Source organism: Carassius gibelio, chromosome B8 (assembly GCF_023724105.1).
Source record: "Carassius gibelio isolate Cgi1373 ecotype wild population from Czech Republic chromosome B8, carGib1.2-hapl.c, whole genome shotgun sequence".
In the NCBI taxonomy this organism is placed as follows: domain Eukaryota; kingdom Metazoa; phylum Chordata; class Actinopteri; order Cypriniformes; family Cyprinidae; genus Carassius; species Carassius gibelio.
Genome location: NC_068403.1, coordinates 18,043,543 through 18,187,721, shown reverse-complemented (window position 1 = coordinate 18,187,721; position 144,179 = coordinate 18,043,543). Strand labels below are relative to the sequence as shown.

At 37.3% G+C, this 144,179-nt stretch overlaps 1 protein-coding gene and 1 long non-coding RNA gene across 9 annotated transcripts; both read left to right on the top strand.

Annotated features, from left to right (window-relative positions):
* Positions 1 to 26,462: 26,462 nt before the first annotated feature.
* LOC127963544 (uncharacterized) lies at positions 26,463 to 31,255 on the top strand. Its single transcript, XR_008154860.1, has 4 exons — positions 26,463 to 26,522; positions 28,736 to 28,865; positions 29,001 to 29,052; positions 30,393 to 31,255. It is a non-coding gene; the product is annotated as an uncharacterized LOC127963544 (long non-coding RNA).
* Positions 31,256 to 33,411: 2,156 nt separating this feature from the next.
* LOC127963536 (pre-B-cell leukemia transcription factor 3) lies at positions 33,412 to 118,048 on the top strand. 8 transcript variants are annotated; one of them, XM_052563498.1, is made up of 11 exons: positions 33,412 to 34,906; positions 35,612 to 35,685; positions 99,866 to 100,107; positions 102,515 to 102,705; positions 104,071 to 104,206; positions 106,014 to 106,043; positions 109,286 to 109,451; positions 110,023 to 110,100; positions 110,535 to 110,647; positions 111,604 to 111,693; positions 116,288 to 118,048. In XM_052563498.1, exons 1-11 carry the CDS (start codon positions 34,710 to 34,712, stop codon positions 116,378 to 116,380), a joined length of 1,410 nt encoding a protein of 469 aa, XP_052419458.1. In that variant the 5' UTR covers positions 33,412 to 34,709; the 3' UTR covers positions 116,381 to 118,048. The 8 variants fall into 8 exon arrangements, with proteins under 8 accessions (XP_052419458.1, XP_052419460.1, XP_052419459.1 ...); XM_052563500.1 differs by lacking the exon at positions 110,023 to 110,100; XM_052563499.1 differs by lacking the exon at positions 106,014 to 106,043 and having other exon boundaries at positions 33,413 to 34,906.
* The last annotated feature ends 26,131 nt before the right edge of the window (positions 118,049 to 144,179 follow it).

Here is a 144,179-nt window from a genome sequence, read left to right as displayed (position 1 = left end):
TCCAGTTATCTGCTCTACTCGCAACATTGCCTTTGTCACCGCATGGAGTCTCCTGTAAAAACAGAGGGCAGATTATGGAAAGCAGGGCAGCGAGATGGACTTACGAGACAGCATCCTTTGCCAGCAAGAAAATTGAGAAAGAGTCTGAATTACTAAATTGCAGACAAGAAATATATTAATGCTCAACAGACCTATGGCTCTGTATTGATCCAACATTGTCTGTTAACATATTAGTACCCATGAGAGGAAAAAAATAAGTTTCATTATGTCACCGAGAGGAGACCAACATATTAATAGATACAATGTCATTGTCTACATTTCATTTATGTTTAGTTTTAACCAAACGTTTTAAGGCGTTTTATAGCCTCATAATGTAAGTGAAGTGTCAGGTGCATTTCTTTGGCCCCCAATACCAACAATGAAGTATATTGTTCACTTCTCAAACAGTTATTTTGCAAAAAAATCCCCCACAATCCACTACCGTTGATGCCCTTTCTGAATTCAAACCATAATTTGTACTTCAAAGCTTTCTAGTATCCTCAAGTCACATGCAGCCCAATCACGTAAAGCTTTGAACTTTGAAAGAAGTTTCTGTGAAGACCTGGCTAAGAACTAAAAAATGAATGTAACACACGCACCAGCCCTTCAGAAGGAAGGCAGAAACACCAGGCAAACTACTGCCCAGTGAAATGTCTTTTTAATGATCAGGTTTTCCAACTTTACCACCGATGAGGATCAAAGGAAATTGAAATATGTCTTATGGTTCTCTGTGATTAGAGCAGAAAACCCCATACCATGCATGGTTGGGGATGTCCTGCTGATGACGGGCTGATTCGAGGCTGGTTTAAAACAAATCCACCAGCACATGCAGGATTTCCATCAAAAACTGATCTGAAGCGCAGCAGTGTTCACAGTATTAAAATTTAGGGGTGCAAAAATGGGTAAAAAAAAAAAAAGGATGCATTAATATCATCAAAGTTGACAGTAAAGAAATGTCAAATGTTACAAAAGATTTCTATTTCAAATAAATTATGTTCTTTTGAACTTTCAATATATCAAATAATCATGGTATATCAAAAAAAAAAAAAAAAAAAAATATATATATATATATATTAGGCAGTACAGTCTTTTTTTAACAATGATAATATAATTTCAAAAATGTCTGTAAGAACATGTAGGCCTTTTATATTAAAATAGTTATTTTGAATTGTAGTAATATTTCACAATATTATTTTTACATAAAGGACATAAAGGACTTCTTTTCAATAACATAAAAATCTCACCCCAAATTTTGGAATGGTAGTGCAAATGCTGCAATTCTAAGCATAAGGTAAAAAAGTTTGAAACCCAAACATCAACTTAAACATTGTTGTAACAAAATTGAAGTTGTTCGATAGCATACATTTTTGCTACAGTATGTCAAACTAATTTTTTACGAGTTGTCATGAGTGTTGATGGAGCCATGATTTTTTTCTGTACCACATCAACACATGATCTCAGAAAACAGCGACTGCATTTCTGATTCTCATCCCCTAATTAAAAAATAATTAGCATTGACTGGTTCAGGATGTGCTCAAAATGTATCACCCTCTCCACTGTTTTTTTTTTTTTTTTTTTTAAATTGGGTTTAAAGTTACACGTTTGGCAGGAAGTAAAGCAGTTTTCCTTCTGTATCTCATCAAAAGTTCTAGAGACGTTTAAAAGTACAGATATGTAACATCAAGATAATTATATGCAACTGATAATTAGAAAAGAAAAAGAAATTGCATCTTCCTGTATCATCCTGATTTGTTGAAAGTGCAGGTCAATATATCAGCTAAAGTTTGAATGGTTTTGTCTGTATAGCAAGTTAACTGCATCTTTTTCTCACTGTTAAAGGTGTAGCTTCACACTTCGCAAGTGTTAAATCAAATGTACAAAGTAACCAGATTTTCCCACTCCGACATTTCAACCTTCGCCATCTAGACTCCCTTTGGCTCATCTCGTCGATGCATGCCACAGTCAAAGGTTCAACACTTACAACACTTTGAGCTAAAAAAGGGAGAATTAAATAGCATAAGTAGAATAATTATTTACTTGACAGTTTAATAGCAAGAACACACAAGTTTCCTGGGTGGGCCCTGAGTATGAGCTCACAAAGAACTGCTGTTTCCATTCCAGCACTCAAAGCTGGAGCGTTAGAACAAGAAACACACCATGTAGAGTTCAATGTTTGAATTGTATGACTTTCTGAGTTTTAGAGAGCACTGTTCATCTTAAACTTCATTTCCAGTCATTGAAATAAAGATGAAATCACCTATTAGATTAAATGAAAATTAGAAATGTTTCCTTGGCAAACCTAGTGGGAAAAATTAATAAATACATATATATATTTTTTTAAATACATTTATTTTGTGCTAAGTATACTACAAATACATTTATGTGCTTAATAAAAATACTCTTCAGTTGTACTTTTAGCATACTAAACTGGCATAATTAAAATCTGCTAAATTGGAAACACTAATTTTGTGCTTAACGACAAATATTGGAACTATTGCATGCATACTTTTGGTATATTTTAAGTATCTTGCATTTAAAGACTGATATTATAAAGCGATCATACAATCCTTATTAATAGTGAACACATTTTAGCCATAATATTAAGAAATGTGCATTAGAAATACTCACAGTAAAGTTTAACTTTAATTTTATATCAGAAGTCAGTAAGTGATATGTCAATAAATATGTTAATGTATGAAGTATACATAGCAAGAAATAAATGCAATTTAAATAAATGATGGCATAGTTATAAAATGTGGTTAAATATGGTTTTAGGACATTTAAACCTTGGATTGTAGGAAAAGTAAAATAGACACTTTCAATAAGTAACTAACTAATCGAAAACTAAATGTAAAGTGTGTGTGTGTGTGTGTATATATATATAGACACACACACACACACACACACACACACACAAATTAAACAGAATCATGTCTTATGAAATTCTCCCTGAGGTTATTTAATAGGAATTCAACGCGAATTCAACGCGATATTTCAGCCTCTAAACTCTTGGTGATAAAGCTTTGATATGCATTTTGTTAATCTATGCTGATGTTTGACTTCAAAGTTAACCTAGAAACTTTTTAAAAGCATTTTTGTAAAGGCCACTTTGCTTTGCAAATTATCCTGAGTGTACTTTAACAAGGGCCCATTTTGTATATTTTTTCATCAGCGGAAAAGAGTCTGTCCACGCCTGTCAAATCTCTCTTCCTTTTAACACTGCACGCATACCCTCTCCAGCCTCTCAACCTCTCTCCTAATTGCATTGCTTTTAGCACAGTAAATCTCTCGGTGTCACTGGCTGCACTCTCCGCACATAACGTATTGCCTCTGTGCCGGCATGCCTGGCACTTTCAAAAACTTGCCGCCTTCAAAAATCTGAACTGTAATGACATGATTAATGAGCTTATTAATTAATCGCTAAATGTATGCTAATTGTTTAATTGGTCGCTTGATCTATTTAAGATCATTTATAAATTAAATGAGTTGATTTACCCTGTGTATTGATTGGATCTGACAAGGAATTATTTGGCCGGCTACCTGATTTGCCATTTTTTCAATTAATTCACAAAACGGACGTGTGAAGACCGGCAGGGTGATGTTCAGCACCGTCCAGGTGATCTACACAGGCCTGACAAAAACTGCGCTTATTTATGAAAACCGAGCAGGTGAAAAGAATCCATTAATATTAATGCAGAACTGTACATTTTCATAAGAGCTGGCTTACGGAGTGCTAATCTTTGAGGATTTGTCATTGTAAATCTAAATGTGCTTCAAATTCAGGCTAAAAAAAAAAGGGAGCTTACCTTTGAAAATCCTCAAGGGGGATAAGAACTGATTTTCACAAAGCTTTTTAGCTTCAGTTTAACAAATCAACCAAAACACACACGCTGAACACACTGTATTTCAAAGTTTCCGTCTCAGCAGGTGCAAATATTCCTATTTTCGTGGAAACCTTATTTGAGCTAATTTGACCTAATTTAAACAGAATTTACATTAAATTAGGTCAATGTTAAATGTATTAAGAAAGTGATGCATGAAAGAAATATTTATTATTAAACAAGGTCACAGAAAGTAGTGCAGACAATCTCCACGACTTCACCACTCACTAGTGAGAGCATTTCATCCAGCCACCCTGTCAGTGACTCCTTTGACGCTCTCGGAAAGCAACACCAATAGAGTAGTTGAGAGAATACACAAGTATATGTCCTAGGACCAAACATTTTTCGAAGGATATTGTTGCAGGTCCACCGAAAACCTAAAATATATATATATATATATATATATTAAATCTATGTATTTCAAGGATTCAACAATCATTTAATAACCAAATTTCTACATCTAAATGTTTGCCTATGAGGTGAGCGTGATTTCACCAAGTACAGCATGTTCCTGGATCAGCATCCTTGTTGATCCAGGAACAACATTCCAATCAACCGATCAGAATTGAGAGATAACTTTTCAGGAAATATCTGTTTCAGGCTTACAATCAGGGTTAGGTGTGTCTACACCCTTGTTAATCAACTATCATTTCCCTCTGATTTTAGGAATATATTATGGGTAGACTTAGGTTTAGGGGTTGGGAATGGGTTAAATCTATATGTTTGTATAATAATGTTGATCCAGGATCATCAGACGATGTTGATCCAGGAACATGTCCCACTTGGGAAAATAACGGCGACCTTACATATGAATACTAATGAGATCAGGGTGAAATTTTCCATTTAAGATGCAAGCAAATCACTCATATACTACATTGGTCTTCAAAATTAACAATCCTCAAACAAATGTAACACTCAGTCAGACAAAGTGCTCTGAAACACCTTTAAAAGCTCAGAGCTGTGTGTGTATTAAGACCTATTTCAATATTAGTTTACAAGCCTTTGAGATGATAAATCCAACAGGATTTTGCTGTTGCAGTTTCCCTGGCCCTGATTTACTGTGGAGTTTAAAGGCATTGTTTGGTGAAGCGCAGGGAACTGCTGGGGCCCTCGCTATGAACCTACTTAGAAACGAAAAAATAGAGGAACAGAGATATACCCTGCATCCCAATGTGCATACTATCCACCCTGTCTGCCCTAAATAGTATTGAAAATGACACTGGAATTTTACAAGAAGTACCGCAGCTCCTCACTGTAGTCTAAACACCTCACAGCTCTTTCATTTTGAATCAAAAGGACAACTAGTAACTTTTAGCAAAGTAAGAGTTGTTTATTTATGATATTCGTCCATTTATGATTCATTTCCACATGTGCTTCTTGATCTGACACATATCTGTGCCTTGGCCATTCATTTTTTTCTTTGACATCGCACATTACTGGAAAAGCTAAAATAGCTGTTGTCACCTTTCTGTGGTAGAATCAAAGAATCAAATAAATTTCAAATAATTTTAGGAGAGCAATAGTGAGGGAATAAATATAAAGTCTTCAGTGGAGGAGCTTAAACTATAACAATATGCTTTTTTAGTGCATTTGCTGGGATTACAGTATAGAGTGCCTTTTTATACCAGACTTTTAGATACACTTTAGACAAGCTCAGGCACTTTAATTTGATTACATTTTGATTCTTCAAACAATGACAAGACAATCAACAGATTGAAACTTTACAGGATGGGTATAAATAGTTAAATTGGCTCAATGATATGTTGCCTTTTAGAGCTTAAGAGTTAACTTATTTTAAAATCATCTCATTAAATAACTGCTGATACAAAAGGGTTATTACAAAATATTTAATGGGTTGACACAAGAAGGGACTATAAATACTTTATTAATTAAAACATTTCCAAAATTTCCAAGAGCATTTTTTTTAATTATTAATTAATTGCCAGTTTATTTATTATATATATATATATATATATATATTTTTTTTTTTTTTTTTTTTTTTTTGATGCAGTAGCGCTAGGTCACATGTTAATTATGTATAATAATAGCAATACTAATAATAATAATAATAATAATAATAATAATAATAGTTTTTTATAATAATAATTCAGGTTTTTTATTATAATTTATATTTTTTAAATAATAATTTTTATTTAATTTTTTATTAATGATTTCTGTCTCATTCCATATTGCCAAATGTACATTTAGTATCAGTATCTAGCTGGGACACGTATCACATTTCAGTCAGTAAATACTCATGTAATTCTGAATTCTAAATTTTATTTCTCTTTTATCTTTGGTCCTCCCTCTTTCACTCTTTTATTTTCTCTGTACTTTTTCTCTGTTCATATATCTTGATGTCTGATGATTTGTATCAGCTCCATTGCTGTTATGGCTCTATCACAATTCTTAAGGCCAACTGGATAACAGAACCCATTTTGGATTCAGGCTAATGGTTTGCTCATTGATACTGTGAAGAATGTACAGTATCTCTCTGTCTCTTTCTCTCTCATTCTCTTTCCAGAGAGGTACCTCAGGGGATCAGGCACCCCATTTCACTTTTGCAGACTTATTACCCTGCCTACAAACCTGCATGTGATCAGAGCTGAAGATTCTTGACTGCCTAAACTTTCATGTAAATGTTCCTCCAAAGTGCCAATCTGAGACTCTGAAATGGCATGTTGCCTCTAGTTGGTAAATTAATTTCACTATCACTAAGATAATGATAAGGCTCTGTTTTAGTGACAGTTTGAATAATAGCAAGGTCTACAGAATGCAATTTGCAGTAAGAAACAAACCCTGTTAACTCCTCCAGCAATCACTGGGGTCACACTGACCCTCAAGTTTATTGAATAATTATAATAAAATGAATAAATAAACAAATAAATAAAATATTAAGCAACACAGCTGTTTTCAGCATTGATAATAATAAAAACTCAGCATACTTGAATGATTTCTGAATGATCTTGTGACAAGAATAATGAAGATGTGTCATCACAGGAATACATTATATTTTAAAATATATTTAAATAGAAAATGCCTATTTTAAATAGTAATAAGGTATTGATGATATTATTGTAATGGAATTGTCTCAATATTATTTCTAATCAAATAATAATCCTTTGAGAGCAAAGGACCCAAAACTTTTGAACGATAGCTTATATTGTATTATTTTATTGCTAGTAAAATAATAATTTAATATGTGTGTGTGTGTGTGTGTATTATATTTTTAAACTATATGTTGCTTCATATTTAAAATATTATACATTTTACACATAATTAAATATATACATAAAATCATGAAAATATTTATTATATTATATTATATTATATTATATTATATTATATTATATTATATTATATTATATTATATTATATTATACTAAATTAGGCTTTTTTATACAAATTAGTGTTTAGGTGATTAGGTTTTCTGTGAACGTGAAATATTCGAAGAAAAATGTTTGGTCCTAGGACATATACTTGCGTATTCTCTCATCTACTCTAATGGTGTTGCTTTCCAAGAGCATCAAAAGGGTCGCTGACAGGGTGGCTGGATGAAATGCTCTCACGAGTGGGTGGTGAAGTCGTGGAGATGGTCTGCACTACTTCCTGTGGCCTTTAAGAGAGCAGGAAGGAAAGGAGGGAGGTGATGAATGGCGATGGGTAGTGCCAGCAGCGAGGACTGCAGGAGAAGCTCATTCAGGCCTGCCTTCCTGTCTGATTTATAGTGCAGGGAGGGCACTATGTACAGCTCACCATTTGCCATTTTGCCCTCTCGCTGTTCTCCTTCTCTCTGTCGTCGATGCAGAAAAGGTTAGGGGGCATCGAACTGACACAGGCATTGTGCACATCTGGCTAAGTGTGGGAGTTCTTTACTTTGATAGGAAAAGCACCGGGGATGTGCCTTAGTAAATACACTCGGTGCGGAAACAACACCTGTCGACGATTTGATACAGCGCTTGGCAGACTTCAGGCGTCCTCAGCAATCCTTTTTTGTTTCTGAACTCTATCAAACGCAGTGGATGAGTGACAGAAAGATGGACAGATGGTGTGATATTGTTATAAACAAAAGTTATAAGGCGGTTGATGTTTGAAGGGCCTCTTCACAATAATCACAGTAAGGGCAGAACGAGTGGCAAACATTAGCGCATCTACCTGAGCCGTGTGATTACTCCACCCCCGAGTCGTGCCCTTCTCAGGCTAATTACCACCTGTCAGACAGCCATGTCACCTCACCTGCATTCCTCAAACACTCCTCTTCTTTGATGAGGTTCAAAATATTATCTTTCCGATGAAGAATAAGCAACGTGTGTCACTGCTGGGGTAATTATCATGTTTGCGCTGTCAGTGGAGCTGATTAGCCTGACTCATAAAAACATGACCCTCCGACCCAGCAAAAACAAGGCCACCCATATTTATAACAGGCAAAGGCAGAAAACACCTGAACGGACTATTAGTCTGTCACAACACACTCTTGCCATCCAACACACACACACACACACACACACACACACACATTTAAACACTTCCACATGGAGCTCAAGTCAGCACTTTATGAGCTCTCGTTAAAAAACGCACCTCGACAACTCAGCAGGTGAGCTTGTTGTCACTCAATTTGAGTATGTTTAAATTTGAAAGAAAAAATTAAAATCAAATATATAATTTGTATTATTTTATTTGTGTTGTCTGATCTTTCTTTTGGAGGAAACTTCCTAATTGTATCTTTTTTCTAAAATAATAATAATTATTATTATTTTTATGTGTACAAGTGCAATTTTTTCCCCTCAAATTATTAATGTTATTTTGCTCTTGGGGAACATTATATAAATGTTATCTTAAATATTTATAATACTCATTCGCATTTTACATGTTGGAAATGTAATTTTAAAAAGCGAATCTGATAACTTTAAATTGAATGAAGAGAGAAGGAGAGAGGGAGGAAGAAAGAGGAAAGGAGGGAGAGGGAAAGAAGAATAAAATTGGGAGTTTGTTGGCAGCTGAGTGACAGAAACAAACAGTCCAGGCTTGAATAGCGCTGCGTGTTGACTATGACAGGTAACATGTCACCCAATCGAAGGCAAGCCGCTAATTAAGACTCTCTCAAACACACACACACACACACACACACACACACACACACACACACCATTCTGCATATGGACTGGAACTGGTAGCAGACATCTACTAAAACAAAGTCAGAGGAACCCAAATATGCTAACAAAACGAATAAATTCAATCTTTCTGTCATTCTTTGAGAAGTACATACTCTGGAATCATAGAATTATGTATATATATATACATAATATATATATATATATATATATATATATATATATATATATATATATATATATATATATATATATATATATATATATGGTAGCACATTAGTTTACAGTCCTGTTCAGCATGTACATAGTATGTTCTTATTATAGTAATTCAAATAACTGGGTAATAACTAGGTACTAAACCTAACCCTAAAACTAACCCATGTGCTAATCATATATTAGCCATTACTTTCTTAGGTAATACCCTGTAAGTGCACGTAAAGTATGACTAAAGTTATATTAAATGTTAACATTGTTACACAATTAGTGTGACATCTGTATGATTTTTTTTTCATTGATGTACTTTAGTTGTTCTCAACTGTATGAATTAATAAAATAAAACTGTATACATTTTCCCCCCACAAATATCACTAGGCTTTGAGTTGATATGACCACATGGACACCAAACACCAAATACATAAATAAATGCCTAAATAACATACTGTAATACGTAACATTTAATCAAGAATTCAACATCAATGTGAATTGATTTTGCCAGCATATTTTTATTGTCCCTATGCACTTTTAGAGACCCCTGTCTTATTAAATCATATTTAAATAATAAAATCAATGCGGTTAAAATGTTTTGGGAGGATTGTAAGGCCATGGGGATGATATAAGCATTTGAAACTCTATTAATTTCATCGGTACATGGCGTCATATTTAGATTTAATAGAAAGTTTTTAATGAAGCACGATTGGAAAGAGGATATTCTACTCCATTACGGTTTGATGGATGGTGGAGAAAGGTTAGCAGACACTCATTAGCACTCTCTTAAATTACCAAAGCAGTAGCCACCCTTTTTTTTGCTCTCTCTCTCTCTCTCTCTCTCTCTCTCTCAAACACACACACACACACACACACAATTTTTCTCTGCTGAAATAAATATAATCTTTAGGGAAGAGATGCTGTATTGGGTCCATGTGTAATTAGGACATTTCTGCCAGAGGCAAACAGTGGCAGTGAATCAGAAAATCTAAATGTGGGAATGAAGAAATACAAACCAAAATGTACAGATATGCTGCACTTGTATCAGATTTTTTACTTGTTAATAAATGTGTATTTTCCTAATGCTAACTCCAGGGCACAATACAATTTTAAATTGAAATTACCCTGCAAATGACAAAAAACAGTCAAATTTGTACATGTAGTTTGATGTTGATCCTGCGGCAGGTATAATCCAGGTGGGCGTCTGTCTCTGAGTATGTAAATGTGCTGGTACATTTGATGTGATATTATCATAATGGCCCCTGCAGGAAAGTCTGCATCTCCATCATTTCATGTGCCACGCAGATGATGGAGACCCTGGTGAACTAATATACATATTAAAATAGATGTACATATAAATTATATGGGGGTGTTTTATATTCGTATGAATGATGACGCAGAGCTAATGCAATGCCGTTATGAATGAAAGGCAAATGTTGAGCTGGGATATCACACATGCATGTAGCATGGAGATAGAAAAAAAAGGCATAGCCTACATTATAAGTTGTGCATAAAGCGAGATGAAGAGACATGGCCATGGCCAGGATCACTACAGGTTATATTTCTCATGATATAGTGCAGATGAATGTGTACATGTATTATATAATTAAGAAATAAGCCAAAATGCTGCAGGATTATATGAAAGCCAATGGGAGTGATTAAAAAAAGGAAAGAAAACAAAAATTGCAATCACTTTTTTTATAGTTAATTTGTAATTTTATCAAACATAAAAAAAAGAAAAAAATCGGCACAAAATGGTAATGTGTATCCAAAAACATTAGAAACATTATGATGTTTCATACTGTAAAAAAAAATTATTACAGATAATAAACCTTATTTTTAACATAAAATTGGCCGTGCCTATTTGTAATTTGAATGTTCGAGGTTTCCATTATTGTTTGCTTCTAGTTGTTTTTCCTGTACAAAAATAGTATTTATATGTTATATTATAATGCAAAGTAATTTTTATTTATTATCACTTAGCACTTAGATTTTATTATTTATTTATTTATTTATTTTTACTATAGTACCTAATGAATTAAAAGTCTTTCGCAAAAAAAAAAAAAAAAAAAAAAAAAAAAAAAAAAAAACAGCTTACTTCAGCCTTGCAAAATAAGGTGGAAGCACAACAGTAACATGGTCTGGATTAAAAACTGCTCTGGAATGAACTAAGCACACCCTTGTGTACATACCTCAGGCTGTGTATGCCGATCATTGCAAAACCCCTCAACTCCCCCCGACCCTCTGCCACAATCCGTTGCCCCTGCAGCCTCCTGTCTGCAGATCATTACAGCTCTGATTATTAGTGACAACGGCGAACGCCCATCACTCAGCCCGCGTGCCATATTGGCAGATGAACAGCACCCTCCGCTCCACACAGCCCTGCAACCGGACCACAAATCTAGCTGAGAGGGGCCCAGACTGATGATGAGTTCTTTCAGAGGGTATGGCTTGTTGACTTTGAAAAGGGTCAGTGCAAGTGCACCATACCAAACTAACTAAGAAAAACAACCAAGAGTACCTTCCCATCCTCAGTAGATGCAATATTCTACATTACAATGCTCATGGTGCACATATTGCATTTAATTAAAATAATTGTTGTTACTTATTAACAATGTCTGTCTGGTTATTTGTGACCTGTGCTGGCAAAATGAGTCACAATGAGCAAATCTTCAAAAAATAGTTTTTTTTTTTTCTCATTCCAAGCTATACCCATTGGAAGTCGATGAATTTAGCAAAGTCAGTTCTGAGAAAACTTGAAGTTTGAAGTTTGCTGAAGGTCCCAAAGCAAAATCCTCCACTTCATTTCTTAATATTAATTACTATATCAATAATCACAATATAAACATGTTTATTTTATCTTCGTTATAAAAAATAAAAACAGATGGAAAACAAAAACTGTAGGACAAATAGAAGAAAGAAACGCATGGCATTACTTTTTTCATTTTACATTTAAACAAAAGCATTCAATTAAAGAAAAAAAGTTAAAATCGCTTCAGTGTGTTCATTACAAATCAACTGTTTTTTAAAGCTCAAAAGCAGTTCAATCAAGAGCAGCAATCTTTTCTTTTATCGTTTGATTAACATTAATGTGACAGATGGACTATATAGAAAGTCATAGTGTACTGCACAGATATAATTTGATGCTACATATCAGATGTTTTCCCCAACAGTTCCCTTAACATTTTAGATTATGTTTGTGTGAATAGCCTGCTTAAATATTTTAATTCTGTGTATACCATCTGTGTGTATATTTATTGGGATTGCGCGATAGCGGAAGGGATTCATATATCAGTTAGCAGCAGCACAAGAATCGAGCAGAGAAAAGGGTACCCCCAGCACTGGGATTGCTACATGAGGGGGCTTGATGAACTAATTTTTGTGAAAACTCGAAATTCAAAATCGAATTTTTCTCTTTTTTTTTGTCTGTAGCTCAAAATTAGCCTGTGCGCATTCTGACTCATTTTGCCAGCACAGTTCACATTTAGTGATTTTATTCCATTTAGTGTCTTCACTACGTTATTATGCCAATAGGTGTTGAAATCAAGTGACTGTATTCATGAATGAATCATTAAAGTATTCATTCTGCTGATTTGTTTCAAAACACAGATTTATTCAGGAATAAAATTTGAGACAGTCCTTACGAGTAAGTCATTGAATCATTAACTCAACTGATTCATCCAAAGCACGTTTTTTTTTTTTCCAAGAATGAAAATATGTCTTTCTTTATGAATCAGACATGTCCTTGAATCAGCGATTCATCCATTTCATTCAGAAACACAAATTCATTCAGGAGTGAAAGACCACAGTTGTGCGTTACTCATAGACTCAACAATTGATTTTGCTTTGACTTCCTTTGGAACCAGTATTTTCGTTGGTGAGCAAAAGTAGACATAGTAACTGGTAATACATAATTTCTGTTCTTGTTAAATAAATGTAAACTTTATAAACTACAAATATAGACAAAAATGTATTCTTTGCAGTGGATTTGAATGGTTTGGTGATTGCATTGAGATACAATGTAATACAGTCAATGCTGTTTATTTACTTAGGAAGCTAATATAAGGTATGATATATATAAGGTGATTTAGCCTATATGAACACACTGTGTAAGCAATTGTCAGATTATTATTATTATTATTTATTTATTTTACAATAAATATGTGTGCACTGTAATGTAAAGTGTTATCTGTTACTAAGCATTATGGTAATATTCAGGCAGTTTATTTTCTTTTTAATTTATTAACCTAAAATAAAATTCTCAAAGGTAAGAGTGGGGGAGAAAAAAAATCTTCACTTGAGGAAATTTGCATAAAGCAACAGTAATAAAGAATGTACTCATGCTAATCCAAATGGGCAGCATTATAGAAAAAGAAGCTTAATAATAATTATTTATTCATGCAACATGGTCCCAACTGAATGTGGTCATTTTTTAACGCATGTGTTTATTCTTTTTTAATAATGCTGGCGAAACAAAATAGTCTCCCCTCTGCCACTGGCCCGTAAATAATGATAAATCAAATGTTTCATCTCACTGGAACGCCAAATAAGCAAATAATGCAATTTTATCAATTAGGCTTTTGTCTTAATTGTTGACTTCACTTAGTGTGCGAGCAGCAGCAAGGCAGAGCGCTGTGCCATTTTTCAATTAAAAGGTCCAGATGTTTTCGGAGGCATCAGTAGGCACCAGCAGTTATGAGAAATGCTTCATCTGCATTGTAATAATCACTACAATATCAGCTCCGGGCAGCATTTACATACTCATGTTTTATTCCGGCCCTCTTTTCTAATGTAGCGCTTAATTATAGTCAGCATCCCACAATGGCGGGCCTCTGGAGCACCCAAATTTATTTACTCTGTAATGTGGAGAGGCACCGGTCTCCTTCCCAGCGAAGCTGTAATGTGCCACTCTCGCAGTGGTAGATAACGGAGGACAATGAATAGTTGAAGTTAATGAGTAAAAACATATGAGATGTTTCGTTGTTCAGAGGAAGTGAATTGTGGGATTGGGTTTAATTTTTGGCACTTGGTTATAGAATTAATTCAACATAAATGCATAAAGATAAATACTTTTTTTTTTCCTTTTTCTTTTTTGCACAGACTAAAATTTGAGTCAATCCGTTGCAGGGGCATTTCAAGCCACAGAACTGGGGTCTCCAATATTTTGATACTCTTTCTTTATATATATATATATATATATATATATATATATATATATATATATATATATATAGTATTGGAAATGATACAAGACATTTGCAGTTTTGTCTCCTATAATGGATTGGATACTGACTGTTCCTCTCTTATGAAGACTTATTAAGTCTTATGAAGCACTTTTATGGGGGGTTTTGTCTAAATTTAGCCAGTCAATATTCAATTTTACATAGCTTAACTGGATATAGTTTTATATAGTATAATTTCACATTTAAAGGCCACAATATTATTCAGAAATTCTCCTCATAAGTTCCATACATGAATTCATGATGTCATATACTGTAGGCTGGAAAGAAAGAAAGAAAGAAAGAAAGAAAGAAAGAAAGAAAGAAAGAAAGAAAGAAAGAAAGAAAGAAAGAAAGAAACTATTCCTTTAAGAAGAAGAATTAATACCAAAGATGAGAGAATTTGTATCTTTCTGGTTAACTATTCCTTTAAGACTGACTGCACCTTCATATTCTGGAGCACTGAGTTCTTCCAGTTGTGAAGGGCAGGTCATATTCCTACTTCCATCTCTCTGTGTGTTCGTTAGAGAGAAAAAGTGAATGAGTGCAAAGGAGGAACATAACAATTGGGCAAGATGCATTCATGCTCAGATAGAGAGAGCTATTCTCTTCCCTCCCTCAGTGTGTGTGTGTGTGTGTGTGAGCATGCAAGCAAGAGTAAGAAAGAGAGAGTTGTAATCCACTTTCTGTTCTCGCTGCAGAAGGCAATCAAATGTGCTGCTCATGTGTAAAGACACTTATCTGCTCGGGGAGTATTTCAACATCATATTTCCACAGGAAGTGAGTATCAGCCTTGACAGGCGATTGCCTCTGTTCTCTCATATGTCTCTATAGACAGCACCTCAGAAGGAGACAAAACAGAGAAAGTGAAAACAGAGAAAGGAGAGAAAAAGTGACATTTTCTTAAAGAAAGGCCTTTTACAACAATCGTATAAAAGTTATCAATATCCTCAGGAGTGTCAGCGCTGTGCAGTCGTCACGGGGGTGATCGCCTGGTGATAAAGATGGAAATTTTAATCAGGCCCGCTCATCTTCCCTGTGTGCGGGCACCCTACTTCTGCAGCTCGCTCAAGGCGCTTTTTATCATTTCTTTGTAAAACGATTTCTCTTCATCATTTTCAGAGCAGGTAATATACCCCTTGCTACTGCTCCGAGCTAGACAGACTTAATGTGTTCTTAAATTCACAAACAAATAGCTTGTTTTGTGATTGTTCCGTTCCGTTCAGCAGGTGCGCTACATCTGCATCTTTTGGAGTCGATTTCAGCAAAGAGGGTATTTCGCTTGCTCCTCTCCTGTCCTATTCTTCAGTCTTCTTCAAATCAGGTAAATGCCACTGCTGGAGTATCACTGGCATGGTGTGAAGAAGAAAAAAAAAAAGTGTGTCAATTTCAATACCACCCAGATAAAACAAGCTCAGCTCGGCTTCCCACCAAGCAAGAGAGATGCTAATCAAATTCACACAGTCTGAATTTTTTATAGCTTTAAAGGATTGTCAAGGCTAATGGCGCCTCCTCCGCTGAACGTCATCTGGCAGTAAATCAGTGCACGTGGGCCTCTTCCCCAAAAACAATGACTAATACCGCACTCTGTCTCTCCAAACGCCGGACTGGTGTGAAAAATCTGGGCGAAGTGGCCCTCCTGACACTGATGCATCGCAGACGCAGCCACAGCTGCATTCATCATGTCCTATGCTAAATTAATCTTGATAGGCTGAAACCAAATTACATTAGTCCTCTGTTTCACACACTGCTCTCGTGAAAGGAGCTGAACAAATATTTATGGTTAATTGCTGTTTTTAAGATAATTAGAGACAGGTTGTGTGACGCTGAACATGGCAAACTGAGATATCAATTTAATAGGTCAGGGGGGGAAATGTAAAACTTTAGCCAAACTTTAAATGCATCATGTCAGACAAGAAAGTAAATAAATACAAAAATAAAATGTAAATGCACATTTTGTAAGAAAAAAAAAATTAAACCTACATGAATGCAAGCCCCACACACACACATATGCAAAGAACAGGTTTCAAATTGTAAAAGTGTTTTTAAAAACAGAAGCTAATGTGTTTTGACACTTCATCCCTGTCAAATGTCAAACCTGTCCATAGTAAATTAGATAGATCGTTACTAAGAGATACACTAATAATATTAATAGAACATGTGTGAACTTCATATACATCTACTGAAAATTGCACTAGCTGGTTAAGACCACAGAAGAAAATGGCTAAAAAAAAAAAAAAAAAGTTCATTCTTAATATAACTCAGTTAATAATAATTTCGAAAGCTCTTTGTGTTTAGATGTTGCTTGGTTTTATATTGCAGTTCTTTGCTTTGCGGATGGGTGATTTCTGACCGGGTTTGGGTTCAATTATTTGAAGAGACTGAGGAGTTACTGTATATTAAACAGGTTTGGAAGTATTTTAGTAATTGTGTGTTATAACGCGTGTTGTTCACTTGTCTTACCAATGAAATATTGTGTTGACAGTGAGGTCAGTGAAAATGTTTATTTTATTCTATTATGTCTATTTATTAATTTATTGAGCTTGAGAAGTGGGTATGTCACACAACAATAATTTGTTTTTAATGCAATGACATTCATGTACCTTTAATAATGATTTAAATGTCTACAATTGTCAATATGTCTTGGCATGCTACAGTATATGAATTAATGTAGTAAATGTGAATTAATATAGTAACGCCACTGCATATGTATTAAAAGTTAACACAGTGAAAAGATACCTTTTATATTAATGTATGAAGGTCATTATTTCACTTGTTTTACATTTTAATGTTGTTTTAAATTGTTCCTTACTTTGAAGAGAGCACTGATACTTAAAATAAATTTCAGAATGAGATTGTAGACGAGAGAGAGGTTTGTTGCCAAGTATGCTTCCACACATAAGGAATAAGCTTCTACTACAAAGAATAATACAAATAAATATAGAACTACAATAACAATTGAAAGCCATCCCCTATTCAAAATAACTGAAAATAAATTCATTTCAAATTTCACATACAACACCCCAGAGACACGTGAACATCCGTGTGCACACAGACACACTCTCCACTCAAATTATTCATCTCACAAATGAACTTGTTTTCTTCTGAACTAATTAATACATGTCGCAGGAGAAGGAAAGACCGAGAGCTTTTGTTCGCTTCTTGTATAATCATTAATTCATATTTACACGAGAGTCTTACAGAACAGAGCAGCAGCTAAAAACTGTGCACCTATACAAAGCGAGTTGTCCTGACAGGTAAAAGGAATCGTTTGCAAGCTTTTGCTAGTGTTGACACTTCATTCGTATCAACGGGAACCCTCTCCAAAAAAGGCGTGGGGGGGGGGGATCGGAGTTGGGAAGTTTGCCAGCCTGGCGAGGTGGCCATATTTTAAAATACATCATCATGTCACTTCTTTAATGTACCATAATCTATTAGGCACATGGCAAACTAACAGGAATCTTTTTAAATGATGGCTTTTTATGGCTTTGTGCAGGTGATTAATTAAATAAAAAGTCAGCATTGCACAAATCATCCCTTTAATTAGTCGGAGGAATGTCACCGCAGCGTTCTGCGACGTTTCTCGGCGGGAGGATGAGGCGGCGGGGGGTGCCAGTCAAAGTGCCACCAAGAGCGAACGTGGTTGTGGGTGTGTGTGTGTGTGTGTGTGTGTAGCAGTTTTCTCCGGGCCTATGCTGGGTACCCGGCAGCAATTGCAGGTGCTCATGTCAGCTGGAATTCAACTCCAGATGTTTGGAGAAGATTGATTTCATTATGTTCTTCTGCCTCCCTTGTTTTCTCTCTCAGTTTTCTCTGTGTTTTTCTTTAATTGCTTGTCTTGTGAATTGGCGAATGTTAAATCAGAGAATTAGGGGTTTTATTTCCCTGTTCCTTATTTTTTTTTTTTTCAGCGCTCTAAACTTTTCATGTTTTGCCAAAACTGCGAGAAGCGGAGAATATAAATAAATTAAAACAGCCATTTATTTCCATAATTGGGCATTGCTTCCAGGCTCCCAATTATAAATATACATCATACATCTGAAGCCTAATTAACTTTTGCCAAATTAAAGAGCAGAAACAGAGCCCCTAACAATAACGTTCGACAAAAACTCAGCTGTGACATTCAGTTCGATTCTCATCCATTATTATATAATGTCACCGTTTTCCGGTTTGTTTCGTAAATACTGCTTCGCAGATCACACGAATTGTGTTATCAGGACTCTCCTTTTATTGAATTTACTCAGGTTCCTCTTTTCTGATTAGAGGAATCCATTTCTCTCTCCACTTGGATAGATCTGTCCTCCATCATGGTTAATGTTAACTTCATGTACACACTGAAGAGGGACTGCTGGGATCATCATTCTCATTAATGAAGCTCAGACACCGGTCCCTGTGTCCTCCTCTATACAAAATGCTTCTTCATTTCAGAGTTGCTCTGCTTTATTAAAGCTCATTACCATTTCTCTTTTAATAAGGCCTCTTTAAAGTCATTACCTGCAGTGGGGTTTAAAGAGAACTGCTATTAAAAGGTTACTTAGATGTGAATAATAGCCCTGCGATATACTCAAGTTAATTACTATTGGAAACTGGTTGAGGTTTAATTTAATGCTGACCCGTTCCATTGAAGAATATGTTGCGCTGACAGAATTGACGAAAAACGAGGGAAGAGGAAAATCATTCACGGTCAATAAGCCTATTTATGTCAGATGGTTTTGAGCTGGATCGTACTCATTTTCCCAACAAAGAGACGCGTATCTGTGAGCAGAGGCCAGATGTTCGTATTCTTCAGCGCGGCCCGTTTGAAACTATCTTTGAGCGCCGGTATTTTTAAACAATCGAATGGTCCTGTTAGATGTTCCTTTTGTATCAGTCATATTACGTGCCTGCAATCAACATGAAAGAAGGAGAACTAATGATTTTTCCTTCTCGTTCGCTCTCTCTCTCCAATCACGCCCTCCTCCGCTGCCTCATTGTCACCATTGAACCAGACATAATCTGACTTCAATTGTTCTTGCCGTTCCAGACTCTTTACTCTGTCTCTGTCTGTTGTGAGCGAAGAAGTGCTCTTGTTCATTTGGAGACGCTTTCTAACCTATATTCGTTTAGCAAGTTTACTTCGCATCAACATCGATACAGTGTGTCAGTCCGGTACGGCGACAAGACACAAAGGAGAACAGCAGAACTGGGGAGAGAAACAGGGGGGGTGGGGGGTTCCCGAGACCCCCCCTGCTCCGACTCAGATGAATGTTGTATCCCTGGCTGGCGTCTCCTCATACATAAATCTGCAAGCCTGCTTAATTCAATCTGCCTCGTGCATCTGACTTGGCACACCACAATTTGATTACCACAACTGTACTTTTTAACTCTTGTCAGGGAGCAAGTGAGGCTTATGTAAACATCTGCCAGAACACATGGTTGCTTCCGATTAGGCCGGCCTTAAATCAAACCGCAGCAATGAATCTTTACCTGACACTAATACTTTTAAACTTCATACGCACAATTAAAATGAATTGCGGCTAAAGCATACGGGACAAACTGCATTAACGGGTCATCTCCCATGTATAGGCTCTGTATAGGCTCTGTCTGCCAGCGACGCTAGACTATGTGGATGTGGTTAGCTTTTTTCTGCTACACTGGAAGACAGATAAACACAGAGCTTACAGACACGCATCCATTACAAATCACTTTGGTTTGAGGGTAAATTACCCCAAACATGAACATGAGTTCACATGTATGTTTCCCAAATTTAGAAAATGTGTTTTAAGTATTTGACAGTGATATTTACAATGACAACTAATTATTAATTGTAGTGTGTAATTTGTGACATGGGCATCATTTGTAGTAGTCTACATTATAGAATATTATTAATAATGCTTGTTAAAGGGATGAATGTAATTAAAACGAATAAAATAATAGAAACAATTTGTTGACCATGTTTGCATAAGCCTCATATGACATATTATTAATAATTGTTAAAATAATCATTATTATTTTAGACACTTTTAGTTGGTCTTGTTTCTTTTATAGCAGATATGAAACAGAACAGAACAGAAATCCAGTGTAATTTATTTATTTATTATAATTAATCATTTTTCCAAATAAAATTTGATTTTTAAAATTGGATTATCGGAGCGCATTTTTACAAGAAAATACTATTTCACTACATCCTTTTTCAAAATTTTCAGTGTAGATGGATTGCTGCTCCTAGATCTGCTAATAATAATAACTGAAAAGTTCACAATTTTATATTTTATCTTTATCTTATGTTTTATTATGACTATTGTTCTTACTTATCATGCACATTATGTGGCTCCATTATTTAAAGGAGAACAAACTTCACCTTCTGTTTCCAAGAAAACACATTTATTGCTATTTATCTTATTGTGTCTGGAAAAAAAAAGCAAAGTTACAGCTATCAATTTTTAAAAAGGATTTGAGTATTAAATGAGAAAATGGGGTGGTGAATGTTAGATTAGACTGGGTTTACTCATTAAACCAGAGGGACTGTTAATGACTTCAGCAGTGCTGAAACGGCACATTCATGAGAGATGAACAGGCAACAGCACTGCATTATGTACCGCTCCGCTCACAAAGTTAACATTCAAGTGTAAACCCGTTTTTGTAGTCTCAGTTCTTTTGCTTTTTTGGAAGAAAAAAAAATAGCACCCTCAGATTTATAGTACATGTATTGGCAGAACGAGCCAAGAAATTAGACTCAGCAGCCATTACCGTATTGCTCTGTTATCAGCACATTTGATTCAGTGCATGCAAAGCTCAAGTTAGCATTACTTGCATTACCAAATCACAGGGTGATTTTAAGAATGCTCCTCTCAAAATTCTTTTAGTGTAATGTAACTTATTTGAATGCAGAATTATTCATTGCTTAGAGAAAGCATCATACAATACACAAACATAAATTACAAAAAAAATGGGAGTGGGGGGTCTATAATGATATTAAATCTATATCAAATTCTATAAAATAAAATGAAAATGCCTTTATATATTGATCAGACCTTTAGATTCATTCAGTGATTTTTTTTTATTTTTTATTTTAAAAGTGAGATTTTAACACCCCTCATCTGCCACCCACTCCCTACCGGACCCCCGATGATTGACAGCTTGACTCAGTTACTATGTTTTACAGATGCATTCACCAGCAAGCAGAAGACCTTAGCAATCCACGGTTTTTACCTCATTTACAAACAGCGGAAAAAAGGCCTGATGTTATTAGTCAAGCAAAAAAAAAAAAAAAAAAGAGTTTTTTTGGCTGGAGTGGAAATTTCCTTAATGATAAAGATGGTGGAAATTATGGATCACTCTTAAAAATGCCTCAATTTCTCTCTGTAAAAAATATGTATCGCAATTAGCTTTTTAATTAATCCTTGTTCGAAATGTGCCGCATGAACATGTTTTCTTTTTTTTGTGAGCAATCTGTTTCCCTTCGTCTCAAGGTTGCTTGACTTTAAATCGGTGCACAGGAAAGACTTACGGGTGTATGTGCGAACCCTTTCATAAATCTCCAGACGTTTCATGGTAGATTCTAATTAGCAAAGGGCAAGAAGCCTTCTGATCACTTTTTCACCACAGACTACATTAAAACAATGGCAAAGAGTGAAACAGGTGATGTCATACATGAGTAAAAAAAGAAAAAAAGACAAGTTATCCTAGATTTATCTTTTATGTATGGATAATTTTTAAATCTAATATTTTAGCAATTTTAATAATGCAATCAGTTTGATCAGACACTGTTGCCATATCTAACCGGATGATATTGACCCTATTTATCTTATTTTTGTAAATAATATTTTCAGCTGTATGATCTGCAGTTTTACGGGAGAGACATTTTTTTTAACATTGTTTTTAGTAACTTTCAAAAAAAAGTTCTTATGTAGGTTGTTATGTTAAGCAGATTTCTTAATGTATATTCAAACATAAATATATTTATGAAAATATATGACTCATGTTTCTAACTACATTGCAAGACATTGTTTGTTCATATTATTAACGAAAGTTATTATAAAGTTCTACTGAAATATTAGACAATAGGTATTTGGAAAATTACAGAAAAAAAAAGAATGAAAGAAATGTAACATATGTGGAGTTTCAAACAGTTGACATTTTGTACATGTTTTTTGACTGTGCAGTTACATGTCTTCAAAAGCTTCTTGGTTTCTACTTTAAAATACACATTAAAGCGAGCAAAAAAAAGAAAAAAAAGAATGTAAAGACATAATACAGATATGTTGTAAACCTGCAGGGTTGACAGTCATGGTGTCTTAATGGTGTGTGAATGGTTCAGTTTTAATCATTTCAACATTAGACAGCCTCTCAATTACAAGTGAAGCGGACAGCAGAAACAAAGGCAAACCCTTTCAACTCTTATCAAGAGTTGATAAGCAGCTTTTGTGTTGCTCTTGTGGACTTCCACACATTGTGCCTGTATCTGTCGCTCCTTCCTTCAGACGCTTCAAGTCTTTGAGCCTTTGCAAACGGACATACAAAGCTCTGCTCATAATACAGAGAGCTGAGTGATCACAGGATGTTGTCGCACATTAAACAAGTCCTCCTGTCTGTGGTGGGCTTTTGAAAATAACACTCTGTCATCTATATCTGACAGGAGAGATGAGCAAGTTCACTAGCAGAGATAGCTGAGATATCCGCTGCTCACTTAGCGTGGAAACACACCACACAGCGGCACTACAGAGTGTGTAGTCTGCTGAGGAAAGAGAACGTAATGGGAAATCGGCTAAGAACCAACATGACATGACTGCCGGTCTGAGATAAATTGTAAAAAAACTTTTTTCCATACAGAATCATTTGAAATGAGATTTGAAAGCTTTTAGAATGCGACTGTTACAATTAAAGACTCTTTTAGCACTTCACTCTGAAATCAAACGGGCATTTAAGAGACATAAATATGTGTTTTATGCAAATATATGCTTTAAAAATGCTACACTTATGAAAACATTCAGATTCGTTAGGGAAGTTTTATCAAAGAGATACTTTTAAAAAAGGAAAAAAGGAAAAAAAAAAAGTAAATGTAAGAATGTGAGACTCACAATCTAATTTAAAACATAAGAAGAACCTTGAACCTTTCCATTGGACAGAAGGTTCTTTGTAATTGAAGAAGGTTCTTTAGATAATTAAAATGTTCATCAAAAGAAAAAAAAAAGTTTTTATGTATTGATCACTAAAATAGTTTTTTTTTTTTTTTTTACACCCTTTTGGAATCTTTGTTTTTAGGATAGTACACTCTTAAAACATATGTACCAAAAGGGGTGTAGAGGAAAAAGGTTATTTATATGATTAAAATATTGTTCACACAAAGAAAAAAAGAGCTGTTCACTGAAAAGTTTTTTGGGGAAACCAAGAAAATCCTCTTTTTGAAATTAAAAGTGTTCCTCTGCATAAACTTTTTGCCATGGATGTTCTTCATAGAACCATGCATTCCAATAGAGAACCTTTATTTTCTAAGTGTGTTGGTTAAATCTAAAACGGAGAATTGTGTGCGAAACCATCTACAATCTGCAAGTCGTCTTCCATCAACAGCAGGATTATGCACATTAGGCTGATTAATGGCGTCCGCCACCAGATTACTTGATTTGATAAGCAGTACAACCCATCACGAACATAATACATCACAAATTGTTTTGTCAACAATTTATGGTACTATTTATCAAATGACCATCGCCACTCGCTGAGTAATAGTGTCATATCTGACATTATGTCAATAGAGAAGTTGAGCTAAGGGCAGCCGGGCTGCAGTGATTTAGACACAATATGTGCTGACCTGCGTCTATGTTTAATTCATAGCAGATGAGCAGAAATAGATGGATTACTGTTCCTAGATCTGTGTTAAGGCAGAAATGGGTAGGAGTGGCCAGGTTGGTATCCCAGTCACACACCTGGTCCTGGTACAGTGTTCATATCTGTGATTGTGCTGAAAGTAAGCTTGATGCATCGAACAAAGGATTTGCAATTTGCAAATATTCTTTCATGTATCGTATAAATATGTTTACTCAATATATTTTAAATAAGCTTTAAAGCTGTAAAGAAGCTGTCATTTTAAGGTTTTTAGTGTGTTTTATCATGGCAAATAAGTAAAAGTATAAAATTAAATATAACTATAAATATAAATTCCCCACTATTAACGTGTACTGTTCATGAATTTTGGTTATACCATTGAAAAAGTGAAAATTTTAACATTTAAGTGCCTCATTGTAACCTTGATTTGTGTCTGTGTGTATGTGTGTGTGTGTGTGTTTAGAAATGTGCAAATTCATTATTTGTGGTAATAAATATTATGCCACAAATGTTGTATTTTGAGCTTAATTTGTAATAAACCTGGAATATTTTCTTTCAGAAACACCACTATACTTGATAAATTTGGGCACATAAATGGTTTTGAAGACTTGACTTTTTCTAGGTCAAATTAATGTTCCTCATATGATAAGACTTGGCATATTGTACCAAAAATCAATAGCAAGTAGTAATAGGAGATATTCAGGCTGTCTGTACTAACATTTTAAAATCAAGGGCAGTACTAGGAAATAAAACGAAACGAAAAAAAAAAAGAAAAAAAAAAAACGTTCAGTCCCATTTATTGTATCAAAACAGTTTTTCGCTCCACAGTGCAAAAGGAAAGAAAAGCAATCTGAAATCCCACCTCTTCACATAATCATTCTAGTCATCATCGTGATGGTCAACAATTTCTGGCTGCTTGTTTTATGATGTTGTCAAAACAGGCCTGCACACCGTCGTAATTTGACAAGCTTTCCGGATAGCGTGCCCTTGGAATGAAGGCTGTGGTCCAAGCCGTCATCAAGGGGATCAATGCTGCTCCTGAGATTGGCCTGCAAGTGGCAAATAAATTCCACAGAAAAAACATCAGTTCCACAGGTATGAAAAGAAAGAGGTGAGCCAGCGCCGGCTGGTATATATATGGCTCTCGTCCAAAGCACCACTGGCTCATCTTAAAGGTTACAGTGACTACCCTGTGCACTAGTGTTAACAGAGCTTTCCCTCTCTGGGTTTATGGTCTGTGTAATAATTTTAAGCAAAGTGAAGAGTGTTTCCACAGGAGATGTTGGAGGAACAGCTGTGGGCCAGGGAGGAGGACAAGTGGAGAATGATTGATCACTGGGAGCGGAGAGGCTGTGTACCTCTCACCTTCCCCCTGCGAGGCTCCACGTCTGCCCCTGATCCCTTACATCTGCCTGCCCTTAGCAAAGCTGGAGGAGGAGGCCCGGCTGGATCTACTCACATGTCCCTGTACTCTGGAAGAGGAGAGACTTAGAAACATGGGCCAAACCATAAAACTGGGATGCCATTGCTTTTTATTATACGTGTGAAGAAAATTTAGCTTATGGCTCTGTTTTTATTTTTTTCAGTTATTTGAGGAAAATGTGTGATGGGAGACCTGAAACATTGTGAAAGACACACTTCTACATTGTTGTAGTCAGCTGATTTTGTACAATGATACCACTGCATTGGAAGGTTCACAGTAAATGAAATGAATGAAACCTTTTCTGCCTCTTTATTTATCACGCAAAATGTGTGCACAATTTTAATTGTTGATTATTTACTTATTAGTTGATTACTATTTACTTGACTAAAACCAGTAGCTGCTTAAATGTTGAATGTTGCATTATTACGCCGACAGGTGGGGACATTTTATTGTCTTTTTATGTGAATCAATGAAACATTCACTTAAACGACTCGCTCAGAATCACTAATTAAAGAACAATTTGTTAAACATCACTGATTTATTCAGAATCTAAACTGCCTTGAAGAGTGAGGCATTGATTCATTTACTTCACAGATCCGTTTAAAATATTAACAAGGACTTTAATACTAATATATGGAGGGAATCCATTCAGGAACGATACAAGCCAGTGTATTTGTTTGCGAGTCATTGAATCATTCCCTCAAACGATTCTTTTTCCAAACAATGATTCACGGTTGTTTATCGGTGACGCGGCATTTGATTCTGTTTAGGCTTCGTTTGAAAACCGTTTTCCACGGTTAGTCAAAACTGGAAAAGTAATGGGAAATATCTTGTCTGAAATGTAAGTTACTCAAAGCTAACTTCTTCTTTATTGCACATTGGTTTGAAAGCAATATCATCGCCTAATTATTTTTTTAAAATGAATTTTAATCTGCTGTCAAACGATAAACCAACACATGAAAGGCTAAAACGCTCTAACGGTAACGTTTTTATCAGGCTCTCTTCGATGATTTAAGTAACGTTAATGGTTAAGATCTTCTTCTTTTTTTACAACCTGAGGGGCCTATTTCTTTTTAACAGGACATTGTTACTAACCTGTCAAAACGAAGCGATACTTTATAAAAAAACATTCATTTGATATTTGATTGAAATACACCATTACGGTTTCATTAGCTCATCGATTTAGCAGTAATCTCATATCAGAGACCATCAAGCAAGTTACATGCAATAACCTGGGGCTAAATGTTAAAATATGATCCAGACTAGCTAATGACCCTATTACAATCGACCCAGGAAGCTGAGAAAGAGATCCTCCAGGTTCTGCGGTGCATCATGCAGACTGCCCTCTGCTGTATCATCATCTTACTATTACAAACCGGCACCTAATTCATCCAACCAACACAACTAATAATGTAGCAAATGAAAAAGGGAAGATGGAAGGGGAAAAGCCCTCCATGTCTCCCTTATTTTTTCTTTTCTTCTCATTGTCCGCCTCTTTTCTTTCTTCAGCTCTATGATGTAAGAGGTGAGTGTCCACCACCAATGACCTATTAAATCAGGCTTCATTCCCTCAATTTCTTCGCCAAACAGGCAACAGACAAAAATGTCTGTAGAGACTGACAGTCAGAGAGAGAGAGAGCACACAGGCAGACCGACAAATAGGGAGAAAGGAGGGACAAAATAGAACCTCCCAATCAAAAATTATTGCAGCTCCATGAATGTGTCCTGTAAATGTTGGCATGCTAATTGTGCATTTATAACATTTTTTAATGGCTTGTTAATTTACCTCCCACTCTATGATTGCACTTGAAATGAGTTAATGACTGTGGGGGGAGAGTTAACAACATGCCCTGGCAGACACAATATTTCCCTCTTATTTATCAACCTGGTCTGGGAGAGAGACAGAGCAGCTTTGACTGAATGAAGGGGATGCCTGCCGGGTGAAGAAGTTAAGCTATGGGGACATATATATACCAGAACTGTAAAAATAGAATTAATGTTTTAATTTTCGTTTACCCCTTAAAAAATATAATAAGACATAATTACGAAAACTGCATTCATTTGGAGAACAATTTTGTCTTTTTAAACATAAAAAGAAATTGGAAAAACAAAGCAATCATACGATCAAAACTAATAACACGCCACAGTGTGAAAGACTAGTAAAAAAAATCTGTTTTTCTAAATCCTAATATTAGCTATAATTCAAAACAGACTCCCTAACCAGCATTAGAGGAACTGCTTTAAAACTGTAAATTGTAAATTACAAGCTAATAATAGTTATAAGGAAAACAGTTTCATATTATTAAAGGATCAGATTTTTAAACATTTTTTAAAAACACTACTAGGTACTAATTTTATATTTTTAATCAATAGGCTACTACTGTGCTTTATATTTAAATATATACACACACATATATATATATATATATATATATATATATATATATATATATATATATATATATATATATACATACACACACACATGTGTACTGTATGTTTGTGTGATTATTACACTTAAATACAAAAAAATAAAACTAGACATGCTTCAAGTTCTACAACAAAGACAGAAGCATAGTAATTTCAGTGAATGTTTAACTTAGTATTTTGATATAAAAAATGAAGATGAAGTATTCCACAGAGAGTGAATTGTTTACTTAAACTTCTTGATTTCCGTGAGCCTGCTTTATTAAAATGAACCCGATTTCCCAATTCTACATATGAAAGAAAGCACAGTGTAGGAGAGTGCATTTTATTATTCGCTACACAGTCAAGCCGTGTGTTGAATAATAATAACCTGAAATAGTAACCTCAAAAAGTAGCCTGGTAACACTACTGGAATACTACTTTCACTACTTCGAGTTATTTACTGCTCAAGACTGGCCTTCTTAAACATAAAGCATGTCTGACGGTAATATTGATGTATGACCTGCATGCAGTGAGTATCGGGAAATGAATAAACAAACACATAAACTAGATAAGAGACTGGTGCTAACATGGTTAGTAACGTCTCTGGCACTGTCCGTTCAAGTCATTTCCTCCAATCTTCCTCAGCAACAGGACATGCCTTGGCGACATATAGTCGAGAGGCTATTGAGTTGCTAGATTTCTTGCTGTAACCCGGGCAATGAGACAAGAGAGCAACACTCAGCAGTTCAGCTGGAATCCTAAACACACTGTTAAGGTATGTTTGTGTTTCTTAGGCTATTTGATGGTAGAATTAAAGAAAATAGGTCCCATTTCTAAATTTATCAATAATGTTGATGCTCAAACCTTCAATTTACTTAACATTTCATTACTATTAACATCTTTTCACCAGGGCTGAAATCTGACCTGAAGAGAGAGCGAAATGATTTGGGAGGCACTTTAAGGTAACACATTCGTAACTTACTCCACTGGAACTCCACTCCACTCCTCACTAAACAAGCCACTCTATCAGTAAATGCTAATCTCCTAATTAACAAGCTAATTAGGTAATTATGGCTTTGCAGAAGGATGCCTAAATGAATTATGACAACACAGTCACTGCTTTCTGAGACACCTGTGGGCCCCTTTTTGGCTGTCACTACCAAAAAAAAAAAAAAAAAAGTAAGGTGACAGCCTGTTCAGGTTTCAAAAACTTAATTCTCTTGAAAAAAGAAAAGAAAAAGATGTGTATGTTATGAGACAGGGGCTATTTGTTTTGAGCCTGTCAATTAAACCTGTCAGATAAGAACGAATTTGTGACTAATTAGCACCTTATATGCATAAATAAGTGATAAATAATTGAGTGTTATTAAATATTGAAGACATAGAAAGGAGCTATGCACAGTAGTATTGTGATAGATTTGTTTACATTTTTTAAAATAATAAATAATGTCTACATTATTATTTACATCAGTAATATCTACATCATTATTTAACCACATTTTCTTTTGCAACTCATTTTTATGGGACCTTTTCACAAAATTTGATGACATTTTACAGTTACTAATTCTTGAACCATTTTTAATATTTTCTTTTTTTTATATGTACTGTACATTTATAAAACTATAGCAAGTGTTACATTTAAAATTTCAGAAAGCTAGTTTATGCTGCTGCATAAGTGTATCTAATATAGTGACTGAGGGAATGTCAGGAATTTTACATCTTTCACTCTTTTAACCAACTTAATCAGTCTATGTTTGTTGTAGTTTTCGTTCATCACTATAAAAGTTTACCCAACTATGATGACTTCCTCTTCTGAGAACCCTGCAACTGTAAAAAGGGTCTGTTATGCTTTTAATGTTTTGTTTTATGATGTCTGATAAAGTTGTGATGCAGAATCTGGCATACATTCAATTATGCATTGTTTTTTTTTTTTTTGAATAATGTTTTTCTCTCTAAAAGCACTGGAGTAACCACTTGGGGTGAAAAACTAGTATGTGTAGGGGGGAAAGAAAAGCCTTGTGTGCTCATTAGTGAAAATAATCCTGAACGGTGGGCTTCTGTCCAAGAGCAATAATATTAACAGTTCCTACTGACAACAGTGAGGTTACATTGGCCATATTTGGGAGAAACTGCGGCTGATATTTTCAAGACGCTCAGTATATAGGCGTACTGCTCTTTAGGTTGGCTGAAGGAAGTGGGCAGTAAACATCCAATAATAGAAATTGTGTTTATGTTATTATGTAAGCATGGCATCATGACCACAATAAGCTGAAGTGTCTTTTTTTTCCCCTCCCACCAAAAGATTTGCTGTCATACTTGGGGAAAATGAATTATGTTGACATATGGCTGAAAACAATGGTGGAAAGGCATTCAACATAAGGCAATGAAGAATCATGCAGTGTTGTGGAGGAGAGGATCTGGAGCTGTTCCTTTGAGCCCTCTATGACAGGTATACAGAGCCACCTGACAGCACAGTATTTCAGTGATAAATGTAGTGGGTCTGGGACTTCCATTCACTAAAGTCAGGAGTGTGCTGGGCTGATACTTCAAGGTCAAGTGAATATGAAAGAGCCGAACCACACAGCTTGCTAAAAAGAACGATGCTTCCTAACTTCGAAACTTCTAAATGCTATGTTCATGTGACGTGCTTGTAAACACAGATGTTGTGTTACAGCATCGTTTCGTGATTTTTGAATGTGTGTGATTTAAAAAAAATCATAATCTGTCAGCCACATGTGCTATATTCAGTCTAGTTCCTTTACACACTGATAATAAAAATGACAACGACTATATAAATGAAGGTGAAACATGCGCACACACACATACGCACTCAGTCGCAGCCAAAACAATTGAATTACGGGGCTTGTGGCATGTTGTCTTACTCTGTGATATGTGTGAAATGGTTAATTAAAGGTGAGCTCATTATTCTTGCTCAGGATCCAGTAACTGTGTTAACATGATCCATGACTAATATATCACCCACTTATTGCACCCGAAGAATTTAATCAATTGCTCTGAACACCAATTCATACACAAGAGTTGAAGTAAATATGCCACTATAAATTCTACTGTTTGATCTGTATTGTTCAGGAGGATTGATGTGTAAATCAAAAGCCAATGGTTGTGTATTAAATATGGTGCTTATATTAAACTATTACAGAAGAACACCATGTTGTAGTGTATTTAGGACCATATAGCAGATATTTTCAGTCTGATATTGCCTAAATATAACATTAAATTACTCTACACAATGGAAGATGCAACTCAAATAGTTATATAATATTTGTGTATTTATCCTTTAAAAAGTAATTTAAAATCCAATGAAATTCTAAACAAATTTAGAACAAATATATTAAACATAAGCTAAAAACAGTGTGTACACGACCATATTTTTGGGACCTAAATATATATATTATGGAATGTCCCCATTAAGATGACAAAATTTCTGTGTAACATTCAATCAAGTTTATGCAGCAAATATACAGCAAATACACTTTAGTTATTAAATTATGCAGTAAATATACATTATGCACTGTCCTTTTTTTTTTTTTTTTTTTTTTGCAAAGTCTACAGGTATTTTGCAAACTAGGTTAAAAACACTTGCCAATTGGAACCGATTTTTAACGTATAGATGAAACACATATAGATGGTTTATATCAAACTGAACAATAAAAAACGGCTGATTCAGACCATTTCACTCACTTAACATTTATTAACATGATCACAAAAATAATAATAAAAATATACACCAGAAAATAAATAGTTTTTAGTTTTAACTTCTTAAAAATGTATTTTTTTTCATATTTAATAAGTGAAAATTAGCTCAATCTATTACAGAACTTTGTGATTCCATAATCAAAACCAATCAAAATCAAATGTTTACATATATGCACTTTTATATATATATATATATATATATATATATATATATATATATATATATATATATATATATATATATATATATATAAAACAGACTCTCTGGCATCAAAATAAATGCTATAAATTGAATATCATGAAACTCTTGAAGCTCCAGGCATGCTGACAGATCCTTCTGTGCTTTTCACATTGTTTATCCTGATCTGGCTCATCCCAGAGGAAGTTTTGATTTTCTGCATATCTGATTATTCACTCTTTAATTAGCCTGTGTTAATTTCCCGTGTTGAGTGTGTCAGTGATGGAGGCAGTCCACTGGGCCTTCAGTCAGATCATGCACTATGGAACGGTACTTTCTGGTGCCAGCTTTCACAAATTCTCAGCGTAGCGTCACATGTTGGTGCCTTTGGAAGGGTGTCTGATTGACTTTCTTACTGTGCAAAAATTAACAGCTCTGTTTCCTCGGTATGTGTCTCCGATTCTTGGTAATTAGTCCCATCACATCAGTGGCTGTCATGTCACAAGTGCAACCCTGCCGTAATGCATTACCTCAGCTATGGCACCAGAGGATTTCATAATTAATATTAACCTGTAGGTACATACAGTGTATCATGACAAAGTGCAACTTTTTTTCTTTTCACTCAAAAATAAAATTGAAATTGGCTCCTTTGTACCAACTGATCAAATTAGTGCAATAATTATTGTCTGAATGCTTTCGAGCACTAAATATATAACAACATGATTTAAATAACATTAGATGAAATAAAAAAAATATTGAACGAATCAATGCAATGTAATTAGATGTGAACTGTAAACTTTAATATAATAATTATACAAATCTGTTATATCTGTTATAATCTGTATTATACAAATTATACAAGTAGTGGAGTTAGCACATATATTTCCTTGGTAATCGTTTTTTGTCTGTGATGAGCTCTTATTTACCTCAGCACGAGAACAAAAATCCAACAAAACCGTGTAGGTATATGACTTTGAACAAAAGACGCGTATTTTAAAGCGCAAAAACTGCAGCCTACGTGAAATGTAGTGATTTGGAATCGAAAATACAGTGGTTTGGCGGGAAATCCAGAGTGGGTTTAGTAAAGACCCGAGGAAGCGCAGATATGTTTCAGTGTGTCTCTTTGCTTCAAGCCCACCGAGCAGTCTGCTACCATAGCAACTGCCAAGGAGCGCTGCGAAGCGCCGCCTGCTTTTGCAGTAGATGTCACCCTTGGCAACGGCCAATCAGAAGTTGATATCTCTCTGTACAACCGTAGCAAAGGTGCTGCGCTCTGAAGGCGGGCGTTCTTGCTCAGCGGGAGCCAGCCGTTGGTCCTTGGGGCCGTCGCTCAACCGCGGACTCTTCGCTGATTGGTTCGCGGCGCCTATTTCCAATATTATAAACATGTCCTCTGCTTTCCTGCCCCTGCGAGCACGGCTTGTTGGAGGCGACCATACTATGGTGTAAGGAAGCGAGGGGGCCCGTGCAATTCATTATTAGTTTGAATCAGACAATATAAAACTCCGACCTTTTGTTTGTTTTATTGGGAATGGTTATAATGTAACGGCATGTTAATACACGGGCGCTCTTTTAAATGAGGCACGCTTAAAGTGGAGACTTAAACGCTGTTGATTTGATGTTCTGGTCTCATCATTATCATCACCAGCAGTATCATTAGTAGCTAACTGGCATTTTGTTTTCGGGGGCTTCGGCGAGAAGTGACAAGAATCTAAGACCCCTCCTCTACAGGGCGGAGCGTGCATTTTGATGTCGATTTTGTATCTTTTTTTCTTCTCTGACACGTCCGCACTGAGTGAATGGCATTGGCACATTGTCAATCGCTCACTACCGCTGCCATCAAACAACATAAAGCACACACAGCCCGCGCGCTCGACTCATAAATTTCCGCCAGCAGATATTTTTGCGCATCGCTTTATGGCGCGTGATTAATTTTTTCGCCAGTTTTTCTATTTTCCCTACTGAAAGTGAGAAAACTTTTTTATACGTTTTTCTATACATTTTTTTCCCTTACAATCTTTATAGCTCTGGTCGCCGGTGCTGATGGTTTAATTTATTTCACTCGGCTTATTTTATTTTCTTAGATTTAATTTTTTTTTTTTTTGGAAAATCGTTTTAAAGGCAATATTTTTGCCTGTTGTTCACACTCAGTGTGCGTATTTTTAATTACATAATCATTAATTTAATTAATCGTTACTTTCCATCAAAGGCATGGGATGTTTTGCTTGCAACTCTTTGTAATACTACGGATTTGTCCAAGTTTTCCAGAAGTGCACAAGGCGAAATTATCCTAAGAAGACCGAAAATACGAATTCCAGACATCTTCAAAGGACCCAGCTCTTCTAAGAAAAAGACAAATTGGCATGAAGATTCGGACAGGATTGAACGGGCAAGCCACTGTCACCTGAACGCTGAAGTTTACTGAAATAATAGGCACGAAATAGCATCGCTCATTTTTCTCCGATGGACATTCGTACAGGAGGATCAAAGACGATTTAAATCTTTTCCATAAAGTGATTCCTGGGACATCAATTCTACTATATTTCATCCAGCGATTTATCGTATCTGCTGCGTTGCTTCACGGTCAATATTTTGTGCACGTTAGCGACCCGTTAACCACCGCACATGAAATAATCAAGTTGTTTTTGCATGTGCATTATCCGACTTTAATTTCATCCATCTCAGTGACTGAGCACGAGCGCATTGATTGTGTTGCGGCGGACTATGGACGAGCAAGCCCGGATCATGCAGGCTCTCGGCGGTGTCAGCCTGGCCGGTCACTCGGTACAGGGAGGCATGGCTCTGCCGCCTCCACATGGACACGACGGAACCGATGGGGATGGAAGAAAACAAGACATCGGTGACATTCTGCATCAGATCATGACCATCACCGACCAAAGCCTGGACGAGGCGCAAGCAAAGTTGGTGCATTTTTACGTTTATATTGTTTTGTTCAGAAAGTATTTATATTTATGCCTTCTCATTTGATTTGTAAAATAGCGTACTAGTGCTTCCACTCACACGTTACAACAGCTAACTTTATTTTACAGTTCTGTCCACTCATTGAAACCCTCGTCCTAACTCTAATTTTTCACAAATGTTAATATAGCCTAGTAATACCTTGAGTAACGTTTGCATCTGAACTCCAGGTGGCCTTGTCACAGGTTATAATGACAATATCTCAAGTTATAAAGTTTAGACATAATGTCATAGTTACTTTTCACTAAACTTGTAGCTGATATAAAAAACTAGCCTCTGAGAATGATACACAGGTAAAGTAGCCTTACACAACACATGTGGGCATCTCATTAAAAGTTTCTACATCACACTTTCCTACTTCTAAACTTAAGAAGGCCTTGATACTTTTACAGCCCTTAGCAATTACAAAATGTTTTTGTTTACAGTGAATATAAATATTGGCTAGTAATTTTACGTAGCTTTGTTTTGAACTTCTGTGATGTGTCTAAATCCAGCTTTGCCTATATGCTTTTATCACCTTTAAACTAATGCAGTTTAAGGTTCAATTTAAACTAGAGACTTGATGTCTTTTAAAGTTTTAATGCGAAGGAATTATGAGTTTTAAGTGACTATATATCAATCTCGTTTCTTGCTCCCAAATGGCACAGGAAACATGGGCTCAACTGTCACAGAATGAAGCCAGCTCTCTTCAGTGTCCTCTGCGAGATCAAAGAGAAAACAGGTAAGATAATGCATGCCCCAACACAAGGGCAAAATTACGCACCGACATCTCAAGAAGAAAAAAGCAACAATACAGTACCAGTAATCCGTCAGACACCGCCATCTTTACTAGTCTTTCTTTCTTGCTTTCTTTCTTTTTTTATTTTATTTGGTCGTCAGCGGGGTCCAGTTGTACCAAGCCAAATCTAGCATCCACATTTCCGTTTCTTACTTCTGAGAATGAATAGTAATAATTGGATTTCTAAGAATAAGACTGTGAAATATGCACCGATGAGCAACCCCCCTCCCTCTGCGTTGCATCGTGAGGCTGAACTGAGTGCCTTCTTCTGGGGGCATGTATGAGAGAGAGGCACCCCGGCAGTTCCCTTGTTTACAGCGCGCTAGTCTCACACCATCCATTTAATCTTTCGAGACCCACTCTTGGTGAATTGTTAGGCAATTATGCATCTTCGAGATACTCTTCATTTGTCATTGTGGATATGTTTAGAGCGGGGTTGGTGTTGTATATCAGGCTTGTTTTGTTTAATTGTACTACTACGAGCCCAGTGAGCGTCTACGCGTGTTCGTGGTTCTGAGCGCGGTCCAATTCCTGCGATCCTCTGCCTAATTATGCGACCAATTTACTGGATAATTATTGGCCGTATCGGCGGTCCTGCAGTTAATTATTGCCCCCATTTTATTATGAAAGACGCCAGCGCTGTGAAGGTGACATCGTTCTCCGACACGTGCAAAGACGCTTGGCTTTATAGTGTCGTCGCCGTTGTTGTTTTTTAATTATTATAATTTTTTGTGTCTCAGTGTGTGAAAACGAACTTGTTATTTCTGATAAGGAATTATCGATATGCCATTTATTATTACTTTGTTGGGAGCCAAACTTGTAAAGAAAAATGTTTAGACCATAGGCTACACATGGGACAATATTTAAATCCTAATAATCTTATAATAATTTATGCAGTTTATTCTCAATACTAGGTGTGTTTAAAACTTAATCTGGATTTCTTTATCAGTAATTAAATACAAAGTGGTTAAAAAGTGTAATAAACTGTAAGTTGTCACTTTTGCACCACTTAAAAATTTAAATTGTAATTAAACATGATTTAAGTGTTATTTTATTTTACTGAGCACTGACGGAGGCAGGTGTTAATATTTGTTTGTAAATTTCAATATTTAACTAATGCAAAACATTGATCCTGAATGGCAGGCTTACTTTAATTTATCACTAACACCATTTAGGGACCTTCTGTAAATACATTTTTATTGCAGAAACACGAACGCAGGTTATTTTGCTAAATGTTTACTTTCCTGTGCCTCGTGTGTGACATCACTTTATAGTAATTAGAAGTGCTTTATAGAAATTAAGAAAAATATATTTTAGAAACAAACAGAAATATCCGATTTCCACTTTTTTTCTGACATTCAAGCACCTCTGAAATAGTCTGTCGCGCGCGCACTGTAAATGAAGTCCAATGATATACACAGCATCAATTCAGCACGTGCGTTAGTAAAGCTATACAGCCTGCCCCAATGACACGGAACATTAGCATATGTCACTGTCTCACAAAAGACAGTTTATTTTTTTTTCTTTGAGGGAAGAGAATCAGATCAGTACGTCCAGTAGCTTAGTAGATGTAGTTTTATATGCAGTTTTTCCTTTATGCTGCGACGGTTAACAAACGCGCGTGATGTGCGCAAAGGCGCGCGCGTTCTGCAATCATGCAGGGCGCAGGTATAAAGAGAGAATGACCACATAACCAGATATGCAGAATCCAGAGAGACCCTAAGATAAGGGCCATTTACCAGGAATGTGCAGTATGTATTGCTGGATAATGCGGAAGGAGAATAGCAGAGCGAAACCTGTAAGGTGAGCCCAAAATACAATGGCAAACGCACTGAATTAGACTAATAACTGTGCTTTTGTCTTTGCTTTTTAATTTTAAGCATAAGAAAAGTTAATTTACAGTTTTTTTTAAATAAGCATGTTTTTGAGTGCTATTTAAAAAATAAATGAAGTAAGCTTTATCATATTTATGATAAATGTATGAATATTAATAGGTTCACAAATTACACATTTAATTTTTGATAAGGAAAGAGATTGTCAATTCACATACTAGAGTTTAAATCTAGTTTTTGAACAAAGATGAGTACAGTAATGTAATGGCATTCAGATATCAGTTCATGTGTTTATCATATCTCAGTGTGGTTGTATAGGCAGATTTGTGGCCTTTGTGTGGCTTATAAGCAGAAATGACTGGAGGAAGATAATAAAACTTAATGAACTTCTCGGCCGTTGGAGGTTTCAACTGCGGGAGGGCAAGGCCCTGATCCACTGCCCGGTCTGCTTGAGTTGTTCTTTATGCCTGTTCAGTAATGGAGGGAATGAGGAAAAAAAAAGATAAAGAAATTAATTACTAAATGTTGTCGCTGTATCGTTACAGCTTAAACTGGCTACTGTTGTGTCTCAAGAAAAGATGAATAGTTGCAAGACAAATTATTATTATTATTCTTATTTAATACATTTGTATTTACATTATGTGATCTGGTGTGAGGTGTTTTTTAAATATATATTAAATGAAAAAAACAAAAATTAAAAATAAATATATATAAATGTAATATATGTAATATTTAATAAGTATATTTAAATAATACTTAAATATATTACATTTAATATATATATATATATATATATATATATATATATATATATATATATATATATATATAATTTTTTTTGTATAGTACTTTTTACGATACAACAAACTACAAAGCAACTTTACAGTAAATAACATTTCTACAATATTTAGTAGTAGCTTATAAGTGGTGACTCAGAGTTTGTGTGCATATGACAGGATTTTTCAGAAAAATGTATACAAGATGTAGTCAACCAGACGAAGAACATTATTAACTGCAATTATTATATGATGCAATCACACTTGTAACAATATTTGTTAGTTCTGTTTGTATTACTAATTAATTGTGTATATATATATATATATATATATATATATATATATATATATATATATATATATATATATATATATATATATATATATATATATATATATATATAATAACTTGTTTGCTTATGAGTGAATTGTGTGTATTTATAGGTGTACTCATGCAATACTTTTCTTTCCAAAGTCTATTCTTGTGTTTTAACAATTATCCATTATTTGCTTACAAATGCAGTTAAATGTAAGTGCATTTATTGCATTATTTCTGAAAAAATTTACAAATAATGTTACACTGTACAAGTATTTTGATTATTTTAAACCTACCTCCAGCTGTTGACTGTGGTTCCATGTGCACCTATCATGTTACGTTTAATACAGCTATGTCCCTTATTACATTATAGCTCTAATTAAATATGCATAAAGAGTAGAGTCCCTAAGTATGCTAATTTTTTAAATGAGCTTGTTTACCAGCTCAGTTGCTGTAATCTTGCTTAATCCTTTTGACGCTGCCTGTTTGAATGGTTTCTTTTTTTCCTCCGTCTTAACGCATCCGGACTAATTTCCTAACAAGCTTCATTCTGCTAATTTGTTTATTAACTCGCAAGTGAACACAAGCATGATATTTTCCTGTTCCGTACATGTATGTTTGCTTTTTATTGTTTTCTGCTATGTGAGATAATATCACGAAAGCAGATTTTTTGTTTTAAAAATAGACTAGTGCAGCAGTACCGATGCTTAATTTACCAGCTATAGCGTGCAGGTATTGAGTGATGAGGGAAGCTGTCGCTTTCTTCTTTTTTTTTCCTCCACAGGCCTGTTGAAGGACATTGTCTCATCAGAGTGATAAGAGATACTTCCACTGATAAGCATGCTACTACTGCTACTCCTTGTTGTTGTTGTTTTTTCAGCCAAACACATCTTTCTGGAGGCTTTTTTTCTCCGTTAACGCACCACACACATACCTAGTGAACACTTAGTCTCAGAGCAGTATTTTGCATATCGTACTCAACAGATGTGTTGAAGAAATGAGAAGTTGAGGGGTTGTTGTCAGGTTTTGGTGCAGTCGCAGTGAAAGAACAAATGTGAAAAAGTTCCTGAAAGTTATCGGACAATGCATGCACATTTAGCACAGTCTCTGCAACTTGTTGCACACATTCTCAAAATGTACGACTGCGGTGGAGATTTTTTATGTTTATCTTTACCCAATCGTTTTTTTATTACAGATTTTAAAAAGTAGCAAAACTTCAAAGTTGCATCACAACTCAAATTTAGCAGTTATTATTATTATTATTTTTTTTTTTTGCAATTAGAAATCTTCATAATTTAGCTTAGTGTGTGTGATTTTGATATTGTACAGTTTGTGCCATGCAGTCACTGCTAAATGTATCTCTCTTTATACAATAAGAGAAAATGCTAACAACTGCCAGTGCTGATGTATGAATAAGTTCCAATTGGAGAGATTTCTTGGCCTTGTATTTGTGAATCGCAGCAGAGAACAAGAGCTTTGAAAAGATGAAACATTCATTGTTGCTTTTGGATCTGATGCAAAGGGGGCTTAAAGGCGAAAAGGGGTAAATCAAACCTGAAGTGTTTTTACTGTAGCTATGTAAACAGTGAGAAGTAAAAGCTGTGTATGTACATCTGTTTGTAGAGCGAGCAAACAGAGATGATGTGTGTGACTGTTCGGGATGCACGAGTGTGTTAAGAGTGTGTACCTTTGCCTTGACTATGAGAATGTCAAGGATGTGCGCGTTTACACCCCGAAACTGCCTGATCTTAACTTCTTATCTCTCATTGCGAAGGTTGTGAATGACAACCGTCGTGTTGACGAGTACAGAAACGCGCCGAGTTAATTGTCAGATTAACCGCAGATTACCATGAATTCAAAGTCTTGTCGGGCTGATAGGTTTGAGTTGTTTTTGGGGTCCCCGGGGCACTGCGGAGAATCGGCATGAAAAAATGTTCTTTCCTTCTCTTTTTCAAAGAGTGGCTGGGCTAGATGATGTGAGGGAGAGAGGGTGGGTAGAGGAGGAGAGGAGAGAGATACATACATGGCGGATAAATGGATAGAAGCTTTTTGCAATGCAAAGCTGTCTGTAGTGTTGGGGAGCTTTCTTGGCACTCCACTAACAGCTACTGGAGGCCCTGAGTAGATTTCCCCATTGCTAATGCCCTAGAAGTATTAATTCACTTTGATATGCTAATTAGAGGGCATTATGCAAGAAATGAGATTAAGTGGCAGCGTGAAGTCATTTGCCTGTCAGTAAATTGAGTGTTTTTAGCAGGAGGGGTTTGTTTTTTTTCTTCCCTTCGACTTTCTCTCGCTTTTGCATTTAAATGAATCAAATGAAGGGAATATGGCAGAATGCTTGAAAATCATTTTTTTGTTAGCAGATGCTGTTTTTTTTTTTTTTGCTGTCTCTTTATTTTTTCCAAGTATCTGTTTTTCCAAGGAAGTTTGTGGTCTTTGTGAGGTGGCTATTTATTTCATGTTTTTCTGCAGAATCCTTTGAAGTCCATGTATTATACGATGTCATTCGCTTCCGCTCCTGCTAACATTTCATTTGGAGGCGTAATTAACAAATCAGATTATTTTAGTTTAATTTCTGTGGCACTTGTATTGTGTCTAATCCCGGTACAGCGATGGAGGAATCCCAGCAGGAAGGGTGAAAGAAGTCTTAACGTGTGAAGAATAAACTTGTCTGGTTTGTTTCGAGAGGGAATACAGAAGTGCAGCGGCGAATTGAGGAAGACCTCTGCTGGGTTGACTGTGTGCTAATCAGACGGCGGCATGTGTGTGTGTGTGCGCGCGCGTTGTTTGCTTTCTCTCCGCCGGTAGAGAGCAGGGCTGGCGGCAGCAGTGGCAGATGCAGCGGGAGCAGCGAGGAATAACAAAGGTGAAAGATTACCTCCATATGGCATTTCTGACCAGGAAAGAGAGAAAGAAAGGAGGGGGGTTAGGTGTGCTCTGAAGCAACACTCCTTTCTGAAGTGAGGTTTAATCAATACAGAGAGATTACAGAAAACTATTACAGGGCCAAAATCATAGGCTCCTCTTTCTCTCTCGGTTTCTCTCCTCTTCCCTTGTTTGCTGCCTCGGCGGCGGCTGCCTGCCTATTGACTTGTTGTTTTTCTGACCTTTGACTCATCAAGTTCAGAAACGGGAGGTCTGGAGGAGAGACTGCAGGAAGCCGGCAGTGTGGCCCCCGCTGTGCTGTTCCCCTCACACACACACATGCGCGCGCACACACACACGTACGCTGTTTTTCAGCTGCGTGTTGTTATTTGTGCATCCGCGGCGAGACCCTTCTTTGTGCACTCTGAACCGGCTGAATTAATTTGTAGGCACCGTCGTAATTAACCACATGCGAGGCCGGCTAAAAGCATTACCTTGAAAAAAATGGAATGCGAGGATTTCGAGAGTAAGCGTTTCTTAAACCCTCGGGGACCATTCATTTTGAGGCGCCCCGACAAAGCGGTAATGAGCCAACTAAATCTACCCTGAAGTTAATTTGACATCTGCTGGGTTATTGTTGTTATTACTTGAATTGTTATTGTTCTCTATTTTTTTTTTGCCATTTATTTTCTGTTTTTTAAATAATAGGGTGGTAAAATAATCTGAAAGTGATATTTTCAGTATCAATTGATTGGATTATTATGAATGTGACGGCTCATTTTAATACTCCGTAATTACAGATTATTAATTAATGAGAGAACATACTCATTAATTGTTTGCTAATTACGAAATAACAAAGGAGCACTTAACCATGAAACTATGAAAAATTGACTCCGGCTCGTGAATCATATTTGTGTAGGTGGGAAGCCGTGCGTCTCAGTCTCTTTATGACATCATCATGAACCCAGTCGTTACGATCCAAAGTAAATATTAGTGAGCACCACCCTCATCTCTCGCCTTTAGTTACAATAGCACAATCGTTTATTTATTTTTTTGTTTTTTTTCAAATGCCTGAGTAAATGTATGCAGCCTGCAATAGAAAGCTATTCAGCAGTGGAGACAATTGACTTTGGGCTGCTTTTTGTTCCCGTCTGCCCCAGCGATGCGTCTGCAGTGACAAGATAGTGTAAGGCAGAATGGCTTCTGCTCAGCAGGGCGCCTGGACTCCTGAATGCCGTGGCCTCTCTCTCTCTCTCTCTCTCTCTCTTTATCTATCTGTCCTTCTCTCTCTTTCTCTGTTTCTTTCCATTACATGACTTGGTGTTTGAAATCGAGGAAGAGTGACTGCTATCTTCCTCACAGTGCCGTAAAACCCTTTGCTTTCTGCTGGTGGAAGGTGGGTATGGAAAAGAAAGAGCAGATGAAGGAATTAACAAAAGAGAAAGCGAGGGTACGGATGGATGTCAGGCTTCCGAGAGGTAAAAAGAATGCAAAAAAAGGAGAAGAGAAAATCTGTAATCGCAAGCATTCACGTGCTTGGAGCATTTGTCTTTTTTCGAGGAAATGTTCCCACTCTGTGCCTTGTCAGACATATTTTTACATATATGAGGCTAATCTACTTCTTGTTGCATATGGCAAAGGCTTTGCGGCACAAAAAAACGTGCCTATGCACAAAATGCACCTACATTCACATCAGTATGATTTTTCACTGTACTTATTCACCATAGCTTCAAATCTTTAACTGAGAAAAAAAAACAAAAAACATCAACAGTTGATTTTTTTTGTTTTTGTTTATGCTTCCTGTAACACATTTGCTATGCAAATAAGCCTTTTATGGTGTAAAATTTTGGCAGGATTGTTGCGAAATGTCTCGATTGTACATTTAGCAATGGCAGAGGTGGTGAAAATGCTGTTGGAATGGCTCAGAATGGCTCTGTTTTTTGACAGAGACAGAACATGTTGCAGGTCAGATTCAAACCTGTTTTTCCCACTTGAGCAGCAAGGTTCAGTGTGTCTAGATTTACAGCTAACATTTAGGCTTTTTCAGTGATTGTATATCTCAGTCTCCTTTGGGTTCAATAAAAGGTATAGTGTCTTGATAGAAAGTGTGACTTTAATAAGCCACTGCAGTGTTTCTCTATATGTGGTCTGTGCATTAGGAAAGAGAATATACACCTCCCTGGAATATATACGGCTGTTAGAGACATTGTCTTGTATTTGCCTGTCTTATTCATAAATTGCCTCCTGATTCCTCCACACACACACACACACACACACACACATTTGTCCAACTCCTTCTACTCAGTCTAAGATGAGCTCACGTTTCATTTAATTATCTCTGACTACAGATTGCCCCTGTAAACTTTCTATGAGGAAGTGGACATTAAATAGTTGATCTTTTTAAACTCCTGGCCAATCAGAGCAAGATTTCCATATCCACTTTTAACTCATAGTTTTATTTTGTGTGTTTATATATAAAACACTAATTCTTTATGATATATGGTTTTCCCCCCCTACACTTTACCCAGTGTCACATGCATGCTCTTTATATACATGCACACACGTATTCCTCAGATGCGGTGACTGCCGCAAACCTCTGATGAATCTCACATCACCTTTGAATTGTCAGCTATCCTTCGCCGTTTAACTAAATTGTGCTCTGTATTGAAACATTAAATTTTCATTTAAAAAAAGTAAATGTTCCCACCCGGCGCCGCTGTTTTAATATTTTACATCCCCCCCTCACCCTGTCATCTGTATATGAAATAAGTGCAATTTGTGATGCGTTGTCATCAATAATTTTGTCACCAGGGCGTAAAAGCTGCGAAACACCCATCCACCCACAGCAGTGTTTGTGTCACATACGGAGCAAACTGTGATGCGATGAGCAATGCTAACGTTGGCCAAACGTTCTGGATATGATATTTGTGTAACTCAATTCATAGAGCGCTGTCTAACACGGGTCCCATTTGTTATTGACACAAGGTCTATGGGCTGTTATGTGCAGTTTTATATAGATATTTTCAATATTGCAAGCAGTGGTACTGCATCCGGTAATGGAAATAAAACCTTTTTTTATTTTTCTTGAATTATTCTCAGTGTTGTGTTACATTGATTTATGTTCAACACGGCACTAAAATATAAAGCCAGGGCTTTCAACCAGAAACCCCCTGGGGGCTCATGAAGGTACTGTAGGGGGTCCTTAGACTTACATAGAATATTTTTACATATATCTCAAAGTGTATTTCTTCAAATGTATGCAAACTCTTTTATCATCTGATTTGCATTTATGTTATGTGTTGGACAACACATTGGCACAATGAATCAAGGGCATAGAAAACGAAATAAAGGTAGTTTTTTTCCAAGCATTTTTATTGATTAGCAGAGGGTCTAGTTGTGTGGTCCCCATGTCAAAAAAGGCTGACTGTCCTTTAAATTAAGGAAATATTATCGGGAGCCCTAGGTCACGTTTAGGTTTCAAGAACGACCTGGACAACTACAGTTGTGCAGTACTTACAATTATTCCTCCTTTACTACTCCTCATACTCTGGCATGATTATTAATTTTGCAGGTGATTGCACAATCCGAGTGCATTACTCAATTCCGTCTCAAAATCTTTATAGTGTCCCACTGAGGTAATGTCCAAGTGCTTGCCGAGGCTTTCTTGGGTCACCACTCTGGTTGCACGACCCCGATCCGCACGGCTATCCAGCAGAACCTGCATCACTGTCAGAATGCTTATTAGCACAAAAAGGGTCAGGTGGGAGGGGAGGGGAGGAGAGTGGTCCTCTCATTGTAATGACATCGCTATTTATAGATCTCCATTTCATTAGCCTCCTCTGTTTCAGTGGTGAGATTTCCTCAAGGGGCAGAAGATGCAAGTCCATATACTTCCTCATGTACCGTCCTCATGTGTGTAATATGCAGTGTTTGTCGATGCACACTTGTTTTTCTAGGGCAGAACTACTACATAGCCATAGTCTCTTTTCCTGTATTAAAAAAAATAAATAATAATATTTGGATTCATTTTTGTAGGTATAATATGGTTGAATTTAATCAGTGGAGTTATGTTAATATTTATTTATTTACATTTGTAATTTTTTTTAATGAAGTTTGATGATAGTTATTACATGCATATATTTTTTTGAGAAAGTTAACAGTTTGTTTATAATTGCATGGATATACTGATTTACTAAATTCACCCTTCTATGCAAAATTTGACATTATAAGGATTTTGTTTTAAAAGTAGTTAACATGTGGAATGTGTTTAGAATATCTGGCAAATATGCACGTAATATTATGTGCACAGTGCATTTTTCGAGCTCAGGCAAGTTGCCTGATGTGTGTGCAGAAATCCAAATGTTTCCTTTAATGGTAAATTAGACTGAAGTATAAGTCTGTGTTTTATTTTTTGGCCTAAAGCAGCATTTCTGGGTCTTATTCTCCCCACAGCACTGCTCTATCCTCTCCTCTTCCTATTTGCATTCCTCAAATGAAGTCCCTGTGCCATTGTTCCTTCAGCATTTCATACGTTAGAATGATATATTGAAAGCAGAAATGGGAAAAAGACTGCAACGCAATGAAATTTTAATCAGCGTCTTCTGCTGCTTTAACAAGGCAAATAATTCTTATTGGCTGCTGTGTTAAGATTTCTAATATTTAATTCATAACAAAGCTGGCGTTATTCTGCAGCGGCCTTGACAAGCCTCGCTTCGCCTGCATGGAACAGCGTTAAAAAGAAAAACCTATAAGCAGACGTAAACGTCCGGAAGCTAGTGGGCAGAGTCCTCAAGAGTGGTTTCTAAAAAATCGACTACTAGGCATTCCTTGGATTTAATCGCTGGAGGGGTTATGTATCGATTGATTTGCACTTATTTATTTAACATCAAGAAACCGGCCTAATGCCATCGCTCACTTTGACTGTGGCGTTTTCGGGTTAATGCTCACACGTTTAATGCAACCCCCCACTTTTTTTTTCCTGGTTAAAGATACACTCCCTTGAATAAATGGCCCTCACATAGTCGACAGGAAGTTTTAAAGCTAACCCGCTACTATAACTGAAAAGTTAAATGCTAATGTTTGTGTTTTTGTGACCATGGGGACATTTACACTCTTGGGTGAGGAAAGAAGAAAAAAAGGTATGCAGGCTATGTAGTGTATCTCACAGAAAGTAAACTGTTTAACTCCTGACTGAACGAGTGAGATTTACTCTGCGTGTTGCTAACGGTGCTGGAGGGAATGCTACTTTACCCAACTCTTCCATTTTTATAAATCCCATCAGTTAAAGAACCCAAAAGCCTCAAATAAATGTAACATCGATAACACTTAAAGGTATCCTTGTTGCACTTTTTGTTGCATGTACTTACTATTAAAATAACAATTATTTATGCATAATTGCATCTAAATTACCCGGAATAAATCCCTAATCCTAACCATATAGTAAGTACATGTAGTTAATTAATACTCAGTACTTAAATGTATAATTACACTGTAACAAGGACAGCTTAAAATAAAGTGTAATTGTAACATCTTTTCTTTTTCAAGAGTACATAGTGAGCTGCCTACATAGACTACATTTTAAGGCATCATAAATGCTGTTTTAAATGTAGTCAATAATTATGCATAAATCCAATCCAAAGGCACCATCACATTTGTGTCTTTATGTAGATGGCAGTTACAGAAAGTTTTGTGGTGAGCTTAGGTAATAAACAAATTAAATACAAATAAATTCAAATATATTTTAAATAAATTATAAATACATGGATAAATGCATGGCAACTGCAAGTGAAATATATGCACTGAACACTACCATTTAAAAGTTTGAAAAGTTTGAAAGTTTTTGATGTTTTGAAAGAAATGCTTATTTCTTTCATGGCTGCATTTACTTGATCAAAATGACAGTAAAACAATATTGTGAAATATTGTTACAATTTAAAATAATTATAAATAATATTTTGAAATGTCATTTATTCCTGTTATGGCAAAGCTGAATTTTCAGCAGCAATTAATGCTGTCTTCAGAGTCACATGATCCTTCAGACACTATTAAGCTGATTTGTCTCATTATCAGTATTAAAGTCAGTTATGTTGCATAATTTTTTTTGTGGACCCCACACCCCTACTGACCCCATATATATGTATATATATGTATATATATATTTTTTTTACAATAATGTATAGATAGAAATAGATCAATGCGATTTAAAAATAACTGTTTTATCCAACATTTATATGTATTATGTATTTTTTATACGAGTAACACACCATTAGTTAAAGCAACCTGACAACTTTGAACTTGAGATCAATTGCCAGTTGAGCGAACGCTATTTATGTTCCACAAAGATTTTCCATCTACGTAGAGCGTTCCAAATCAGTCACTTATGATGTTCCATGATAGTCAGAAGGCAGCTGACTGTGTAGGCAGGAGGAAGCAAGGCAGCTCTCTAGGTTTTGGAACAGAGCTTGTCTCTTCACCCTAAGCCCTTGAAGTTCATTTTTGTAAGCTGAAGCAACGGAAAGATGGCGCAGGGCCAGCCGGAGCTAGGTGCTGTCTCATGTTTCAGTGAGAGGGGCAGATCCTGTTCTGGGCTCATGGTGAAATGGCTTAATTGGTGTCAGAGCCCCTGGGATAGTCCCTCTCTTTCTTTCTTTCTCTCTGGTTATCTCTCTCTCTTTCCCTTTCTCTCTGTATGTTCTGAAAAGTGACTCCTCATCCTTTCTCCTCTCCTCTCCTCTCCTCTCCTCTCCTCTCCTCTCCTCTCCTCTCCTCTCCTCTCCTCTCCTCTCCTCTCCTCTCCTCTCCTCTACTCGGTCAGTGTGTTCTGCTGGAATGAGGAGTGAGCAGCACCATAACAATGCTTGCTGATGTTTGGGATGACAGAAATGAATACGCACTCAGTTCCCGGGAAAGTGGTGATTAATGGCAGTGAGTAGGGGAACACTGTCCTCTCCTTCTGCTACAATTTGATGGGGATTGAAAAGCAGCAGAAGAAAAGGAGCAGGTCTTTATTCTCTCACAACGTGGAGGTCATTCTGGAGTACATTATTTCTATTTCCTGCTGCCATTCACCCCATTTCCTTTCCTGTTCTCACTTCTCCATCCTCTGTGTTGTGTTATTTTCAGTTGGAGGTCCTCATGGAGGTCCTTGCTGTGATATTGTCTCAATGAGGTGCTGACGCTAGTGGCTGATTGATATGGGATTTTCAACAGCTATATACTGCCCCAGAAGTTTGGGTTCTGTCAGAATTTTTTTTTTTTTTTTTTTTTTTTTTTTTTTTTTTTTTTAGAAGTCTCTTATGCAAGGCTGCAAAAATACAGTGAAAATAGTATTATTGAAGAAATATTTTAGCAAATTAAATGATCTATTTAACAACTATGTCTATTTGAATATATTTTAAAATGTAATTTATTCCTTTGATGGCAAAGCTGAATTTTCTTAGTATTATCCTCAGTCTTCAGTGGCACATGATCCTTCAGAGATCATTCTGACATGGCGATTTTGCTGATCAAAAACATTTTTTAATTATTATTATCATTGTTAAAAAAGTGGTGCATTTATGCTGTAATTTATGTATCATTTTAAGTAAAAATTAAATATGAGGAAGAAGTGTAGATGAGTTAAAAATGAGTTATGCAATGCAATGAAAAATAGACAAATAATTTATGTTATAATTTGTAATAAATATGTAATATTTAATGTAAATATTCAATATACTTGTCAAAACTACATTTTATAGCCCAGTAGAATCATTCATATATAATGCACAATTCACAAAATTAGACAAGATCTGATTTTGTGCACACCAAGTACTCATGCCTTCATATCAGTTAAGATAGTGAGGTTAATTACTGTCACCAAGTTTTTCTTCTCTCTCTCCGTGGCAGTGGCAGGGTCCCAGGGACATCGCCTCAGTTACTTGTTAATTCATTTAATCAGGGATCTTGGCACTCTGCTCTTCTCCTGGCTGGTGCAGTAATCTTATTTAGAGCGAGACGCAGGGGAAACCGCATGTCCGCGACCTGATACTTTCATCCCTGTCAATACACACACCGCTCCGCTCAGCACAGCAGGCTTCTGACACAAGCTGCTCCATCCTTCCCCGTGCTGTAAATATGTGCACTTCACATTTATTTTCATGCATTACTCATTTTGTTTGGTCATCAGACAGATGAAATAAGTTCCCCTCTTAAGTCCTATGTATCCGGCTTTTGATTTAGAGCTCAAATATCAAATCCTCTTTTAGATAATGAAACCTGCAGTGCACGGTTTCATTTCGCATCAAAGTTGAAATAGCTGAACCGAATTCGATGACATGCGGTGGTCGCGATATCATTATCTGTTGTGTCCTACTAGAGACGGCATGCATTTTTAATCATGTGTGCCATGGCGCTCTGTTCATCCCTTCACGCAACTCCTTACATTTCATATAAGAGCAGAAAAACAAGAGGACCAGCGATCGAAGGCCTTTGGTGAAGGCTCGTAGCTGCTGAAATGTAAAGTGTGGGTTTAGACACCGGCCACTCTGCTGACAGCTCGATTTTTTTTTTTTGCTCACTTTTGCCTCTCAAATAAGCAGCAGCTCTGTCAGAATGATTGATAGCGATTTGTTTTACGTGGCACAGTTTGAGATTTTTCACTCTTTTTCTGCCTTACAAGGAGTTGGGAGTTTTTAGAAGTGGAGCAATGAGTTTAGTAAAAAAAAGAAAAAAAGAAAAAAAAAAAGGCTGTCATTAATAGACAGACGAGTGCTAAAGAGGGTTTTTTAGATTTCACACAGTAACTACATGTCAAATATTGGTCATAATGATCTAGTAAAATAGTTTAACTCTCGGCATCCTTTTTTGTGACTAGTAAAGTTGATGTTTTTCTAACAAATGTTGTACTTTCTTTATATAATTGAAAACTATATAGTGTGTGGGCGAAATAAGAGGAGAATTAGCTTGTTTTTTTTTTTTCACATAGCACTTCATGACCTTTTTAATTTGCCCTAGCCTTTAATATAATCATGTTCTGTAGACTAGTGCATCCTAACCCATGCAAATGAAGATTATACACCAAGGGCAGAGGGAGCGTTTTTCACTTTCCTCCTCAAATTAGAGACACTTTCAACGAGACACCAGGTGGATAGTAACATTCTTATCATGTATTTCAGCTTATGTGTGTCTGCTAATTCACTACTTACAACTGGCTTTTTTTTCTGGAATATGATGAGCACTATACGTGTTTGTGTGCGTGTTTGTGTGCGCGCAGAGCATGGTCATAGTCGCACGGGTGCGCAGGGATGGTAGTGTAGCAGAGTTAATTTATTTAATGACTGAACCTCTCCTGTCTCCTGAGTCCTGATTATTCTCTCTGCCTGATGAGAGCAGAGATAGAGTGCAGGAAGAAATAGAACACACACACACACACACACACACACACACACACACATGCAATAATAAGCATTTTAAAGTTTTATTGTAACATAGTATAATTTTATTTAAAAATGCAAAAATAGTTTGTTCCAGAATTCTAATTATCTTAAATTATCCCAAACAACTCTCTCTCTCTCTCCCTCTCTCTCTTTATATAAATATATAGAAAGATAGATAGATACATATTTTATACACTATTATAACTAGACTGTGGACAATAGTGTGCATCCTCTACCTCTCCTCCTGTCTGTCCAGGCACCACTGATCAAGCCGGACTGTAGGGCACACTGCTAACACACAGGGTCTGCAGTAGAATGGAAGCACTGGACCCTTGAGCTCAACCTGAACTTGGAATGAAGTAATGAAAACACAACATGATGGCTCAGAGGATGAGAGAGGAGAGCTAGAGCGAGGGAGAGAGTAGGAAAGTCAACGTATAGCATTTCCATAAGCCAGCGGAGGGTGGCACAAACTGGAAATGATTTCTTCAGGCATTCGCTGTCAAGTGTTATTCAAATAGCGCCAGCCTCATATTTGAATAACAGCCGACATTTTGAATTAATTAATCAGCCGAGATAGTCCAGGGCCTTTTTCTCATTAGCAGACGGGTCAGGCCGGAGAAGATATATGCTCTGGTGATGATATACTTGTCTTTAATCGTGATTTATGGAGATTTGCAATCGCACACAATTTGTCAGAGGTTCCGGGAGCATGCTAAAAATAAATAGATAACAAAACAGGACAGAGCATATTTCATTACCTGATCTTTGATTGATCTGGCAATGCTGAAAAAATAGTGTTTTTCTTTTGCATTTGCAGGAACTATCACTTTTGCATTTTCATGTTCCTTTTGGTCCTGTCAGCTGTTTTTTTTCTACTTCTGTTTATTGCCAATAGTGGGATCTTTACGCAATCTTTATACTATTATAATTTAATATTATTATTATTATTAATATTAAACTATCAATGTAAATGCAATGGCAATGTACGTGTACTTGATCAAAAGTATGCTATATTTTAGGCCTTATACTGTTAATTTTACTATAAATTTTATGTTTTTTCCTATTTTATTTTATTTGCAAATGTAGTTTATTCCAGTAATGGCAACCATTACTTAGTATTCAGTGTCACGTAATTTATATTTCTGCAGTCAGTGCTTCTTAATATATTTGTGGAAACTGATACTTTTTTTTTTCAGGATTTATTTTTTGAACAGGGTTTTTTGTAACAATGCAAACATCTTTTCTGTCACTTTTGAGCAAGGTAATGCATCCTCGCTGAATACAATTTTCCATTTCTTTCAAACTGTCCCCAAACTTTTAAGCGGTAGTGTATAACGATCTATAACTTTCTCTCAGTACGTGTCCTGAAATAAAGATGAAGCACTCTGTGTCACTGCCCAATGTAAATAACATCCCGCAGTGTTGCTGACAGTCCAGTGTTAAGCAGACTGTCACTTCTCTTCTCTTGTTTAGTGTTGTTCAGTACAATTTCAGAGATGCTGCCTGATTTAAAACAGGGATGACGGTCTGCTGCTGTAGTTTCAGATCTGAAATATAGAACATCAAATCAAATTTTATTTATCCATCCATTAATATGTATTATTTTTTAGTCTCTGTGCGTGTTTGTGTTCGCATAGGTAATACAGTCAAGTCCAGGCGGCTTTTGGCAAAGGAGCAGTTCACATCTAGGATTACACGGGCCTAGTTGGAGTCGTGCTTAGAGACTCGTTAATGTGCTTGTGTTTTCAGACGAATTAATCATTCCTCCTGCCAGTATTTGTGGACTGTCAAGTGGACTCGCTCTAAGTGTGTATGTATACACGCGTAAGTACTATGTATGTTTAGAAAGAGAAAAGTTCAGCGCTCCGTAAAATAAAGGCCTGCTGGTTTGTGGTTTGGTGTTTGTGGGTGTTTGCACGGGCTTGTGGCGGTTAAGCGTGTAGAGCAGGAGTTTACGTTGTAATTGGTATGTCTGGTGCCGAGCAAGGGCTGCGTGTGGAAGTGTTACAGAGTAATAGGAGAGGCGATCTTCTAAATGCCTGAAACAGCTGCTAACTACGTCTGACTGTGTGTTTCAGCATTAACACTGCCCTAACAAGACTCAACCAGCTGCCTGCCAACACAAGCGTTTACACTAGACTCCCAAAGCTGTTTTTTTTTAATGTTTACCGCTGTCTAAAGTAAGACGTGAAAGTGCGCCAAGCTTGCTACAGGTAATAGGAATCTGTGCTAATAACATGTTAGCACCTTTTCAGTGAAGTGCAAATAGAATTTTCTCTATTTGACTTTTTTTCCATTGTGTATTTTTTTTTTCACCATATGTAAATAGGACATATAACACCACTTCCCAAGATGCATTCATAGTTTTAATCATTAATTGTTAAAACTTCTGCAATGTGTCACTACATTTCACAGGAAACAAATTAGATGTTTCTGCATCTCGCATGTTTTATCCCTTTAGGTGTTTTAAATCTTCATTAAAATGTGGTGAGCTGCATCTGTGTGGATGAGAGTGTCAGTATATGTGTGTGTGTGTGTCTGCATACATATGGGCAGGGGGTAGATGTGCCATATTGGCGTGCGGCCTTCATATAATGCAGCACCGCGCTGACAAAACATTCAAATAAATTGCTGTCACGAAGTCCAAACGCCGGATCCTGCGATTTTTATCTGACGGGCAGAGGACTCAAAATGTGCCACCCTGACAGCCGATGCCGGGACACCTGTGACAGAGAGAGAGAGGGAGACGGAAAGAGAGAGCGATGATAGAAATCTAGATATGGCTGATCCGTTACACCTCAGCACTCATCAATGCTTGATATTAGGAATGTAAGAAAAGAGCCACGCGTGTTGCGAGACATGACTGGGAGAGGATGTGACATCATATATTTTGCACCGCTGCTTGTCAACAAGCTGCGGATGTCACTTTTGGCATCACTGGACAACTGCTGTCATGAGAGCAGGTTTTTTTTTTTGTTTTTTTTTTTGTTTTTTTTTTACAAATTTTACTTGTAGTTCTTAGACATAATTAATTTACATTTTTACTTTTTTTATTTATTTATTTTTAATAATTTTTTTATTTTTAATTTACATGACATTTTCAGACATTGGATACACATTCCTAAATTAATTTCTAAAACTTTTATAGTTTGCTTACGGTATATCTGCTTCCAAATTTACTGTCATTTATGGTCTGTGATTTTGATTTATTAAACATTTTTAATTTCATTTTAATTTATTTTATTTATTTTTTTAACTAATATTTGGTTTTGGCTGCACGTTTCTGTCACTACAGCTGTTTATACGGTATGTATTCCAAAGTTTCATCACACACTCTCATGCTTCCCGTTTTTGATGTTATGAAGACACTAAACACTAATTTCCAAATAGCAATGCTGAAAATCCTTGTTCTTGATTCAGCCCCACAGATTACTAGGCTTGAAATTTGGCTTTGTCATTTATTGACAACAAGAGGAACAGCAGAAGGATGTCGACATTGTGACGAGGGGCCTTCCTCCGTGTCTTACATTCTCTGTAGCATTGTTATTTTGCTCGTATGCCATCTTAATGAGAAATAGAGCCTCATTATGATTTTAAGGATGAGAGGGGAAAGCTTTTAATTAATGATATGTAAATGGTTCTGAATTGATTATGTTACAATATCAAGAGAGATGGGTAGAAGCTGTGGTGTAATATATTTTAATTAAGAATTAATTAAAAATGATGGCAATTTCAGAAAGCCTCACAGAAAATAGTGGAATTTACTCTCAGTCAGAAGTGAATTAGCCTCTGATTAAATGAATGCCTTGTATTTATAGCGTGGTTATTTTTAAGCCTCGCCAGGAAGAATTACACATTTTTTCTGATATAATTAGCGCTTGTGTCTTGGTGGTCCACCAATCGCTGGAATGATTGGAGGTCATGTGACTTCTGTACATTCTCATAATCAACCAGGTTCTCTAATTGATCTTAATTTGGAGACATTTTCACATTTAATATTTTTCAGTCTGATATGCCCTCTCTCTATCTTTCTCTCTCTTCACATTGTGATGGAGGCTTTTATTGCTTTTTATACAGATTTTTCTATTTTCATTAAGACATTATCAAGTATGTTAATTAAGCCGTTTTCTCACAGTAAGTGTAATTTTGTGTGTGTGTGTGTGTGTTTTACTATCTTTATGGTTACATTTGGTCCTCAATGCAGGCAAAACCTGACCCACCGACATACTGTATTGAATCCGTCTATATTCATAGACACAGTCTGACGCATCAAACACAAAAAACTGTCTAACTTAGATAAATTAGAGATCTTAAATATCCATATACTGTTATATAGTCATCACAGCAACAAAGCATGATATAGTCTATATGCATTTTTAAACACTGTGGACCGAGACGCAAGAATTGACAGAGTTTATCACAGAGTCGACACTCCAGAGAGAGTGAACTGTGAACATCGGAAGACACTGATTAACCTTTAGCTGCATAGATCTTCCAGTCCTTTGTTCGGAAAGAGAGACGAGAGAGAAGATGCGGTTCTCAGGAGTGTAGGAGGCGGCAGAGAGGCCTTTGTTCTTGCCGCTGCGTAGCACGCGTTTCAGGAAAGATCTCCCCCGCGATCAATGGAAGCGCGGCTGGGATGGGAGTAATCGAGGTGGGGTGGGGGTCCCTCGTGGTCGGGTTTGATTGGAGTGCTAAGTTTGGTGTTGAAAGGCAGAGGGGAGAAGCCTGCTGGAATCAAATCCCGCAGGATCAGTTAGAGCTTCGCAACAAAAACACCTCCATATTCCATAATAAAAACGAAATGCCTCACATAAGAGATCTCACGTGAATGGCGCATTAACAAACACGGGGAAGAGAGAGAGAGAGAGAGAGAGAGAGAGAGATGTAGATTGCTCTTGATTTTGTGTGAGCGTGTGTGAACAATTGTTGCTAACGTGTTTACATATTGCACACATTATACACAGTTGGTGAGGCATATGAAGGCGGACAGCGAATGTCAGCTTTATTCTTAAAATTGTCATGTGAATGAAATGTATCTACAGGCATTAAAAACGTGTATGCATGTGTATCTGATGTCAGTTTTGGTTCTGGACAACTTTATTTTGCATTTATTTATTAGTTACTTTTATTATTTATTATTTAAAACAAACTTTATTTTATTTTATTTACACTATAATAAATAAGTCAATAAATCAGTTACTTTATAAATTTCAATAATTAACTTTTTAAATGAACTACATTTTAATTTGCGACAATTAAATAAATAAAATATTTAACTTATTTTTTAAGTATTCGTTTAATCATTTTAATACATAGAAATACATAGAAATATTTTTTTTTCTTGCTCGAATGCTGCATTAACAAACATTGATTGATCATGATTTTGTGTGAGTGTTTTTCTAGCATGTTTCTATGTCGTTCATATGCAAAGATGGTGAGGCTTATGAAGGAAGACAGCTAGTTAGTTCTTCTTTCTCTCTCTCTCTCTCTCTCTCTCTCTCTCGGTCGAATTAGATGACAGTACTAAAAATGTTTTAACAGCGGTGCTCAATAGATTCCCCTCTGAATAAATGGAGTGTTTAAGAAAGAGAAATAGAGCGAGGCAGTGATAGGAGTCTAAACAGACAGCATGGAAAGCAAGAGAAGGACAGAAGAAGTGAAGGGGGGTCAGCATGTAAACGGGGGGTATCAGTTCCATTCCCTGCAGAGCATCTCTCTCTCTCTCCCTCTCTTGCGGTTCACATCCCTCTCTCTCGCCCACCCACCCATGACTGGTCGAGTCTCGCTCCTCTCTTCGACACCTGCAACCAGTTGCAATACATCACTGTCAGGTCTGCTTTCCCCACCCATCCGCACATGTGTATGCTCACGAGTGTGTGTACGGGGAGAGTTGAGCGCTCCTGACACACACTCCCCGGTGGCAGCGGTTGTAGGTGAGGGTGCGTATGGAGATGCCAGGTCCCCTCACCACCCTCCACTGCTCTCACACTCAAAATATCATTCAAATGGAAGGCTGAGGATTTCTATTTTTTGTCCATGGGGCGATCTGAATGCATCAAGAGCGCGAAGTGTACCCGTGAGATCACGCGGCTGTGTCAGACGCGGCTCTGCGGTCAGAAGCGGCTCTGATTGGCTACCTCGTTTAGGGCACTTTGATCTAGCTAAAACACTTAGTTAGGTTTAAGGTAGTCCAGCACTGACAGACATTCAATGCTTTGCCCAAGTCTTTTTGACATTGCGACCAAAAATCACCCATAAGTTTCACACTATCTTAGGCAATGTTAGGAATTCAGTTGGGAATTCCTATTTTTGAAATTTCACACTGTATAAATATAAACCACGGGTTAATGTTCTTATTTGCATATTTGCAGAGCCGGATATACTGAGCACAAGAATATTTAATGAGGCAGCCAAGCACTGTATACTTGGTTGTTTGTTGCTAAAATTAAAGTGTTTTAGTTCATCCAGAGATGAAAATTTGCTGATGTTGTACTTACCCTCAGGTCATCCAAGATGTAGCTTGTTTCTTAATCAGAAGAAATTTGGAGAAATGTATCATTACATCGCTTGCTCACCAATGTGTCTCTGCAGTAAATGGGTGCCGTCAGAATAAGAGTCCAGACATCTGATAAAAGCATCATGATAATCCACAAGTAATCCATAAAAATTCACTCTCATTCTCATTGGCTCCCACCTCTGTATAAATGCAAGAATCATAACATAGTATAGTTTGATAATATAATATAAAATAATAAGAATATGTAAAATTTTATTTATAAAAAAAATAATAATATTTTATTAGTATTATTTTATTAATATATTTATTTAAAATCATACTTTTTAATTTAAATATATTCTTTTTTTTATATTATTTAATGGTTCAAACCAGAAAAAAAGGGTAGCCAAAGGGGTTAGAAAAAAAAAAAAGTCATATTTGACACTGATTTGCTTTTCAAATAAATATGCCTCCTTTTTTTAAGGATGTTTAAGTATTTGTACTGGAAAACCGTATGTAATCACTTTTTTTTTCAGGCTAATAAAAAACATGTGAACCTTATTTCTAGTAACAGAGTAAAGCAACCAATCAGAACAGAACAGATCTTATTGGTTTGAGTAAGCTCTTGTCATGTTTGTGTGCAGTATGAATCAATAATTCGCAGTCATCCCTTTTGACGCTGAGAGGTTTATTAAAGAGATGTTAAAGAGGCTAGTGTATGAAGTTCAGTACAGTGAGTTCCAACTTGACACATTCCTGCTTCTGATGACGGTGCATACTGACGTTTCCAACTGTGAATGTGAAAACAGTTTGGCTTTTGTTAGTTCATTAAACTTCCCCACATGAGTCTGTGGTCAGTGGCCATACGGCCCAACAGGGGTGCAGAACATGAGGCCCGGTGTGTGTGTGTGTGTGTGTGTGAGATTGTCATGAATGGGGCAGAATTACTACGGAGTGTGAAAGCAGGCTGTAATGGGGTCATTTGGAAGGCAATTGGCAAGGGTTAATGTACTATGGAGAGATGAGGTGATATTGGAGTGAAATTTGGGGCCCGATAATGTGTTTAAATGTAAAAGGCAGCCATGAGCTGAACACAAGAGTTGAAGCAGGAGCTGGGAAGTGTGTGGGGACCAGAGGTGGGATGTTTCGAGGGGGCGGTGTGAACAATAAAACTCACAGTCATACAAATGGACGTCAGGCCCTCGCTCTCTTTTTCAGTCTCTCCTCCTCATGCACATTTTTAAAACAAGAGTCCTCTCTGTGTCTCAGCGGCCGTGGAGGAAGTGTTATTTTACTGAGGGCCATCTCGGACAAAGCGCTCCATTGTGCTCTGCAAATTTATGAAATCATTTCCTGTATCATCAAGGAAAACACCAACATGAGAGTATGACAACATGAAATGTCACTTTGAAGGACTGCTTTGAAACTGAGCACCAAGGCCCCTATGATATTCAATACTCGGCATATGTTTAACATTACGGCCCGGATAAACAGCGCAATGGCCCGGTCTTGTCCTGAGTTAAGTGGTTCAGAAACAGTCATAATGACACAGGGAAGAGGCTTGGAGAGGACGGATCTTTATGCTTTGTTACATTAGCGTAATTGCTGTGCGTAATCCTGTTTTGGGGAGAACTTTAAGTACGGTTCTGGGAGTTTGTCTTTGCCAAGGATCTTTAGAAAGAGTTTCACACTGCGAAAAAAAAAAGTATTCTTGTATTGTTTGCTAAAAATATCTAAAAATCCTTAAAATAAGGTGTATTAATTTGAAGAAAAACTGTGTAAGATTAGACTTGTGATTTTTCTGTTAAAACTTATAGAATTTAATATTTTAGTATGTAATATATTCAAAACATAATTGGTATAATTGTTTTATTAAAACGTGTATTTTTTTCTTTTAAGCATAAATCTTATGCATTAATCTTAATGTAATATTATTTTATTCTATGTAATTGAATATATTAATATATTAATAATAATAATAATAATTGAATTATATCTTTTTTTTCATAGTTTTTTTCTTGTTGCAAGAATAATTCTAAAGCTTTAGGTTCTAAAAACGGCCAAAAGGAATTTAAAATAATTTAAAGCAAGATTTTCTGAACAGTCATAAATAATTCTGTTTTGTTTCTTGACTAAATGTGTCTTGTTTTAACACTGTTTAAGTATTTAATTGGAAAACAAGAGAAAAATACTGATTTGGAAAATGATTTTTGTAGTGCATCTAAAGGACATGCCGACATGCAGCTACTCAGCTTAAACTTTGATCAAAGCCAAACTTCCTTAAGGTCATTCATGTGAATTCCCCCAGAGGTGTTAGTGTGCACTGGAGCACAAGGCAAGAGGAGTATGTGAGTGTGAGTGTGTGTGTGTGTGGGGGGGGGGGGGGTTAAGTTGGAGTGCCCGTGCTGGATCACTGACCAGCCAGTGCATTATCATCAGTCCTGGCCTCCAGTATGTGAATCCCTCTGATCATGTTTAACACTGCAGCCGGACAGCAGTCCTGACTGAAGATTCATAGAGTGAGGGTGTTTTCTTTTATCTTTTTTCTTGAGTTCACCTTGTGAATCACTCTCTCGGTGCACGTGCAGATCTCTCTCGCTCGCTCTCTTTCTGTCTTTCTCTCTCTCACACACACAAACGGTGCCCCTCCACTTCTCCTGGGCTGAGGGTTTTGGCGAGGAGCCGGCTACTTCAGCTGAAGCAGATTTTCCCAGGCTCCCACAGGGCTATTTGAGCATGATTCCCATTGGGCCTTAACCCATTATCAATGTTCCAAATCATTTACAGAGAATCTATTGAGTCTTATACTGTAATGAACTCACTTCTCATGGCCTTCTCTCCCTCACCCTCTCTCTCTCTCTCTCTCTCTCTCTCTCCATTTATATGAAAGTCAAAGTACTAAAGTGCTGCCCTCAACTCCACTTCTCCATTTTCATCTGACGCCACTGTGCTGTGTCAAAAGCCAGCGTTTGATTTGATTTAAAGTGCTCAGATCCAAACAATTCCTTGATTCCAATCAATAGTGGGATCTGAGTTTGATGTACCAATCACTTCTTTGCAAGCGATTTAGCTCATAGACTTAAATTAAGTGTTGAATGTGATTTTAGTGGTTATTTGCAGCACTTTAGTTTCAGCAGAAGCCCTCGTCTTATGAAGAACCATTTTTCGCTGTACAGAGGGCTTTGAGTTGGCCATATGGTTGATGACCCATTTATTATTTGGGAAATATTTACCTGAAATTTGCATGGGATTGCCCCCCCCCCCCCCCCCCCCACTAATGGTAGCTGAAGAACCATAGTTAATGAGGAGTGAAAAAAAAGAAATATGTATTTTTGTTTTTAATAATATGATTTTATTTTATATTTTTTCTCAAGCTCAAGGTTGTCTACATAAAGATTTTTCCACGGCATCAGGCTACAAGACACTTTTTTTGATCACCACAGTGCTAAAATAACCTGTATTGTCCAACTAAAATACACATAATGATCAAATCCTGTGTATGTTTCCTGATTTAGGGACACTGGGGGATCGAGCCAGTGTTCCTCAAGCATAAAGCAGGCCCCCCAGTCTGGAATGCGTCTAGAGATCTCACTCCTGGTGTCAGGCCATGTGCAGGCTTATAGCAGACATCTTCCCCTGTCTTTAGGGATAGCCACTCCTCCTCCTTATCTCCCCACAGCAGACATTGGTTGAGAGATGAGGAGATTAAAGCTGCCCTCTCTTTTGTGTAACACCGTGTCTGCATTCATGTGAGACATGTGATTGAGAGAGGTGAACGAGTGCTTAGAGCAGCTCTGCTGTGGATGATATGAAGGGAATTACTCTCCTCCCTGTCTCCCTTTCTGTCTCTGTGTTGTTGTGTTTCTCTCTTTCTTCCCTGATCATAAGCCTAAAACAGATATTTTCTGAAAAGTTATCCCTCAATACTGATTGGTTGATTGGTATGTTGTTCCAGGAACATATTGGACTTGGTGAAATCACGTTCACCAAATATGTATGTATATGTCTGTATATATACAGCAAGATAGCTTGTTACTTCGAATGTGAAAACTGCATGCATTAAGAGCACAGCCCCAGCATTCATGTCATGTCACTGGAAAAACACCATCAGAAAGAAAGAGAGAGAAAGAGGGCAAAGGGAAGAATGGAGAAAAAAAATCAATGGTGCAATCTTTTTCTTTTTGCCTTCTCCAATCCGTAATTGAAATGGAAAATCAAATGAACGGCGAGCAGATAATTGTTTTATCAATATTCCCGGGCTGCCCTACAAGGGTCAGTGGCGAATGATCACAAGGCAGGGATATGACGAGGACGAAATGCGAAATTGAACAGCTAGGAGGCAATAAATCAGTCCTGACAACTAAGAGTGACCAGCACGTACCCGGAGCGACCTGTATATCCCCCTCTCAGACGCGGAGTGTGCAGAATGAAGAATATTCCCTTCATTACCAATCTTTCCTAATGTCCTTATCAGATATTAGCCGAAGAAATTTCTCAGGTAACGTCAAGGTCAGTTTGGACGGTCATTGTTATTGTTGCTGTTCTACTGTAATATCCTAACTGTAACCGAGGACAGATGCTGATGACTTGAAGTCAAAACGGTTTTAAACATTTTCCGCTCCATTATGTTTTCTCAAACCAACACGTTTGACTGACTTTACAAGTCTCGTAAAACTCAACGGCTAAAACTGTTGCTGAAAAGCAACATCCTAAATCAGACATCAGTCCTTTCAAATACAAACCATCCTCTAGCCAGACGTTGACAAAAAATATGAAATTGATTTGGTTGACGGGTGCTAAAGAGTCGACAGTAGAATGTCACAAACAATGAATGGTGGCAGTCGCAGAGAAAAAAAAATCAATGTGGAAAGGTACGTGCACGGGGGGTGGGGTGTTTAGAGAAGGATTTGGCAAGTGCCCACCGTCCCACGGCTGAAGATCCATCTTCCTGGACTGGTGATCAAAAAGGAAAGCTGGATGGGTTTAATGAAAGAGGGATCCATAGAAAGGTGACAATACAGATATAGATTCAACAGCGCAATGCTTCGCACATCAGAGCAGACTACTGTCAGTCTGACTTATTGAAGATACATCTTAATCAAATGTGCAGAGGCAGTAGAAAGTGATTGAATCTTCTGTTGTGCTGGATTTGGTTAGACTGTTGATGCTGAGAAACGCAAAAGCTCTGGTTTTAGTGAGCATGTGATGTTTATACTGTCAAATTCTCATATGATTTAGCTTTATAAAACTATTACATATTCTGAAAGGAAGGTTAAAGGAAGTAAATAAATAAATGATTACTTAGACTCATGTCTTTCTAAACCTATATGACTTGCTTTCTTCTGTAGAGAACAAAAGAAGTTTTGCAGAATGTCCAAGCTGCCCTTTTCTGTACAATGGACGTAAATGGTGACCACTAGTCCAACAGTCTGTTCTTCACAATAAGCTATTATTTGGCATTAGGAAACCTGAAAGATAGTGTATTAATCATATAGACTTGTTTTGGGATTGTTATTTATTTATATATTTTACCTTTTTGTAGCTTGTGAGCCTTTGGCACTATTGATTTGAAATAGAAAAGTGTTGTGTGAACATTCTTCAATACAGATTTATGGAAGAAAAAAATGTGATACGGGTTTGGAGCAACGTGAGTATTGAGAGAAAAAAGAAAAGAAAAGGAAAAGTGTTGAAGAATCGTCACAGTTTTGTTTAAGTGGTCATTTCTGTTAACCCCTCCTCTGTGAGTACCGTTACTTTGTTGGGATTGCATTTGTAAAGCCCGGGCCATATGCCGCTTCCTCTTTAGCTGGGATTATGCCACCATTACTGCTGATAAAGGCTGTTTACAGGCTTGGCGCGGGGTTGGCGCTTAGGGCGATTGGAAACTGGCACTGGTCTCAGTAGAAGTGTTTGGCTGGTGCCAGCTGCTCAGTGCCCTCGCTGTTCTGTTTTGTAACAAGTCTTTCAAACTAGAAATGCCACATGTTTGTGACATTTATTTTACCTCGGATGGTCAGTGTGGGTTCTACTGGAAATATAATTATGTCTAACTGGTAATGGTGATTGTGGGGATGTGCTGAATTGCCTAAACAACCAGTCAACAAAACAATCTTAAGGAAGCACTGAATAAGTAGTCTGGTTTCGTGTTCAGCTGACCTGCGCGCACACACACACACACACACAGAGAGAGAGAGAGAGAGAGTGAGTCGTTTTTAACAACTATAAATTACTTTTTCGGAAGGTTTTCTTTGTGTAAACTAGTCAGTAGTTGGACAACTAGTTCATTAGTATGACCTCTCCTTAAAGTCTCTGTGCAAAAATATCATTGCTTTTGTTGTATTTCAATATATTATGTACAGTAAATCTATCGAGAGGTTCCGTTTTAGTTAAGCTGCAGTCACATTGGTTAAACTTCGATGAATTGTCATGGACCCAATCCAATAATTTCTATAGGAATCCTTGTGATCAGGACTGTCGTTTTGACCAACAAAAAGCTGCTGGTTTGAAAGTGACTTCTCTGTGAACTGTGCTTCATGCATCGCTACACTATTGACAAGAGACAATGGACCTTTATTTGCCCCCCGAAATTTCATCGAAAATCCGCTAATGTGACTGCACCTTTAGCAAAGGGTTAAAGCCTTAAACTTTAAGAAAGGAGCTTATTGGTTGCTACAAATCGATTGTGCCTCCGAACAATCAATTCAGCCTTCGGCATGTCAATCAATGTGCGTGGTACGCTCGGTGTCGCGCTATGATAATGACCCGTTCCCATGACACCGGGGGCCCCGATGGCCTCGCGTGTCTCTAATTAATAATGTAAAATCAACAACTGCCTGATTCCCAGGCAATTGTCTGGTCATCCTTTACCTGCACTTGTCAGGCTGATGCCTTTCATGCAAGCTCATCTGTCGAGAGAGAGGAAAAAAAGAAAAAAAAGAAAAATGTGTCTCTATTCAAGTTCAGCCAAGACTAGCATACACGGCACAGCTGATTGAGTGTATTGATTGGCACCACGAGAATCAGCCTCTTTGATCAAATGCACATTGAGGCTGATGTGTCTGCACATGATATGCTCTTTTGTAGACTTGCCAGACCTGTTTTCTTATCCGCTCGCTGAGAAGGGTTTGAATGTAGGACAGTGAGACTCTTATTAGCTTTTTGTGTGATTTTGTATTTGGTCGGCGAGCTTGATACTCGATGTTTTCCTGTGGAGACGTACTTTAATAGTAGTTAAAATCGAGTGATCTGAGACATTATGATTGTGTGTGTGTTGTGTCCATGCATGCAGTGATCTTTTCAATGATCTTATTTATCGATTTCAACAATGACTTTTAAGCTTTTAACATCACATTTTTATGGCCCTTCCATGTCTTGAGGGTTTGTTCCTTTATTTTGTTTTGTTGGGTGTCTTAAGTTATCTCTCTCTCTCTTTCCACTCTTTGGGTGCCCAGGGAAATCACGCTGATCAATATTTCCCATTTTAAAGGAATTGCAGCAGACATTCAAGGAGAGCAGAATTTACAGTACCTTCTTCTCAGCTATAATCAAATTATAATTTAAATGTGCCCTGCGAACAATTGAGCTGAAATTAAAATCAACCACACAAGCATTGTGACGGTGTGTGTATGTTTTTGTTTAGTTCTTTTAGAGGTATTTCAGAGCAATATGTACAGATTCTCTCACTGTGTTATGTGTTTGACAGGAAAAGCAGCTCATACTGGTTTTGAATGTATTTATAATTATTCTTTAAGTTTGTCTTCTTAGTATATAAATCAAAGAATGTAATTTCAGCTGCCTTTTATGATGATCAAAGGCCATTGCGCAACTCAACCTCACGCTGTCTTACCATTTGAGCTGAGAGGAGATCCTTTACATACCGATGTGCACTTCCCAGCTCCTTTTAGCATGCTGGTCGCTTTCTCTTTCGGCTGCTGTTCCTGAAAGAAGAAACCGTTTGCGCAAATGACCACAGCTTTCAGAAAAGAGCTTGGACTACATGTAAGCATTGTCATGTTGAAAGAAAACCTTTAGTAGCTGCTAACTGGTGAGTTATGACAGCAAAACGGATTGCACATTCAATAATACACTTATTTGTGAAGTAAATACACAGCCGGGTGTTTCTACAACTAAAAGTAGGTTATTTTTTGCCCTGTGGACTCTGTGCAAAACACATTTTTTCACACCTTAGTGTTAAAGATGCACCGATGTATCTGCCACCGATATTTATCGGCTGATTTTTGATTATTTTAAAGTCATCGGCATATCTTAAATCGCATGAAAATGGCAGAAACTAAAGGGTTTATTAATTAACTGCATGTCTATATATATATATATATATATATAGGTGAATTTACACCATTGTATACATAGTAAATTCTTGTACATCATGTAATATTGTATTCCATTTTTTCATAATTTGGCATTATTATGTCTTGAGAAACAGATTCTGTAATATTAAATAAAATAATTTACATATCCTACTTACAAGTGAAATTTACAAAAAGAAAATTGTTTTTATCTATTCGTTTAAAAAAAAACTAAACACCTGGGACATTAGTACCCAAGGGACACCAAATTATGCAATTAGTTTAAAAAAAAGTAATATTTACATATATTTACATAATGTATGACTTTTCATATAAACTGCCTGTATCTATAATTAAGTTTATTTGTTTATCTAATCCATTGTGGTCATATAACCTGCAACAATATCCAGGTTCTCTGCAGGGAAAAACACCTCAAGGCATTTTTGTACAGACAGCAAAAGCAAGAACGGGGAAAGAAAATATTTATACAGTCCCCTAATGTGGGACTTTTTGGCTGCAAAGATTCTTTTGTGGAGCCCGAGGGTGTTGTGTAGTGCTTTCTTGCTCATGCATGTCTGTCTGTGCACTGAATCAAGCCCCAGTCCCCGTGCAGGAAGCCCTGCTTCAAGTCTCAGGGGCCCGGTGAGCCGCAGACGAGATGTTGGCAGCGGCCGAGTTAAGCTCGACTAGTGCGGACGGACCATGATATATGACTCATGCACTGTGCGCATGTGTCAGTGATGAACACTTCTGGAATTTCCCTTACTCCAAACCTATTTTTTTTTTTTTTTTTTTTTTCATGTTCACTTTTTTATTGGAGTGTTAACAGTAATGGTTTATGAAGGTTTCTTTTTTCCCTAAAGTGTTTTCACGGTAAGATTTTGGAAAGGAACAACCCAGACTGCTTTTAAAAGAAGAAAAAAAAAGTTCTCATCTGAAATGTGGCTTCCCTTACAAAGCCCATGTGGTCATGGTGATCTGTAATGATTTGTTTGTTGTGAGTTGGTTTGCTGAAATGGAGCTCCAGCCTAGAGTTATCTGATGGTATCAGTTACAGGGTTGTTCAGTCACTGAAGTATCGGACACTACGTATGAAGGCACTGCCAAATGGGTCGGGATGTTCAGACTGTGCGTGCTTGAGGTGAGTTTGAGTGTGTGTGAACGTCTAGGGTTCATGGAGTGTGCGCTGGGTTCAACTGGTTGCTCATGGCAGGTGTGGACAGGGTTCGAGCTCCGCCTGTCACAGGTGTGTGTATTCAGATCCTTGGACAGTCCTGGACAGCCATGAAATGAGACACTAGTATCTCCCTTTCGCTTTCACTCTCACTTTTCCACTCTATCGTACCATCTCCCTGACCCTTTCTCAACTCAAATCAAACAAAAACACATGAGAAAACTGCCTTGGGCGTTATTCGAATGGGATTTGTTGTCCGTGTTTTTTTTTTTTTTAGAATCAGTAGGAAAACCAACTTACAAATGTATCTTTAGTTACAGTTTTTGATTGGAAAACTGCTAAAAATTGTATGAATAAATAAATATAGACACCACGCTAGCAAAAATGGTCCATTGTCAATAGAGATGCATGAAGCATCACTCACACCAAAGTAATATTGTTACAACAAGCATGATTCTGTTGGTCGGTGTGGCAAAATTTGAAAAATAAAGAAAAACCAATGTATTATAAAAGAAAAAAATCTATATAAAATAAAACAAAAGTCTTGAACCCTATCCAAAATGTTGTAGAAATAAGTTGTACTTATGCAACATTTTAAATTGTGGAGATTCTTATTGAAAAGACTAGAAATTGTATGGTTTCAGATGGCATTTAGTGCATGTCAACCTTTGAACCTTAAGATGTTCTTCTCACGTAGTCAGTCACATGACAGTGTTCAACGCTGTGGTGAGTTCGATGATCATATAGTTTGTGTACATTACAAATCATAATATTTAACAGTATAATAATATATATTATACAGGTACATGTTTAGATTTAGAACATGCAGTTTATCTCGTTTTTTTCTATCATTTTTATGGCAAGTTATTGGAAAGAGAAAACGCAAACATTTCCAATTCTAACTGACATAAAATCCTCTCCCCATGTAAAACACTTACAGTTCAAATAGGGATTTTGCTTTATAATGTTTAATGAAGTTCTGTGGGAAAATTTAGACATGTTCAATTTGGACTGGATTTAAAATCCTAAAACACATTTGTGAAACACAAAGTTGGCCAAATAGGGTTTTACGCAGTACCACCTGCACAATATCCTCTCTTCTCTCTACACGCCATGAGCCTTCTGAAGAAGTGTGTGTGTGTGTTTGTGTGTGCATAGAGGAGCTAATGTTTCGGAAAATGTCACTTTCACTTGCTGGCCGTGGCTTGTCATAGGTCAGGCTCGGGGTACGGGCTGATCCAGTTATTAAGTCCAAAATCCCATAAACAGCAGTCTCAGCCCAATTAATAATTTACATAATTAACATGCAATTTTAAGTTGGGGCTGGCAGAGCAGGAGCCGTTTAGGGGGAGGGAGCTGTCTGTTGTGTGGGGGCGTAATTAGGGCTAACGCAGCCATGCCGCCAGGACCCCTGTTGGCAATTCCAGCACATTCCACTCTCCCTCTCTACTGCATCCTCCTCAGCATGGTCGACTGACAACTGGGCGACAGGCTTTCCCAGCTAAAGCGAAAGCCCCTTCTGACAGTATTAATAGTTGACAAACTGCGCCTAAAGCCTGGGCATTGTTTCTGTCACTTGTTTGGTTTGATGTCAGTGTTAGCCATTATAAATCAATAGTGTCAGGATTTGGTAATGTTTATAGCAGAGCCAAGGTTTATTATTTCATGTGACTGTCATGGACAAATAGTATTTATCATAGCTGTCTATAAATTACGGCCGACAGACTGTTGGTTTACCCAAACCCACTCCACTCTAGCAGGGACCATTCTGACGTCCACTTCCATATTTAAAGCAATTTATTTTCCCTGAGCCGGAGCCAGACGTTAACCCCACGCTGGTTCTCCTTTCTCTCTGTCGGCCCACGTGTGTGTGTGTGTGTGTGTGTGAGTGTATTGCTGCAGTGGTTTCTGCCGTCACATTAACACTTCCTAAACAGCTCAAGGGCAGACCTCGAAACATGACCTCTCACATCTCTCACTCCAGGAATTTTTCTACGTTTCTTTTCTTTTCTTTTCTTTTCTTTTGTCAAACGTTCTAATTTATTGAGAATTGCTTTAAAATCCCCCTTTTGAAACTTTTTTTTAACTAGCCTTTCCTTTCCTTTCCCATCCCGTCCCATCCTATCAAACTTTCCTTTTACTTTGTATTTCAAATAAACAGATATTACACTTTGCTTTCATCCACATATATTATCTTGTGCATAGTAGTTTGAAACGTTATTTACAAGGTGGAATAAAATCACATTTCTATAGTTAATCTTAAACCAGCCTGTCACTAGGGTCGTTTTAGTAGAACAATGCTGTCTTTTAAGATAAAAGTTGATTTGAACGGTAATTTTAGTAAAATATTACCACTTCTCTTATTTGCTCTCTATATATAAATTATATCATCTTTACTGTAAGGATGAAATTAAATGTACATTAAGTAAGAAGTGGTTCTGAAATAGGGAGTTATCTTATGATACTATGCTAAATTCAAAAAACAATATCCATATTTATCTTATGTATAGTAAAATAAATAGGTTGATGTCAAAGTCCAATTATGGGCCAGTTTTTCAAACAGCTTATGCCAGCACAAATCATCTTTTTGCATTAAAACAGTACTTTTAGGATTTACAAAAAAATGTGCAGTGAACAATTATCACTGAAAAATCGTGGACACAGTTATTTTTGAATGCATGACCTTATTGAATATGCATATGCACTGGTATATGCGCCATTATTTAAGACTTATTTTCTACTTTTCTACAATAAACAATTCTGAGCACTAGGTTGCAGTATAAAAATCAGTTGCAAACCAATGCAGCAACGAAATTAGTATATTAGGATCCTACGTCAAAATATTTCTCCTGCTCTCTCTCTCTCTCTCTCTCTCTCTCCCTAGAAACTGATCATTCCTTCTCTCTCCACCTCCCTCATCCTCTCTCTCTCCGTGGCTTCGATGATAGCCGGGCTGTCTCTGTGTGTAAGAGATGTCTTTGGCCTTGGAAATGATTTCTCGGTGGCCAGACCCAGCTCCGTGCTATTGATCAGTGGCAGCCATTGACTATCAGTTCCACTTGCAGCAAGGAGGTCATTAGTTACCCCCACACACACATTCATCAGAAGGCAGCCGTGGATCACTTAGAATGCTAATGCACACGGTAGGAGCTGACAGCTGGACCAGGGGGAGAGAGAACGAGGGAGAGCGAGCGAGAAGAGGGGTGGCCGTAGGGTTGTTCCTGTGTTGAGGAGGGTGTACCAAGGGAACCCATGTTAAATTGTTTGCGCGTGTGTACAATTGAACTATGTATTCTATTCTTAGCTGCTCGACTGCTAATGTGTGTGCACTTTTCCTTATCGTACCACTCTTGTGGCCAAGCCTCAGAAATAGTGATGAAAAAGAGAGATGACATTGGCTATCCAGCCTTTACCTGCATTTGCAGTCTCTTCTGACAAGGGCCACCATGCCTGACCTACCTTGTTTTAGCCTACAGCTGAACGTGACCATACCCTTTAAAATAAAAACAAAGGATGCAAGAGGAAAGCAAGGCAGCGAGAGAGAAAGAGAGAGAGAGAGAGCTTTATAATTGGGCCAAGCGAAGCTGCGGGAGGTGGCCGAGCCTCCACGTTCGCCTTTTGTATATTCATGACCCCCCTGACTTGATTGATGGAAGGATAGCGTTTGGTGACACTGTCATTTGCAAGTTGAAAAGGTAGCACAGTGGCTGGAGCCGTGGGCTGGGGTCCGGGCTAGGACTGTGGTACAAGCCGAGTGAGAAAGAGAGGGAGAGGGGCTCATTTCTATGCTGATGATATCCAAAGCCCTTCTCGTTTCCTTTGTCTCCAGTGGAATGACATCTGCTGACAACAGACACTTTCCAAAGGGCTCCACAGTGGTGAAACAGAAAGGGAAAAAAGTAGGATTCTGGGCTTGAATGTTATACAACTTAAAAACAGATACTGTATATCATAGAAGATAGATCATTCTTTACATCTTATAAAATATATATTTAATTCATTCTATGTAGACTGTTGATGGGAACTTAAACATGCAAACACAACTTTTTTTTGTGATTCTAACATCGCAACTTTGAGCATATCACTGTTACATTTACATATAAACACCTCAATGTTAACCACAGCTGTATTTGGACGGCTGTCAGTCTTAACAAGGTCACTTGCATACAAGATGTTGTAACGATACAATTGCAAAAACAGCCTGTGGATTAAATAATTTACAATTTGATTAAAATACTTTTTATTACTTTTTTCTTATTAAATTCAGTTTTTATTTTTGATATTTGTAATGAAAAAAGCAAAAATCTTTTTTTTTTGTTAATTTTTCCTTTTCTTTTTAGTTTAAATATATGTAAAAATCTGACTAAACATCTCACAGCATTCCTACATGAAAGGCCAATTGGTGAAACACTGACGCGTTCAAACACAGAAAGACACATCCATACACTCTGTTCGATCTACTAAATGTGCAGGTGTTGCTTCCGTCTTTGTATTTACACCAATTAACACATAAAGTGTAATTACCCCTGTGGAGTCGGTTGGAAGTCCACAAATGAGGGCACCGCTGAGGCCTCTGGCAGCTGACACAGAGAGCCAGAGAGAAAGAGGAGAAATTAGTAAGTATCAATTAAGTGACAGTGATACTGATGAATGCTCACTCTGAAAGGTGTCAGATGAAGACTGTGTGTGGGGACTAAACCCAGAAGACTGCAAGATTTGAATTCGCCATGGGGTCTGTGTCACTTAATGCTGTCTGTAAACCCTAAGATGAGGACAACAGATGGAAGATGAGCACAGAGGGGCTACACAGCCCAAACATAGACCAAAGTTTTACTGCTGATTCAGAAGTGTCAATGTCAAAGGTTTGTGTGCTAAAGTTTTGATTTTACATAGAAAAAGCATTTAATTTAATGTATGATCCTGCAGAAGTCATTGCAATATGCATCATATTCCATGTTAAAAACAGTTGAGGTGCTAAGGTTTTGTGGAAACCATGATATATTTTTCAGCATTCTTTGATGAATTGAACATTCAAAACAACATCATTTATTTAAATTAGAAATATTTTCTAATGTTATAAATGTCTTTACTATTACTTAATCAATTTAATCCATTCTCGCTGATAAAAAGTGTAATTATCTTCAAAAGTATATATACAGAAGTCGATAAAATCTCCTCATTTAGATAGCTAAGTAAATATATGTGTGTGTTTATAAGAGACAGAGAGAGAAATTATGTAGTTGCACTTGTCTTCTTTCTCGTATTGTCTTGGATTCCATAGATGTACAGACATGAAGAGTGAGAGAAAGAAAGAGAGAGGGAGAGCGAGAGGGAGCGCAAGTGTGATGGATAAGCTCAGGGGCTGTTTACAGCAGTGTGTAAAGCATTAAAGAGCTGGCAGAAGGGCCATTAGCATAAATGTTTAAATCAGACAAACAAACTTATGTACCCAAATGAAAATGTTTTCCTGCATTAATCTGGAGCAGAAGGCTCTGGTAGAACAATTAGTGCCTCTCTCATTCGCTCTTTCCCACTCTTTCTTTTCCCCCATCCTCTTATTCTCTCTCTTTTATTCCGCAAGTGTTTATGTTTAAAGACCTAGGACGGCACTTCTCCGGTCCCCTATTAGTGCAGAAGCACCAGACACTTTAGAGACCCCGTTTCAAGATTTGGCGAGTAATTGTCAGCCTGGTGTATTATGACTGAGTTTGTCAGACAACTGTGAAGTTTCACAGACTAGCTGCGAGGCATCAGACTCTCTTCGCCTCGTTCTCCCTCTCTCTTCCCGAGTTTCTAGTGTTGAGGACTAGACTGAAGCTAGGCTGATTTAAGGCCTTGTAAAAGTGTCGGCTTTTTAAATACTGTTTGCATGCCGCCTCGCGGCAGACATTTCATATTCAGCAGATTTACATGATGGCCATTATTATGGTTTTATGAAGCGTGAGCTTTTAAAACTATTGCCTCAGAAATGCTGGGGCAATTTCTGAGATAGTTCACAAGCTCATGACTAGAAGAGACCGTAAAGATTGCAGTGTGAAGCTCAGAGCCTTTTTCAGATATACCAGTCCTCTGCTGCAAAACCTAGTGAGGCAGCATTTGAAGGCATCATAGGTGCTGCTGATGCAAAGACAGATAGAAACTCAGGCAACTTAAGTTATGGCAGTAAAATGTGTTACAAATGGCATTTCTTGTTTACTTGATGAAATGGTATTTGAGTTTAACCTGTGTTCTTGAATACCAAGGAATACCAGTTCTAACCAGGTTCACCAAGATGTCATACCTTGGTCCTGTCAGCTAGTATTTCATCTGGTTAACCATAGCTAATTTTGGACCACTTAATGACCATTTTAAATCTAGAAATGATATACAACCAGGTACCAGCTTGAACTAGTTTTAGCTGGAGTTTGTAAGTATTTGAAGTTTCCATTAAAAGAGTCTATGGGGGATTCAAGATGCCTGTGTGCTTCGGCCTGAGGAAAATCCCCTTTCACAGTAACCTTGTGTGTCATGGAATGGCATAAATCCAGTCCGGTTTTTACATATGCCCTGTTGACACTGCTTTACATTAGCTGTTTGTTTAAACTAGCCGATAAGCTCTTCAAAGTTCAGCTGCTCAAATTCTCTCTCTGAGCGGTTTTCTACTCCCTTTTTTCTCTTCAAATGTTAAACTTGCATAATTTACGGTGGCCCGTTGCAGCACTCTTGGCCTGGCTCTTCGGGCCTGCCTCCATCCATCTTTACAGTAGTGTAAGCACTGATAGCAGAACATGCTAGGTGTGACAGAACCTCTCCTCTTGTGGGTCGGACTTGACGTTTCTCTCGTGGAGAGTTATGGCTGTTTTGGTAAGACTGGCGGGCCAGGAGGGCTCTTTGCTGCAGGGTGGAGTGATAGATTCAGCTGCCTGAAGCATCCCAGTGTGTTTATCCATGGCTAGTATGGCAGCTTTCAGAAGACATTTACCCCATGATTTGCGATGAGCTTATGTGTGAATAATTAATGGCAATTAATCCTTAATTACAGTAATTAGGCAAGTCACAGGAAATTAAGCTGCAGCTGGAGAGGCCCTGCGCGTCAGGGAGGAGGAGAAGGGAGGACGCACAGGCGAATGTGGCATGGCGGTGCTGCTGGAGCAGCAGAGGGTGGCTCGGGTGGCACGGTGAGTGCCGGTGTGTGCCCATGCGAGATTGGCAGCCTTGGTGTGGCGTGCGGTGACACAGATGCTCAGCGGGCATAGAGCCGCCTCGCAGAAGAAAAGAGCTACTAGCGGTACGGAGCAATATTTTTTATCCGTCTTTCTTTCAATCTTTTCATGCCTTCTTTTCGGCGGTCCCTCGTTTCTTACAGCTTGCAGATATAGTCATTCACCTATTGCCTTTCTGAGATCTGGGGTCCACAGAGTTTAAGACAGCCATTTGAGTCATCTTCTTAATTCTCTTTTAATAAAACAAAAATTTATGGCATTTCCGAGCACCTGGGCTATAAAGCACTTGTGCCAGGCTGCCAGGAAGACCTGGTGGGTAGAATTCCAGGCGCGGCACACTAACTCATCCGATATGCCGGCGAGACTCCTGATGAGCCATCTGCAGCAAAGTGCAAGCAAAATACACTAACCATTCAGAGAGCTTAAAATAGGCCAAAGGCAGATTTGTGCTTTCATTGGAGCAAGTGGACATGGGGAGATGTTTGGGTTGTGTTAGCTCTTAATTGAGATGGGAGTCCGAGGGGACGCTGATCTATTTTTCCTGTTTTGTCCAGAGCTCATTTGCGTCTTTTCATGCCTGCCTGTGTGAATTTCCGCTCCTTTCTTCTACTGTTACTTCCAATTACGCTGTTATGCACATCACTAATTCATGTGCCAGGGCCTCCAGATCAGCCTTGGGTTTCATCTCTGCCCATTTCCAACCCAATATGACCTTCATCTATGCTATTCTTTGTTTTTTTTTTATGTGCCCTGCAGTCAATTTACATTTTAAATTCTTAGGTGATCAGCAGGGCTCGATACTGGGACCTTTTTTTTTAATTTGCGCTTTATGCTTACCTGTCTGAAACACCTTAATAATATATTCATAACTTCACATACTGTACATGGAATTTAATGCTAACTCCTGTTGTTCCATTTTAGGTTTTTGGTATGATGGGAATAATTATAACTGAGAGCCTAGACTCGTTTTTTTTTTTGTATTCACTACCAGTTTTTGACAGTCTTCTCTCCAGTGCATCATTGAAGTGGCAGCGTGGGTTCATTTTTATAACACGGAGGGAGAAAGGGAGTGTTTTACTAATAGGGGGTTTAAGTGGCATGGTGAGGCGCCCAACTGTGATATTACATTAACCCACCCTGCCTCACATAGCCTGCCACCGACGACAAGATTAAGAGAACACACACCACCCCACTCTTAGCTCTCAAATACTCCACTTCAAATAATGAGAATTTATTGAGGAGCTCAAAGATGCTTCTCTCACACCTCCTTTACCTCTCCCCCCTCTTTTATCAGGACGCACAGCAGAAAGCATGCCAGAATGCAGCTGATGTGGATGTGCGCACTCTCTAATGATGGTGTCCCTGCCTTTTTCTTCTCTGTCAATTTACAGTAAAAAAAAAAAAAAATTGTTCTGTTCCGTATAATAGTCACATAGTTAAAGCTCTATGCGTTAACCCTTCAGCCATCCATTATAATAGTAGTTGAAGCATTTTCACACTATTTGCACTCCGAATGTTCTAGCAAAATCTATGTGTGTTCTCCACATGCATACATTTTGCTCAATTGCTTCCTTGGATAATCGTACAGAACCCAAGCACCAGCGAGTCCTTTAGCTCCAGACAGAGAGAGCAAAAGGAGGGAGAGGGACTGGTGGTGTAAAGTGACAAGGTCAGCAGGTTCTCTCGTCGCTGTACAGAATCTTCCGGATAAGTGAAATAAATGAGGCAGTGTTAGCTGCTAACGGAACGCGTGTCACCGCAATGCTAAAGGCTAACTGCCGATTGCCACGCCTTCAAATCTCTGGGTAGGCTAAGCTTCTGCATCAGCATAGACATCCTGTTTAAGTGTCTGGGAAAAGTGCGATGGAAGCAGATACTCATATAGTCCAGCTCACTGATTCAGTTGATACAGGAAGCAAGACAGAACAGCATAGGTGCAATGCTAACAAGGCAGTTATTAGCTACACATCAGCAAATGCAAAGAAATCAAAAATGCACCCTGACGCGTTACTTGCACACTTAATCATTACTAGTCACATTAATAAGTTGTGCGTTTCTCTTGAGCATTCCTCTCTGAAAATAATGATAATGAAAATATGCTTCCTTGGCAATATATATATATATATATATATATATATATATATTCCTTTTTTTTCATCAATTTATAGATTTCCATCCTATTAGACTTTAAAAAAAATACCTTTAACAAAAGCCAGTTTCCTAATGATATCATCCTCTAGGAAGTAAAATCATATTTGGCTGGAAAACAACAGAACAAACACCAGTAAGTTTGTTTTCTGGCATTAGTTAGTTCCAGTCTGTTTTGTTTTTATATAATTACAGAAATCTGCGTATTATCAAAATTTCAAAAGATGCTGTATGCATAATCATCTATGATCAATAAAGATTAAATAGTTAAAGATTAAGAGGTTAGAATATACTGCATAAGAGGAATGATATTACTCACAACTGTTGCTTATATTTCAAAACAATCACCCCTCCCCCCACAGACACACACCAAAAAAAGCCCAAAAAGATTAATTTCACATTTTCCTTTGACAGTGTCAGGTCCCAGTAAGACGTAGAAAATCCAATTGAGGGAAAGCACAGGAGACTGTACTCTGCATTTGTGTTTTCTTAATGTAGCATTTCCATACAAGCAAACTTTATTGGAAGACGCAGCATTATGGCTGGACCTCAAGATGTAAACGTAATCGAATAAGGACGCAATTTGTGAAAAGTGGCCGATGTCCTGAGTCTAGCCCCCATCCTCTTTCCCCCATCCAGCCCTCTTACAATTAAACATCCATAGCACAAAGAAGAGGGGATTCATGCGGAAAGTATGTAATACCATTAGCTGACATTTCAAAGTAGAGATCTGTGTGTTTTTTTTTTTAATTAGAGTCCAATTGTTTTAATGGCAAAGTTTCATTCAGAGTATTTGTATTCGTATACTTTCGCACATTTTCCTGTTTTTTTTCCCCCCCTTATCTCCCTTATCTCTCTCTCTCACTCCTTATATTTTTCTTGGTCTCTAATTGTCCATTGCAGTGAGTCAGAGACACGCCACAAGAGAACATAAATGTGTTGAGGCTATTTCTCCCTGAGGAAACTCTGCAGGGCGGCACCAGTGACAGCGCTACTGACGAGCTAATGGAGCAGTCTGAGTGTGTGTGGTTGTGTGCATACGTGTGGGTAAGGCTATCCCTTCGCCCCTGCACTGACCCTTTTGTGGGCCTGAATTCCTCAAATGTTTGCAGGATCAAGTCACTTAATCTGTGTCTCTGTTCGAACCCCAAAGCGCAAGGCTTCGGAGGGAAGTAGAAATAAAAGAAAAGAGAAAGCTATTGAGATTGAGATGGAGGGAAAGCTTGGAAGAGATATTCTGTACATTGAGAGCCAGGTTTCAGTCAGTAGGCAGTATGTATTATTTCACACTACCTCGTATTGTCCTTCGCCAATTGTTTTTGACAGGTAAAACGGCCAGGGAAATCGGCAAGGGAATTCTGTGTATTCCCACAAAATGGCAGGCATCGGCATTTAATCACAGAGTCTACGGTGTGAAACTGCTCTGTATTGAAATGTACGAATTTGCTGCGCCAGGAATGGTGCGCATCCTCTTTACGTGGAAGACTATTCTGGAGGGATCGCTCCTTGAGATGGAATTCAAACAGAATTCCTGTCGCCCGGCAATCACCGGCGCTCCCTTCATCAACTTGCAACAGCTCCCTCTTGATAGGAGCAATTCATAATTCCAGCTCTGTGTCACACTCGCACAACCGCGGCCCACTCATACCTAATAGCGAACGAGTCTGAGGCAGGAAGAATGGGGCTAAAACACGTCTGAGCCTTGAGAAATATTTGAGGATCAGTCAAAGATATATTCCAAGAACTAGAATGCATAATATATTTGGGGCCTCGCAAACATAAGCCTGTTTTGCTCCGCTTCTGTTTCCCGCTCAATCACGATGATGAAACAACAGAGGATGGGAGGAGGGTGGTGGGTTTAGAGGCGGGTTGGTCCTCCATGCCGGGCTGTGTGCTCGTCTCCCGAGTTCCTCTTCCTGGGTGAAACGACAGTCGTGTGGTGGGGGAGCGAAGGACTCCTCAGTCAGTGCGTGACACTGCTGTCAGTGCATGCATTAATTATGCAGCCCGGGGCCACAGAACGAGAGGGGGAATGTGTAAGACTAAGACGGAAAGATAGGGAGGGAGAGATGAGAAAAGAAGGAGATGGATAAAGGAGATGTGTGTGTGTGACAGGACAAACAGTGGAACGGAATGAACTGTTTAAGAAATGGCTCCAGAGTCCATTTTAACCTGGAGGATTTCTGTAGCGGTGCAGGGTCATACATAACGAATGAAGTCATTATAATTGACGTAAACCTGCTGTGACCCTTAAGTCAACGTGAAGTCAACAATAACCTGTGTATTTTCTTAATGCACATCCCTGGTCTTATTGTGAGCTATTTATTGTTGCTTGTTATTCCAAAGCAAAAAATAAATAAATAAAAAAAGATCTTGTAATGTTCAAAATGTACAGTAACTTGCCCTTCCTGAGAAATGGCTTTCCTTTTAGTTTTATTTTAATGTAATTTAATTTAGTTTAAGTCGTTTTTATTATTTCGCATTTTCAATTTAGTTTAATGTTGACTCATTTATTAGTTTTCAAAATGTCAGAGTTTGTTTATTTAGTTTTAATTTTAGTTTTCATTTTAGGGCTGCCAAAGGTAACGCACTAATTTCAAGTGTTAAACATCATCACGTTTCTCAACATAGTTTATTGTTATCTACTGGCATTTTATTTTTAATTGAAGGCAGTTAACATTTACTTACATTCAGCCTTGTTCCATAGTGACTTGTAACGTGCTCTTTTCACTATCCGAACAACAACAACAAGAAGAAAAATCCAAATTATTTTCTTTAATATCATTTTCAGATTACAGAAATTTGATGGCTTGTGAATAGCAATTTATGTTGAATTCTTTTATACCATGTACACTATTATTTGGGTTAACAAACAGCTTGTAGATGAACTGTTCAAGCATCCAATGGAAAAATAACTCTGAAATTTTGTCTTTGAAGATATTACTGTTAAAGTGAAGAATCCAGTCACAAACTCATCCAAATAACCAAGACTTATTTACATTCTGCCAAGTGACTGTTTGGAGAAATGTTTGTGCGTTCGTGTTCATTTGGGCCAAATGTGTTGTGTAGACAGGGCCAGCTGTGTTTAAGATATGACTCTGCTTTTTAAGATGGACCAAACTGAACTGGACATGTAATGACAGCGAATCGCCATGGCAGGCAGCTCTCCGTGAGAGATGCTAATTTTAAACCCTGGCCTAGATTTAGTACAGCCTAGCACAGCAGTTTCCTTCCTGTGTGCGCACACATACTTACGGCTCACTGTGCTGTCTCCTTTCCTGTCACTCATCCCGCATCATCCACCATAATTCAGAGGTGATGCCTCATGACTTCTCACTGCCATCAGCCTTCTGCTCTGTAAGTGTTCCAAGGTTTGAATCCGTGGCTGTCAGGATCTCTTCTATATCCAGGGATATATATTCTGCCTATTCTGTGGGCAATATTGATGAGGAGCTTTTTTTTTACGGATAGTCCTAATTGAGTTAAATGCAAAAAGTCAGCCATTTTATTCTGTTGATCAGGAATTGTTTCCATGAATGCACGAGTTCACTCCCATTATTCCCTGCGAGAACTTCTGCATCTTTATAAAGACTTAACCCTGCCGGATCCGGCATGCTCGCTTTGTAGCGCGCGCAATTTTGATCTCAGGAAAACTGCTGTTCCGTAACTGTCACCTGTCACTTCCATTTTTCCGCAACACAAAAGAACATATCTTGTATTACATGGTATTCCACAGGGGTGTTTTTCTTTCCTTCCCCTGATCTCCGCAGTTATTGAAAAATAAATGCTGTTAACTACTGTTTGAGTGGGCTTTGATTCAAATGGCATGAAAAGGAGCTGGTTGCTTTACTCTCAGGGAGCACAATTGAAACCATTAACGAATTATTCACTCTCTCCCTGAATGTATTCATTTCTTTATTCTACGTGATCATACATAACCATATTCCTTTTGACGGCAAAGTATGAAAGCGATATTAGCAGCCCAACACAGCATGGAGCTACATCGCCCCAAACGGCACGGTTCCGTGGAAAGAAGTAGGTGGCACTGAGGAAAATCTATGGATTCGTTCCCCGAGGAATGACATGAGCGTATAGCTTTAACTTCAGCCGCTGTTATACCTTAAACAAATTCACGCCCGCCCACGGACCTCTTAAATATTTAATTTGACAACTTTTTAATCCGTCACTACAGCGTGATGAAGTAATTGTCACATGTCGGGAGAGGAGGGGAAAAAAAAAAGATTAAATTATACTTTGAAATGCGAATTGAAGTGATTTAAAAGGTACCAAGCTCTTATTTGTTTTAGGACCTCAAGTAATAAGCCAAGGCTAAGAATGATGACTTTTCTCATGTACTTGCGTGTTTATCTGAGGGCTTTGGCATTACAAAGCCGGACTCCCCGGTGATTTGCCTGGGCTGGCGTTCCCTGCGATCCAGATGCTGGTGGGGGCTTCAAACCATAACCTGTACTAATGGAGTTCACGGGTCTGCTCACTCACACACACGCACATTTCCAAACTCAGCAGTGCCGTATATGACCGATGACATTTCACGAGTGCTTTTAAAACCTATGCCTAAGCTATTGACCTTGGTTTTGCTTGGATAATATGGAGCAGGAGGCAAAGGATTTGCCGGTTGAAGCGAAAACCTTTCTGTGTATCAGACAAACTCCTGAGCTCATGTACGGTGACTAACTGTCTTTTCGGAGCATGTCTGATCTTTTCTGATCACAGATTAGCTATCACGAGAAAGACATAATGCCCTCCTATCTCATCTGCAGAGAATGGGAACAGGACAGATTATACTCTACCCATAATCCTGATGAGCTGAGTTGAATCCAACATCCCCAGTGTTTATCGGACCTTCATAATTTAATCAATTAAAACATTATATGAAAAGTATGACAATTGCTCACATTCATGTCATACCAAACCAGCATGTTCTTTCTCCTGCGGAATATAAAATAAGATATATTGAAAAGTGTCTTTGTCTTCCATCATTTTATTTTTATGTTTCTAAGAGGGAAGAAACATCATGACAGTTAGTAATTATAGAATTTTCATTTGTGGATGAACTATGCCTTTAAATGTGACTATTTAATTCAGACTCGTATTTGCCTACTGGTTTGAGGTTTTTTTTCTAGATTTACCCCCTGATTTCTTCTCACCCTCTCACCCTGGCATGGGAGGTGTGTGTGCCGGGTTGTGCCCGGCTGGTGCCCAGCTTTGCAGGGCATGGCGCCCAGAGCAGCGGGCAGACCCTTCAGGCTCTCTGTACCTTTCATCCATTGCTGAAGGTGAAAGTGCCCCCTCAGGGTTACTGAGCTCTGCCCCTCCCAATGGCTGCTGTGCAGGGAGTCAGATAGAGGAGAAATTATATTAGAAAAAAGAAGAGAACTGCTGAATTTGCCCTTGTCTACTGTATAATGTTTAATAATGAAGGCATTTTTTCGTGTCAGAAATTAACTTTTATATTATGGAGCAATGTCTGTCCCCTGGAGTCCTTCTTCTGGGCTTTTTATCTTTATGAAGGCTTATTTTTATCAACCTGTTGCCTGCTTATGTCAAATACTTTTGAATCAATTACTGAAAAATTGTTCTCAGTTGAATAATTATGGATGTTATTAGTCAAATTAAATTAACATTCAATTTAATGTCATCAATTAATATCTGTTCTATCTATCTGTCTGTCTGTCTGTCTGTCTATCTATCTAGCAATCCTTAAGCCATTAATAGATTGCTTTCATGTGTTCATTGAAAAGTAGTGTTCAGGAAGGCAGTACACATACACACCACTATTATCCTGCACAGAGGCAGCTGAGATTTATGAAGTCCACATGTTTAATACATTTCATTTGGTCCATGGGATTTGTACTTGCTTTGGGTTTTCTGTGCGTCCACTAGTGAAATATTCAGTCCGTACTCAGCCAGTATTAATAAGGGACTCCAGAAGAGAGGGGAGCGCGGCGTGCATAAACATTTAGCCCTTATAGACTTCCTTGAGAATATAGGGACTGCACAGTACATGTTGAGTGCTATGAAGCCCCAATACATAAGGTCCCAGAAAGCAACAGCCTGTTGAGAAATGGAGAGCAGTGTTACATACTCCTGCAGGCCTTCTAGTAGTTTAGACAGTCAGATATGGAGAGTGTGTAGACTGAGAGCGAGCAAGAGGCCCCGGTGTGAATCACCAACCAGGCAAATTTAAAGCCCCTGCCGTCTCGCATTTTCAGGAGCAATCCATTCTTTTGTAAACACATCCTACGAAGCTGCAGGAGTGAGTGAGGCAAAAGACGGGGAAATTATGAAAAAAAAAGAAGAAAAATAAACAGATTACTCCTCTGCCAGGTGTGGTCACTGAAATATTTGCTTTGCTTAAGTGCTGTTGGTTTTTCAAAAGAAATAAAAGAGATCAAGTGAGAGACAAAAACAGACACTCTTCTCTGATGTACTTGCTAAGCAGGTGAGAGTTGTTTTTAGCGGAGTGTTTGCTTATCTAATGGGCTTTCCATTTTGATGGCTGAAAGTGTCATCACTTCTCCATTTAGGCAGCAAACAGGAAACATGGCTTAAGAGAGAGAGATAGAGAAACAAAAGGATTGGACTCTTTCTCTCTTGACTGCATGAGTAATGAGGGCTAAAGCGAGTTCACAACCTGACTAAACAGCTAGCTGTGTTAGCTGCTGCCCATAGCGTGATACTTGCTAGCTCTTGTGTTTGTTTCGCCCTTGTGGCCGCAAATGCACTTGCGAAGGCGGATGCTTTTGTTTACATGGGTAATGCGGGTGTATTTAATGTTGACAGATATGGCTTTTGGGTGAATGCTAGCCGGGGTGGATTGAGGGGCCCATAATGTGGCTGTCATCTGTGTGAACAGAGGTTGAAGAGAAGCAGCCCACCTCCGTTTCCCCCCTCGCATGGAGCCTGTGCTCCTCTCACTCAGCGCCGCTCGTATTTATGGACTGGTTTTACTGGCCTCAGACATGGCGCTTTTACACCGATCTGCTCAGACTCAGGGTTGTTCAGACATTTACGCTATTTCTGCTCTGAGTTACGCTCTCATGTAAAAAAAATGAGAGATATTGTCTGTAAACCTGAGGAATGTAGAGGTACACTCACACAGACACAGTGTGACACAAAATATACCACAATCATGAGAACGTGTGCGGTGAATTATTATTTTTTTTTAAATTTAATTATGAACACTACTTTTCAATGAACACGTGAAAACAATCTGTTAATGGCTTAAGGATTGCTAAATATTTAGATTGCTAAATATTGGATTTCTAAATAGATAGATATTTTTGTTTTATTATTTTGCAGAAACTTGCTTCAATACCTTTCTTACCATTACAAAAAATGCCATGGTGTAATACTTTTGTTAAAATACCGTAATGGTCGCAACCAGTAGTGGAAAAAATATATATTGTAGCACCTACATGCTGACCACTTCTGTCAAAAAACAAAAACACCTATAATTTCTGCATTAATGTCTTTTATAATACTAACATTAATTGTACTAATTTTGTGGTATTTTTGTTGGAAATTATGGTTACCAGGGTAAATTTATGCATGAGTGCCACATCTTTACTTTATTATAGCAGTTAAAATGAACTGCAAATACATACTTCATTTCATGCAAACTCTGGGGCCTCAATGCAGTGTGTGTTTCCATGAAACCAAAATCCATTACCAAGACATCTTATTAATAGGGATGCACGATATTGGATTTTGGCCGATATTCGATATGCCGATATTTTCTAAATAATTTTGGCCGATGCCGATACCGATATCGATATATATACTGATATATTTAAACTTTAATTTTACTGAAGAGAAATCCATGTATCTCTTCTGTACTGATTCTACCATCAATTTATTATTTTACAAATGTAGACAGACATTCACACCTGAAAAACAGGTCAATTATTTCACTTGGAGAATATCGGTTTGGCTCATCGGCAGAAATATTCATATCGGCCGATACCGATAATTGTCATTTTAAGCTTTTATCGGCCGATACCGATGTTGTGCCGATATTATCGTGCATCCCTACTTATTAATAAACCCCCCTGCAATACACATTTATATTCAAATCTTTGAACTGCTGCGAAGCTCCAAAAGAAGCAGGCAGAAGTCATCTGCGAAAGTCTCTCTCGTGCTAAGCCCTCGAGTTTATATGCACAAACACACAGAGCGCAGAAGAAACGAAAGGGAACAACGAGAGCGAGCGAGACAGCGACAACCCCTCCTTCGCCCTCTTCTCCCAAATCCTAAACACTGTTTACTCATATTTTAAAATCAGCCTTTCCACTGCCCCACTGCGAGGATATCGAACTCATTCAAACACGTCATCTTTACCAAAGCTTATTAAAAAGACGGACACAGCAACGGAGGATCCTCATTTTTCAGTCTGTGCTGTAATTGCCCAACACAGACGGGCGAGCAACAATCGCAGAGAGAGGGAGCGAGAGCGGGTACGCGGAGGCAAGGAGATAAAGGGCTTTAGAGGGCTGGAAGAAAGGAGGGAGAATGTCTCAGAATCTCTCAATGGACCATGTTCCAATAAATCCCCTCGCATTTCAAAAGGGTGCGGGATTTCACAAACACATTTTGAAAGACGATCCTGTGAATCGAGCGAGCACTTTACGATATAAGTGCCAGCTTCTTTAAGCTGAGAGAGCGAAAGAGGACGGGGGGCAGGGAAAATGCGAGCAAGCGGGGTGGGCTTTTTGCGCATGTAATGCCTTGTGTTTGACCTGAAACTGCACTGGCTGGCTGATCTTTTGTGGAAATGATATACATGTGGAACAGAAACATAAGGCAATCCAATCTGAAAAGGTCAGTCGCCACTGCAGTCGGCTAGAAAATGGAGATGAAGTGCATGTTTCCCCTCGTCTGTTTCATAAAATTGAAAAAAAAAAAGTATAATAATAACAGCCTCAGCCCACAAAATGCTTTCAGAGCTTCATCTTTAGCCTTGGAACCATTGAACTGAGGTGGCTAAATGCGTCAAGTCCTGAGAAGAAAGGAGTCAGTGAGATTGAATTGTTTGCTGGCAAGCTAGGCTAATGGTGCTGTTGCTGTGGAGGGCTCGCATGCTCTCATTAACCCTCTAGCTCGTTAGCGCCGGTGGTTGCGCATGCTTGACGAGCCCCGGCATCTCAACCTGACGCATGTCGTGTCAACGAGCACTGTTCCTCGCCCCGAGACAAAGGAACGTTGGCAAGACACTGGTCCACCCCGACCACAACCGACAAAATGTTATCCCCACTAATGTCTTCCCCTCCAATTAAATCTGTAACTGTTAATTACTGTAATTAGCTAAGCAAGACCTTTCTCTCTCTCTCTCTCTCTCTTTATCTCCCTCTCCACCTCTCTTTCTCTTCAGCGTTTAGCGATAAGCTGAGCTCTCAGTTTTGGAGTGCTGTTTGGAATGGAAAGGTGTGATGTTGTGAATATTTGTGATTTAAAATGTTAACATATAATCTAAAAGCTAAAGGTCAGAGGCCACAGCTCAGACCCTAAACCCCTATTAAGAGATGTGTGAACAAATATGTTTTTAAGAAACATTTTTACATGCACAGAGTTCATCCATATGTGCCAAATTAAAGAAGAAAACAGTGCAGGTTATTTGAGAAAAAATATCTTTGCATATGTTTTGTATGTGTGTGTGTGTGTGTTATGTTTATTTAAATACAATATAGAAATAATCAAATGAAATAAGTAGTGGTAAAATAGATCTGTTTAACAGTAGCATTTAAGTTAGCAATAATACAGAAAGTAAATAATCAGACGTAAAATTAAAACACTGCATCAGTCTACATAGTATAAATGTAATATGGATTAATCCTTACTGAAGGTAATTTAGTCAAGAGTAGCGAGTGAATTTCTCTTTTACTCTTAACTTGATGATGCAGACAACAGGTATATTAGGCTGCTGTCACTTTAAGACCTAATGCACAGATCCAATACCTTAACATATCACTTTTATCCAAACTGTTTACGTTAACTTAAAACATTTAAAGCTTAAAACCAGCAGAACTTACACGAACACTCCCCAAGATGGCATTTTAACACAACATTGTGTGTATTTGACTGTTCAAGCGCATAAGCTTTGAAAGAATACTGAATTCGGGATCTTTGTGTATGTGTCAGCGCAAGTACAGTACATCATTTAGCTCTTCTTCAAAGGTTATTGCACCTAATAACACTTTTAACACCCTGTGATAAGCACAACATAGCAAAATATCCGTCAATGGACAGTTTTTATTGTTTGTATCACCCAGCCCTATGCTAAATATCTTGTTTTTAAGTAAATGATGACAGAACTCATTTTGGGTGAACTGTCCCTGTCCCACTGTCTGGGAAATAAAGTTTCCTTTTTTTTTTTTGTGATGGGCTGGTGCAGGTTAAAGAACCACTGTAGGCATCAACAATGGATTTTACAGGAATTTTAGGGAACATCCTCCTTGTTCCTTCACACCTGATTTGTGTGCTTGTGCGCTACTTAATGGATTTTGAAATGTGTTATCGCTGAAATAATTGCATACGAGTTCTGTGGTGAATGTGCATCCTCAATGATTGGAGCTCCGCAGGTTTCCTGCCTCAGGATGCAGAAAACAAGGCAATGCTAATCTGTAATTTGGAGTGTAGTTCTTTCTCTGAAAAAAAAGAAGAGATCCTTCAGAGGGAGCTCTTTCTCTCCTCCTCTGTCTCTCTCTCTCTCTCTCTCTCTCTCTCTCTCTCTCTCTCTCTCTCTCTCTCTCTCTCTCTCTGCTCCAGGCGGCAGAGTCTTTGCTGTGGATTCACTGCAGCCAAATTTAAATGATGGACTGTCAAGTCTGGCACAGAGGACACCATTGCAAAAAGTCATTTCTTTGGCACTGGATCACGGCCCAGCTGTATGTTTCTAACGCTGCTTTTGTTGTTTATCAACACGCCCTTGCACATACACGTACATAAAAAAAATAATAATAATAAAATAAAAAAGACACGCACATGTGGGCATCTGACATGCAGGAACACTCCAACACACTCACATATCGCAGCGAGAGAAATGAAGAAACCAGGCAGAGAGGATTCTGGGATTAGTGTGCCTGCATATTACAGTAATATTCACATCTGCCCAAAGCTTTTTATTCTTGCCTTGCGTGCAGTCGTGCTCATGCGTGTGTGTGTAATGACACTAATACACCAGAACCTGCCATTGGTGTGTCCTGTTTTTATATGTGTGTGTGTGTGTGTGTGTGTGTGTGTGACCTGGTTTTACATACTTCTCCGTTGCCTAATTAGGCAGTGCTGGAGAAGGACGAAGCGGCTTGCATAGATTATTTGCCTGTGGGTATTTCATAAGTGCCTTTCAATGACACATTTGCATTATTTGCTGGAGGTGTACATTAAGAGGCACACTACCTTGGCCACAAATGAAGGCCAGGAGCTTAATAAGACAAGAACAAATAACCTAAGCAGATATTAACATGAAATATGACAACCCAAAGCGGGCTAGAAATTGAGAGAGTCGAATTGGAAATGTACAATATTGAAAATAGCAGAGCTCAAAGCACATATACATATTTCATGGAATTCTGGAAATATCAAGATATTTTATATTTGAATGAATGAAGAGACCACTGTATTGGGGAAAAGGGGATGATCAGTAGTATAGAGTTGGGAAGTTTGATTCATATTAATGAAATGGTTTATTCAGACCAATTCAAATACTAATGCATTTTTATTGTGAATCATGACTCAGAAGTATTGATTTACTCGAAATTATATAATAGCTTTTTTATAAATACATTACAATACAATGGGTTTCAGCCTAATCATTAAACAGATGATTCATCTGCACTTTGTTCACTTCCTTTTCAATTAAGTTATAGATCCCATTTGATTAGATTATAAAACATTTTGCAAACCATTTAGACCAAATCAAAGAACATGTTCAAAACAGCAATTAGCAAATCAGATCTCACTTTTTTTGGTTGAAATTAATTTATTAATACTTCTTTTTAACAGTTTGTTTTCCATTTTGTTGTATAGGTTACCATTAGATTAGATTAGTGTTCTGAAAATCTAACTGAATCTTTACAAAAAATCAATTGAAATTACAGTTCATTTGTAAACTAGATATATCCAATCATCAGTTAAGATTCATTATTAATACCTTTTTTATCACTATGTATTTGATTAGGTTTTATATATTTACATTAGGTTCCATGGGTTACAGAGTGCTTTGTGAATAGTTTATTAAAGAGAAAAACAGCAAACATCCTTAATCAGTATCTTATCACTACTTCTATTTAACACTTTTTCCATTAGGTCATATAAATTAACTGGACATCACTAAACAATAAAGATCAATGTACAGTATCACTATGTTTTTGATTAGGTTATATAGACTCCCATTAAGTTACATTGCTGAATCACAAAAAAAGAACCGGTAACAAATAATGATTGTATATAATTAATCATTAGAGATCCATATCTCAACGTTTTCTTTTTCTTATATATGAATTAAGACCAGCTCTTTATCACATGGCTGACTGTAGGACTGCGCCTAACACTGTGTATACCGAAAACTGCTGGCTTCAGCATCTTGACCAGTGACTAATTATACATACAGGCTAAACAAATGATTGAATAAAGCTCAGCCTGGCCAGAGCCAGTGACCCCGTGAGATCCAGCACAGGAGCCCATGCTGAATAGGTCCCGTCAGGTCACTGTGTGTGAGAGAGAGTGTCGATCTGTGTCGCTGTGGCCATGCGCTCTGGTTTGGCCGGCCTCCACATAGACAGACAAGCAGCCCTGCTCGCTGACCACTGTGGTTCTTGGCCCCAGGCCGACTCCATGTCCAGGAGGGCACACACACACACACACACACAAAGAGGCAGAGACAGAGGCCCTCTTGTTTAGACACTCTCACTCTTTCTCTCCGTCTCTGCCGCGCTTTCTCCGTCCTCTCCCTCTGGACTCTCTTGCTGCGTGTCACTACAGACAAATGTCAGCTCCTCAACGGGACAGTGATTAATTTTGGTGTGCTTGGCGAAATGTCTACAAGATGTTTGTTTGGGTTATCTTTTCCCACCCCTGTCTTCTCTCCCCTCCTCCTCTCTCTCACCCTGTCACAAACCTCTCTCCTGGGGAGAGGAAACACATCATCATCTAGGGACATCCAGGCTACCTGAACTGACAGGAAATCCTCTACTCTTGACTGCTGCCACTTTTAGTCACGTCTCTCACTCTCTCTTTCTCCCGCTTTCTTTCTCTCCTTCTCTATTGCCTTTTAAAATTCAGATGTTTAAACTTGAATGCCCTATCCCAGCTCTGAGGTGTGTGTGTGTATTGTCACGCATCGCTGTCAACAGACCTGATTAGCTTATCATTCTGCACGGAGAGAAGAGATACCGCGTATCATCAACATCATCTTCCTCCCAGTCCAAATCGTACTGCTCCATCATTTCTCATTCCTCCTGCAGTCACTGGCATGGTGTTGTCCAATCTGTAAGCACTGATAATTTCGCAGCCTTGTAGTGCATTTAAACATTCCACCAAACTCGGCAACTGAACTCAAAGATGTTTGTCGAACTCACTATTATAGCTAAATAACACTTAAACGAATTGTGATCGGTCAGTGGTCAGTATTCAAGTGGTCATAATGAAGTGCAACAGTAGCCAGATACTTTTTAGAGGCCTTGATCTGTATTTTTCCATTTTTTGTTTATTCATTTATTATTTATTTATTTTTATTTGAAGTAAAAAAAAAGTTAAATATATACTTTCTCTAGAGTATTTTTCTCTTACATTCTCTAAAACACACACACACACACACACACACACACACACACACACACACACACACACACACACACACACACACACACACACACACACACATATATATATATATATATATATATATATATATATATATAAACTATCAATACCATACATTAGCAAAAAAAATTATAATAATAATTCTGACTTTTTAAAATGACACCGATTTGTGTCTCTATAGAAAAAATCAATAGGATTTTTGCCTCTGAAATCCAACTGTTGCACTCTATAAGCATAATTCATTCCAGACTTTATCCCAATAGTCTTGCTGTGTGAAACTCCCATCTCTCACACTCACTCTGTTGTAACTTTACGTTTAGAAAATGTCCAGCATGTTAAGTCTGTCAGAGTCGACAGGCTGGGCAGGCAGTGTGCGGTGGTCTCACGGTACAGCGGTCCCCGACTGTGGGGAAATAGAGAGCCTCTAGCGTGTGACTGGGGCTCTGATTTGAGCTGGCTCAGTCGATTTGGTGGGAGGGCGCAGTGCGCTGGCCTCCCCAGTGCAGTCTCAGGTATGGTAATTAGTCTGTCATTAACATTGGGAATAGCTAATGTGTATTAATGTGTTAATGGCATGTTAATTACCCTACATGTGAGAGCGAGAGAGAGCCCGGAGGCGCTTTCCGTCAGCGTTGTCTTTGCCATGTGGATGTAGGCCAAGACTCATGTATGGACACACACATTCACAGAAAAAGACACTTGAAGACACATTAATGTGCTTGAATCTTTTGGTTGTTTTACTTGGCAGAACAAAAGATTTTTTAGAAGTGATCTGATCTGCCATGATCTTAATCTTTCTCCAACATGATGTGAGTGAGAGGTAGATTGTGTTATTTGAGATAAAGATGTGTGTTAGTATGTACATACACAATCTGAAGCACATCATATGTAATTCCAAATGCCCACTTTTTCACACACTTTCCATTGACTTTTATTGTTTTGTTTTTTTATACCGAGCTAATGAAGTTCTTTTCCCTAACCATCTCACAACCCTTTTAGATTTCAACTTAACACGTTATTTAATGCATTTATTAAGCCATTTTCCTCGTGTGGACATTTAGACTGCCAAACGGGCCCTACATATACACTTTTCATGGTCATGAACGACCGAGCACTGAGCCGCTCTGAGAGAGATGACCTTTCTAGATATTGACAGGAAATAAATTCCCTTTCGATTAGTTAGCTTTGGGAGACCTGCACCGGTCGATGCAATTAGACGTGCCGAGGTGTCGATAGGCAGCGGTCTGCTGCAGAGCAACTCATTGAACAGAAAGGGGGTGAGGGGTTATGGGGTCAGTCGGAGGTGTATTGAACTGAACTCATGGACCGTGGATGCGTGAAAGAGAGCGCTCGAGAAGAAATCACTGTAAGATGGTGCTCGCATGCGGGGGATAACTGAATCACAACAAATTTCTTTCTTTCTTGTCTCCTCATGTTGCTTCACAAAACCAGATGCTCTTCCTGATATGAATGAACACGGAGAAGTATTTCTGCTGTCAGCATGTCACAGTCGCGTTTCAAGCCTTCCGTTAAATGGATGAACTGAAAACAAACAATTTAGTTGTCTAGATCAGTGTTTCTCAACCTTTTTTCACATCCCAAGCACTTTGTTGTCTATATAAACAAGAAATATTAACTTTTAAAGTTGAGTTACACCACTGTTCAAAAGTTTGGGCACTGCAAGATTTTTTTTTTTTTTTTTTTTTTTTTTTTTTTTTAGAAATTAATACTTTTATTTAGAACAAAAGAGAATATACATAGTGACAGTAAAACCATTTATTACACTACAAGTAATTCTATTGAAATTAAATTCTCTTTTTTTTGTATTAAACAAGTCTCTTGTGCTCATTTATTTGATCATAAATATTTATTTACTGTATGTATGCATTTGCTTATTTATTTATGAATGATCAAATAAATGGGCACAAAAGACTTCAAAAACATTAAAACATCTATTGTATCCAAAACTTTGAACAGCAGTGTAAGTTGGATATATTTATTATCAATAGAATTTAAGCAACCAGTTTACAATAACTGATGTTAATGGTTAAAAAAACTTTTTTTTTTTGAGAAATTTTAATATTTTTAATAAACCGCTTTTTGAGAATGTGTTTGGTTAGTAGTTACAAAAATAAATTGTTATTATAATTTTTTCTTTCGAATAGTCCTTATGTTTTCGTTCAGTGTTTTATTTTAAGTTCTATTTATTTAAAGCAAAGCTGAAATCCCCGGTTGGGAATCACTGTTCTCGGGTTTGTGTAAGTAATAACAAACACAGATCCCCACCAAGTCTGAAAAAAAAAAAAAAAAAAAAAAAAACGACTCTCAGTGGTGCTCGCGTGTGTGTTAAGAGCTTGGCACGCTTCAACACTGCACATTAACTCAGCGGGGATGAGTCTTTATGGCTCTCATGGCCACTTTTAAGTGATGGGAGTAAACAAGGTAGGGGTCAGAGGTCAGTCGTAAGGTTATGCCCAGTGCCTAAGGGACAGATTGAGGGAGAGAGACAGAAAGAGCAGGTGTAAATTCACTATAATTGTTGTGACGGCACACAGTTGTCAAATACTTGTCTATAAAAGTAACATTGTGTCTGTGTTTTGTACTAAAGTATAAGGCCTGTTTCACACTGCATTGTTTGTGCTGGACTTACTGTACACTTCTGGAAATATGCACTGCTTACAGTGTGTGGTGTGAAACAGGCCTGAGTGTATTGAGAAATCTTTTGTTTGCAGTTTATAAAAAAATCGTAACATACCAGCAACAGTTCCCCCTTCATTGTGTTTCATTTTGAGCTGATGAAATCGAGTGACAGGCCTAAAGCACGGCGTTTAATTAGAGCTGGTTCTTCGCCGCACTGTGTATTTTTAGGGAACTTGTGAAGGTGAAGCTTGGCCTCCATTCTTCAAACAAGCTCCCAAACCCCTATTGTCCATTTACTATGATACCAGCAACATTGCATCAGACCCAGCTGCTGGGAAACAAGCTTTTTCTGTCGCCTTGGCTCGGGGTTTAAGTCCTAAGGAACTTACATCAGACAAAAAAAAGTTTAAAGGCAAACAAAAATTGAATGTTTCGTACTAATACCTTGGATTGTTGCGTCAGGTAAAGGGTTTGGATAAAGGTGCATGGTGTTTACAAATGCCGTCAAGCTTATGCTGAGAGAGTGAGGTATTAGGTAAATCCAGTGCGGATATCTGTGACTAAAGCAGTGGAAATTCTCAGCTGCGTATTTGTGGCTTTACTGCCAATGAAAGATCTAATCACCCCAAAGCCTATTTTAGCAGTATCACGGCACCATGTTTACATTGCTCATCCGAAAAGTGTTATTAGCTGCTTAGCTTAAAGGAAACCGCAGGCCTCGGGATGAAATAACCCGCTGTGTGGATATGATAGCACTAATTCATTTCAGACATATTGGGGTTTAGTTTGAAGTGATAAAAGTGTTGTTACAACTGAGGAGATTTGCTTGTTTCTTATTTGTCTGGATCCTCCGTGAGCCGGAAGTTATATGAATAGTGTTGCTATAGTAAAACGGATAAGAATAAAGATTAAGGGAAGCGAACCGAGAGAGAATATTCCAAACTGTGAGTGTATAAAGCAAAGGGAAAGTTCTAGTTTAAATTGCATACTCTTAAGTTCTTTGAATGTACTTTTTGTATTCACGATGGTTTCATATGGTTTGGAAAACGTTTATACCATCTTCAAAAAAAAGTTTAGTTTTTTGTTTATTTGTTTAAATTATTATTATTATTATTATTTGTTATATTATTATTACTATTTATTATACTTTAATATAATATTTATTATTATACTTTTTTAATGATAGTTATATACACTATTTAATGATAGTGTAAATGTTTAAAAACGCATGTGGTATAACCAAGAAAAAACGAAAATTTCCTTTGAACATGTTTAAGTAGCCCTCTTAATCGACCATACATTGATTTTTATTTATTTATTTATTTATTTTATAAATGTTTCATAGTATTTCATATCATGAATTAGGAATTTCATATTAATAAATTCATAAATGTTATTGAATTACAACACATGACATTTTGAGAATCTTATTGACCTTGACAGTCACGAAGATATTGCAATAACTTCTAAAAAGTTTCCCCTTTAAGAATTATATTTTATGTTTACTTTTCATAAAAAGTGTATCACAGAAACAAAAGAAAATTAAAATGAGTTTTAATTTTGAAAATTAGTCATTGTGTGTGTGTGTGTGTGTGTGTGTGTGTGTGCGTATATATATATATATATATAAAAATTTGTTTATTTTTATAAATTTTAATATATAAGATTAGAAAGAGAGAGGACTGGAGAACCCTAAAAACTTTTGGTAGCGAATGGGGGTAAAGATTCAACAGGAAATGACTAGACTCTTGTGTCTGTTGTTAAAAGAGAAGTGGCCCCATAAAGCACAGCATTGTTTGCTTGAAGCTCTTGCAGCAGGTGGAGGTGGAAGAAAGGAGGGGGTCTGTGTCTACAAACATGCCCATTATGGATGGCTCTCCTGGGCTGCCGTGGCACCAATACACCCGGTCTGCAGCCTGGAGGGGCCCGACGCGCTCTCCGCACAGCCGAGTAATCATTTTTATCCTCGCCATTTCCCAAATAGAAATGGACACGTATGATAAAAGTGTCAGGGCCAGTGTGGGCGACAGGACCTTCTAACTGCATTACATGTCACATCTTCACGTCCCTCTCTGTTTTGCTTTGCCTGTGAACGGCCGTGTTATTGCTCGCAGGAACTTGGCGGTAATATACAGTTCGAGACAAGCAGCTCTTTATGGCCTCAGATTATTTGGTTTGAATGAAAGTGCTGATTTATGTCTGTTTAAGTGAAAAGCTCTGTAAATTCCCTCAGCTGCGTTTCCTGTTCTGGTCCTTCAGGAGCGACTGAGCGGAATGGTAGTGACAACTGAGGCTGGTGTGGAAATGTGTCAGTTGTGGTATATTTAATATAACTGACAGAAACGTGAAGAAATAAACCAAGCACAAAAACTAAGCCTTTACCTCCTCTAATGTAACACAAATCAAACGCAAACCCAAACATGCTCATACTTGCATATGCTACCCAGCGAGCACTGAAATCATCGCATCATCTGGAAAGTATCATGCTCATTTTTTTTTTTTTTTCAAGCTATGGTTGTGTACAAACTCCTGATAAACATCTAAAACCGCAGACAACATCTGCTAAATGTCGTTCTAACATCTGACAGGGAACATTTGGGCTAATCCATATGAAAATGATGCACACATCAAATCAAGGTTATTGTTGTTAACTAAAACCTTTAAAAAATCATTACATATATACATTTATAAACCTACTTGCAACATTTCACATTTTGATTTATTTTCATTTGATGTTCTAAAATAAAAATAAAAAACTACAATTTTAATAAATAAAAATAAATAAAAGCATAAAAACTTCAAAAACAACTTTTTTTCACTGAAATGAAAATAAAATGAATGAAAAATGGAAATATGATTTCATTTGATGTTCTAAAATAAAAATAAAAAACTACAATTTTAATAAAAAAATAAATAAAAGCATAAAAACTACAAAAACAACTTTTTTCACTGAAATGAAAATAAAATGAATGAAAAATGGAAATATGAAAATGTAAAAATGAAAAGTGATTCAAAATATTAATAAAATCGACATAGCATCAACATGTACTAGAATCATGAAAAATAAAATTAATATAAACTATAAAAACATTCATATAAACTATAAAACATCTAAAACGGATAAAATGACAAGATCAACTAAATTTCTAAAACTAACTGAAATTAATATAAATTTATAAAAATTAAAATAAGAGATCATGGAAACAAAAAGTAATTCAAAATAATAATACAATATAATAAAAACAATTATACTAGCAACTTGAAGTACTGATTTTTTAAAACTGAAATTAAAACAAAATTTATAAAAAATAGAAATATTAAAATGAAGACAAATTCAAAATAGTAATAAAACCAATATAGTATCAACTTGTGTACTAAAATCATCAAAATTAAAGTGAAATTAATATAAACTATATAAAAAAACATTTAATATAATAAAATGACAAAATCAACAAAATTACTGAAACTTACTCAAATTAAAATAGGATAAAAATTAAAATATGAAACCACGAAAATAAAATAATGAATTCAAAATAATAGTAAAATATAATAAAAACTATTATGCTATCAAACTACAATTATTATTTTTATTATTATTATTATTAATATTATTATTATTAATATAAACAAACAAACAAAAAAATCTAGAACTAATGCAGCATCTTTTTTTAAGCTGAGTGCTTAGAAAAGTGTTATATAAATGTAAGAAATTATTATTAATTAATATTATTATCTTGCTCAAAATGATTCTAGTATCCCAAATTACTGAAATAAGACTGGATCAACTTGATGTCTTGGCGATTGGTTGGTTGTGTGTGTGTGTGTAGTGTGACTGCTGTTGGAGTCAGTGGAGCAGGGTCATATTGTCCCTGGTGTGGCCTTGGTTCTGTGCGCTGACACTGCATTGTCCAGCACAGCCAGCTGAGCGTCTCACACAAACGACCTCATTCATCCTCAGCCTCTCACACCATTACACCCCATGGCCTAATATCAACAGCACATACATGCGCTAACACCTGATCAATAGCGAACGGGCCAGGCAGTCCGGGCTGAAGGTGCCGCTCTTTAAATTTGTTGTGTTAGCCGAGTAAATGGTATCTTCATGTTGACAGCGTCTTGTCTTTGTTTATTTACAAAAGTGGGTTAGCTAGAGGGTCCGTGTTCGGTGGGGTTTGTTTGTACTCTGGGTTTGCTTGCCACAGGAGTTGATGGATTATAGCTTTTTCTTTTTTTTTTTCTTTTTTTTTTTTGGTTGAGCTTTATGGAAGCGAGTCTTGAAGTCTGTTTGCAAAACCATAAAATGAATGTGTAAATATTTGTTTATGTTGTAATGTGCACAAGAATTGGAAGTAAGTGTAGCGTTGCAAATGTATGGCCTTAGTCAATTATGTAGTGTGTATATACTGTATGCGTTAAAACTTGTAGGTTGTTTATGGGATTGATTTGAACGACATGTAGTAAATAAACTAGGTAGTTGACATAAAAAAATCAAGCAGTGCCCTGTGGTACGGCAAAGCCGGCTACTGAATGCAGGGATATACTTGTTTCCTATTTATTTCAGTTGTTTGAAAAACAAACAAAAAACTTTAATTCAGCAAGTATGCATTAGATTAATAAAAAGTGAGAGTAAAGGCATTTATAATGTCACAGTTGATTTCTATTTTAAATAAATGCTGTACTTTGGAAATTTTTATTCATTAAAGAATACTGAAAAAAAGCATATCCTGGTTCCCATAAAAATAATAAGCAGCACACAATTTATAGTAACAAGTTATTTTAAATTGTAGTAATATTTCACAATATTTCTGCTTTGACTGGATTTTTATCAAATAAATAATTCCTTACTGACCCCAAATTTTTGGACGGTAGTGTCCAACCAAATTTTTGTTCCATCAATGTTGAACTACTCCAATGTAAAAGAAAATTATTTAAACTGTTTACCCATCAAGCATACCTGTGTTCTTGAGCGTAATGTGTGTGTGTGTGTGTGTGTCTCTGCGTCTCTGTCAAACACACAGAGAGGCTTAGCCGCTTGCCAGGCTTCCACAGTGCAATAATAAAGTCAGTAATCTCCTCATTTAGGATTCAGCATCTCACAGTATCTTAATGAAGCCTGTAATGAAGCTCTCAGAAACTCTCAGAACCCCCAAATCACCCACTAGTTAAACCGTCCAAAATACCCAGACCAACCACAGCATACACACACTCGTCCTAGTCCTAGACATTTCTTTCTGCATTTATGATGATTCCTCGTCCCCTGTGTTAGCTGAATAATAGTATGTTAATTTCAGCTTGTTTTTATTCTGTTTTTTTTTATGTCTGGCTTTTAAAGCTTATGTGTTGAATGAAAATGAAGTGGGATCTATTCTTTACGTTCTCATAATTCGGTCTAAAAAGATACAACAAAATGGCAGAGAACTTTGATCCAAGCAGCTTTAGATACCAAGAACATTGTTTCTTACGGTGAATGACAAACACTACCACCATGAAAGTAGAAATCGGGATGTGTTCCAAATAACAAACACAGAAGGCCGCAGACAGTGTGCATCTTCTTAGAGAGGCGCCGTTACAACTACATGTTAAGATTAAAACGTTTGATTAAAATCTTTCACAAAAAGAACTTTTTCTGCTTCATTATTCTCCTATATGATTGGAATTCATTATGCAAACACGGAGAGAGAGAAAGAGAGAGAGAGAGAGGCAAGCATGCTGAGGAAGTTTGTAATCAATCTTAATGGCTCTTTACTGCTCCAAGGTTCATTATGAATATCAGGCAAACACAATGAGCTATCTTTCACCCTCATATCGATTGCTATGCAAATTTACATACATTTCAAGCAGCCTTGCCTCTGCAGAGAGCAGAACCGGGTTGTATAATAAAACAGTTTGTTAACAACAAAACATAACGGCACTTGTGAGAACACTTTCTGCTCATTATTACACCGCACTCGTGATTTCGGAACAGCAGGTGAGCACGTTCAGACACGTGTACAGGCGCGCCGTTCTGTTTAGCATCGCCTCAGCGTGGAGAGGTGCCATCACGCTGCTGAGTGTGTGTCAGTCGGTGAGTGTCCCTGTCATGTATGGCTGTGAGTACACACACCGTGTGTGCAGTGTGCTGTGAAAATTTGAGAAGGCAGCACTGCAAAACAGGAAAAACAAATTCGTACCTACAGGCCTTTTCAGCACTCTCTCAATACCCCCAGTGCCCTGATCCGTCTCACTTTAACTCAAGCATAGAGATGGGCCGAGTGGACGACGTGTTTTCACTCTAATACAGTCTGTAGTTATTTTGGCCTGTTGTGACAGATAGTGGTATCTGCTGACAGACAGAAGCTTGATTGCAGAGCTGACTACTCGTGTGATAGTGCGCCTGTGATTAATGACTCTATGAAATTCTATCATTTGTCAATAATTAATTCACTCTTTCATCCTTCGCGGGTCATGAGGGCAGCAGACGGACCCAAGCAAGGCAGTATATGTCTGTACATTCTCCGATGTTTTTGTTTTTTTAAAACATTAAGAACTTGTTGCTGGAAACTTCTTGCATTATATGTAATGCAATACATATGCAATATGTAGAATAAATCTTTGTAATAGTTTAGTAAGTGAGCATGTTCTGAAAATAATAGTTTGGTCAAAAAGGAACAACAGTCTGTCATCATTTACTTGTTCCAGACCTGTTAGGGTTTTACACTTTACACCCAAAAATGAAAGTTCTGTCATTAATTACTCATCCTCATGTCGTTCCAAACCCGCAAGATCTTTATTCATCTTCAGAACACAAATTAAGATGTGTTTGATGAAGTCCTAGAGGCCTCTGAACCCTCCTGTTCATTTTTGGCCAAACTATCCATTTCAGAACATGCTCACTAACTAACCCCTTTCAAAATCTAGAAACATAATATATTTAGAAAAATATCACTGGGGCGCATGTTTTCTTTGAGCCTAAATTACTTTAATTGACTTTAAAGAGTATCAAAATGTAATCTTTTTATGTTCCACAGTTGAAAAGAGTCATACATACTGATAAATTGATTCAAAACTGTTTAAGAATATAAAAAGCCTGGCCATGTCACTGACCGATCGCTTCTTGTTGTTTCTCAGGTCTAAGTATCCGCGGGGCTCAGGAGGAGGACCCGCCGGATCCACAGCTGATGCGTCTTGACAACATGCTTCTGGCAGAGGGCGTGTCTGGACCGGAGAAGGGCGGAGGATCGGCGGCGGCGGCAGCGGCGGCAGCAGCAGCCGGCAGTCCCACTGACAACTCCATCGAGCACTCTGACTACAGGGCCAAGCTCTCCCAGATCAGACAGATCTACCATACTGAGCTGGAGAAATATGAGCAGGTGAATGACAGTATGCACTACAGTACAGGAAGACTTCCCCAGCTTGCAGCAAACACTGCTGTACTGAAATTCATCTTCAGTATGTTTTCTTCTCGAGTCCTATTCAATCTTCATAGGGAAAAAGTTATAAAAATGTAATGAAAATTAAAGTAAAGTGTCAACTTTAATGTTTCAGTTGTGGAAATATGTTAAAATATGGATCAAAATAAGGGTCCATCATCAAACAGTCTAACAGAGATATTAGTTTAAAAATGGTTTGAGAAACATTTTGAAAAATTCAAAAAGGTTTAAAATTACAATCAATCAGTTTTGGGGGATTGAATAAAGTCTTTAAATATGTCATCTAATGATTATAGTTCTAAATATTCCAGACATGATTTTTTGGTATACAAACTATTGTTACATTGAATTTTATTGGGCACCATCTGTGAATCATAGGAAAAATGTATGACAGTAATTTTTCAATCTGAAAAAGTACAATTAATCAAGATACATTCTAATGTACAACAAAAATAATATATATATATATATATATATATATATATATATATATATATATATATATATATATATATATATATATATATACTGTATTAAACTTATGGTGTTTTCCAAAATCTGATGACCATCTTGAAACTGATGGCATCACTGCAGTTTTGTAAATTGTGACCTTTTCCTTCTTGCGTCTATTGAACCACATATTTGCCTTTGCATTTGTGTTTGTATTGATTCTGACAAAAACACTTTAATGGCAAAAGCAAATTATATAGCACTTCATTTATGTACTGTAGAACCCAATCCTTTTCCAGCCTGGTAAGCACTGAAATTGCATATCTAGTTAAGCCCAACCAGATTGTATGATACAGAGCCAAGAATACTGCAAAAAACCTTTGCATCTGCATTCACACATTTGCATTGATCATATGAGTGTGAATAATCCCAGGTTGCTGCTCTGTCTGAATAGATGTTTTTCACTAAAGGCATCATGACAGGTTTAAAGGGAGACCTGGAGGCCTTCAACTGAACTGAAGGTGTCAGAGGTCTAAACCTGAGCAAGCATTTTACATTTTACAGTCCTGTCTATCATGATTACGATTGAGAGCGGATGTGATTTATGGTAGCATTCAGGCATTAGGACATCTTCAACTTACCTGACCTCTGAACAGCGGTAGTCTAGACATCCTCTTATAAATATTGAGCAGACGCTTTTAGTTACAGTGTGGAGAGCAGCCTCTGATAGCATAGTGCATTTGAGAGTGTCGCTATGCAGGACTGGCTGCTTCATTGAGGTCATGTATTGATTCTTTAATGGAGCTGACATTAATTTTTGATTCAGCGCTTTAGTTATTTTTCTCATAATCAAGGACGAGTTGAACGAGGGCCTTTCAATCATTTTTTTTTCATATGCGCTAAAGTTAAAGTGCTTGGTGTTTTGAGGAGATGCCTTGAAAATGTCTATTTGCCCTGGATCTGGAACCAACATGGATGCAAGTACATCTCTAAGAACTTGTGTACTGTATTAAACTAGATTGTACATGGTTTTTCCTCTTGTTTGTCATTGACCCCCTAATGTTCATTCTGTACTTGCACCATAAACAATAAAGAATGGTCATGAGAACACTTTTATTTCTAAATAACAATCCTTTTAATATGATATGGAAGTTGTTTAGCTGATGGCTTAGCCAGCCAATGGCCTAAATTAGACTGATTAACTTGCAAGCATTTAAAAAAGGAGTGTGTGGAAAAGGTGGCTCAACCCTTTCACCCAGAGTAAATGCATCTTTCTTAAGGGTGTTCCCCCTTTTAATTATCTAAATGTAAATACTTAACGAATTTTACTCCGAGTAATGAGCTAAAGTGCGCACTACCTAAATTAGTTATTCTAATTAATCATGTATGAACCGCTGCTTTAACGAAAAGCTGTTTAAATTCTACTGGCGCTGGGCAGGTGCCAAATTGCAAATCGGCATTTGCATTCATAGATGACTTCACCTATTAAGCCGTTCAAGTCCTCCACAGCACTACAAACAGTACGGATGGTGTTTTTCCCATGCTTTCAAGAGCAGCAGCTTTGAACTTGCTTCAAAAATTGCTGATTGCTGCTCCGGAGAGCTTCAAACGAATGCGGTTGAACTGATGTGCTTCTTCTGCGGAATAATGTCAAAGAGTATTTCTGTCACTGTGCTGAGAGTATATAGCGATTTTAAAAAGAGGGTCAGTCTCTAGGATGTTTTTGGAGTTTAAGTGAGGATGTGATGCCGGAATTGTATATTCAGAAATTATTTATTAGTGTAGCTGTTGAGCCTCAGCAGCAGGTTCTAAAGACTTTAGAGTAATTTAGTTTACACCTACATCCTCACTCAGAATAAAAGCTGTGTCCTCAGTTCAAAAGTGTCTTTCTCCACAGGCATGTAACGAGTTCACTACCCACGTCATGAATCTGTTGAGGGAGCAGTCTCGCACACGGCCCATCTCGCCAAAAGAGATCGAGCGCATGGTCAGCATCATCCATCGCAAATTCAGCTCCATCCAAATGCAGCTTAAACAGAGCACCTGTGAGGCCGTCATGATCTTGAGGTCCCGCTTCCTTGATGCCAGGTTAGTATCAGTGTGTGACCGGTCCACATAAATTATAGTATGTGTATTTACATACAAGTTGTACCAGTTGTATTTGAAAGAATTAATCTTCTGCTAATTAAGTTATGCAAGAAAATAATTATTTGAGAATAAGATTCCAAGGCAACCATCATATATAATGGCCCCAAAAGGAGTGGTCACATCTTTATGAATCAAGTCATATTAATAGAAATCCACTCAATCTGATTATTTCATGCATGGGCATTAAAGTTGGTCACATAGTTTTGCATTGTTTCCCATTAACATATTGTTCAAAACGAGCACAAAAGAGTCATTATTCCACAAAAATTTTGTTTAACAGTAATGAAGTTAGTCCTGTAAAAAATCTCCAGCCTCATTAGTCTGCAGATGCCACTTGGGTTGATATTTTATCTATACAGTGGAATCCAGAAGTTTTTAAAGTGTGATTTAAGTTTTCCTCAAATACTTAGTTACTTGAAGTAGGAACCATTTTTAGTTCCATTTTGAGTTTATTTGACCATTAACCTACCCAGTCAGGGTTCAGGCCAACCACAATAAAGCATTCATTATTATTCAACCATTAGTGGTTATGATATGGCCTTGCCAAGACTAGGGTTTTAGAGCCTAAAGGCTAACCACTGAACGTAGTCATACTAAGCACCTGAAAGCAGTTAAGAGTTTTATAGAGTGGAAATGAAGTCATTTGTGTTTGGTGGGTAGGAGGTCATCAGCAGGTGGTCCAGATTACTGTAATCACAAACAGTTGGTAGAGGAGATCTGGAGAAGCGCAGAGGGGAGAGAAATGATGCAGTGAACATGAGAAAAGAGTGGATGAGGTCTCGAGGAGAACGCTCAAGTGAAGCAGAAGCACAATCGTTTGGCCGGCCACTCATGTGAAAGGCATTAAACAAGGCGAGAGAAAGAAGCCAGCGCTTAACCATGGCAGGGTGGGCCGCAGTGAGTGGCGATAAGTGCAACTCCATCAGGCCCTGCCCCAGTACTTGAGGAACAGTGTTCAGCTGGCCATGGCCTGATTTCCTTAATGTCCCAAGATACAGCTCTGACTGGGAATGCTTGAGCACCTCTAAATGCCCCCATCAGAGTGAAAGAAAGCGCAATAGAGGGAGAAAGAGAGAGGGAAAGCTTGCTGCTCTAAACACTGAACATTTCATGCTTCGCTTGGAGCTCAACCGATAACGTAACATCATCCATTTGTGTGTCTACATATGAATTCTGATAATAGCCTTCCCGACTTCATTTCCTGCCAGCAGCTTCATTATGAGTTTGGCCATCACACATGGTTTAATTTGAGTTTCTCTAATTGCCTTCCTCTTCTTGTTTTTCCTCCCGCTTGTCCGACGGCAGACGGAAACGGCGGAACTTCAGCAAGCAGGCGACCGAGATCCTGAATGAGTATTTTTACTCACATCTTAGTAACCCTTATCCCAGTGAAGAGGCCAAAGAGGAGCTGGCTAAGAAGTGCAGCATAACAGTATCCCAGGTGAGGCCACACCACCCATCCATGTAGCACATGCCCCATTTGTTGGATAATCTGGAAAGAATGACTAACAACAGGTCAAAGTCTGAAGGCTTAAAGTCCCCGTTCTCAGGGTTTACTTAGGTAAATCCAATGCCATCCCTGCTCTGTTCCATTTAAACTGGTCAAAGCTGATTTAAGCTAGACTTTAGCTGAGGATCTTCAGCCCTGCTCTTGGAGGCAAACTGTTCTTCAGAGTTTAGTTCCATCCTGCTCCACCACACCTAACTCCCTGTTGAAAAAAAAAACAGCATATGCTGGTTAGGTATGTTTTGAAGAATGGCTGCTGGTTTGAGCTGGTCCTTAGCTGTTTGTGTGCTTGTTTAAGCTGGTCCTTAGCTGGTAATGTGCTAGCCCTAAGCTGCTCCTAAACAATTAGTTCCTGTTCAGGACCAGCTTTGGGGCAGCACATGACCAGCTTTAACCAGCTCAAACCAGCAGCCATGCTTCAAAACATACCTAACCAGCATATGTTGTTTTTTCAACAGGGCTCAAAGTGATCCTGAAGACCTGGATTAGGTGGTTCAGGTTTGCTTCATTAAGGTTGGAGCTAAACTCTGCAGGACAGGGGTCACCAGGAGCAGAATTGAAGACTCCTTCTCAAGATGGTTTAGAGGATTGTCCAGTTGGTCTCCTAGACTGATCAACTTAAAAATCCCCAAGAACCCAAACTCTGCCCTGGAGGGCCAGTGTCCTGCAGAGTTTAGCTTCAACTTGCCTCAACACACCTGCCTGGATGTTTGTAGCATGCCAAGTAAGACCTTGATTAGCTGGTTCAGGTATGTTTAATTAGGGTTGGAGCTACATTTTGCAGGACAATGGCTCTCCAGGAGCGAGGCCGGAGACCCTGGCTCTAAAACCAGTCAACAGACCAGCCTGACAGACCATCTTAGACTGGTTCAAGCTATTTTTTTAAGCAGGTTAATACCATAATCTAGAATAACAGTGGCTAATTGGCTATGCTAGATCACACAAAGGCCCTGTCTTAAATGGTGTACTTAATGTCGACTTATGGTCTGGTGACCTTCGCTCATATGGTGTCCAGCTTGTCATTTTAGGTTTCCAAACCTTCCCAAGCAGCCCATTTGAAGCCACTATGCATCCTTGAATGTTACCCAGTAGTCCGTGTTGCGGAAGAGGATCGCTAGGGCTGAGGGTGCCATTTGGGACAGGGCCAAGCTTGATCAGACCAGAAAGATTCTCCAGCGTACTCTCTCTCATTGTCCTCTTCTTTCCTCTCGTCACTGTCTAGCATGCATACCTGTTTGCTCTAACACATCAGTCTGATACTTCCACTGAGCTGAGTCTCAAGCAGGGCCTGAAGACACAGAGTGTACCCTGTTGTGGATGGATGCCACAGTTTGTGGTGATCTGTGTCAGTCATTGTGTTTTAGAGTAAATGTGTGTGCATGTGAGTGTATGTGTGTCAGAGAGAAAGAAGAGGGACTTTATTTCAGTCGCAAAGTATGATTCATTATCGCAAGGAATTTAAAAGAATCACAGTGTTTTCCCACTCTAATAACTAAATTCAGAATCCACCTGAAGGCAAGAGTACCCACCCACACCCATCTCCCCACAGACAAAACTCTTTTCTGTTTTTTTTTCAAACAGTCACAGAGGTGGTCAAGGAAAGTGTGTACTGTTAATTTATTGGTCTTAGAGCATATCTGCATACCCTGTGGTGTAATAAATGTTTTTTCTCTGTGGGGAGGGGCTTATGGAGGGTTGTTCAGAGTCAGATCCTGTAAAAGCCATTCTTTTTTGCCTTCAGGGGGTGGGAACCACCATCACAGTGTCACAGGTATGTCATGACTTCTCCTGCTCCACTTTTCTTGTGCCATTTGTTTTTCTCTGTTGCTTTTCCTTTATTCTGTCACTCCTTTATGTGTGTTCACTTATACCTTAGAACATGTTAAGACATACTCAGCACTTTGTTCCCCCCAAAAGTCTACCTTTCCTACACTTACTGTAGTGCCAACAAATCTGTAAACTTAAAACAAGTGTCGAATGGGACTATATTTAGAGTGCTTAGTAATCAAACCAAGTATACGATATTATTTTGTTGTTGTAAGGCTTCTGATGTAATATACATATATACACCCCCTCCACTCTTCCCTAGAGAATTTCACTTGATTGTGAAAGCACTAAAAGTATGTGTCTCTTTTGATTGTGTTATGTCTTGTCATTGCACATTTTGACATGCCTGTAATAGATATTTACCCCACATTGTATTTAATAAGTGTGTTCTGTGTATGTTCAGGAACTATTTTTATTTAGGAATATCTTATATTCAAATTAATTTTTATGTTGGAATATTTTGTTCTTAAATTTATTGTTTGCTATAGTATATAAATGGGGTTTCAAAAATATATGTAGAAATATATATATAGTTTTTGTAGTGATTTTTTATTTTAGCAGATAACAGATAGTAATATGTTTTTTTTTTCTTTTTCTACCAGTTATTTAAATTATTAAAGTGGTAGACATATTTTTCTACTCTTATTGTAAAAAATTCTAGCACACATAGATCCCAGAAGCTACCTGGTTTGCCATTTTTTCCTGTATCTGAGACATGAGCTGATTTAAAGTGATGTGTGGTGTTAATGGTATTGTTGATGATATTTAGTTGCCTTTATCAGGCACTACTTCACTCAGTGCACAGAATCAACCTCATTATCTGGGCACAATCTCTGTGCATGTGTGATTCTCTGTCTTCTAAATGAGGCACACAAGGTCACATGATGTTTTTTTGAGAGAGAGTTTTCATAACCACTATGATTTTTAGCATTGTGTCTAGAGGGGATATTGTGCACCCTGTAAATGAGTGGGCACAAAATGTGGTGCCCATCACCCAATTAAGTGTGATTCTTCTGCTTCGATCTTCCTGCGGTTCAAACAAGCGACACTTATCAATATTTCAGCTCATTATACATTTAGCAGAGCTCTGCCTCAGGTTAATGTGTTAACTATTAATGCAGACCACTTCATTATTGATAATATCAGCAGCCCTGGCCACTGCAACCGCCAATGCCAGGGAGTGAGAGAGAGAGAGAGAGAGAGAGAGAGAGAGAGAGAGAGAGAGAGAGAGAGAGAGAGAGAGAGAGAGAGAGAGAGAGAGAGAGAGTGTGTGTGTGTGTGTGTGTGTGTGTGTTTGATGAAGCCAAAAGTCTGAATCTCCATTTAAGCTCCACTCTCAGCAAGAGAGGCAGTATAAATCGGGAGGTATTGAGACCTGGGTAAGATCATCCATCCCATTTCAGTGACACTAGTGGCGTATTGACCCAAGCTTGGGGAAGGAGTAGTGGTGAATTATTTACTACATCCACACAGGCTTTCTTCTCCATTGGGTTAAAGCAAACAAATCAGGTATTGAGTTCCAGACATGAAAGTCTTGTGCATCTCTGGTATGTTCTTGCATAAATATAAAACCCAAATATGTGAGGTAGATTTGTTTCAGAATATTAGTATTTAAAAAATATTTGACAACTTAAAGTCAGTGTGATGTAACCAACGTGCAGGAAGTAATTTGTTGTCATATGACAACACAAAGTGTAAAACATGAAACTATATCAAAGGATAGGGTGCTTTTTTTCATATTGAACTACATTTTTAAAAGATTTCCTATTTTCATCATCTTTATCTTTCACCCTTATTTGATATTGACTCGTACAGCAAAAAAAAACAATCATTTAAATGAGTTATATGCCCCCCCCCATGTTTTGTTAAAATATTAGGGTTAGGAATAGCTAAGTTTAAGGTCTTTCATCTTTAGAAGGAGGTTAGCTTAGAGACTGTGTGCCTCTTTTCCATGGCCTTAAACTGCTTCATAAGCAGGTTAAGTAAAAAGGATGACGGCTAGTGCTTTCATTGCTTCCAATTAAACCTTGCTTGTTAGTTTAACCTCTAGGTAAACCCATCAAACAATTGATGTTAAGGCAAAAACCTGCCAACGGTGGTGGCTTCAGCCGAATGGTCATTAATTTTAATTGCCTAGATATTAAAGATTTAGAAGCGCAGAGGCATGGTGGGGGTAGAAATGATCTGATGTCATGTAAATTCAGCCGCTGTAGCGTAGTGTGGCTCGGGCTGCTGGAGATATTAAAATGGAAGCAGAGAGGTGGAAATTAAATAAAGCATCATTAAGGGGCTGAGGCTCTCTGGTCCTCCAGTCCAGCCAGAGCCAGAATACGGCAGGAGAGATCGCCACGGCGACAGGCCACCGTAATTTATAGGGCTATTAAGAAACAACCCTTAATCTCTTTATTATTCCACAATTATGCAGTGCTAGCATTTGCACATCTACCACCCCCCATGTGACCCAGATCTTATTGTTTCCTGGCTGCTGTTTTTAGTAAAATTAGCATTATTGTAATTATTAATGTATTGTGTTGAGGCAGTGCGGCTGCTTTTAGGTGTACTATCTGAGTTGTGGTTATTATTATGTCTATTATTTGTCTTAAGGCAGGAGCACAAAAGTGGTTTTATGCAAAAGAAAAGAACATTAGTGTTATTAAGATGCATAAAAGCCTTGCCTTTGAAATGAAGGGAACCGAAGGGATCCAATTTACCTTAAAGAAAGATAGTGAAAGTAATAACAAAAGAAAGAGTTATGTTAAAACTCTTATTGAGAATATAATAATTTATTAAATGGTGCCAGGGACCAGAACAAACACTTTTTAGCAAGATCTCTTAGCCTTATAAGGAACTATACCACCTTCACGTTTGGCACTAGCTACCTGATCCCATAAGAACAACACTGATCCAAATTTTGTCACAAGACGAGCAGCCCCTTGTGTGTTGGTTTAGTCTAGAGACAAAGAGAGCATGTCACGCCTCCATCCACAATAACGCGCAAGCCCTGTGTGATAATCGCTTAATTAGTCTGCATGCCCAGCGGATATTACTGTGGGAGGCTGGGGACTGTGGACTTGATGGACCCAAACATGACATCTTGAAACAATCACTCTGCCTTGTCTGCATTGACGTCTGACGCCCCCTCCTCTTTCCCCCCCCCTCTTTTCTTTTTTTCCGTCTCTCCCTCAGGTATCCAACTGGTTCGGCAACAAGAGGATCCGCTACAAAAAAAACATCGGCAAGTTCCAAGAGGAGGCCAACCTGTATGCCGCTAAGACAGCCGTGACTGCAGCGCACGCAGCAGCTGCCGCCGTCCAGAATAGTCAGACCAACTCACCCACCACACCCAACTCCGGTAAGCTTGCACTCATCCCGGACGAGCCCCCTAAAACCAACCAACCATCCCGAATTCCAGCTTGGTCCCTTCTGAACCTCTGCTCCCTCTGGCATGCCGGATGGCTGCTGTGACAGTGAGAGGTCCCAGCCTGGGGATGAGTCTCACTCTCCTGCCTCTGAGACTATACATGCTGAACGAGACAAGCAAAGTCAAGCAGAAACTGTGTGAGCGGGTTGCACATGCTGAATATGTTTCTAGTTTTGAGGGGTGGGAGGGTGTTAGTGCTGGTGGGGGTAAAAGAGATAATCCTTACCCACTGTCCTCCCTTTCTATCCATAAATATGTGACAGTGTGACCCCCGCTGTGATTTAATGGAAATCTCTTGCTCGGAGCATGTTACACTCTTGAAGAAATGTGTAATATGAAATAATAATGAATATTTGATTAGCAGAATGATACAGTGTCTACCTTAAATTGATGCTCTTCAGACATAATAAGCAGAAGATTTGACTGTGATAAAGACATGGATTAGACCCTGAGGAGTTGTGGGTAAGCAATTTTTAAGGGGTCCCCTTTTTCTTGCACCCAGGATTCCAGATGAAAGATGAAGAATTTCAGCTGGACTCTGCAGAGAACAAAAACACTCTATTAACCAACATGTTCACTGGTACTGGCCTTTTCCATAAGCTTCTTATTGTCCTTCTTGTCATTGGCATATAATTCCCTTTATGAACTAGTCCACTAGAGTAGGAATAGGTGTGAACCCCTGTGGAAAACTTAGACTTCCAACTCCATAATCCATCTTTGTCCATTTTTTGTGATTTCTCAACTTTGTTTTGGCATTTTTGGTAACCCCCCACATGCCCTATAAGAGATGTAATGCAACCTAGCCGTCATCCCCATCCCTATCCTATCCTTTCATTTCTTCTTTGTTTCTTTTACTCTTCCTTTTGTTGCTTGCTTTCCGAGCATCACTTCCTAGCGTGGTGTGTGGTGCGCATATGTCCTCGCACACATTGCGTGTATGTGTGAGTCTGTGATAGCCTCTCTTTCTCTTTCACATCCTCTCGTTATTCAGCTCCTTACATCTTTCCTTTCTAGGTTCGTCAGGTTCTTTTAACCTCCCAAACTCGGGGGACATGTTCATGAGCATGCAGAATCTGAATGGGGATTCTTACCAAGGGGCACAAGTCGGAGCCAATGTGCAGTCACAGGTAGGCGCTACGCACAGGAACTGGGGCTGTGAACCAGAGCAGACCTGTCAGCTAGCCTACCATCCACATTAAAAACTCAACTCCCTCCCCCTCAACATATAGACAGTGATACAGATTTGATCACCCCCTCAACTATTAGCTTCATTATAGTCATGGAAGATTAATTATGACTATAGTCTGGACATGGACGGATCCTTCACATTTCCAGTCTGGACCCCCAACTAAATTACCATATCACAGCCCATCAGAGGCCCGTCTGACTAGAGACTCATTATTTACAGCATTATGCTAGTATATTGATCCTGGAGCAGACCCCATTTTGTAGTTGATGTTGTGAATGCATTTGGCTCTGACTTGAGCTCTTGGGTTGGTATTGGTTGTATGGTACTGTTCTTTCCTCCAAACCTCTATATCCTTTTCTGTCCCCTTTTCATCATGATTATCCCAATTTTCCATTTTAACATAAGCTCATTTTATCCTCATGTTAAAAGACACCATTTGAAGGAGAGAGACGAAGAGTTAATGTGTACTGAACATTTCTCAGATCTTCTCATGCTCTGATAATGTGTTACATACCGTATTCTCCTCCAACTGTTGTCATGTGTATATTACCGTGTTTTGTAGTAAATTACACATCAAAACTATTCCATTCCTTCTTTCTGTGATTTTGTGTTTCGAGCCTGGAAATAGAGTAATCGTTGCCAGAAAGCAATAGAGAGAGGAAACACATATGCTGTCCTAAATGTTGCATTAAACCACATATGTATCCCTAACTTCATTCAGCTGCATATTCCATTACAGTATGATTAATTTAGTAAACCGCAAAGCCATCAACTTTTTTGTTTAAACTCCATTGCCTTTGTCTGTTGTCACCATGCATCACTGTGTTGATGTTTGCATGTGTTTCTGTAATGCAGAATGTTGACAAGCTTGACTTCCTGTTGTGTCCTCTGCAGGTGGATACCCTGCGCCATGTTATCAGTCAGACGGCAGGATACAATGATGCGCTGGGGGTGAATCCCATGTATAGTCCACATGGCTTGAATGTAAGTACAGTCTCAGTCAGCTATGACTGAAGTGCCACCAAATTAAGCAATAATAAAGATACTACACTCATCCTAAAATTATAGAGATAATCTATAACTCAAGCCTTTTCGAATGAAAATTGTTATACATTACCATTCAAGAGTATGAGGTCCCTTTTTAATGTTTTGCAAGAAGTCTCTTATGCTCACTAAGGCTGCATTTGTTTGATTAATCATGAAATATTATCACAACATAACATAACTGCTGTCTAATATGTTTTATGTCTATCTTATTTAATATGTTTTAAATGTAATGGATTCTTGTTGCGGCAAAGCTATATTTTAAGCAGCCATTACTCCATTCTTGACCTTTCAGAAATCATTCTGTGCTGATTTGATGCTCAAGGAACCATTCTTTTCTTTTCAATGTTGATAACAATTGTTCTGATTAATAACTTTGTGGAAACCATGATTTTTAGGATTATTTGATGAATATGAAGTTCAAAAGAACAACATTATTAGAATATTTTTTTGACTTTTGATCAATATAATGCATCCTTGTTGAATAAAAGTATTAATTTGTTGTTAGGAATTGCTTTATTTAACAAAATTATGTGCCATGGGCTAGGGCTGCACGAATAATCAATATTAAATTACAAAGACGATAAATCGTGATTAGACAGAAGCAGCGATTGTCACATATGGCGTACATATGTAGTCGGAGCGCAGAACTTCTGATTTGTGCAGCATGATTGCTTGTACATTTCTTAGTAGCAAAAGTTATAGATCTTTAAAGCAATATAATGTGAGAGGAACTTGTGTTACCAGTCCCAAACGACTGAAAATAATAAACCAAAAATTAACAAAACAATGTGCTTCACTGTGTTGAGCGAGAGCGCTTCTCTCCTGTCTTCTTATGCTATCAGAAACTTCCCGTTTCCCACTTATGAAGTCATGATTACGAGCATGTTGCATTCATTTCTGTTAAAAATAAGAGTGAACAGTGGCTTGTGAACGTAGATGATTAGCCTAAATAATTTTATTGAGAGCATTCATGTGAGCACTGCTGCAGACTTAGGTCCACCTTAAATGCTCTCATTGGTTGAGACGCATGATGACACCCATCCCAAGCCAGTACTTATCAACATCACACCCCTCCTGTGACCCATAGTTCGTCTGTACACTCTTAAAAATAAAGGTGCTTCTAAAGGTTCTCAAAGTGATATCATAGAAGAACCATGTTTTGTTCCACAAAGAACGGTTTATTCAAAGATTATTTTATAGAACCATCTCTTTCTTACCTTTTCACAATCTGAAGAACCTTCCTGCACAATAAAGAACCTTTTGTGAAACAGAAAGGCATTCAATGGCATCGTGAAACACCTTTATTTTTAAGAGTGTTTGTGTATTGCCAGCCAGTGACCAATGGACTTTCATAATAATAATAAATAAATAAAAACACTGTGTTAATGTGCGATAAAGTAATTGTAGGCGTTAATTAATTAATGCGTTAATGTGGTAATAACATGTTAACTTGCCCATCCCTAGCAAATAAAAAAGTTCTTATAATATAAATCAGAAGGACCTGAGTCACAAGCAGGTCCCATCCCCAGCAAGGAATCACCATAAATCCAAACTCCACCTCAAACAGAGTGATGATTCAGAGGATGACAGGAGTATCTGTCCCATAATATGCATAAAGTGGAAAATATGACAATTTTTTAGAGTGGGAATAAATGCTTTGCTCAGTAAAAGCTCAAGCAGCTCAAGTATTTAGGAGTTGTGAGAGGAAAATGAGATTCAGAAATATGTAAAGTCAGTTTGTTTCCTGTGTAAACAGTTCCTATTACAGTAACCTATAACGTGGTAAGATGAAAAGGCTTTTACTAGCATGTCTTGCCTCTGTTTGCCTGTTTTGCAATGCTTCAAAGAATTTGCAATATCCTTATCAACATGATGAAATATGAAAGTATGATTGCCTGCAGCCGTCTGCAGGCATGAATTTTATCTTCCTTGATGAGGTTTGATATGATGTTTTTTTTTTTTTTCTCAACCATACACTACGTAATATAAAACCATCTGAGTAAAGACTCATTTATTTGATGAGAAAGAGAGGGTGAGAGAAATACAGACATAAATCTTCCTCAAGCTAAACGCAGGTTTAGATGTTATATCTGTTACCTTGCTTGTCGAGGAATTGTTTATGAAAACATAAACTTAGATGTGTTAGCTTTAAACATTAATCTAAAAAAAAAACTGCCGAATGACAAGACTTTGGCTGGTGAGTTGATAAAATGGGAACATGTAAATTATAGTTTTTTTGACAATTGAGCATTTTCTTCATTTTCTGAATTTGTAATAGTATCAAATGAGCCAGTAAAATATGTTTTAAGCATTATTACATATTCCTGATACAAAACAGCTTATTTATCGGTCCAAATGATCGTTGTACATTATCAAAAAAGACACATGAGCTTTGCTAAAGCAAAATAAATCACTTTCTATTGAGAAACAGATGCAATCAGATGGAGGAATAATTTGCAGTGAGGTAATTAATAGAGCAGAGCTGTCATATGTGTACTTTCTGATGACTGTTAGAGCTCCATTTGCATGAATTAACTCTAGCAAAGCACACAACGATAAATGTCATAAGTCAAAACGTATGCCCGATTTTTCACAGCAGTGGGGCCCAAACGTGGCAGTGTATCTCTGGCTAATGCGGAGACGTGCGTGTGTGTGTGTGTGTTTGGAGGCCTCTGTGGCCTGTAGCTGTGCAGATGAAGTGTCAGCCTCTCGCAGGCTCAAACGCCACACGTTCACACTCTCTCACTCTGGTCCACTGCTCAAGTCAGAACTCACTCTATCATTACAAGTGTGTGTGTGTGTGTGTGTGTGTTTGTGTGCATGTGTGTCAGACTGAATGCGAGAGATTCATGTCATCAGGGTACAGCAGGCTTCCTCATAACACTCGCGTTTCAGCATCAGTCCAGACATTGTGGCTGGAGGAGACTAGCACAATCTATTTATTGACCTGTTCCAGGAACTCAAAATCAGCTAATTCCTAATTCCGCCACTAAACAGTCCCTGTACACAGACGCATGCACAGGCACAAACATCTCCCCATGATTTTTATATAGAAACACTGACAGATTGTTTTGATAACCAAACACCTCATTAGCAAATCCGCATACGGCAGCAGTTCCCAACTAGTATTGCTTCAGGATCCAGATTTCACATGAAGTGACAATTCCTTCAAATGTTCATTATACAAAAAAAGTTAAATAAAATTAAGCATAGTTATTATTAATATTATCATTGTATAATATTATTGTAATATATAATTTACCATGTTTACTATTTGTATAATTATCTGTAAAATTTTGTTATGAAGCCAATGATTCACCATGTTCACCATGCTCATCATTTTTTATTTCTAATAATAGTTATTATAAATATTATTTTATGTACTCATCATATTTATTTATTTATTTATTATATAATGTGTTTGTTTGTTGACTTTATTATTATTATTATTATTATTAGTATTAGTATTATTATTAATAATAATAATAATATTAATAGTAATAGCATTATTATTTTATGTTAAGCAATGATTCACCATATTTATTCTAAAATAAACTATATTTTACTTATTATTAAGCGATTGATTCACCATATTTATCCTTTTTAGTTATATTAAATGTATGTCTGATATTTTCCTTTACCTAAAATAGTTTTCTTTGTGGTTTTCGAGAATGAGGGCATTTCCTCAGGTTGGCTTCTGCCTAAAATCACAAACTTCTGCTGAATAATTAAACGTTTGATACTGCAGTTTTTGAATGAATTCACTGCTTTTGAGCTCAAATATTTGGAAATAGTCACCAAAAAATAATTGGGTATTTTTTTATGTGGTCCTGTCATAACCTACTAATTGGGACCGTTGGCATCTTCTAATTTGTTGTGTTGGTATGGGGAGGGAGGGTTGACTTATGTGGGGGATTTAACTGTTTTTGAGGGAAGAAATCCAGCTAAAGCTAGTCTCCACTGAGAGCCGTGCGATTGAGTCAGGAGCGCTCAGGCGAGCAGGGTGGAGGAAAGGCCTGCACCGTCGCTTCCACTCAGCATCCTTCCGGCTCCCCCCCCTCCCGCCCCGGCCTCCCTCCCCTTGACTGACATCAAAATATGGAGCGACAAGCTGTCGGCCCACCGCTGAAATCTGATTAGACATTGATTTCAGCAATCGTTCCCATTGGCCACAACGTTTATGTGAATTTGTTTTCTGAAAGCGAGGGAAGCAGGGACAGAGAGAGGGAGAAGCCAAAGTGGGTTTAGCGTGGCAAGATGGCCATCGGCATGTCAGACAGTAGATCAGAGGAGACAGGCTCTCTTATTAATTTCTTAATGCATTAGTATGCATATGTATGCATGCTTCACTCACATGTACACACCAGGATTAGGACACACACTTCACTGCAAGCAGACAAATAAACCCATGAATTTTTGAATACTAGGAAAGATTATCTTATGTGTTTTACATAACAAAGTGTATTAGTTATTTTTTTTTTATCACTGTGAAATTAATAGTATTTTTTTTGTGCGTGTGTTTTGTTTTCAGGGTAACGGGGGATGGCATGATGCTACGACGCCATCCTCTGTGATCTCCCCTACAGAAGGCCCTGGTAGTGTGCATTCTGATACCTCGAACTGATCTCCTCATTGACATGGCCCCTTCCCAAGCTGTGGACAACAATCCCAGAATTACACAACCACAGACTGACCAATCAGAGACACAGAATAGACTCTCACTGATAATCCAGAAACATCCTCACGGATTCATCCGCGGTACTTTTCCACAGTGTTTTGGAAGCTGGACATTTCTTAGCCGTGACATCAGTCCACTGCAGTTTTTACTATAACAAGCTCTCCTCCAATTATATTAAACCAGTATGTTTGGTTTCTTTTATCATTTGAAGTGTACAAGCTCAAAATGTATGTGAGTTATTAGGGGTTTTCCTCTTTTTTTTTGAGTTTATTACCAGTCATAACCCCTTTCCATTGTTCTAACCAACTGTTGGCAAAGCTTTAGTGCAGGAATGCAACTGATACGAAAGTATATTGATACGATGCTAACCGATGCATTTAACAGGGCTAAATGCTACAGAAGGCAGCTTAGGGACTCCATTGCTGATATTTGTTGAGTTTTTATTAATATCACACCTAACAATGACTTAAACAAGACCACCTATGGAAGGCAATCCACTCCATTTTGGGAGGTGATTTTTTGAAATACCTGGAAATTAATGTCTTTTTTTAAAAACACAAAACTAATCGATATTTAGTCCACTGCGATTAAGCAAAGAAAGTGTAGAAGATGTGTAAAGGAAATATGGATCGTCTTGTCGGCTCTTCTGGTAATTTTCAATTCAAAAACATTCTTGTATATGACATAGCTTGAGAGTATTTATACATCTCACAAATAAATACTCAGCTTTATTACCTCATTGAAATTCATAGAAAACCAATAGATTTAAAACATTTCTTTAGCTTATAGTGCTCTCACTGACTACCTCTCAAAATCACCACCACCACCATTTTTATCTTTTACTTTTTGTCATTCTTTTTTTTTTCATCTCTTTTTTAATTTTTTTTTTTTTTTTTTTGATTGACATTTGTTGGATTCGGTTCCATCTTGTAGAAATTAGCTCTCTATGTCTCTCTCTCTCTCTCTTTCTCTCTCTCTTGCTCGCTCGCTCTTTATGTAATCTAGTGTATATTTTAACCTTCTAAGAAAATAAAGTTGCTTTGTTGCAACTTTAAAAAAAAAAGAAAAAAAAAGAACCATAATATTAATAATACGAATAACACGGAGAGTATGGCGAGTACAGTGGCTGGTGGAGGGGAATTTTGTGTTGGAACAGGGAGGGGGAAATATGATCATGAAATTAACACCAAACAGTAAAACTGTTGTAAATACTGAAGAACATTTTGAATGTTGCTCATCTTGTTACTAATTCATGCAAAAAAAGGAATAAAAAAAATAATAATAAACAAAAACCCATGATTAAAAAAAAAGAAAGAAAACCTGTAATGCATAGAGGTTTCAGTGAATTGTACATTTCAAAATCCTGTGTGACAGGGTTCCAACTTTCTTTCTCTTTTTTTGTATCGTATGTGATTCTGAAACTGATAAAAAACAAAACAAAAAAAAAAGACAAAAAAAGAAGTCATACAAAATTTATTTGTGGCAGTGGTTCTAATGTATTAAAGATGTTTCGTGTTTCTTTCTAACCAGACTACACCCTGGACTGAAAAGTCTTCCTTGTGGTAGTTATGTGTAATTTCAAACATGAATAAACTGTTTTCCTTTCATGACAAACTGTTTTGATATTGCCTTCTTTGTTTTAGGTGCACTTGAGATGAATATAACACTAAGAAATGAAAAGGCATGTATTTACTTTAGTATTAGCACAAACGTGTGGGTGATTTGAGTTGCATTGTATTATTATGTACTTCTGTTTTATGCATATACATGTGTATCCATGCACATATCAAAACCAGAGTCTTGTTCATTTGCATGAATACCTCTTCATGCCAATTTCAACAAAGTGGGAGATTTATTCTCCTCCAGCGCGCATGTATCAAATCAAGCACACACGCCGAACTAAACACAACACCCCATTCTGCTGAAGCACAAGTGCTTGTGTCACATTACTTAGACAATCATACGCCAATATCTTAAATGCATTAGTACACGTCTATGCAAGCCACACATGCGCATGACAGAGCTTCTAAGAAGAATTGACAGTCCCCTCATAGAAAGCATGGTTCCCCCCGCAGGCTTGTTCTCTGTCAAAGAGAAAGAGAGGGATTTTAGCATAGTGAGGGCTGTTGGGGCCAAATGAATTATTTGGTTTGATAGGGATCCATGGAACAGCTTGTGAGAAGCTATTCCATGTGGCATGGCGACATGTGACAAGATTGCATTAATAGTACTAATTGTTGCCTGAGCCCTTTGACAAATGCAGCTAAATTAATAGCTTTCTTTAATTGGCCTGTTTGTGAATTCGCACTCTGGCCCAAATCTGGGATTCTTTTTACACAAATAAACAGGATGTGATCTTTAGACAATGAGTCTAATGAGAGTCTGGAAGTGTAGAGAACAGATAAAGGCACGCTCTATTCAAAACGTGTGGAAAAATGCTCAAAAATGGAACATATGCAGCTCAATCGAAATGAATAAATGATAGCAACAGTTGATAGGCCTAGAGGTTGCTATGAATTATATAATTTATGCCGTCACCAAATTGTTAAATTCTGGACCAGCAGTTCATAGAAAATGTTCATGAACATCTATTCCACATTTCTATAGATGGTTAAACTGCCTAATTTTTAATGTAAGAGCAGGGATGGATTATCTTTTCCTTGACTGTGCAACGCTTCCAGTGTCATCCACTTCTAGTTATATTAAACTGGAATTTCTTACATGTTTTAAATTTATTATTGTAATCATACTTGCACTGTTTTTCTTCTAGTTATTTACTTATAGCAGCTAATGATTTGGAAGTTGAGATGCATGAGGATACAGATTATTACTACATTTTAAGGCTGTTAGTTGATTAAAACAATGAATCATTTTCTCATGAATGGTTCATTGAACCTGCTGAAATGTTCCTATAAATGTATTTTTTATTTCCAAGTGTGCATTCTGAATAATACATATATTTCCCTACTAATTCATAGGTAAGTCTAGTGCTCATCTTCTCAAGTGTTTTTATCTGACCGATCAGATAAATTTCATATCAGCTGAGTTTTCATTTAAAATTGAACTGAACTGATAAACAGGATTTGCCTGTGTGTTGGTGTTCTGATCTAAAATAGATGAATGAATACGGTACCTGCCTTGAAGAAATGTAACAATATTAAATATATTTAATCTTAAACAGTAGCACTGATATATATATATAAAAACTGACACCCTATGGTGAAAAAGATTTGCATACAAATATAGATACAAATACAGTGTGTGGTTGAAATGAATTGTGGGTGGTTAGCAAGTAAGCTAACTGCATGCTAAAGTAGCAAAAGTGTTCCTCCAGTAAATTAACTTCTGAGAGTTTAGATTGGTTTAGAAGTATAGTAAATGGTCTAAAATGGCCATAATAATTTAATTTATAACCCTGAATCAATGATAGAATATGCACGCTGGATAACAGAGCAAATTTTCCAAAAATGCACTGCAAATACGGCCTTTCCTCAGACAAATCCAAGTATTAGCTGACAAAAGATAAAACCATTGCCAACCTCATAGTAAGGTCATGCACTGCAGATAAAGTGTCACTTTTAACCTAAAGTAGTGCTTTCTTGTACTAGAGTATATGCACCAGGAGTTTTACAGCACTTTCTGTTCTGACTAATGACCTGATTGACTTTGCAAGCAGAGAAAGAACTAATGGTTTAAAAGGAAGAATGTATAAGATATCTAATGCCTGGAAGACATGCGGCTAATCATTATGCCACGATAATTTACACACTCTTTTTGATCATTTTACCACCTAAATTACTGTAAACTGTTTTCTGATCTACTATATAAGTGTTTCAGTATCTTGCCAAGCCATCTGCAAAATATCAGCCCGAATCATCATCATCTCTCTTTTTGTAGTCTTTCTTTTTTTTTTTTTTTTTTTTTTACTTGGATGGCCGAGAGAGAAGCACAGCGATAAACAGTTTGACCTTCAAATCTTGTTGCAGGTAAACCTATTTAGCATTGCCTCAGTCAACTGCTCCCGGTGGTCAGTGCCCCTAGTAATTAGAGGGGCAGCACAAATCATATACAGACCTTGAATAATGAAAGCCAATTTAAACAATTCCCCCTCTGATCCTACTAGAATGATTTAGCTGCCAATGTGAGACTTCAATAGCCTCATTTGTTGCAATGGTGTTTTTGTATATTAATGTAATGTGGGCACTGAGATGGGTTTGACTGCTAAGAGAGGGGGGAGTGTCTTTTTGTGCTCATTTATGAAAGGCAACATTTTTAATACATTTATATTTTTAGAGCTGATTAGTATAGAAGTCTGTTTCTGTATCAAGAGTTAATATATATATATATATATATATATATATATATATATATATATATATATATATATATATATATATATATATATATATATATATATATATATATATATATATATATATACATTATTCAAGGTCTGTATATATATATTTCTTGTAATTGTAACTTTGTATTAAATTTTTATTACACACAATTTGTATTCATGTAAAAATTTATTATTATTTGTACACATACATTCATACCTTATGTATGTAATATCCAGTTTGTATGCTATCACAATTTTAAACTTGTTTCTCATAATTCTGAATCGAAATGTACTATTTATTAATGTTAGGTAAAAAATGTTAGCCTAAATGCACTGTAAGTCGCTTTGGATAAAAGTGTCTGCTAAATGCATAAATTTAAATTTAATTTAATTTAATAAAGTGACTCTTAAATCTCACAATGCAAGACTGTCCCACAATGTTAATGTTTATTTTTCTCAAATATGGCTTTGTATATTGTATATTTATATGTTTATTTACATTATTTTTAAGTTTCATAAGGTGACTTGTTGCTTATTTCTCTCAAATTGAGAAGTATATTCGAGTGAAACAACTTCTCAAACTAGAAAAAGAAATGTAAGGTAAGACTTAATTTGGTTCATCAGAAATTGAATAGACTGCTGTCAGTTTCTACAATGCAGAGCAAAGTGCTTAAAATCCCCTTATCTGTTCTAAATCACTGTAAACTACAGCTTCACATTGCTCATTGCTTTCATTAAATGCTTACTATGTATAAATGCCAAGGTTTCATAAAATAAACACACAGCAACAAAATATCTGTAATAAATGTAATATATATATATATATATATATATACAGCCCCTCGCGGACGACTGCTGTGCACAAACAAAACCACCGGTGAGTGGAGCAGGTGTCGCTCATTTCCAAATCACTCCACCGACCTTTCTCCGTTCCCACGGCTCTCGGCCCCGCCCCACTCGTCATACTGTTTTATTACTGAAGTTTTAATCGTGGAAACATCACAGTAGCACTTGTACTGGATAATGTTCAACTTTCGGAATTTTGAGAAAGTGCTGAAAGTTGTCATGTCTGAAATATGCTGTCAAAAAGATGCTATTTAAAAGACTGCCAGGTCAAAAACACTAGTATTTGTCTCCACACAGGTTCAGCGCTCTGCTAAAATAAAACAAGATTCACACTTTATAACAACTATTGAGACTTCATTGTGCAAGAAACCCGAGTTGTCATTATCCTCGGTCAGAGCATCACTCTTCCTAACCGTCTTCCGTCTCTCCTCCCCTCCAAACACTTGGCTGCAAAGGTGAAGACTTAATTGAACCTGGTTAGGAGGTGACTGCAGAAGCCGGCCACACTCACAGCAATTAACTGAAATGTCAGGCGCTTCTAATTCGAGTTATTCTGTCTGTCTGTGGTGGAAAGGGCTTCCTCCATGGGTCATTGGCTACCAATTTAAAATGGAAATTGACATCCATTTATTCCCATTTTCACTGCAGACTCCTCCAAAATGAACCGTGCCTTTTAACCCAAGCGAGGAGAGGGAAAAGTAGCTTGCAAGAGGCTTTTTTATTTATTTAATTTTGTGCTACTCCGAATAATGGATAATGCAGCAGTAATACAGCAAACAAAAACAGTCGGAAGAACATCATCATTCTCTGGCCTTCCAGAAATGTGTTTAAATCAGCAGATTCAACCGAAGGACCTTTAATGTAGGCCAAGTTACATTTGTTAAAGACGATGTCTATTAGGATTGTCTCTAAGGTTCATTAAAGGCAACATTTCCCCCTGTAAAATTTAGCCCGAAAAGCATGCATCATTAAATATGGAAATCCTGAATTTTATTAGCAATCTGCTAGATCTGAGCTGATGCCAATTAAATTAAAAGAAGATATCATTTATTAAGCCAGAGTTCATATTCTGTTAAATATGAAATGTAATTTTCTTCTCGTATTGATTAATTGCTGCTGGTGCATTGTTCAAAGACCCATGTAACATTTCAGCGAAAGGACATTGTTTATTCATTAAAATTTGAAACCATCCTTTTTGCTTGATGCTCCTCAGCTAGAAATGAAATGGCTGTGATTTAAAACTATAAATGAATAACTACATCTGAAAGTGTAAAAAGAAAACGCAAACCTCCTATTTTTCATTAGAGGGCCTTAATATTTCTTTCACTCCACTGATGCTAATTTTTCTTATCTTCGTCTCTCTTTTTCACAAACCCACACATATTTAATCAGTCAGGTTTTATTTTTTTTAATGGGCAGCCCTCTGATGTTATCATCTACAAAAGAACATATAAATTCATATATTAAATAACACAGAAATCAAACACTGCTATTGACCAATCAGCATCAAACATCTGTTACTGATCATTGTAATTGATTACTCTGCCTTTGTCTCAGGTCAAAGTGTTTATTTTTGTATCTCGCTGTTTAGCTGAGTCTCGACAGATCGAGTGTCGATTCTGGTCTTGAACGGCTTTATTGACAAGAGCAATATCGCATGCAGGTCACCAGCCAGACGTCCCACTCGCCCACATGTATGTATTCCACACACAATTTTCCACAACCTACCGGGCAGACTGAAGAAGAGGACGGGGAGGGCGAACAGAGTGGAGATGTGTTGATTGGTACTTGTTAAAGTATGATGTATGGCCCTCTCGGAGAGTACAGCTATCTGGAAGTCATTACAGTGGTCTCTCTTATTCTCCAGCCAAAGTGAACTCTACATTTTAAAGGAGAATGTCCAGCCCTTTAATATCTGAATATAAATGGAGTGGTTATTTTAGAATGAGTGTGTGATTTATTACTGATACTTTGTCAAATTAAGTATACTTTGGGGTTGGGAGTTCGACGGAGCTCTGAAGTTTGCCGCTGTGGTTCAATTCACACTTTGCTCACTCTTGTAGGATGTCACTGTTTGATTAATTTGATGGAGGACATCCGGGCCGGTGGATTAGAAGGATGGGTTATGATCTCCAAGTTTCTGTCATGGTGGATTGTCTAATATAATCATATTTGGATGGAGTTTGGCTACAGACACGTGTTGTTCCAACTGGTCCCTCTTCAAATAAATAACTAAATAATGGATTGAAAATCATCCCGTTTTATATGCAAGTATGATTATGTGACGAACGACATTAGAACTTGTAAAATGACTTAAAGCTGCAATCTGTAACTTTTTTTTTTTTAATGATCAGAAATTAATTTCTGAGCAAGTAACCAGCCAGTGTTCAAAATTATTGCATTACCTTAGCCCAATTCACAATGGTAAGCTTATAATAATGTTTTTTTTAGTTTGAGTGGTACGTGTAAGAATTTGTGGGAAAATTGAGCATGCCGCTGCATCATTATTTCGAGTCTGTAAACATCAGTGGGATTACACAAGTTTTGTTTTTTAAAGAGAACCAGTTCTAAGAAAGAATAATTCGCTTTTCGGATTAAAAGCATTTCTTTATATGAAATTCGAATGGTAAGACAATTAGGCATTAGATTGTAGAGGAATTGAAATCTACATGGAACGCTAATACACACTACATACACATAGTCACACAATGTTGATGATGTTAACATTAACAATTTGAGAACAAAGTATAACAACAATGATAATTTGCACGGTTTTGGTGTGATAACAGATCATTAGATTTAATCACCATTGGTAGCGCGATTTATTGTAAAGCTTTTTCCTCAGTTGGTCAGATCAAAAGTGACTTGTTTTTTTCTTTTTTTTTCTGGCATGCACAGCTTAAAAACTGCAAGACAAATAGTTTTGAAACACTTGCTAATGCCCATACAATTAACACAAAGTTCTCTTTTGAGAATCCAATTAAAACTTTTGAGCTCTGAAACCATCACGTTTTGTTTTCTTCACGCTTGTGTAAATAGCTGGACTAATTATCACATGCCACAGTCCCCCCTTCTCTAAATGCAACATTTTCAACAAAATCCTTCAACAACAATCTATTCAGTATCTCTCACCTTCAACCTTGAGCTATATTACATGCTATAAGGCTGCAGACAGCGTCTGAGGGAGGAGAGCTAGTGCGTACCGTTCATGGGGACTTGACTCGTGAGTTTTGGGCAATGGCAGAGCTGTGAAGACTAGTGACAGTAGACAGGTGTTCTTTTTGCCTCTCAACACAGGGTTGTCAGACAGCATAGCAAAGCCTTTGTGCTCTTAAAGTGTAGTGACATCACAGACACATCACTGAATCTGACTTTTTCCCCTTTCTATCTCAATTTTGCCCTATATTTGCACCTAGGAATAGTTGACCCAAAAATGAAAATCCTGTTATTATTTACTCAACCTCATGTCATTCCGAATTTGTATGCTGTTATTTTTGTATACAATGCACACAAAATGAAAACATTAAAGTTGAAATTATATTTAATTACATTTACAAACATAATTACTTGGTAACACTTTAAAATACGGTTCCATGAGTAACGCAACATTAGCGCTCTAGTAACTACTATTATTTAACAAGAAACTCTAATTCATGGATTAGTAGGTAATAGTGCTTAGTCGAATGTAATAATCAGTAACTACTATTTTTTCATACCTCCCCGAGAACTACTAAGAACTACTGTATAGTGTATACAGGTTCATAATTAATATGAATAATGCATAATTCATAATTAATTCTAAAGTGAAGGTCATAGTTACCCACTGGTAATGACTCAAGCATTACCAAATCCCTCAAAAAGAATTACAAATTATTTGGATCAGTATTCAAAAGTTAATAACATGATAATTATCTAATAATGAGTGAAATCATTGTAAGCTTTTGAGGATTTTGTAAAGTATTGGATAGTTATTATTCAGGTGTTACTCCATCCTTCTAGAGGAATTAAAACATACTGTTTTGGTGTTCCACAACAAACTATATTTACAAACGAATCTATCTTTCAGTTTCATCCCTTTCTTTTCCTAAATAAGGACCCTGGCATTAAAGTACCAGGAGTGTTTGCAAGGGCTATAGTCTGTTTCTCACAATTTGGCCCGTTTTCATATTTTGTAATAAAGAGATTTTGGTGGTTGGATTTGTAGATTTGCTTTCCGAATTCCCCTCGAGCTTCATCTATATTTAATATTGTGTGTTTCGCCTGGAATTAACAGCTGTGATTTGTTTTTGCCATCTGTAAGCGATTACTTGGACTTTATTTGGCTTTGTAACAATGGCGTGTTTTCGTCTTTGCATCTCTCTCGACAGGCGAAGCAGATCTCTGACAGGTGCTGAGGCTTTTGCTCAGGAGACTTGGAGAGTTGAGTTACTACTGCATTATTCAACTGAGCTTGGATAAACAAACAGTGCTCCTCCGCCAAACAATGCGCTCTAACAAGGCAACACTGTGTAGTACAGGCCCCTGTGCTAGATACTGTGCTCACAATTTTCATTTTCAAAATAGAACTACTTACATCTCCTCCCTTCTCTGTGGATATTACTGAATGTCCTCCTCCTCCTACAGCCTGGTTCCTCTTTCTTTGGTCACACTGCACCCAATTCGAGTATGTGTTTATTTTTAATCCAATCTTGACATTTTGCAAGTGATTTAATCCAAACTGTTTGTTAAGACTGTGTTGTCAATATCTGGTTTATCTACATCGGTTGTCATAATGACTTAAGCTCAGCATGGTACCAAAGAATGGGAAATTTGCAATCTGCTCATTTACATCATGAACAGAAAGCTCACAAGGTGCATGAGACAACATTACTGTGCTTGCATCTTTAAAGACCTAGTTTCAATCTTATTTTTCAATGTGTTAATCAGCTATTTACAGTTAAATATCTATGGATGAAGTATATGTTAAAACTATTTGAGCTTCAAGCCTATATATTTATAATTACAATTGTACATCCCTTAGGAAAATCAACCATAGAATGGTTACTATAGATAAACTATGGTAATGACAAACTAACCATGCCTTTGCTACACTAATCATAGCTTTACCATGGTGTTTGGTTATACAATGGTAATTCATGCGCCAAAAAACATAGACTTACTACACTTTCACTATAATAAAGCTATGGTTCATTTTCATAAGGGATTTAAGCAATATGCTAACCAGTTTGTATTCTTGTGTACCATGATGGACTGTTTTTGTTTGCTAAAATACTGGAAGAGGCTGACATAGAAATCTCACACATGCGAGTTAAAAGCTGCGCCCGGTTTCACTCGATCATATTTCTTATTAAAAGAGGTATGTTTGTTCCCATCAGTCGCTGCACAAGTTAAGGTTGCATATGATGACGAAAGCATGTTAGTGTTAGAACACATAAAGATTGCATTGCAGTGACTGCAGTAAAAAAAAAAAAAAAAAAAAAAAAAAAATGTTTGTATGGAAGTCTATGAGAACACTAGGGCCGATTCTCACACTGAAATCAGACTGATTTTAGGGCAGTACTCCTCAGAACATGATAATGATTGGACTACAGGTATACATATATCCAAAGGCAGAACAAACAGTCTAGAACCGTGACAGCAGTGGTTGAATGTCATAGCAAAAAAAAAAAAAAAAAAAAAATTCCCTCCCTTTTTTGAATATTGAAGCATTCTAACTTACTATGTTAAATTCAATATACAAAATAATGTCTTTGAAAATGACCCCTATAATGACAAAAAACTTTTTTGTGTGAATGGCCCCATACTTTTACATATGTCTATTTGATTTTTGAAGCTACTGTGTGAACAGGACAGTTTGAGAGTCAAACCTCTTGTATGGATGTTTATTCTCTCTCTTTTTATCTTTCTTCTCTCTTGCATTCCTCCACATAGTCACCAGGAAGTGATTTCCCCTCCTTCTAGTATCATCACAGTGATACTTGTCCTCTTCGGCTGCTCATTTGTTCACTCTCTCTCCTTCTTCTGTGACCTTTTCTTTTTCCTCTTCCTTCATTCCGCTTTTCTCCTTCTACCTGACTTCCTCGTTTACAGAGCGCTGGTCTAGTTTTCACCATAATAACTTAACACTTCAGAACGCATTAGTCTGTGTCCCCACAACAAGGCAGCATGACCTCCGAAGTCAAAGAGCACACTCTTCCGTTTGCCTGTAGTAGCTATTTATCAAGACAGCCCAGGGCTTGCTATGATTCAGCCCAGAATAAATCCGGATGAGAGCCTGCAACGGTGACCTGTAGCTGCAGTTCCTCTGCAAATGTCACACGAGCCTGCTGACATGTAAACCACAAAGCTGAGCATTAAGGTGGATTGTGCTCTAGTTTGTGTTTTTTTTTTTTTTTTTTTTTTTTTTGATAGTTTTGACTTCTGAATATATAAACAAAACAAGGAACAAAATGATTGTCTTTAAAAGCCATGTTAGGCACTTTCTACGAATACATATATTTTTTTTAACTTTTGTAAAACTGTGTAACCCATGGAATGGCTTCATTTGAACACTTTCTCTATAACAGGAAGGAAAATCATTATTAAAACAAATGTTGCACATTTTTATTAATACTGTGGTGTAAATTCATCAAGTTACATTTAATGCCATTCAATCATGTAACTTAATTTATTGTAAGAAAAAAATTGTCCAACAGATATTTAAATTCAAGATATGTTCAGATGCTGTTCTTTTAAATAAAAAAATAAAAAAATAAATAAAAATACGTATCATGGTTTCAAAAAATAAATTGATAAATTAATAAAGCAGCACAACTCATTTCAATATTGATAATAAGAAGAACTGTTTCTTCTGAAAGGTCATGTGACATTGAAGGCTGGAGTACCGGCTGCTGAAAATTCAGCTTTGCTATCACGTAAATAAATTACATTTTAAAATAAAATAAAAAAAAATAGAGAATTGTTATTTAAATTGTAAAAATATATATAGCAATCTAATGTTTTTATTCTATTTTTGATCAAATAAATGCAGCCTTGGTGAGCATAAGAGACTTCTTTTAAAACATTATAAAATCTTTCGAACCCCAAACTTTTAAACGGTAATTTGTTTCATAATTGCATTAATGACATAAATAATTTAAAACCAAATACAATAAATATTCTCTGAAGCACCTTCTTTCATGGCATTTGATATTTTTTTTCAAAGGCATATGCAGTATTGGCAAGGTGTACCAATGAGGAGAGTCAGAGCTGGATAATTATTTCGTAAGCCTGAATGACAGAGAGTGAATAAAAAAATGAGCCCAACATCTACAAGCAACAGAGCGACTGAAACACAGAGAAGCATCCAAGACTCAGCTCTTTCTACTGCAGCTGCTGCCGAACCCTGAGGAAGTCATTACAGGACCTGTGACCTCACTGGTGCAGCCCCTCCGACAGGCCACCCACTGGCATGATGTCATACTTCACATGTCAGGCCTCATCAGCGCTCTGCTGGCCATTGGAGACCATCGAGCAGCGCGGCACTAACCAGGAGGACGCCATTATGACAAAGACAATGTGTTAATATCAAACACGCTGCAACTGACAACAGCAGCTTTACACTGGCCCCCGAGACACAATGTGTCAGAGTCTAAACACAGTGTGAGACAAAGTGCTGGGATTTTACCAAGTCATTTTCTGATAGCTAGCACATGCATTGTGGGTAAAGGTGTATGACATTCAAGGTGAAATTGATAAAAATAAGACGTCCATTCCAGTATGAGAATATCAAAATCTTAACCATGCTGTGAAACATACAGGAACAGTTTATGCAAAAATGAAAATGTTATGAAACTTTACTTACTCTCAGGCCATTTAAGTCATAGATGAGTCTGTTTCTTCATTTGAACAGATTACGAGAAATGTAGCTTTACATTATCGGCTCACCAATGGATCTTCTGCAGTGAATGGGTGCCGTCAGGATGAAAGTTCAAATTAAAACCTATCTATCTATCTATCTATCTATCTATCTATCTATCTATCTATCTATCTATCTATCTATCTATCTATCTATCTATCTATCTATCTATCTGTCTGTCTATCTGTCTGTCTGTCTGTCTGTCTGTCTGTCTGTCCACCATCCATCCATCCATCCATATTGAGCTTTAGACATTAATTGATGAACTAGATTTGTGTTGATTATTGTGATGTTTTTATCAGCTGTTTAGACTCTTATTCTGACGGCACCCATTCACTGCAGAAGATGTAACACTACATTTCTCCAAATCTGTTCTGATAAAGAAACAAACTCGTCTACATTAAGGATGGTCTTAGGATGAGTAAATTTTCAGCAAATCTTTATTTTTGTGAGAACTATTCCTTTATAGGCATGTAAAAAAAAAAAAAAAAAAAAAAATACAGTGATATTATTTTTGCAGCTATCATTTCACAGTTCCCATAAGGTCATATTGTTCAGTACTTGTGGGAGCAGTCACAACTCCTACAAAATATTCACTGACTCACTTCACTGCCCACCTCTCTCTTTTTTTACACTCCATCTTGCTTTCTCCCTCCAAATCCTCTCCTATGTGATCTGATACACATGTCTACATGTGACTGCCAGGCTCCCAAGGGTAATGGAGTGGGGTCCAGGGTCTGCCAGCCCTGAATCCAATATTTAAACTCATTTGTAGTCAATGTCACCACCCCTACATGTGCAGCAGTGCAGAGCAGCAGGAAAAGCCCAGAACCAGTGCTACTTACTTCAGCTTTAGTTTAGAGGAACATAGACACACACACACACACAGTACGGCACACAATGCATGCTAAAATGGAAAACTGAATTTATACTTCGGGTTAAACGTGTCTTAGCTTATTTTTGATAGTTAACTTGATAGCAGGCTACAAATGCGGTAAATATTTTAGACTAGATTTATATATATATATATATATATATATATATATATATATATATATATATATATATATATATATATATATATATATATATATATATATATATATATATATATAATTTTAGCTGTATTTGTACATTTGTATATGAATCTGATAACACGGAATGCCTTTATCCCTGCTTTGTTAAAACTTCTCTGATCTGCTTAAATCCATGATCCTGTGTTTGTGTATTGCAGATGTGCATATTGTGTGTGTGTCTGCTTGTGTAAATACGTGTGTGTGTGTGTGTGATTCCTGGGTCTCAGGAGGGCTGCTTTGCTCTCCATCTGCTTCCTGGTGGTGTCTGGGACTTCAGGTTGTAGCGGCTCCAGGATCAGGTTCCCTCTGTAGCCATTGTCACTTGCATGGATTTGGCTAATTCATCTTGCTAATGGCAGGCGGCTAACTCGAGCTCTATTAAAGTTTTTTACCATTTCCCCCCCTCATACCACTGTTCAAAAAAGCCTGTTCCCCCATGTTCCATAACTGATATGATGCATTGAGCACTGTTTATCCTAAAAAAAAAATAATAATAATAAAAAAAACTTTTTAAGCAATATTAGCAGTAATTTTTAACTGTCATTGAAAGCTGTTTATGTGTGTAACCTCCAATATTGCTCGAATCGTACTTAAGAGGATTTTTTGCTAGACACTTTTACATGAAATGATAAAGATTAATAATTCATGAATTACAGCTTTGGCAGGATGTTAGCTAGATTTTGACTTGCAGAGAGTTACAAATAGTCTTAAAAGTCTTATCAGAAGTCTTAAAGTTAAGGCAGAAGAACACCATTTGCTACATTTCAGAACAAACTTTCTCATGAGATTATCTATTAATATTTTGGCTGCTGAAGCTTTCCTGTGTGGATAAATAGAATCTGTAAAATAGCATTTAAAACATTTTCAGTAGAAATAAATAAAACAGTAGCTGTACTTGAATTAAACACACAAAAAAATATATATAAAAAGCTGCTAAATCCTCAGCTTTTAAGTTGTGCTGCCTGGAGACTTTATTTGAACTAGTATATATATATACAAGAAAGAGATGAAAAAGATGAGCAAGTAATGTCAAGCTTCATTTCTCAGAATCTTTTCTGATGAAGAAACAAACCCATCTACATCTTAGATGGCCAGAAGGTGAGTAAATGTTTTCATTTTGGAAGTCCAACCTCTTAGCAGTAAAATTCACTTTTGTTTGTACTATACGTTTAGCAAAATAAAGCCAGAAATGTACTCTATAAGTGAGTTTAACAGTTAAATGCTCCAGATTTAAGCTTGTGGGTACTTTTTTCTATTCCCAGAGGAGAACCTCACCGAGTGACCTCTTACTTGAGTCCATGACTGCGGAAGGTCGTCGCCGCACAAATGAAGAACATGAGAAGTGGACCGGGGTCTAATCAAGTCCTCTGGCTGCACTCGCTGGGAGCAATTAAGCCTCCTCTGCTGCTCCGATTCCACCTAAGTAACCAGATATGCTCCATCGACATTATGAATCAAAAGGGTTTTATGAGATGGATAAAAGAGCCAGTCTCTGCCCTATAGACCTTTTAAAGTCTTTCTATCACACATGCTTTGTCTAAAATGAGGGTTTGAGAGTGATTTGGCAGGGTGGATGATCATTGACCGAGCTGGAAAAAAGCTTGAATGAGAATGATACTTTGTAATCATGACACAAGTATATGGTATGGCAATGATGCTATAGGGAATGACAGGACTGTGCAGATAAAATCTGAAAGGGATTGCGGAGATTGACTGGTACCGCTTGCACAGACTCTGTTTCTCTCAGTCTCAGGTTCACCACAGAAATTCATTACTATCATGGAGCGTCTGACACAAATGAAGTCCTGGCACTTGCAGCATACCTTCTCAAACCACAATACTTTATCATCAGCCATCTTAGATTTGTTTCTCTGTCAGGGAGCCGGAGTGGAGAGAAGAAAAGAGGGGTCAGCTTCACCTTTTGTTATCATGCGAGAGGGTGACTTCTCAAAAAGATGAAGTGCATGCATGCATAAAGAAAGATATGAGTGTTTTCTGTTGTTGTTTTATAGTAAACAAACTTAAAATAAGAAATGTAAGATTTTTTTTAAGATAATTTAAATAAATAATAAAACCTGCCTTTATTTTTACGTTACACAGAGATTTCAGTCTTTTTAGAAGCAGCAGAAATGCCATTTAACAATTGATTGTATATATTAAACATCAATACAAAACTAACAAAAAATGTGATAATATAATTTTAGTTACTTTTATATATAGATAAAATACTGAATAAAAACAGCAACAACAACAACAAAAAACAAAAACACATTTTCTATACTTTTTTTTTCAATACTGATTAACTATAAAGAACCACCTCATTAGGATTATTTGTTAGGGATTCGGCTTATATGACTCATTTATTCAGTTGTGATGAACTGGTTGCGCAGAATGTTTTGATTTACTACCAGGAACAACTTGTAAGTCTCATTTGTTGTGTTATGGTCGCGCTGACCATTTTGTGCGACAGATTTGGAAAATTTGCGATGCCAATAAAGGATCAGTTAATGCAGAAACTATTTATGAATTTAAAATATCACACTAGCATACAGCACTACTATTAATATTTCTGATATGTCTTTATATGGCAGAGTAAGGGTATATACTTTTACAAATTCATCCTCTTTTATACTATCCGTATGCAAGAGTGTGTTATCGGAAGTAAACATTATTAAGTTTTGGTATTGTTTTAATTTGTTCTCACTTTCAGGATTGTGTACTGTAAACATACAGATTTAGAAAATGATTTTTTGCATTGCAGTCACTCAGCTAAAATCTACAGGTGTTGAAAATGTCAAGTCAAGTCAAGTCACCTTTATTTATATGGCGCTTTAAACAAAATACATTGCATCAAAGCAACTGAACAACATTCATTAGGAAAACATTGTGTCAATAATGCAAAATGATAGTTAAAGGCAGTTCATCATTGACTTCAGTGATTAAAGTCAGTTTAAATAGTGTTTGTGCAAGTCAACGATATCGCTGTAGATGAAGTGACCCCAACTAAGCAAGCCAGAGGCGACAGTGGCAAGGAACCAAAACTCCATCGGTGACAGAATGGAGAAAAAAAAAACCTTGGGAAAAACCAGGCTCAGTTGGGGGGCCAGGTCTCCTCTGACCAGACGAAACCAGTAGTTCAGTTCCAGGCTGCAGCAAAGTCAGATTGTGCAGAAGAATCTGAGACATCTGAGATAAGGTTTTTACAGGGGATCTGTATCTGGGGCTCTAGTTGTCCTGGTCTCCGCTGTCTTTCAGGGATGTAGAGGTCCTTTCTAGGTGCTGATCCACCATCTGGTCTGGATACGTACTGGATCCGGGTGACTGCAGTGGCCCTCTGATCTGGATACAGATGGGATCTGGTGGCTACGGTGACCTCGGAATTAGAGAGAAACAGACTAATATTAGCATAGATGCCATTCTTCTAATGATGTAGCAAGTACATAGGGTGTTACGTGAAGTGTTCCCGGTTCCGGTTTACCTAATTAATGCAGCCTAAAAATCCTTTAACGGGTTTGGATATTAAAAGCATATTAGTATATTATGTGTAAGCCAGGTTAAAGAGATGGGTCTTTAATCTAGATTTAAACTGCAAGAGTGTGTCTGAGCCGTCATTGTCAGAAATAAGATCAGATCTCCATACACAACGCATCTGATTTCCCCTCACGAAGATGCTCTACATGTATCTTTAAATGCATCTGCTATTCAAATAAGAACGTTCCTGTACTGCGTGTGGTCCTGTAACAGACACCAAAGGACAAATCAGGGACATCCATCATGAAAGGCGAAATTAGATATAGAGGAAAATCTACATTCACGACGCAGCAGCATGATGAATTCCCAAATAAACATGACACAATTAATCCTCAATCAACAGAACATTAATGCACTAGTCAATTACTAATCAAAGTCCACATGTGTAGAAAGTATCTTCATTCATTCCAGCACAGGTAGGAGCTCCTTTCCTCTCCCTCTCTCACAGACGTGCTCGCACATCCCATCCCCCTCTTCAGTGGAGCGACAGATCACCTCAGAGTGCTGGACTGAGGAGAGGAGAAATATGAACGACACAGTGGGTCATACTAGCAGCCCCTCATTAAGGATAGAAGGCTACGGCTGCAGGAGGTTAATGGCCTCATGTCCCCAGGCTGACTGAGAGAGAGAGAATAAGAGAGGGAGAGTGAACGCTTTTACCTGGATCCACATTACCCAGTGTGAATACTTCAAATAGGTGCACAGGAGTCATTTAATCTAATATAAATTGTTCAAATCTTAAACATAAGATGCCACTGGAACATTAAGGAACATTGGTGAGTTTAGTGGGTCACATATTCTTGAGACGTAAAAGTGTATGCATTTTCTGTTGAATTAATCAATATTAGAATTAAATGAATACACTGCGACTACACAACAGTTTAAAACTAATTTTAAGCTCCATCAGATACATTGTAACCACAGTCAGACAATATGATTTTAAACAACCTTATTTTGTGACTGTAGCTATTTTTTATATATATATGTTGCTATGAGGACTTTCTTAAATTAAGGGAAATTATCTACAATTCCTAAAAACCTTAGACTGGTGTTGGCATAACATGGTTATTTCATGGCAGTGGCCCTCCACTTACTATACTAATATAGGCCTACTTATCTTTTTTACATATTTAAAATGTAAAATGCATTTTATCATCTCACCTGGTAAAACTTTTGATGACAGAGTCTGCACTCATCACCGCATAGATGTTTTTCGTCAAAATAAAAATAAAAAGCTCTCTCTGTTAACAATGGCTGTTAGCAACTCATCATTCATTGCCGTGACATAAACTAAAGACTTCTGTGCACTCTCAGAAAAAAAATAAAAGGTACAAAACTGTCACCTTTTCAAAAGGTACACGTTTGTACCTTTTACTGTAGGTACTAATATGTACACTTTAGGTACACATATGTAACTTTAAGGTACCAATATGGACCTTTTAGGTACAAAGGTGCACCCTTTGTAAAAGTTCCACTGCAGTGACAGCTTTTGTACATTTTTTCTTGAGAGAGTGGTTAAAAAGGGCCATTGAAAACACAATATTCAACTTACAGATTCAATAGAAAACAAGAAAGAAAAAAAAGAATAATAATAAAAGTTTGTGTCTCATCTTGTAAAACCGTTCAAAACTATTGATGATAGATCTTTTTGTCCAATAAAATGCTCTCCCTGCCAGCAAAGGCTGTTAGCAACTATTCTTCACTGCTGTGACATAAACTAAAGACTTCTGTGCACTCTCAGAAAAAAAAAAAAAAGTTACAATGCTGTCAGCTTTTCAAAAGGTAAATTTTTTTTAGGTACTAATATGTACACTTTAAGTACACATATGTAACTTTAAGGTACAAATATGGACCTTTTAGGTACAAAGGTGCACTTTTTGAAAAGATACTTCCCCAGTGACAGCTTTTGTACCTTTTTTCTCCCTAAGAGGGTGTGTTAAAACGGGCCATTTAAAACACAGTATTCAAATGACTGATTCAATAGAAAGCATAAAAAAACATTTATTGTCTCACCTGGTAAAACTGTTCAAACTATTGATGACATATCTTGCTCTTGTCAGCATATAGATTTTTTTTGTCATTAAAATGCTCTCGGAATCTGTTTGTAAACCCATGTCAATGGTAAATCTCAGTATTGCTATTTAAAATATACCAGCAGGAATGCTAATAATAATCAGAACACATTTTAGTTAATATGCCAGCATAAATTTCCCATATTTAATGTTTAGAATCTGCAGATCTTACGAGATTTAGTAAATGACTAAAGTGACTATAAAATGTAGCGTCTAATCACGTGATTTTTTCCCCCTTGCACAACTATGTGTCAATAATAATGAGATCTGCACTTCATCAATAATACCGCTGAGTAAATAACATGGATTTTTATATTTACATGTAAATATCGCTATCACCTTGACATGTCATGTGAAATGAATTACCATGTAGATTAAGGATTACAAATTAGTCTCATGAATAGTTGATTGCATGGAGGATATGAGGAAGGCTGAGAGTCTTTCATTAACCCAACGCTAACGAAGAGTGAGTCTGCTCACCCTAACGAGAAAATGTCTATCAGCCTTGCTCTCCGTCCCTACAGTGTTACAGGAGATGATGAGGTTATATTTAGCTCAGGTGAATGGAGAATGTCTGTTGTTATTTACAGGACTGAATGTTAAGGCCAACGGCAAATAGTATATTTCCATCTCTGCTTTCCAGCATCTGCATGTCCAGATGCTAATGCAAGTAAACAACCAGAAATAAGTGCTTTCACGCGATCTCTCACATTTTCTCTTTTCGTTGAGTCTGGTTTGGGCGCATAATTACTTGTGCAATGTGCAGCATTTACATCAAACACGCATTAGCATGTGCTGGTATGATTCAAGCGTGTAAAATCGAATGCAACCTTAAATGCTTTTTGTAATTGTACCTTATTGGAACTATAAGCGCAACATATGGCAAATAACTAGATTTCATTATCTCAACCAGCACTTTCACGAGCATAGAAAACACCTGTTTGTGTATATACAAGCACCTTTGTGATTTCAATGCATCTGGTCTAAATGCCATTAAACATAATTAGTTTTAATGTGATATATACAGTATGTATATATATAATTCAAATAAAGTGTGTACAGAGAAGCTTGACTTGATCTTCATTTAGCCTCTCTTTTAGTGGTTCAAAGTCTTTTTAGCCATTAAATGTGATTCCTTTGTGTTCATTAAAGGGTAAAATCCTGAACAATAGCCCAATCCATTTTCAATTGCTATGTTGAGGGCTCAAAAGTGCTTCTCATCTTCACAAGTCAAGATGATTGCAAATAAATATAGGTTGTGGCTCCTTACTGCACGAGAGTAGTTTGAAGTGCTTTCATTTTTACAGTAAATGCACTTCCATCTTTGTTCCACTTAAAAAATAAACAGATGAACATTGACATGTGATGCGTTGCATAACAATTAGCCAATGAACTCAATGAGAGTCGATTTTAGCAGGTAATATGCTTTCAATTTCATGTAATCTCCATACGCACACCATCTCCTGAGAGAACCATCAATGGCGCTGCCGGTCATTACACTAGATTTTGTTGTCATATCGTATATGAAAGGCTGAAGGCTCGCTTGGAAGAGAAAATAAATGAGTGAAAATGTGACAAGAATGGAATTACAAAGATGGAGGCAAACAAAGATGAGTGTGGCGCTGCTACTCGAGGAGTGCTTGATGATTATCACGTGAAAACTGTCAGTCACGATCTCATATGAAGGAACATCATAGAGCTCTTATGAGAGGATTTGGATACTTTCTCAAGAATATGCTCTAGGGCCCAAGTTTGAATCAGGAATGAGGCAGGAATGAAAACTCGTGTGCGTTTTGCTGGCCTACTAAGAGGCCATATTTCTTTTAAAGGTGAAGAGAGGGAGGAGGAGCAGGGTAGCAGAAAAAGCAGCGGCTCACGTCAACAGCACAGCCTGAGACTCGAGGCTGTTCATCACTTCCTGCAGAGTGCATACAAGACAGGAAAAAAAGCATGAAGATGGCAAGGCAAGGCACATATGGAAAAAAAAGTGAAGTGAAGAAATTCTTCACAGCTGGACATCACATAGTTTTACCTCTCACAGCAGCCATGACTTGACAGATGATGGTTTTAGTAAAAACACTTTGCTTGATTAGACTTACAGGTTGCTGTAACCTTGATTTTATGTATGACTTTGTACAACACCTGCATTAAAAAAGGAGAGAGAAAAACACCTTTACAGGATTAGTTTGCCCAAAAACGAAGATTCTGTCATTATTTACTCCCTGCTTTAATACTATCATTATTTACCCCCATGGCGTTGCAACCTTTTTTTTTTTATTGCTGACGAATGTAAACAAGAACTTTTAAAGAATCTTTACATTTTACATATTTTACTGTTTCTTATGCTCACCAAGGTTGCACTTCCACTTAATATTAATGCAGTAATATTGTTAAACATAATTAAAATTTAAAGTAACTGTTTTCCAGTTGAATATATATTCTTTTATTTTATTTACTCTAGTCTTCACTGTCACATGATTCTTCAGAAATCATGCTGATATGCTACTCAAGAAAAATGGTGTTATTATCTTATTATTATCAATGTTAAAAACATTGTGCAGCTTAATATTTTTTTATTTTTTTGAACATTAAAAAAAGAAGCATTTATTCAAAAAATGCAAATGTAAAAGTTTCTACCATCACATTTCGATCAGTTTAATGAATCCTTGCTGAATTAAATTATTAATTACTTTCTAAAAAACAAAGTCAGTCTTACTTACACTAATGCATGAAAATAATATTTTCACATTGCAACATTCCACAGTAGCCTTAATACAGAACAAGATGATGATTTATAAACCTGTGAATAAGCCAAAAGAAAAACACTTTCAACTTCTATTTTTTTTTTAAATCAATAAATGAGTATGTAAATATGTAAATAAACGATCTGATTGGCTGTTGCATTATAAATGCATCATGGGGATAGGATGAATAGTAGATACACTAAAGTTTTAAACACTGAAAGCATCTGTAAACATTTAAAAATACCAAATGCAAGTTTGATGTCAATAAACCTGATTGGTTCTCAAGTGTCTCATAACCATACCAGCACCATATTAGCAGAACATGAGCAAGTGATGGCTTTCTTGTATATAGTAAATTATCCCTTTAAGGTCAAAGACTAAAATGATGACAGCTCATCTGTAGTTAATTATAAATACAAGTGTAACCTATTAAGACAACCAGAAGTGAGATTATCTTTGATTAGCTCTATGCAACTAACGCTCGCTCCAGCCGGAGTGTCACAACAACGCATGGCTTCAGAATGGAAGAAATAAAAAAAAGCCCCATCTCCTCGCTAAAGTGCCATCCCCACTCACGTCTGTCATAAGCCTTGCTGTAAACACTTTTGCGCTGCATGTTTCATCACCAGTAAATACACAACTAAGTCACAGACTGAGGAGAGAGATAGAGAGAGACACACAGCGAAACACGAATGTGTTGACTTGTCATGAGCATCATCGTCTGACTGTTGACTGGGTGCTGTGCCACTGGCTGCCATCTTAGTTTCAGTAGCCATGAACTACAGACCTCAGGAAACTCGGTGTTGTCGCAACGATGAGCCGCTCAACTGAGTCACGTCTCGGATTTGACTTCATATGCACGTGTGCCTGTGAGTAGAGTTTGTTCCAGAGGAAATCAGTATTATTATATGCCCACAGAATTCAAAAGCCGGTCTTTATCCTCAAGGTTCTGAAGAATGAAATTTGACTTTACAGACTTGGAGGCTTCCAGAGATACAATTAAAGATGACACTGTAATTACAGCACGAGAGTGGAAGTACACCGAGGAGGTGGGAGGATGAATGAGAGAGCGAGAGCTCGAGAGCGACGGAAAGCTCGGAGAGAGGAAGAGGTGGCAGAAACGAAGTAAAATGTAAATCAAAGCGGGCGATAGTTTGATAAAGTAATCGGCGCTCCAGGAACAAGCAGCAGACCCTGGTGTCAGCTCTTACCGATTCAACCGAGCTCCCATGGACACCGCCAGCATCAGATTTACAAATTGAAAATCATTAATAATTCTAACCAGGACGTGATAAATCTGAAATCACTCTCGATGAACCTGGACACACTTCCATAAATCAAAAAGATTACTTGGGAATTTTTAAAAATCTGACGTCAAAGTGTCAAGCTTACTAATGGTTTTTGTAGATCTCTCACAGTGATACGCTATTAATCTGTGATACATTTGAAATATGTCAGCGGGCCGATATGTGATCTCTCTAATATCAGCGGTGGGCTGTTTTATGCTCAAAACACGGTGAGAGAGAAGGGTCGAGGAGGTGGGGGGAGCAGAAAGAGAAATGGAGGTGAAAGTGTGTGTTGCGCAGACTAATAAATGCTGTTTGGGAGCAGAATCTGAAGTATAAGAAAAAAAAAGGAAAGGGCACATCTGCTCGAGACTCATACAGATGCAACAGTGTCAACTTATCATGTTTGCAGCCGGTCTACAAATAGACCTGATTGGGTCCCAGCAGGCAAACAACACCATAAGATGCAGATATTTGGTAAAATTTTGGCTGCGACATCGTGTGACCAAAATTCAATGTCAATTCAACGTCTAATGTCAAAGTTCATTTGATGTTAAATACTGACATTGATATTTATTGTTTTTAGGTCGTTTAACCAAAATCCAACGTTAAGTCAACATCAGATTGCCGTCAAATACTGGAGTCAACCCAATTTTCATTCTCAACCAAAACGCAACGTCTGTCCCACTTCATGTCCAACATCAACCTGATGTACAGTATATTGATGTTGTGTAGGGTCAGATTGGATTAGAAAAGCAAACAATTTGAACATCACCACTTTCAATCATGTCTGAATTGGAATTAATCTGAAATGATTTGACGTGGTGAATTATGAATGAGATAGTTTTCAGTGACCTCTTAGTTGGTTAAATTAAAAATATATCTTTGTATAGGCATACTACACTGTAAAAAGTACAAATGCTTCAGTAAAATCTTTACTGTTTTAACAATGAATTCTATGTAACTGTACTGTGAAATACTGTCAAATATATGTTTTTTTAAAATATGTTAAATGTATGTTAAATATGTTAAATTAGTTTTTTCCAAATTACACAACAGAGGTCTCTGACACATAACGTACTGTTATATGTTCTGAATAATTTAGTTTATTTATTATTATTATTATTATTATTATTATTATTATTATTATTATTATTATTATTATATATTTTTTTGTTATCAGCAATGTAGCTAAGATCTTTAAAATAATATTTAAATTATAATATTTATAGAGTTAAAAGGACAAATTAGTTTGCAGGACATATTCTTGCTACTTTATTAGTGTAGTTATATGCTTAATTATTAAATGTTTAATAAATAATGTATATTGTATTGTATATTGTATACTGTATTGTTGTATACATGTATATATAACTGGGGCTAGACAAGAGGGCTAAAATACTATCATAATATTTTTTTTTTATATTATATATTTTTATGATATATGATATATTGTCATATGCCATATGATATTGATCTTATATTTATGTTCACATTTACATTCTACTATTAATGGGGAAGGATATAATTGCATTTATATATATATATATATATATATATATATATATATATATATATATATATATATATATATATATATATATATATATATATATATATATATATATATTCATATCATTAAAATGGTGTCTAATGAAATGAAAAGAACAAAACTAACAGTTTGATCATTCTTTTAAATGAAATTTATTCACAACAAAACAATGGATTTTTATTAAGGAAGATGCTGCACAACAGAGCTGTATAAATTAATGAAAAGTAATATCTTGGTTGGATGACATTCCTTAAAAATATGTATTATTATTATTATTATTATTATTAATACTTTGAAAATGATATTTTCAGAGTCAAACCGGAAGGACGCCACTTGGCAACATATCCACAGAAGGAGACAAAGAAGAAGTCAAACCGGACTTTTATTTTGATGGGTTATCGAAGGTGTTACAAACACTGAAAACACTGCAAGCATCACATGAGTTTGAGCTTTTCATTGTTATCAACATAATTTTTTTATGATATTGATATGATTTCGTTTTTATTGCACAGTTAAGTATAAACTTAAAAAAATTAAGTATTAGCTTAATAAGATATAAGATAAGCTGTTTCAAAATAATTTAACATTGGAAACTGTAGACATCAAATGGAAAAGGAACAATGAATTTACATTAGACTAAAAAAACGAATTTTAGAAGTCCACCACACATCTCTGCTATGCAAGGGAAAGGAAAAAAAAAAAAAAAAAAAAAGTTTAATTTGAGCTATTTTTTACACATCACTGCTCTGGGTTATCTGAGATAATACCCAGTTTAGCTGAGGCCCCGCAGCCTGCTGGGCTGAGCACAGTCTTTTGCTTGTTTGAGCCGGATGCTAAGCCTGAGAGCGTCCATTGTGCTCTCTGTGATATCTACTCCAGTAAGAACAGGGCACCCATGCAATCTGAATGTTATTTGCTCCCAAAACCTCCTCTTTCTTCCTAAACCATGGTTGAAAGAATCAATTAATCTACTACCTCTAACACTCTCTAGTGTGTCTCATCCTCCTTAAGACAAGAAAATCTGTTAAACTGAATGAAGGAAGAATTAGCATGGCCCTTTTTTTCTACTAGAATCAATTAGAGATCAACCATTGATTTTTAATTCAAAATAGATTATTTTAATTATTACCAACACATTAAAAAAGTGCCGTTTTGAACCGATTTGGTTCAACTTGAAAATCTAATTATATAGCAACAGAAAAATGCATTACTTGATATCCAGTAAATCTTTTTTTTTTTTTTTTTTTTTTTTTTGAGGACCTGTCTGCTGTTTGTGATGGTAACACCATTGGATCTTCTGAAGGGAGAGGCCTACATGCATCCTGACTCTTCTCAGTCAGTTGTCGCTATTAATTGGCTTTTCCTGTCATTACCTTCAAAAGACAGGCAAATTCCGCCACTATAATCTAAGACATACCCCCTCCCCCGCCCGAAACACGCTGAGAGTAATTAGCAGAAGGTTTAATTGGCTCAAAAATAAAAATCTCTCGCTGAAACTGTACGTCGTTCATGACAGAGATGCTCGCGCAGTCCCCAGACGATCACGTTAAAAGTGAAGTATTTGTTTGATTGCCTCTCAGTGGAGTATACGAGGCCTCGCCAACAACGCAGGTGCACTTTTCATGTGAAAATCTTTTTCTCACGATTCAGAAGTGCACACCTCTTACTTCTTTTTTTTTTTTTTTTTTTGAGACGAAGAACGAGAGAGAGAATGGGGTGGAGTTTCTGAAGGCGACGGAAACAAAACTCAGTCTTTGACAGTGACATCAAAGGAGATGGCTTCTTTTGTGTTGGGAGAAGAGGTGCGTTTGAAGTGCTCTCCTGGAAATACTGGAGTGCGGGAACGAGTTCATTGTTACCCGGCTCTGCCGATGATTATCTTCCATAGGCACAGAGCAGTGAAGGGGCCTGTCAGACAGTCAGACAAGTAATGATCTATACACCTGATGCCGAGGTTTCAACTCACAGCAAGACACAGACACGTTCAACATGCTGCTCATTCACAGATTCCCGTTAGTAATAGGATTGGAGATACCTTATCATTAGTCGTCCGTGTCTTTTCGACCAAAACTTTTTAAGAGATGTGGTATAAATTGGACAACCTGGACATTTCAATTGCACATCCTGTTATTAGTTTATACAAATATGTATTCGTCGCACCCTGGCTTTCCTAAATATCCCGAAAGTGTTGAGATAGCTTGTCAGAATGCTTCTTGTGTGTACTTTTTGGAATTTAAAGGTCCCATTCTTCGTGATCCCATGTTTTAAACTTCAGTTAGTGTGTAATGTTGTTGTTAGAGTATAAATAATATCTGTAAAATTCTAAAGCTCAAAGTTCAATGCCAAGCGAGATATTTTATTTAACAGAATTTGCCTACAAAAAAAGCCCCGTTTGGACT

What these genes read in the sequence shown, in the direction of transcription:
- LOC127963536 (XM_052563498.1), top strand. Translation starts at nt 34,710, where the DNA reads ATGGACGAGCAAGCCCGGATCATGCAGGCTCTCGGCGGTGTCAGCCTG. An exon ending in TCCCGCTTCCTTGATGCCAG is followed by an intron (nt 102,706 to 104,070) that starts GTTAGTATCAGT and finishes GTCCGACGGCAG; the next exon opens with ACGGAAACGGCGGAACTTCA. An exon ending in ATAGTCCACATGGCTTGAAT is followed by an intron (nt 111,694 to 116,287) that starts GTAAGTACAGTC and finishes TTTTGTTTTCAG; the next exon opens with GGTAACGGGGGATGGCATGA.